Raw genomic sequence first — 141,803 nt, forward strand, 5'->3', positions numbered from 1 at the left:
AGATCACTCAGGGAGGACAAGGTTGCTATGTGAACATGGAGTTTTACATGGAAGTTGTAGTCTGGAACTTTAGATAGTGATGATGAAGCCTCCAAATTTCATTCCATCACATAGTGGGCCTGGCATCTCTCCCACTCTTACTGCCTACCTGTGGTATTTTGGCCACTTAGGTTTGTACCTTCCTTGGCCATTGAGTCCTGGAGCAGGACCCAAACCCAGAACTTATGGCTCAGGGGTAGATACATTATCCACTGTGCCACAAGGTCTCTGTTTAAGCACTATATAAATTAAACAATTGCATTTTTTTGTTCTATTTCAACCCCACAACCCTCTGACATTCTTCTAATCCTTCTCTCTTGTGCATTTCCAGTTATAATTGCTCCATGATTGGTGGCCATGTCTTCATTTGTCAAGGCCTTGAGCTTTGGAATTCCCTCCCTGCACCTTTCCACCTCTCAACCTTGATTTCCTCCCTTAAGACTCATCTTCACATCTACCTTTTGGACCAAATTTTAGTTCTCTGATCGATTAATTCCTTGGTGGCTTGGTCTCATAGTTAGTTTTATAATGCTTCCAAATAAATAATCTTTATTATTGTCACAAGTAGGCTTACATTAACTTTGCAATGAAGTTACTGTGAAAATCCCTTAGTCGCCACACTCCGGCGCCTGTTCGGATATACTGAGGGAGAATTCAGAATATCTAAATGACGTAACATCACGTCTTTCGGGACTTGTGGAGGAAACCGGAGCACCTGGAGGAAACCCACGCAGACGCGAGGAGAACGTGCAGACTCCACACAGACAGTGACTCAAGCCGGGAATCGAACCTGGGACCCTGGTGCTGTGAAGCAACAGTGCTAATCACTGCACTACCGTGCCACCCAGTTAAGTGCCTTGGGCATTCCATTACATTAAAGATGCTACATAAATATAAGTTGTTGTTATTAATTTCAGTGTTGTGAGAGAAATACGTGTTTCAAATTCTGTCGGCTTCTTGCATGCAGAAGAGTTTAAACTAACTTGACAAGGGTGTGGGTCACAGGAGGTAATATCACAGAGGAATACCAATGTACAAAGAATACTGTGAGATTCATTAGCATCAGAGTAGGGCAGTATTAAATATTCCTGGATACACGGGGTGGTATTTAATGGAGGCGTTGGGTTCTCGCTCACCAGCTGGATAATCATCAAGAGCCTGACTCACATATTTAGGGAAGGCCAATCATGTTAAATGCCACTCAGGTACCAACAGGCCAGCGGTAGGCCTTCCGTGGGATCAAGGATCTCAGGTGCTGAAGTCTGGCACAACAGGTCCTGCCGGCCGGCTTTTCTATTGAATGCAGTGCTACCAGGGATGCAGTCGGAGACACCCGCCAGAGGTCTAGAATCATGGATGGGCACAAGCACCCGGGTGAGTGCTGGTGGGAGGGGGTTTGCGGGGCCATCTTTGCGGCAAGGGGGATTGGAGGCTGGGCAGCAAGATCAGCCACCGCCTCCTCCCCCACTTCCTGATGCCGGGTTCCACGATCAGGCATTGAGTGCCTTTGGATGAGGGACCCACCCCTTGGGGGTCCCCATCTGATGAAATGCTCCCCCACCGCTAAACTCAACATGACAGAGGACATTAAATTGTTTCCAGGGCGTTCATGAAATCTAGAAAAGGATGAAAAGAGAGATTGCATAATGTGATCTATAGGCCATTACCTTAGATCAAAATCCTGGAACTCTCACCTTAACAGCACAATGGGTACCCTAGGGACTGCAGCGGTTCGAGAAGGCAACTCACCGCCACCTTCTGAAGGGCAACTGAAGACCAAAAGAGAACCAGAGAACGTGATTTATTTGGATTTCCAGAAGGTCTTTGAGAAGGTGCCGCATAGGAGACTGTTAAATAAGTTAAGAGCCCATGGTGTTATGGGTAAGATCCTGGCATAGATAGAGGATTGGCTGACTGGCAGAAAGAGAGTGGGGATAAAAGGGTCTTTTTCAGGATGGCAGCCGGTGACTAGTGGTGTGCCTCAGGGGTTGGTGCTGAGGCACAACTTTTCACAATATACATTAATGGTCATGGGGAAATGCTTCGGAAAGCAGAAGCACAAAGGGACGTGGGAGTCCTTGTTCACGATTCTCTTAAGGTTAACGTGCAGGTTCAGTCAGCAGTTAAGAAGGCAAATGCAATGTTAGCATTCATGTCGAGAGGGCTAGAATACAAGACCAGGGATGTACTTCTGAGGTTGTATAAGGCTCTGGTCAGACCCCATTTGGAGTATTGTGAGCAGTTTTGGGCCCCATATCGAAGGAAGGATGTGCTGGCCTTGGAAAGGGTCCAGAGGAGATTCACAAGAATGATCCTTTAAAACAGAGATGAGGAGGAATTTCTTCAGCCAGACGGTGGTGAACCTGTGGTACTCTTTGCCACAGAAGGCTGTGGAGGCCAAATCACTGAGTGTCTTTAAGACAGATAGATAGGTTCTTGATTAATAGGGGGATCAGGGGTTATGGGGAGAAGGCAGGAGAATGGGGATGAGAAAATATCAGCCATGATTGAATGGTGGAGCAGACTCGATGGGCCGAGTGGCCTAATTCTGCTCCTATGTCTTATGGCCTTATGGTCTAACTAAGGATGGGAAATAAATGCTGACCAAGCCAGTGACGCCCACATCCCGTAAATCATTTAAAAAAACTAGTGGGAAGGACGTAGAGGAAGAATATTGCAAGAAAATTATAGAGAGATTTAGAGAATATTGAGTAATTATAACGGGGAACTTTAATTACATGAGTAGAGACTGGGGTTATTATTGTAAAGGGCAGTGGAGTGGCAAGGGATCCCAGTGTGTTCAGGAGAATTTTCCAATATTCAGGGGGTCATCATTGACCCAAAACTGAAGTGGACTAGCCATGTAAATACTGTGGCTACAACTGGTAATTCTCCGGCGAGTAACATACCTTCTGATTCCCCAAAGCCTGTCCACCATCTGCAAGGCACAAGTCAGGAGTGTGATGGAATATTCTGCACTTGTCTGCTTAAATGCAGCTCCAACAACATCCAAGAAGCTGAATACCAATGAGAAAAAAATCAGCCCACTTGAATGCAACCCCCATCCACCACCTTAAATGTTCACTCCCTCCACCATCGACAGTGTGTGCCATCTTGAAGATGCAATACGACATCTCGCCAACGCATGCCGCTGACAGCCCACTGGGAACTTAGGGCCACGGGTCATATGGGTGTCCCCCCAGGCCACCCTCCAATGTGCTCTCTGGCCCCAGCCAACCTTTCAGAAGTATGGGTGCATTCCTGCACAACCAGTGCTACCTTGTTGGCTGGTATAAGAGTGTGTGGGGATTGTAATGTGTATGTGCGGCTGCAGCTTGTCAGCCTCTTGAGTGTCAATCACGGATCCGGCGAATCCCGCACCATTTTTCATAGGAATCGATTGTGCTCCACGTGGCGCTGATGCTAGCTCCGCCACAGTTGCTGAATAGGTCCAAATTCAACGCCAGTTTTGCTGTCATGAAAGTCCAACAATTCTGCGCCGGCATCAAACCTTAGGGTGGATTTCTCCATCCCACCGCACACCATCGGGATTCTCCATTTCGCCTGCTGGTCAATGAGCTTTCCCATTGTGGGGCAGCCCCACGCCGTCGGGAAACCCCCAGGCTGCCGGCAAAACGGAAAATCCCGACGGTGGAGAATTCAGCCCTCAGTCTCAGAAACAGAGAATCCCGGCCATCTACTGCACTGGATACATTGGGTTGGGTGCATTGGAAAAGCTGAGTAATCTTATTGAAGAGCCAAGACCTTTGGTAGTGCACGGCATTAAGGTTAAAAATAAATGAAAGAGGAGGCATACTAAATCATGAAGTAGTGATTAGATGACGATGTACTTAGGTATTGAAACAACAATAACTGCTATTTACAATTAATACAGCCATCCATTAGGTGGACTACAGCAACTCACCAAGGCTCCTTCAACAACACCTTCTAAACCGTCACCTCCGGCACCTATAAGGACCAGGGCAGCAGATACCTGTGGGCACCATCACCTGCAAGTTTCCCTCTAAGCCACACATCATCCCGACTTGGAAATGTAGTAATAATAATCTTTATTATTGTCACAAGTAGGCTTACATCAACACTGCAATGAAGTTACTGTGAAAAGCCCCTAGTTGCCACACTTTGGCGCCTGTTCGAATATACAGAGGGAGAATTCAGAATGTCCAATTCATCTAACAGCACATCTTTTGGGAGTTGTGGGAGGAAACTGGAGCACCCGGAGGAAACCCATGCAGACATGGGGAGAACGTGCAGAATCCGCACAGATAGCGACCCAAGACGGGAATCGAACCTGGGACCCTGCCGCTGTAAAGCAACAATGCTAACCACTGTGCCATATTGCCTGCCTTTCCTTCACTGTCACTGGGTCAAAATCCTGGAACTCCATTTCTAACAGCTGTACCTACACCACTTGGACTGCAGTGTCATAGAGTCATAGCGGTTTCCAGCACGGAAACAGGTCCTTCGGCTCAACTTGTCCATGCCGCCCAGTTTTTACCACAAAGATAGTCCCAATTGCCTGCTTTTAGCCTATATCCCTCTACACCCTTCTTACCCATATAACTGTCTGAACGCTTTCTAAAAAAAGACAAAATTGTACCTGCCTCAACTACTGCCTCTGGCAGTTCGTTCCAGACACTCACAACCCTCTGTGTGAAAAGATTGCCCCTCTGGACACTTTTGTTTCTCTCCCCTCTCACCTTAAACGTATGCCCTCTAGTTTTAGACTCCCCTACCTTTGGGAAAAGATATCTTATCTATGCCCCTCATTATTTTATAGACCTCAATAGATCACCTAAGCCTCCTATGCTCCAAGGTAAAAGGTTCCAGTCTATCCAGCCTCTCCTTATAACTCAAACCATCAAGTCCCGGTAGCATCCTAGTAAATATTTTCTGCACTGTTTCCAGTTTAATAATATTCTTTCTATAATAGGGTGACCAGAACTACACACAGTATTCCAAGTGTGGCCTTACTAATGTCTTGTGCAACTTCAACAAGATGCCCCAACTCCTATATTCAATGTTCTGACCAATGAAACTAAGCATGCCGAATGCCTTCTTCACCACCCTGCCCATCGGTGACTCCACCTTCAAGGAGCTATGAACCTGTACTCCCAGATCTCTTTGTTCTGTAACTCTCCCCAACTCCCTACCATTAACTGAGTAGGTCCTGCCCCGATTCGATCTACCAAAGTGCATCACCTCACATTTATCTAAATTAAACTCCATCTGCCATTCATCGGCCCACTGGCCCAATTGATCAAGATCCCGTTGCAATCCTAGCTAACTTTCTTCACTGTCTACTATGCCACCAATCTTGATATCATCTGCAAACTTACTAACCATGCCTCCTAAATTCTCATCCAAATCATTTATATAACGAACAAATAATTGTGGACCCACCACTGATTCCTGAGGCACACCGCTGGTCACAAGCCTCCAGTTTGAAAAACAACCCTCCACAACCACCTTTTGTCTTCTGTCGCCAAGCCAATTTTGTATCCGATTGGCTACATCACCCTGGACCCCGTGAGGTTTAACCTTATGCAACAACCTACCATGTGGTACCTTGCCAAGGCCTTGCTAAAGCCCATGTAGACAACGCCAGCTGCACTGCCTTCATCTACCTTCTTGGTTACCCCTTCAAAAAACTCACTCCAATTCGTGAGACATGACTTTCCACTCACAGAGCCATGTTGACTGTCCCTAAGCAGTCCTTGCCTCTCTAAATACCTGTAGATCCTGTCTCTCAGAATACTTTCTAAAAACGTCTGTAGTTCCCAGGCTTTTCCGTGCGGCCCTTCTTAAACAAAGGCACAACATTTGCTACCCTCCAATCTTCAGGCACCTCACCTGTGGCTGTCGACAATTCAAATATCTCCGCTGGGGTACTCGCAATTTCCTCTCTAGCCTCCCACAACTTCCTGGGATACATTTCATCAGGTCTGGGGATTTATATACCTTGACGCGCTTTAAGTCTTCAAGCACCGCCTTCTCTGTAATATGTACACTCGTCGAGACACCACTATTTATTTTCCCAAGTTCCCTAATATCCATGCCTTTCTCAACAGTAAATGCCGATGAGAAATATTCATTTAGGATCTCACCCATCTCTTGTGGATCCGCTCATAGATGACCTTGTAGATATTTAAGAGGTCCTACTCTCTCCCTTGTTACTCTTTTCCCTTTATGTATTTTTAGAAGCTGTTTGGATTCTCCTTTGCCTTATCTGCCAAAGCAATCTCATGTCCCCTTTTTGTCCTCCTGATTTCTCTCTTAACTCTATTCCGACAATCTCTGTAATCTTCAAGGGATCCACTTGATCCCAGCTGCCTATGCATGTCATATGCCTCCTTCTTCTTTTCGACCAATATCCTGAGTCATCCAGGGTTCCCTACTTCTACCAGCCTTGCCCTTCACTCTAAAAGGAATGTGCTTACCCGGAACCCTGGTTAACACACTTTTGAAAGCCTCCCACTTACCAGCCATCCCTTTGCCTGCCAGCAGACTCCCCCAATCAACTTTTGAAAGTTCCTGTCTAATACCATCAAAATTGGCCTTGCCCCAATTTAGAATTTTAACTTTTTGGCCAGATCTATCATTCTCCGTAGCTGTGGATCCTGGAGCAACAGGTGAATCGTGCAAGGGTCCCAAATCGGAGTCTGCGCTCGACAGAGGCCAATTGCGAGTCAATGACTCGCTCCGTCCAGGACGATCTGGATCTCTCCCTCGCTGGGCAAGATTTGAATCTGCATATTCAAATGATCCAATTGGCTCATTTAAATACCCGGAACGGCCAGGCCTGTGAGACCTCGCCAGGTTGGCGTTTATTACTGGCCTACACAAATGTGTACCCTGAAACGGCACCTCGCGGGTCTCACAGGCCATTAAAGTGGTCAGGGTCAGGGCAGGGTAGTAACCGGACACTCTCCTGCCACCTGGGCACCTTGGCACTGCCAGGGTGCCCAGGTGGCACTGCCAGGGTTCCAAGGTCACTTCCATGATGTAAGGCTGGCAGTGCCCGGCTCCCAGTTTGGCACTGTCAAGGTTTGGACCCATGGGGGGTGGGTGAGGGGAGGGGGGGGGGGGTTCTTACCCATTGGAGGGCGGTGTGAGGGATGGTTTCCAAGGGCCTTACGAAGGTTGGGGGGGAGGTGAAGGAGGGGTCAATAAAGCAGGGGAGGGGGGGAGATTGGGGCTGCATTTAAAATCGCACCCGATCTGCAGGAAGTCGTTCCTGAAATCTCTTCGAGGGTGCCCTTGGCGGCGAGAAACCCCAAGGCTAATAAAGACCAGTGAAGTGCTGTTGAAAAGCAGGGTGGTTCTTGGCTCAACAGGAAACATCCCGCCAAATGCGCCCAAAAGTGGACTTTAAGGTTTGTCCGCTAAATCGCCCCAGTATGAAGATGAATAATTGTGCTTATGACAGGTGTCAGATGGATGACACAATTGAGAATCAGGCTAAATGTAACAGGATCAGAGGGGAACAGGAAAAGAACAGTAAGCGAAGCAAAAAGAAATGTTAAAAAGAGTCTGACAGATAGCATATAAGGGAATCCAAATCTTCCATGGGCAGAGCAACAATAAAAGAGGTAGTAAAAGGAGGGGCCGGGCTGATGAGGGACCAAATAGGTACCATGTAAATCCACATGGAGGCAACCTGGCTGAGGTATTAAATGAATGTTTTCCAACTGCATAGGTCATGATGGAAGATGAGGTTGTTCACACGAAGGCTTTAAAGTAGATAAGGAGATAGTTGATAGGCTGTCCACACTTAAAGTTGATGATGCACCAAGACTGGATAAGATACATCTCAGGATATAGAGGGAAGTGAGAGTGAAACTGCGGAGGCACTAGTCAAAATTTTCTAATCTGCCTTAGATTTAGATGCCAGAAGACTTCAATGTTACAACCTTGTTCAAAAAGGTGTTAAAGATGCATCCAGCAATTACAGGGCAGCCAGTTTAACCTCAGGGATGGGGACACTTCTAGAAACGATCATTCAAGACATAGGCCTGAATCTTGCGCTCGTAGTACACGCACGATCAGTCGGCCCAGGAATGGATGTGATGTGAGCTTCCAGCCGTGATCAGCCCCTGAACGCGACTTCATGCTGGCTGGTCAATTAACAAGTAGCCAGCGTCAAACATGCACTGAGAAAGGCTCAGTGCTGCTTGGGGGAGCGGGGGATGAGGGCGGGCGGAGAGAAAAGTGAAGATGTGGGCGGGCACTTCTCTTGAGCTCCCCGAAGGCAGAAAGCTGCTGCGGAGCTGCCTCAGGGAGCTGCAGACTTGCACAAATTAAATAAGATGAACAAGGATGCAGCAAACTCAGTCCATACTGTACATTTGAGCACCTGACAGCAGAAGCCAAACAACATCAGTCTCCAGACATTAATATTTATATTTATTATATTTCACCCCGGCATTGTTACCCAACTTGGATCGAGGTTATAGCAAAGATGTGAAGGCCGTCTGTCTGACTGGCCCATCCATCAACCGTAAAAGTGGTCACGTAAATTTGCTTTCAATTGACTCCTTAGTGGGATTAATTCTGCGTTTAATTGCCAGTGGCCATGCTTCTGACAGCTGCATGTGCCTGCATGAGATATCATGCGAGTGCATGATGATATTTGGTGCATGCCTGACATCTTCTCCCTCGATTTCATGCGCTGTCAGGTTGGGGTATGCATCCGCTCAAATGATGTACAATTCTGGCCATCATTTCTCGCCACTTGGGCAAATTTGGGTTAAAGAAAGCCAGCGTGGATTGTTAAGAGTAAATCATGTCTAACTAACTTGCTTGTATATTCGATGACGTAACAGAGAATGTTAATGAGGGTATTGCTGTGGATGTGGTGTACCTGGAATTCTAGAAGATATTTGATAATTTTATACATTGCCACACAATGACATGTGAGCAATGTTAGAGCTCTGGGGCAGTTGCAACAAGGATACAAAATTGGCTGAGTGACAAGAAACAGAGGTTAGTAATTAATAGTTGTTTTCTTGGACTGGAGGCAGGTCCATAGTGGAGTTTGCAGGGATAGTGTTGCTCTTCCTGATATTTATTCATGGCTTAAATCTTGATGCACAGGACACAATTGCAACATGTACAGTTGTTACAAAACCTTGGGAGGTATTGCGAGATGTGAGGTGGATTGTGTCGACCTTCAATACGACATAGACAAGTTGGTGGAATGGGCAGATAGATGGTCGATGAAATTCAATGCAGAGAATTATGACATGATTTATTTTGGTGGCAAGCATGACTAGAGACTGTATAAAATAAACGGTACAATTTTAAAGAGATTGCAGGCGCAGAGGGATCAGGTTGTATATGTACACTACTCCTTGAGGGAGGCAGGACAGGTTAATAAAGTACAGAGCGTCGTAGGCTTTGTCAATAGGGGATCGAATACAAAAGCAGTGATGGGCAGCACGGTAGCATTGTGGATAGCACAATTGCTTCACAGCTCCAGGGTCCCAGGTTTGATTCCGGCTTGGGCCACTGTCTGTGCGGAGTCTGCACATCCTCCCCGTGTGTGCGTGGGTTTCCTACGGGTGCTCCGATTTCTTCCCACAGTCCAAATATGTGCAGGTTAGGTGGATTGGCCGTGATAAATTGCCCTTAGTGTCCAAAATTGCCCTTAGTATTGGGTGGGGTTACTGGGTTATGGGGATAGGGTGGAGGTATTGACCTTGGGTAGGGTGCTCTTTCCAAGAGCCGGTGCAGACTCGATAGGCCGAATGGCCTCCTGCTGCACTGTAAATTCTATGATAATCTATGATGTTATGTTAAACTTGCAACAAACACTGGGGAAAATTTTCCAGCTCTTCCCACTGATGGTCGTTGGCGAGCCATCTTCGCGATGGGAAAACCTGCCAGTTAGGGGGCTGGAGAATTCTGTCCACTGGTTCGGTCTCAACTGGAGTATTGCATTCAATTCTGGCAACCACAGTTTAGGAAAGATGTGAAGGCATTGGAGAAGATTCAGAAAAGATTCCCGAGAATGGTTCCAAGGATGAGAAAGTAAATTTACAGTGATAGGTTAGAAACGTTGGGACGGTTTTTCTTGGCTGAGAGGAGATTCCGTAGAGGTATTCAAAAACATGTGGGGTCTGGGATAGATGTGGGAAGTTGTTCCCAGCCTTGGGAGGATTGAAAACCAGAGGGCACAGATTTATTTCTGGTAATTGGCAAAAAAATGCAATGATGACGGGAGGGAAAACTTTCATGCAGTGAGTGATTAGGGTTTGGAATGTACTGCCTGAAAGTGTGGTGGAAGCATTCAAGGGGGTATTAGATTCATGGGCGCCATCCTCCGACCCCCCGCCGGGTCGGAGAATGGCCGTTGGCCGCCGTGAATCCCGTCCCCGCCGAAGTCTCCGGTACCGGAGATTGGGCGGGGGCGGGAATCGGGCCGCGCCGGTTGGCGGGACCCCCCCCTCAATTCTCCGGCCGGGATGGGCCGAAGTCCCGCCCAGAAATTGCCTGTCCCGCCGGCGTAAATCAAAGCTGGTATTTACCGGCGGGACCAGGCGGCGTGGGCGGGCTCCGGGGTCCTGGGGGGTGCCCCCATGGTGGCCTGGCCCGCGATCGGGGCCCACCGATCCGCGGGTGGGCCTGTGCCGTGGGGGCACTCTTTCCCTTCCGCCTCCGCCACGGCCTCCACCATGGCGGAGGCGGAAGGGACTCTCCCCACTGCGCATGCGCGGGACACTGTCGGCGGCCGCTGACGCTCCCGCGCATGCGCCGCATTTCCGCGCCAGCTGGCGGGGCAACAAACGCCATTTCCGCCAGCTGGCGGGGCGGAAATCCCTCCGGCGCCGGCCTAGCCCCTCAATGTCGGGGCTTGGCCCCCAAAGGTGCGGAGCATTCCGCACCTTTGGGACAGCGAGATGCCCGTCTGATTGGCGCCGTTTTTGGCGCCAGTCGGCGGACATCGCGCCGTTGGGGGAGAATTTTGGTCCTTATCTGTAAGGGAAAAATGTGCAGGGCTATGAGAAAAAGGCAGGAGAATGGCTTTTGGTGAATTGCTCTTTCAGTGGGCAAGTACAGAGATAAGGGACCAAATGGCCTTCTTCTGAGCTGTAGCTATTCTATGATTCTATGACAGTCATACTGGTCAGAATGTCTAAAAAGGTGCTGAAAACACACGCAGATAATTTCCAACAATGAAAATATACTGACTAGAACTGGATTACCAGGAATGTGTGACATGGAGGGATGAGTAGAGAGAGAAAGCAGAGGAAATAGATACAAATGACATGGTGAATGATGGAAGATAATGAGGCTGCCTGAATGAATTTCCTAAATGTCACAACATTTATTTATATTAGATTGCGCACATGAAAAGATCATTTTATTATTATATTATTATAAAAGAACATCGAGGGCAGCACTGTGGCGCAGTGGGTTAGCACTGCGGCCTCATGGCGCCGAGGTCCCAGGTTCGATCCCGGCACTGGGTCACTGTCCGTGTGGAGTTTGGACATTCTCCCCTTGTTTGCGTGGGTTTCGCCCCCACAACCCAAAGATGTGCAAGCTAGGTGGATTGGTCATGCTAAATTGCCCCTTAATTGGAAAAAATGAATTGGGTACTCTAAATTTAAAAAAAATAAAGGAACATCTTCTTTGTAGTAGTCTCTCTCGTCTTCTGAAATTCCCTTTTGATGTTGCAGGGCATGTCCTTGGGATGTGACAGCTGAGTCATCTCTGTTAATGTGCAAGGCATCTTTGACTATATGTGGTTTAGCATTGCCGAAGTCCAAGTTTATATTAGGTGGTTTTAAGCAACGTCGTTATTTTTGGCTTTGTCATCGTTCACTTGATGTGTCAGATCGGTTATGATCATTCTCGTTCTCACACTGACCTTTCTCCTTTACAATTTGGAGAGTGCAAAATAATTCGAGGGTGGAGTGGCAGCTGGAGATTGAGTTGGTCTGAAAACCCATCCCTACATCGTTCATTTTAAATTGTATGAATTGCGAAAGCTGCATCAGCGTCGATATGAGACAGACTTACCTCAGAGCAGACCAGTACATTGTGGATACGTGTCGATGAATATCTTTGTGAACTGGCATCAGACCCACAACACAAATCCAAACATAACTCCCCAACCGCAGTGGGATCATTGCCATTCTTAATTGACAGCATTATTTCCGTCACCTACCCCATTCATCTTGCTGCATCATGTCTGCTTGTCAGCAATAAATAAAAAATGAACATGGACTATAAACACCAATTTGGTACACACACTGGGTTAGAGATTCACATATCACTACCGATTGATCCAAAGGTGGGTAGTGCGAACTTGAACAAATCAGTCCGAGACCCAGCTTGACTTTCATGCTCCATAATCATACAGTACACTTTAAATATACACTAATTCCACTTTCCAGCACTATAGACTTGAATATTCTGACATTTCATGTGTTCATCCACATACATTTTAAAGGTTGTGAGGTTTCCCTCCTCTACTACCCTTTTGGGCACTGCCTGGCATTCTTGAGGGTCGTCCCAATCTTCAGGGTGGCACAGTGGTCAGCACTGCTACCTCACAGAATCAGGGACCCGGATTCAATTCCAGCCTTGGGTGACTATGTGGAGTTTGTGTGCTCTCCCCGTGCCTGCGTGGGTTTCCTCCGGATGCTCCGGTTTTCTCCCACAGTCCAAAGGTTAGGTGGATTGGTTATGATAAATTGCCCCTGTCCAGAAAAGGTTGGTGGGGTTACTGGGTTACAGGTTAGGGTGGGGCATGTGTCTAGATAGGGTACTCTTTCAGAGGGTCGATACATACTCAATGGGTAAAATGGCCTCCTTATGCACTGCAGGGATTCTATGATTCCAGCCTCCCATTGCCCTCTGATGGGGACGTTGAAATCCCCTAATATAATTACCCTATTATTATTATTTTTACATACCTCAGTGAATTGCCTGCATATCAGCTCCTCTATTGCCTGTTGACTGTTTGGGGGCCTGCAATACACGTCCAGAAATATAACTATGTGCTCCAGATTCATTTGAAGACACTTCCAAGAAGTCTCTCCTGACTCCTTAATTAATATTAATTCCACTTTTACACCCTCCCTGCCTCTCCTGAAGACCCTATACCCCAGAATGCAGAGTTGCCCGTCCTGCCGCTCCATCAACCACAAGTCTGTGATGGCAACAATATCACAATTCCACGTGTTAATCCATACCCTTAACTCATCATTCTTACCTATAAGCCTCGCCTTACGCCTTTGGAGCTCAAAATGAGTGAACTCCCACGCCAACAGTGGGTTCAATTCCATACTGGTTGAGGTTATCCATGAAGGGCCCTCACCTCACTTGAGGTGTGGTGATCCTCAGGTTAAATCACCACCACTCAGTTCTCTCTCAAAAGGGAAGAGCAGCCTATGGTCTTCGAGGATTATGGTGACTCTCACATCCACTATAGTGTGCTGTGTTCCTTTGTACTAACATTCTGTACACACTCTCCCTGCTGAACTAGTTTAACAACCTTCCTGCAGCACTAGCAAACCCACCCATAAGGATGTTGGTCCCATTCTGGTTCAGGTACCCATTGTTCCCATTGTTCATTTTCCACCTTCCACAGAAATGGTCCCAGTGATCCAGGAATCTAAAACACTCTCTTCTGAACCAACGTTTGAGCCACACATTCATCTGCCCTATTTTTCTATTTCTGTACTTGCTAGCATGTGGCACCGGGAGTAATCTGGAGAATACAACCTTTGAGGTCCTGCTTTTTAACCTGCTGCCTAGTTCCCTGAATTCTTAATGCAAGACCTCATCCTTCATTCTACCCATATTGTTGGTACCAAGGTATATACCATGACCTCTGACTTATCAACTCCCCCTTTAGGATGCCCTGCACCTGTTCAGTGACTTCCCTGACCCTGGCCCCAGGGAGGCAACGCACCATTCTGAGTCTCATCTGCGGCTGCAGAAGCACCTGTCTGTTCCCCTAACTAATGAATCCCACTATCACTCCTCCTTCCTTATTCCTCCACTCCTGTATAGTCAGGGTACTTGTGGTGCCAGAACTTGGCTCTGACTGCACTCCCTTGAAAAGCCAGCGTGCTCATCAGCTTATGAAATGAAAAACCAATATGAGAGCAGGACCCCAGGAGACACCTGCAGCACTTGTGTGTTTCTCTTGAACTGCCTGGTGGTCACCCTTCTTTCCTTCAGTCCCTTGATCTGCGGTGTGACCCCCCTCCCTAAACATGCTAATCATGTAACTCTCAGACTCACAATATGCTACCATGTCTTCAACTGGTGCTAGAGCTCCGAGACCTTTTCTGCACTTGGGAGCACTTCCTGCACATGTGGTCACCTACCATACCGGTAAGGTCCATGATTTCCCACATATGACAGGTCACACATTCCACTCGGCTGACCCCACCTGCCATGTCTTAAACACAAATGTACTTGACCTTACTTGCTAACTTTTCTAATTACTTAATCTTAAAAGATACTCCTCTTACCTTAACTTAGTCTCCTTGTCTAATTCTACATTGGTCTACTTAGCCGTGTATTAGTTATTCTAATTACTTTTTACTTTATCATGCTGGTTCTGACTTTTAGCCATCCCTGGTGCTTCTCAGGTGATCCCTTACTATTACACTTTTCTAATTTACTCCTATTTAAGGTCAGTCTCTAATGGTAGTTCCTTAGCAGCCAAGTCGCCGACCTGAGTCACCCGACCGTAATGCAGGTCCACTGCGTTATTCTTTCTAAACTGTCCTCACTGCTCCGATCAGCTGCTCCCCACCAGATTTGTTGTCTCTCCAGTGCTCTGATAATGTTGGAAAACTGCTTGTGCACTAGGTCTCACTGATGGGAAGGGGTACAAATCTGTGGCGGAGCTTAGCCTTTGGCTGTTATGTTAAAGAGGGAGGGGAATTGGTCTCAGGCATCAGCTGTGGAGAATTGGGAACTGCAGGAGGAAGGATAGAGCTATATTTTACAAAATATAGGGGGGAGCTGGCCTCTTAACTGACCATCTCTGGGTTCACCATCCAAATCAGTGGCAGATAGGTTTCCTGACGCTGCAAGGACATTTAGAGGGCCCACAGCTTGGAAGCATGGCAGCCTCACTGGTGGGGGTGGGCACTACACTGTAGAAGGGTGCCACAAAGGCATCTCCATCTTGAGGGAATCTCTGAAGATGCCACAATTTTGTCAAAACAAACTCCGACTACAGTTGTTAGACCACGGTTGTGGAGGCAGAATCCTTCCACAGGATGGCCTGCTGCCATGGCTCTGGCCCATTAATCCCAGTGTCTCTGGTGGGTGGGGGGAAAAGTAGGTTTAGGAGGCCTCGTGGACCCCTCGATCAGTTGCCGGCAAGCCACCTCCGGACCATCCGCCAGGCAGGAGGCCTGTCTGCAATCAGGAAAGTCAGTCAGAGTTGGAGCTCATCAGCTCTTCGACCCAATGCCCTCCTGCCTGACTTTCCTTCCGTAATGATATGTAGACTGACATGTAACTAAGGGGGAATCAGTACACCCGGCTGTTGCACGACCACTAGAGGGCACTACACAACTCATTATAAAACCAGACACACACTAGACCCTCCCTCTCACTCCTGGCAGGGACTGTAGAATTAGCACCAGAATAGTTTAGATCTCAGGCTGGGTCACCACATGTGGCCTAGATCCCAGTTGTACAGTTAGTCATTATCACTGAGTTACTAGAGCTAGATCAGCAGAGTGTCAAACTCATTTATCTAGTTGTTGTTACTGAATAAATCCTTTCAATTTATTTCAAGGACTGGAGTGTCTTTCAACATCGTCTATGGTCAGTAGCAACTTATGTTAATCAAACAGCATAACATAACATGGTACCGGTAGTGGCTGCTGCATCTAGGTATATTCAGTAAGTTTAGGGAAACAATTAAGACAGCTATTCGACAACAGAAGCATCTGGAATGACCCTGTCGAATCCAGAGACGATGGACAAACCACAAGGTCCTCATCACCTCAGGACCAACAGTAACCTTAGTGTTAACTGGCATTTGTTTAAACAAAAATTCCAACTGTATGTGGAGGCGTCTGATTTAACAAACGCGACCGATGCTCGGAAAATAGCTTTCTTATTGACTACTGCTGGTGATCACGCTTTAGAGCCTCGTTTAACTATACAGATGGGCAGGACAGAACTAAGTATGAAACCATCCTTAAAAAATTTGATAGCCATTGTGAGGTCCAGGAAAATGAAATCTTTGAGCGCTACATCTTTAAGAAAAGGATGCAAGGAACAGATGAATACTTCAACAGTTTTTTCACGAACCTCAGACTGCTAGCCCAATCTTGTAACTTTGGTGCACTAACTGACTTGATGATCAGAGACCAGATAGTTTTTGGAATCCACTCTGATCCTCTCAGAGAGCAACTACTAAAGCTTAAACACATGACTTTAGAAATCACCATAGAAATGTGCACGGTGCATGAACACGCAAAAAAGCGCTACCTACAGTATAAGAGCGCTGAACATGGCGAAAAAACCTCCCTCGAGGTCAAGTGTGTCCAGGCCATCTCCCGATTGCAGCGCCCCCATGTTTCTGATGGCAGCCATCTTGCACGCGCGGATTCGGGCCCTGCACATACGCAGTACAAGAAAAAGTATGAAATGCCCGCGAACCGCTCCGCGCAGGCGCACCACGAGCGAAGGTACGAAACGGCTGAAAACCGCATTGCGCATGCATGAAGACGCACGGAACGTCATGACGATGACGCGCACAAATTGTGGAACCGCCCACTTTAGAAAAAAATGTCCTGCAACCGGCAAACACTGTCTCAACTGCGGGAAACTTAATCATTATGCTGCCCAGTGCAGATCTGCACCTCAATTCAGAAATCAAAGACCCCTCTTAAAGCAGAGTTGCATCAGAAGTGTGAATTTTCAAACGGATGAGTCTGATCAAGGTAGTGCAATGGATCCAGATGAGGAATACCTGGGTAAACCATTCCAAGTGAAAATCATCTTTGAAACCTCTGCACAGAACACTTCGCAAGTGAAGACAATCCATGCCATTGATGCTGAAGCTGAATGGAACACAGTATGAACTGGAAACAACTGCTCCATTAAGTTCAAACTGGACACAGGTGCCTCCGCTAACCTGTTCTCGAAGCTCGACTTTACGAAGATCAAGAACGCTCCCAAAATCCTTCCAGCTGCCTGCCAACTTCAGGACTACAATGGCAACACGATCTCCTCACTGGAGTCATGCCATTTAGTTGTATCCAACAAAGACAGGGAGGCGAGCCTGAGGTTTGAGATTGTTCAACCTGACAAGTCATCGCTGTTAGGTGCGCAAGCCTGCAAGCAACTCAACCTCATTCGAAGAGTCCACACCATGACGTCTTCTCATCACGCTCTCCAGACGAGCATTGACGGAATACTGGAACAATACCCAGATGTCTTCAGTGGCATGCGCACACTTCCATATCAATATCAGATTCTGCTGCGTGCTGATGCGAAACCAGTGGTTCACCCACCCAGGAGAGTGCCCGCTCCCCTGAGGGAACGGTTAAACTCAGAAATTGTGAGTCTTCAGAAGAAAGGCATCATCTCCAAAGCCACTGAACTAACTGACTGGATCAGTTCAATGGTGTGTGTCATAAAGCCTCGGGGGACTTAAGAATCTGCATCGATCCCTAGGATCTCAACAAAAACATCATGAGGGAACACCACTCGATCCCAAAAAGAGAAGAGATCACAAGCAAAATGGCACACGCGCGTTTCTTTACCAAGCTAGATGCATCCCAAGGATTCTGGCAAATCCAGCTAGAAGAATCCAGCAGAAAGCTCTGCACCTTCAACACGCCTTTCGGCAGATTCTGCTACAATCGAATGCCATTTGGGATCATCTCGGCATCTCAAATATTCCACCACATCATGGAACAAATGATAGATGGGATAGATGGAGTTTGTGTCTATGTGGATAATGTTATCATCTGGTCCTCGGCTGCAGAGAAACATGTGTCGCGACTGAAGAGGGTATTCAGACGCATACACGAGTATTGCCTGAAGTTAAATAGATCCAAATGCAGCTTTGGAATGTCTATGCTCAAGTTCCTGGGTGACCAGATATCGGAACATGGTGTACGCCCCGACACTGAGCAAGATAAAGGCCATTGAAGCGATGAAGGTCCCCGAGGACAAGAAAGCGGTACTTCGCTTCCTTGGAGTGGTGAATTTTTGAGGCAAATATATCCCAAATTTGGCCACACACACCACGCCTCTACGACAACTGATTAAGAAGTCCACCTCTTTCGAATGGAAGACAGAACATCAGAACGAGTGGTTGGAGTTGAAGGCAAAGCTCACCACTGCACCCGTTTTAGCGTTCTATGACCCAGATTGTGAAACCAAGATTTCGACTGACGCCAGTCAGGATTGCATTGGAGCAGTGTTGCTGCAGAAAGATGAGACCTCGTCATGGGTCCCAATAGATATGCATCACGTGCAATGACACCGACAGAGACTCGGTACGCTCAAATTGAAAAGGAGTGTCTAGGCCTTCTCACAGGCATTTTGAAACTTCATGATTACTTCTACAGCCTACCAACATCATAGAGAAGAACCTCGATGACATGACTCCTCGGCTACAGAGAATTCCAATTAAACTCAGAAGGTATGACTTCAATCTTATATACACGCCTGGTAAGGATCTCATCATTGCCGACCCGTTGTCTCGCTCAGTCACTTCACCAAGTGAACCACTAGTGATGATCCGACAAATTGAAGCCCAGGTACAAATGTACGCAGACAACCTTCCTGCAACGGACAAAAAGATAACTCTCATCAGAGCAGAGACGGGCGCAGATCCCTTGCTGCAACGAGTAATTCACAACCTAAACACTGGGTGGCCGAAAGTGCAATGCCCGCAATTCTACAACATCAAAGACGACCTGACAATGATCAATGGTATACTGCTGAGAATGGACCCAATATTGATTCCGCTGCTTCTCAGGCCCATAGTACTTCGTCAGATCCACGAGGGCCACCTGGGCAAAGAAAAATGCAGATGAAGAGCTCGACAAGTCATCTACTGGCCTGGGATCAATCAGGAAATCACAGACATGGTCTTGAGCTGTGAGACTTGCCAGAAGTTCCAATCAGTTCAGTGTAAGGAGACCCTGCAACCGCACAACGTGGAAACCTCGCCGTGGTCCAAGGTAGGTATTGACCTCTTCCATTCCAATGGTTGTGACTACATACTACTCATAGACTACTACTTGAACTTCCCTGAAGTACTGAAGCTGTCTGACCTCACCTCACAAACCGTGATCGAAGCGTGCAAAGAGACCCTCTCTCGTCATGGCATCCCAAACACGGTCATGACTGACAATAGACCATGCTTTCACAGTCGAGAATGGACCGCGTTTGCAAAGTGCTACAATTTCAAGCACGTCACCTCTCGTCTGCACTACCCGCAGTCCAACATCAAGGTGGAAAAGGGGGTGCACATAGTCAAACAGCTCATCAACAAAGCCTTGGATTCTGCATCCGGCATTCATCTAGCAATACTCTCATATTGTGCTGCTCCCTTAGCATCTAGAACATAGAACATTACAGCGCAGTACAGGCCCTTCGGCCCTCTATGTTGCACCGACCTGTGAAACCACTCTAAAGCCCATCTACACTATTCCCTTATCGTTCATATGTCTATCCAATGACCATTTGAATGCCCTTTGTGTTGGTGAGTCCACTACTGTTGCAGGCAGGGCATTCCACGCCCTTACTACTCTGTGAGTAAAGAACCTACCTCTGACATCTGTCCTATATCTATCTCCCCTCAATTTAAAGCTATGTCCCCTCGTGCTAGACATCACCTTCCGAGGAAAAAGGCTCTCACTGTCCACCCTATCCAATCCTCTGATCATCTTGTATGCCTCAATTGAGTCACCTCTTAACCTTCTTCTCTCTAACGAAAACAGCCTCGAGTCCCTCAGCCTTTCCTCATAAGATCTTCCCTCCATACCAGGCAACATTCTGGTATACCTCCTCTGCACCCTTTCCAATGCTTCCACGTCCTTCCTATAATGCAGGAACCAGAATTGCACGCAATACTCCAAATGCAGCCGCACCAGAATTTTGTACAGCTGCAACATGACCTCATAGCTCCGAAACTCAATCCCTCTACCAATAAAAGCTAACACACCGTATGCCTTCTTAACAACCCTCTCAACCTGGGTGGCAACTTTCAGGGATCTAAGTACATGGACACCAAGATCTCTCTGCTCATCCACACTGCCAAGAATCTTACCATTCGCCCAGTACTCTGTCTTCCTGTTATTCCTTCAAAATGAATCACCTCACACTTTTCTGCATTAAACTCCATTTGCCACCTCTCAGCCCAGCGCTGCAGCTTATCTATGTCCCTCTGTAACTTGTAACATCCTTCCGCACTGTCCACAACTCCACCGACTTTAGTGTCATCTGCAAATTTACTTCTACGCCCTCCTCCAGGTCATTTATAAAAATGACAAACAGCAGTGGCCCCAAAACAGATCCTTGTGGTACACCACTAGTAACTGGACTCGAGTCTGAACATTTCCAATCAACCACCACCCTTTGTCTTCTTCCAGCTAGCCAATTTCTGATCCAAACTGCTAAATCACCCTGAATCCCATGCCACCGTATTTTCTGCAGTAGCCTACCATGGGGAACCTTATCAAACGCTTTACTGAAATCCATATACACCACATCAACTGCTTTACCCTCATCCACCTGTTTATTCACCTTCTCAAAGAACTCAATAAGGTTTGTGAGGCACGACCTACCCTTCACAAAACCGTGTTGACTATCTCTAATCAAATTATTCCTTTCCAGATGATTATACATCCTATCTCTTATAAACCTTTCCAAGATTTTGCCCACAACAGAAGTAAGGCTCACTGGTCTATAGTTACCGGGGTTGTCTCTACTCCCCTTCTTGAACAAGGGGACAAGATTTGGTATCCTCCAGTCTTCTGGCACTATTCCTGTAGACATGTCACCGGCTCAACTGCTGATGAACAGGGACCTGCGAACAACGCCTCCGGCCCTACAACTGCCTAATCCAGATCTCCCACCGGTGACACACAAGATGCGATGGCTTTGTGATGGTCAGAAGCATCACTATGACAAACATGCAACTGATCTGGATGCACTATCTCCAGCAGACACCGTCAGAATCAGAATACCTGATGGTGGCTGGTCTGCTCCAGCTGTTGTTATTCGACAAGCTGCACCCAGATCCTACGTGATACAAACGGCTGGTGGTACCATCGCCTGCAGAAATCGAAGGGAACTTCAGAAAATACAGCAGCCATTGATCGCCCCTTCACTGCCGTTTGTTGAGGCCATCCCTCATGACATCTTGACCAACATTTCCACTGGTCATGAGACACACACAACGATCAAGCCAACGACGTCTCCGTCGCCACCTCTCAGGAGGTCATCAAGGACGAGGCGGAAGTCTCAAAGACTGAACCTATGAAAATTTTCTCTTCTCTGTTTGCTCTGTATATAAAAAATTGTACATATCATATCATTATATCTAGCTTTGTCACACAATTTCCCTATACCACACCTGAAATGTAAAAAAAGGGGAGATGTAATAATATGTAGACTGACATGTAACTAAGGGGTTAATCAGAACTCCCGGCTGTGGCACGACCACTAAAGGGCATTACACAATTCATTATAAAACCAGATACACACTAGACCATCCCTCTCACTCCTGGCAGGGACTGTAGGATTAGCACCAGAATAGTTTAGATCTCAGGCTGGGTCACCACATGTGGCCTAGATCCCAGTTGTACAGTTAGTCATTATCACTGAGTTACTGGAGCTAGATCTGCAGAGTGTCGAACTCATTTATCTAGTTGTTGTTACTGAATAAATCCTTTCAATTTACTTCAAGGACTGGAGTGTCTTTCAACGTCGTCTATGGTCAGTCGCAACTTATGTTAATCAAACAGCATAATATTACACCTTCCTCCCTGCCCTACCATCAAAGTCACCTGAGTGGGGTTGGTTAAGATTTGGCCCTCTTAAAATGAACTTTTATACCTGGAATGCAGCACCAGTGGCTTTGCTTTGATGCTTTAAGTCTTTCACCAGACCATTGTAACAATTTTAATACTCTCATCAATATCTGGCAGTTGTGTTATCTTCCAATGTTACTCTTCTCTCGGTGTTATTTTATACTAATCTGGTCGTGTGCCTTGGTGGTGAGGTTGAGTGGGTGTGAAGGTGGGTTTTGTGCGCGCGCATGTGTGTGGGGATGGGGGGGGGGATGCTGTGGCAGAGAGTTCCACTGCATTGGACTTGTTTTCTTTCAGCATGTCACTAAGGTGGGGTGATGCATTGCCATCTGGACTGAGGTTTGTTCAACCTAAATGTAGCTCTGTTCTTCGGACACTACCTGTGGGACCAAGCCATGGCAAGGAGCACAACCCCTTAGGAGCGAAGGGAAGAAAATTGCAGAGAAAGAAAGGAATTAAGATGAAGGTTGTTCAATGGCAATTTATTATCCTGTCACTGGCCTAGAATGAGATTACTCATTACAGTAAAACAAGCACAATAAGGTCCAGTCACTGAAGGTTGTTGCCTATCAGAGTCCACGTATGATTCTTATCCCTAGCCCCTCCAACTTGTTTTTCAACTTCAATGAACAACACTTTCCTTTCCAATTGCCTTAAAAAATAGCAACTCTTAAATATCTCTATAAACATTGAGTATTTTGTGTTATTATGTAAAGACAGATGTATTGGTTAATTTAAACTCTTACCTATTCATGTTTTGGGTCTTCAGTTGCTGTGAATTAAACTAACGTAATGATCCATGCCTGACGTTTTCTTGCCAGATGTTTTCTTGGCCTGCGCTCTGTAAGATTGGGAGACCTGTGTCGGGAATGGAGTGGCAGGGGAATTCACAAATATCCAGTGAGTATCACCAGGAAATGCCGCTGAATTTTTAGATATTGAGGAGGGGGTAACCCTTCAGACAAGAAAATAGGAGAGAGCTGGAGGATACTTGATTAAAAGAGAAGTCAAAACAGAGCTTGGATAGTTTACGCAGGCATCAGCAACCATTGGGATTAAGTAATATCCTTCTGAGGATATTTCATGGAAAAAAAAAGAATTGCACGTGACCCCAAAACACCCCAAAACATTTATGACCAATGAACTACTTTTTGAAGTGTAATCGCTGTTGTAATGTAAGGAAACATACAGCCAATCGGCAAACTGCAAGGTCCCACCTCCAGATATAATAATAATCTTTATTGTCACAAGTAGGCTTACATTACACTGCACTGAAGTTACTGTGAAAAGTATCCTAGTCGCCACATTCTGGCGCCTGTTCGGGTACACAGAGGGAGAATTCAGAATGCGCAATTCACCTAACAGCACGTCTTTCGGGACTTGTGGGAGGAAACCAGAGCACCCGGAGGAAATCGATGCCGACACAGGGAGAATGTTCAGACTCGGCACAGATAGTGACCCAAGCAGGAATCGAACCTGGGACCCTGGTGCTGTGAAGCAACAGTGCTAACCACTCTGCTACTGTGCTGCCCTATTGACCACATTGACCGCATAATCTGTTTACTATTGGTTTGGAAATAGATATTGGGCAGCACACTCCTTCATAATGGTGCTAATTGGATGACCTGAAAGGGCAAATAGGACCTTGACACCACATCAGATCTGAGAGGCAACTCGTCCATCAATTTAGCATTCCCTCTGTACTGCCCTGGAGTGCCACCTTAGATAACGCGATCATGTTCCTGGCGCAGGACTAGGCCCCACAATCAACATTGACTTACAGGTAAGTGTGTTACCACTGAACTGCATGTGACATATTGCATGTAATGTATTATGTGAGTGTCTTTTCTATTTAAAGTTGAAGCTTATTGTAATTGTTCAATTTGCTCTTGACTACAGTCAGAAGACAGTAGTTTTCCTCTGGGCAGGTATACTGATTTGTCCAGTCGTAATTCTCTCTCTTGTGGCTGTATACAGAGTTGATGGAACTATACATTTTAAAATCCAGAGCAAGGTCAGATTGACTGTCTCATCTTGTCAGCAACGGGTGTTGTGCATTCGCAATTTGGATCAAGAGCACTGCATTCTCTACAACAACAGAATACATAGAATAGAATCTCTAAAGCGCAGATGGAGGCCATTTGGCCCATTGAGTCTGCACCAATCCTCTGAAAGAGCAACCTACTAGGCCCACTCCCCTGTCCTATACCCAGAACCCCACCTAACCTGCTCATCGCTGAACACTAAGGGGCAATTTAGCATGGCCAATCCACCTAACCTGGACATATTGGACTGTGGGAGGAAAACGGAGCACCGGAAGAAACCCATGCAGACACGGGGCAGAATGTAGAAGCTCCACATTGACAGTCACCTGAGGTCAGAATCGAATCTGGGTCCTTGGCACTGTGAGGCAACAGTAATAGCCACTGTGCCACCGTGCCACCCAAGGTCATAATTGTGACCGTATCTATTTTCAGACAAATAGCCAGACACTGGCCCACTCTGAAACAGCAAAAGGATTTAATTTCTGTGACTCAACACCAGTTAACATATTTCCATAATTGTTTAATTGATCTACGGGCAGCACAGTAGCACAAGTGGGCAGCACAGTAGCACAAGTGGATAGCACTGTGGCTTCACAGCGCCAGGGTCGCAGGTTCGATTCCCGGCTTGGGTCACTGTCTGTACGGAGTCATGTACACTGTCATGTTCTCCCCGTGTCTGTGGGGGTTTCCTTCGGGTGCTCCGGTTTCCTCCCACAGTCCAAAGACGTGCAGGTTAGGTGGATTGGCCATGCTAAATTTCCCTTAGTGTCCAAAAGGTTTAGGGGGGTTATTGGGTTACGGGGATGGGGTGGAAGTGAGGGCTTAAGTCGGTCGGTGCAGACTCGATGGGCCGAATGGCCTCCTTCTGCACTGTATGTTCTATGTTCTATGATTTGCAGCTGATTATCATAAGGTGTACTGCTGACCTAGCTTCAAGAATTGTACCCTTCACTTGATCAGAAGATTGCAGAAAAAGCTTATTTCAGAATTTGAGAACCAAAATCCTGGCTGAAACGTTAGTACAATATACTGAAAGGATGGAGAAATGGTCATAGGTGCCACCAATTGGATGAAATGTTACACTGAGGACCTCCCAGAAGGGTGTGGAAGACTCAATGGCATTATTCAAAAAAGAGCACACAAATTCTTTCAGTGCCCTGACCATATTTATCCCTCACCCAACATAACTAAAAAAGAGATCATCATATCATTTCTCTTTGCTGTTTGCTGCACGAAGAGAATGGAATACAGTCGGGTGGTAGTAATTGAGTATTGCTGGAATCAGGAACATATTGTCAAAGCTTTTCATCTTGCACGCAATCAGGACTCAATCGCAAGGGTACCAAACAACAATTTATACTACCATGAAAAGATTGGTTGGCAAGTGAACTCTGATTAGTAGAGGCATTGCCACAGAGAATGCACCAGGGAACAGTTAACTGCCAAGATTTTGTTTAAATTCAAATCAGGTGACTTAACTCTGATTGGTCTGTTTTCAGTTTGAACGAAAGCTTGGCAGTTATCTGTTCACTGGTACATTCTCCATGGCAAAGCCTCTACCAATTGGGTGCACTTGCCAACCAATCAGCACCTTCTTCTCATGCAGTATAAATTGTTGCTTAATTTTTGACTTGGTAGTCTTGTGAATCTGACCTGATTAGTGCAAATTGAAAGGCTTCAACAGTTTATTGCTTCTTTCAGAAGTACTTAAAGTGGAATATATGATGATTGCTTGATTTGTGGGACCTTGCTGTGTGCAAATTAGCTCCTCTCTTTGAAAAAGTACTTCATTGGCCATTTGTCTATTTCCTTACCCCATTGAGTTTCATCACCCTTAAAATGTTCCATGAAATTTTAGGCCCGATTATCCTAAAGTAAGAAGAAGAAAAACGCATTTATATAGTGTTTATTGCAATTGAAGGGTAATCCAATGTCCTTCGTAGCTAATTAAATACTTCTGAAATAGAGTCACTTGGCAAAAAAGCAGAAGCAGCAGCAAATTTATCCACATCAAATACTAGGAAACAACATTGAAATAAATGACTGGACAATCTGCTTTTGTCACAATTGTTAAGGTTAGATGTTGGACTGTCTTTTTTGCATGAACTTGGGATTCGTTATAGTCATCTGAGGGGCTAGTCTAGGCCTCGCTTTGAGATATGCGATAAAATGTATTCAAAGTCTGTATTTTTGGCACATCCACAAATAAAAGTGAAACTAAGATTTAATTTTCTAGGAAGGGGGTGTGGCCCTAGATTCCTGGCTGTGACAACATTTCTGAGAAATCCACTTCTGGCTTGGTTGCAAAGGAAGCAAAAACTAATTAAGAACTTGAGTTTCAACATTTGGTCAGAAGAAGCAGGGCTAAAAGTTGAACTTCTGTTCAGCAGGGGATAGGGTGGAAGTGAGGGCTTAAGTGGGTCGGTAGCCTCCTTCTGCATTGTATGTTCTACGTTCTATAACAGACACACGGGGCTCTTGGTCAAGCAGTGTGTGAGCTTGTTGAAAGAACTTCAACATAAAATAAAACGTGAACCATCCAGGGACGCTGAAGGGCTGGGTGCTTTTTACCAAAGCTGACTATACCAAGTGCTGGGGCATTATTGGGTGGTCAAAGGAAGGGAATCTTTGAAAAGCTACATTGTCAGGACAGCCCCGACCTGAGTGACAGGGTCCACAGCAGTACAGCTTGTTGATGACAACCATATAAATGGATCTCAGATAGAATAAAATGGTTGCCAGAGGCCACTTGAGCATTAGATCTAGTATGATGAAGGATGGTGGAACTCTATTAGCGAGCTCTGATGGACTTTGGGACTGCACATGGTGCTGTGCATGTGGGTTATCTGAGAAATCTGTGACATTTACCTCTGTTGTATCAGTTATTAAAAGTGTTATTTATAGTGAACTAGATAAACTTTGTCAGTTGTTTAATCTATGTTGATTTTTGTCTCTTGCAGTAAAAGTTTTAAAAAGTGAAACCTTGTCCATCGGTTTCTTCCATTGTTGTCACTTGGGAGCTTTGATTCTTTCACATGAGTTGGTCCTCACCTGCAGGGGTCGTAACAGATGGCACCTCTGGCAGTGCAGCACTACCTCATTTTGGTACGGAAGTGTCAGCCTAGATTATAATGATTTCAGTGAGAGACACTCTGGAGAAATGGTGTGAAGTGCCACTTAGACCATTTCTCTGGGGCTTTCACTGACGTAATGATGGAAGATCCACAGAATCCCCATGGAAATTCTTCCCAAATGATGTCAACTTATTCCCTGCAGCAACTTGCAATTTGTCATGGTAGCCACCAGTACAGGTACTGTGGAACCATTCTAGGCAAAATTCCCTGAATACAATATTGGAAATGAATAGAAGAATCAAAACACTGTCATCTGTGGATGAAATACCATACAAATTTGAACTAGCTGCACTCAGCTAACAATAGAAAATGACTAGTCTTGTGGAATATCTCCAAATTCAGTTAAAAAAAATATCAAAACCAATTGAAGATTAAAGTTCGCAATATGAATGGATAACAAAAGAAGATGATTACAAAAAGCTTACTCATGCACGTTTAAAATCTGCAACAAAACACTTTTTGCTCCAAGAACTTTAGCACATTTTTCATCATAGTAAACACAAAGGAGCAATTGGCCTCCTTTCTTTGCCCATGCGGTGTACCGATCCATTTATCACTTAACCTTGTCAAGGTCCTTTTCAAAGCTGTCACCTTTACTGTTCTTTGTCTGCAGAAATGATTTCCATCACATTTCAAGTGCTGGAATTAGCGACTTGAGAGAAATTCATTCCAATCCAAAATAGATTCACTCACATTGAAGAAACCAGCTATAGTGTGACTCTGACTTTAGTACTTCTGGGTGTTTGCTTTCCCCTTCTAGCAATACATAACAATTTTTGAGTACTGTTTTAACCTATCAAACAGACTAATTCCACATATATGAATGTGTGCACATCTAGAGGAAATTGAATCCCAGAATTCAGTCTGCCACCTGTCTTGAAAGAAACTGATTCCCAAGATGTTTGTGCCTTGGCTATGTTTTAATTTTATGATTGATTTCTATTATTTTCTCTTTTTTGCGCCATAATCTTTATGTATTGTGAAGATAGCTCCAGCAAAAACAATGAGCTGGGCATCTGTTCCCACATGTCTGCCAATGCAGCTCTCTCTTAGGCCACTGGGAGGTGTGCAAGAGTTGCCCTGGGGGTGACTGGTCTTTCAGAGTTCCATTACTGCCTGACAGAATGTTTCCTCAAGGCCCTCATGGCCTGTTTTAACGCAGCTTTCAAAACAAAATGATCTTGCCTTTGTAAGTTCAGCCAACCCAAATACTCAATTTTAAAATGTCATCTGCCTTTGAAAATGTGCGATCCTTAATTTTCCAGAGTAATTTAAGCACTGATATCTAATCCAATCTGATTCTGACGGAGAGGTAATTATTTACAAGTTATTCATGAGGCTTTTATTCACCGGGTTAATCTAAATTTCAGTTTTGAAATTTGTTAAATCCCATTTCCAGAAGTGTGATGTACAATGCAATCTGTGATTTTCTTTTGTGAGGGTTAGAGGGGACGAAAGTTGTCCCCTGCAATTCGGGAAAAAAATGCCTCCTTAAACTGCATGGCTCGGATTTTGTACCTTTTGCATTTGCCAAGACGAGACTTCTACCAGCTTAGTTTAATGAGCGGGAAATCGCAGGCTGGCATTGCAGAACTGGAAACCCCCTGTATGTCCTTTCCATGCTTTGGCTTTTAGCTACCTTGTTGATTTACATCATGCTAAGTTTAATGGAATTCACAGACAAACATTGCAAGTTATCACTTCAGTAATGCTTGGCCTCCTAAGAATGGCAAGAATTTCTGTTATTTTTGACACGGACTATCTATTTCAGATCTAATTCTCGGTGTCAGGTTTACACTGTCACATTACAACCAGGGAGCATATGGCAAGAATTATTTGACAGGAAACATTTCCACCCACAGCAACATAATGATGTCTACTAGGATACAGTAAGAACAGCAGCTTGTATTTACGTAGGACGTTTAACCCACTAAAACATCTCAAGGCACTTCACAGGAGTGTAAGCGACCATAATTTGATACTGAAGCACATGAAAAGATATTAGGACAGGTGACCAAAAGCTTGGCTAAAGGGGTAAGTTTTAAGGAGCATCTTAACATAGGAGAGAAAAAGTGGTAGAAAGGTTTAGACAGGGAATTCCAGATTTTAAGATCAATACTGTTCAAGGCATAGCTGCTGTAATAACGCCCATGAGACCCACAGGGGCACCTCAATTGAACCCCCGTGGGACTAGTGGAATATAAACTCCCTCGCTAGTGGATGGAGGCCCAGTCAAATGGAACTCGTAAATTTGCCTAATAAAAGCCGGCCAGGAGTGGGACCGGCGTGATCGGTAGTCCTGTTTAAGACCTAGGCCACGTTGCAGCCTTTGCTTTGTGTTGGTTTATTCAACACAATTTAACTTACCTTCTCGGGCCTCCTGAACTTTTATAGCTGCCAATGGTGGAGCGATAGAAATTGTGGACATGCAAGAGGCCAGAATTAGAGGATTTTAGAGATCTCAAAGGGTTGTAGAGCTGGACAAATCCACAGAGATTGGGTCATGGAGGGATTTGCATCTTTAAGCTGAGGTATTGTCACACTGGGAACCAATGTACATCTGTGTACACAAGAATGATGAATGAATGAGACTTGGTGTGAGTTAGCGCAGAGCAGAGTTTTGAATGAGTTTAGGTTTACAGAGGATGCAAGTTCGGCTGGTTGGGTGCACAGGAAGCTGAGAAACCATGTTGAAGGCCCAAGACTCTTGGTAGTGGACACCATTAAGGTTAACGATAAATGAAACAGTAAGCAAACTAAACCATGAAGTAGATCTCAGGTGATGATGTGCTTCAGTATTAAAACAATGGTATCTGATATTTTTACAGTTTAAATACAAGCATGTATGAGAGGGACTACAACAACTCACCAAGGCTCCTTCGCCAACACCTTCCAAATGCTACAACCTTTGCTGCCTAGAAAGACATGGCCAGCAGATGCCTGGGAACACCACCGCCTGCAAGTTCCCCTCCTCCTGGCTTTGAACGATATCATGGTTCCTTCATTGTCAAAATCCTGGAACTCCCTTCCCAAAAGCACTGTGGGTGTTTTGACAGCCGTTCAAGGAGGCAGCTCACCATGACCTTCCCAAGGGCAACTAGGGATCAGCAATAGTACTGACCTAGCCAGCAACGCCCATATCCCATGACCAAATTAATTTTAAAAATTACATAAGACGCTTCACAGAAATGTTATGAAACAAAATGTGACACTGAGCCAGATTATAAAATATCAGGTCAGATGGTCAAATACTTGCTCACGGAGGGAGGTTTTAAGGAATTTCTTAAAGTGGGACAGGGACGTAGAGAAGTATCAGGAGAGAACTCCAGAGTTTAGGTCCTGGGAAACTGAAGGCATGGCCACCAATGTTGGAACGATTAATTTGAGATACTCAAGAGGTCAGAATTAGAGGAGCACGGATATCTCAGAGGGTTGGGTGGCTTGATGAGATTACAGAAATAGCGAGGGGCAAGGGTTTCAAAACACCGATGAAAGTTTTAAAATCAAGACGTTGTTTGGCCAAGCAAATATACATTCAGTGAGCATAGGGGTAATAGGGAATGGGTCTTGGTACAAATTAAGAAACAACAGCAGTGTTTTGGATGACCTTAAGTTTACAGATAGTAGAATGTGGGAAACCAGCCAGGATTGCATTGGAATAGTCATCTGGAGGAAACATGGGATTGGATGAGGGTTTTAGCAACAGATGTGATGAGACAGACAGGAAGTTGGGCAATATTACAGAGATGGAAATAGGTGATCATAGTGATAATGCGAATAGAAAGTCGGAAGCTCATCTTGGGGTCAAATGCGACACCCAGGGTGAGAATTGACAGATGCAATCTCGGACTGTTGCCAAAAAGAGAGATGGTGTTGATAGCTAGGGAATGAAGTTTGGAGGAGATTCTGGAAACAATGCCCTCAGTCTTCGAAATGGTTAAAAGATAAGCAATTTCTCTTAGATATCAGTCCTAAGTAGGTGCACCGGTGCTTCCAGAGATGGGGGAAAGTTGTAGATTGGTGCATAGATGTGAATCCCCTAACAAAAGATAGGAGATGGGGAGGTCACTACTTCTGGTTTTCTTCCACCACATTCACAGGTCACAGGAGCTGATCTTTGCCAGTTTTTCCTTCCTTCCTTTTCCATTTGAACTATATACACATCCTCTGGGTTATGTATATGTCTCTTAAACGCACCTGAAGCCCTTGTCCACCAATGTTGGAATGATTAAATTGAGATACTCAAGAGGTCAGAATTAGAGAAGCACAGATACCTCAGAGGGTTGAGTGGCTTGACGAGATTACAGAAATAGTGAGGGGCAAGGGTTTCAAAACACCGATGAAAGTTTTAAAATCAAGACATTGTTTGACCAGGTGAATATAGGTCAGTACAAATGCATTAGATATTTACTCCTTGAATGTAAATGCATAAATGGCCTTAGCTTAGTTTAAAGTAATGAAAATTGATTCAGTTGTTGGAATTGATAATGTTTAACCTAGAATGCTGTAGAAAATCAGAGAGGTACTATGCAAGCCATTCATTTGTGAAGTGTGAAGGTGGTGGGGGAGAAGAGAGACTGTGTGCGAGGGCAAAGGGGAAGTAAAAGTGTATGTGAGGGGTGAGGGGAGAGAGAGTGCGTGTGAGGGCAAGGGGGAAGTAACAGTGTGTGTGAGGGGTGGGGGGAGAGAGAATGTGTTTGTGAGGATAAGGGGGAAGTAAGAGTGTGTTTGAGGGGATGGGAAAAGAGAGAGTGTGCGAGGGGTGGGGGACAGAGAGAGTGTGTGAGGGCAAAATGGAATAAAAGTGTGTGCGAGGGATGAGGGGAAGAGAGAATGTGTGCGAGGGCAAGAGGGAGAAGAGAGAGCATGTTTCCTAATTTATACCCTATCTTACCATATGATGGCTATTAAGGGCCTGCATACCACTCCCACAAGTAACTTTGTGCATTTATCATTTTTCATTTTTACCCAAACTGTTCCTACATCTTCTTTTTCTGAACCTAGGTCACCCCTCTGTATTATGATAACACCATCATTAATTAACAGAGCCACCCCTCCACCTTTTCCTAGCTTCCTGCCTTGTGACACAAAGTACCCAGGTAACTTTCCTGCTCCCTGATGTGTCTGCAGCTCGGCCTCCAGCTCAATCTGAGCCAAAGCTCCTCAAGCCACAAAGACTCACTGGCGACATGTTTGCCCTGGATCACACTGGCATCCAGGAGTGCCCACATGCTGCCGGCACGACACATCAACTGTCCTGCCATCCTTAATGTGTTTCAATTAACTGCTTCATTATATTATTCAGTTCCCTTTTAATATATTTTATTGAACTTACTACCAGTTTCTGTACTATTTAAATCTTAAGAATTAAAAAGGCCTTAGCCACTGACCCGATACTCAAAACATAGCTTGTTTTGTTCCCTGTAATAGAGTAAGAACTAATTTCTACCGGGTGAAAAAGTTAGCAAAAAAAAAAGGAAAGCCTCCTTCCACTCCTCACCATACTCCCCACTCACCAAACTCCCAGTGTACACTCAGCTACACAGCAAACTCCTACAGACAGGCCTGGAATGATAACCAGATGATCTGTCTTCTTATGCTGAATGAGAGATAAGCACTGGCCAGAACACCGGGGGTAATGTCCCACTCTTCTTCACTTTAGTGCCATGGAATCTTTCACATCCACCTGAGCAGGTAGGTGGGGCTTCAGTTTAATGGGTCACCCCATGTACTAAACTGAGGTGTCAACCTTGAGTTCTTTTGTGTCCAGGCCCTGGAATGGGACTTGAACGTGAAACCTTGTGACTCATTGCTGAGAGTGTTATCAACTGAGCCACTGCTGACACCAGTCTAATTTGGCCCCAATTTCTATGATTTATGAACACGATTGAAATGCAGGAAGCTGCATTTCTCAACAAATTTTAGCAAATAGATTGCCACTGCTTTCAAAAATAGCTATTAATTCCACCGACTTGGTTGCTTGAAAACGATTAAACCATCTGTCACTTCAGATCGAGGTACGATAGCAGAGTGGTTATGGTACCGGACTATTAATAGACCGGGGATGTGAGATAAAATCCCACCACAGCAGCAGGAGAATTTAAATCCAATTAATTAAACTCATCTGGAATAAAAAGTTTGTGTCATTTGTAATGACCCTGGAATTATTGGATCATCATATTGATTTAATTCACTATTGTTCTTTATGAAAAGACAACTGTTGTCCTTACCTGCTCTGGTTTGTATGTGACTTCAGGCCCACAGCAATATGGCTCATGCCTAACTGCCTTCTGAAATGACCCAGCAAGCCAGCCAGGTCTATGCGAGTAGGTAGCTCTCGACCACCTTCTCAAGGGCAATTAGTAAAGGCCGGATCAATGCTGGCATTGCCAGTGACATCACCGCATGAATGAGGTTTTTTTAAATTCCAAAGGATTAGATGTTGGGCAAAGAAAGATGAGCAAATTGGTTAGTTGAAAGCAAATGTGTTGCAACATAGCAATTTCATACACATTGGGATAATGGTGTAAGTGACATAGGAACAGAACTAAACCACTTAGCTCCTCCAGCCTGTTCCACCATTCAATGAGTTCATCGTTGACCTGTGACCAAGTTCCAAGTATCCACTGGGCAGTACGGTAGCACAAGTGAATAGCACTGTGGCTTCACAATGCCAGGGTCCCAGATTTGATTCCCCGCTGGGTCACTGTCTGTGCGGAGTCTGCACGTTCTCCCCGTGTCTGCGTGGGTTTCCTCCGGGTGCTCCTGTTTCCACCCACAGTCCAAAGACGTGCAGGTTAGGTGGATTGGCCATGATAAATTGCCCTTGCTGACCAAAAAGATTAGATGAGGTTATTGGGTTATGGGGATAGGGTGGAAGTGAGGGCTTAAGTGGGTCGGTGCAGACTTGATGGGCCGAATGGTCACCTTCTGCACTGTATGTTTTATTTTCTATGTCCACTTCTGCCCCATGACCTTGAATATCTTAGGCTTGCAGAAATCTATCAATTTCTGGTGGAGAATCAACGATTGTTCCAGCATCGATTGTCATGTGTGGCAGAGAGTTCCAAATTTCTACTGCCATTTGCATGTAGAAGTATTTTCTAACCTCACACTTGAAAGACCTGGCTCTAATTTTAGTCTATATACCCCAGTGCTAAACTCTTCAACCAATGGAAATACATTCTCCGGGCGGGATTCTCCGCAATTGGCGCGATGTCCGCCGACCGGCACCAAAAACGGCGCGAATCAGTCCGGCATCGCGCCGCCCCAAAGGTGCGGAATCCTCCGCATCTTGAGGGGCCGAGCCCTAACCTTGAGGGGTTAGGCCCGCGGTGGACTGATTTCCGCCCCGCCAGCTGGCGGGAAAGGCCTTTGGTGCCCCGCCAGCTGGCGCGAAACTGACTTTGCCACGCGGCGCATGCGTGGGAGCGTCAGCGGACGCTCACGGCATCCCCGCGCATGCACAGTGGAGGGGGTCTCTTCCGCCTCCGCCATAGTGGAGACCATGGCGAAGGCGGAAGGAAAAGAGTGCCCCCATGGCACAGGCCCGCCCGCGGATCGGTGGGCCCTGATCGCGGGCCAGAGAAGAGAGGCTGGAGCGGTGTGAACCGCTCCAGTGATGTGCTACTGCCAGAATCGCTACTGCCTGCGCCCGTTTCGCGCCGTCATGAAACGCGATGGCGTTCACGATGGCGCGAACACTCTGTCTCCATTTTGGAGAATCACGCCCTTTATATCCCTGATATCCTAAAAGATCTGATCAAATCACTTGTTAACCTTCTAACACCCAGAAAATGCAACCCTAGTTTGTCTAATTTCTGCTCATAATTTAACTCTTGAATTACTGGTATCGTTCAAGCATATCAATGTTGCACCCGCTCCATGGCCAATATTCTTTCAAGGTTGCAGTATGCAGCACTGAAGTCCAGATATAGCATAACTAGAGTGATGTACAGCTGAAGCATGATGTTGACTGCCTTGTATTGTATTCCTCGAGATATAAAGGCCAGCATTCCAATAGCCTTTTTCGATTATTATCTGAACCTCCATCCATGACCTTAACTTATACATGCACATGGATCCCTAAATCTCTTTGGGACACCTCTGTTTCTAGTATTTCATTATTTAAAAGGTGCTCCGGTCTATCCATCTTCTTGGCCCCAAAATTCGATTGATTCTTGGTAAGCAAGGGAGTGGAAGGTTATCAGGGGGGGCAGGAATGTAAAGTTAAGGTTAAAATTAGAAGGTCGGCACGGTGGCTCAGTGGTTAGCACTGCTGCCTCACAGCCCCGGGAACCGAGGTTCGAATCCCGGCCCTGGGTCACTGTCCGTGTGGAGTTTGCACATTTTTCCCGTGTCTGCGTGGGTTTCACCCCCACAACCCACAGATGTGCAGGGTAGGTGGATCGGCCACGCTAAATTGCCCCTTAATTGCATAAACTAAAATACATATATATATATATTTTTTTTAAAGGTTGAAATTATAGCAGTCCTGATCTTATTGAATAGCAGAGTAGGCTCAAGGGGCCCGAGTGGCCTACACTTTTCTATAAAATGATAACAGTTAAGAAAACGAATAATTCTGCTTTTACTGTCTCTTTAATAACATTGACACGCTTTCACTAATATTTTTAAATGAGTCATGCGAATGACTAACACCAACATATTTTTATGTTTGAAGCCTGACTGATGGTTGCATAATCGAGGAACTGTGTAGAAGGAGTTGTGAGGGAGTTGAAGAAGATGCAAAGTTGAAATTGTATGATTACTCAAGTTCACAGTCAGTGGGCGAAATTCTCCGTTACCGGCACAAAGTCCGCCGATCGGCGCCGAAAAGGGCGCAAATCCGACTTTCATCGCGCCGCCCAAAACGTCTCAAAGTCTCCGGCCCTGAATGGGCTAGCAGCGACGTGACGGGATCCGCGCTTGCTCACGTGCTTCACGCCGTGCGGCGTCATACACGGCGCATGGCGTGCCGGCTCATCAGGACGCGCTGCTCCCCCCCACCCGACCGGAACACCCGACCGGAACACCCGACCGGATGGCCGCCCGCCGCTTAGCCCCGAGGTTCCAGTTACGGGATGTGGAGGCGCTCCTGGACGCAGTGGAGTAGAGGAGGGAGGCCCTGTATCCTGGACACGGCCGCAGAGTTGCCACACGCCACAGCCGGCGTCTGTGGAGGGAGGTGGCAGAGGCCGTCACCGCTGTGACCCTGACACCACGGACAGCCACCCAGTGCCACAAGAAGGTGAACAACCTCGTCAGAGCAGCCAGGGTGAGCCTCCCGCCCCCCTGCCCGATATCCATACCCCCATATCCCCCCCATATCCCTCCTCCCCCATAGCCCCCCTCCCCATATCCCCTCCCCCATATCCCCCTCCCCATATCCCCCCTCCCCCATATCCACCATATCCCCCTTCCCCTATATCCCCCATAACCCCCTCCCCATATCCCCCCTCCCCATATCCCCCTCCCAATATCCCCCCTCCCCCATATCCCCCCTCCCCATATCCCCCTCCCCATATCCCCCATATCCCCCTCCCCATATCCCCCTCCCCATATCCCCCCTCCCCCATATCCCCCTCCCCATATCCCCCATATCTCCCCGTCCCCATATCCCACATATCCCCCATATCCCCCTCCCCATATCCCCCCTCCCCCATATCCCCCATATCCCCCCTCCCCATATCCCCCTTCCCCATATCCCACCTCCCCTATATCCCCCTCCCCCATATCTCCCATATCCCCCCTCCCCATATCCCCCATATCCCCCTCCCGCATATCCCCCTCCCCCATATCCCCCATATCCCCCTCCCCATATCCCCCATATCCCCCCTCCCCATATCCCCCCTCCCCCATATCTACCCTCTCCCATATCCCCCATATCCCCCCTCCCCCATATCAACCCTCCCCATATCCCCCATATCCCCCTCCCCCATATCCCCCATATCCCCCTCCCCCATATCCCCCACATCCCCCATATCCCCCACATCCCCCATATCCCCCCTCCCCATATCCCCCATATCCCCCCTCCCCCATATCCCCCATATCCCCCCTCCCCCATATCCACCTTCCCCCATTTCCTCAAGTGAATCCAGCCCTAACCTTAACCTCTGCAGTACACGCGCAACCGATGGCGTGCATTCATATACCTGTCTAACACTGTTGCCTTTTACCCCTGCCGCCCCCCCCACCCCCCACAGGAGAAACGCGCACACAACAATAAGGAGCATGTGAGGACTGGAGGAGGCCCCGCTGATGAGAGGCCACTGACCGAACACGAGGAAAGGGCCCTGGAACTGGCTGGCGGACCTGAGGACCGGGAGGTTGCTGAAGCAGAGGTCGGGGGCGTACTAGCAAGTGAGCCACCGACAGCCCGTCCCCATCTCCCCCCTCCCCTATATTCCCCTCCCCCATATCACCTGATCACTGCCTGCATGTCTCACCATGCATGCTTCATTGTGTATCGCAGGAGCAAACGTCGAGGCACCCATCCCCGCAGATGCAGACCGCCCGCAGGATGCCCCTCGGAGGCCACGGGAGACGGAGAGACCCGGACCCTCTGGCATGCGACGCCCGCAGGATGCCCCTCGGAGGCCACGGGAGACGGAGAGACCCGGACCCTCCGGGATGCGATGCCCGCAGGATGCCCCTCGGAGGCCACGGGAGACGGAGAGACCCGGACCCTCCGGCATGCGATGCCCGCAGGATGTCCCTTGGAGACCACTGGAGATGGAGAGACCTGGATGCAACAGGGAGACGACGCCCCAGTCTCGTGCGGGTGCGACGACGCAGGCGTGTGCCACCCAGCGACGAGAGGGGCAGCCACAGGCCCCCGTCACAGCCGAGCCAGGACACCACTCCCCAGGACACCACTACCCAGGACACCACTACCCAGGACACCACTACCCAGGACACCCCGACCCGGGACAGCACTACTCAGGAAAACGAAATACCGGACAGTGACACAGAGTGGATGGGTGGAGACGAACCCCCACCCCAAAGTGGACTCAGAGTGGGACGAAGAGCACGACACAACGCCACTGCTGTCACCAACACACTCTACCATCGCAGAAACACTCACCTCGGTTGGGCACTTTAGTGATGAGGCGTCTGGTACACTCACTGGTGCGCACAACACAGCCGTCCCGGTACAGCAGGTGGAAGTAGGAGCAGCAGAGGGGCCGGGCGGTCGGAGGGCAGCCCAGCCCAAGCGAACATCTGCCGCCCAGATGGATCCCGGGTTCCTGGAGTTACCACACCCACCCATAGATCCGATGCAACCACCGAACCGGAGACGAGCGAAAAGGGTGACGGCCGGCTTGCGGCGGCTGCAGTCGCAGGTGGAAGGGCCCACCCGCGTCCAGGAGCTGGAAGTGGTGCCGGTCATGCGTGCCACCCAGGCCGACACCGCACAGGTGGCGTCCGCGGTGGAGGCAATGGGTGCGACGGTGTCAGACATGGGGAACGGTTTGCGAGGCCTGGGGCTTTCCGTGCAGACGGCGTCTGTGGCCCAGGACATGGCTGCCCTCTCACAGGAGGCCATGAGCCAGTGCCAGCGCCAGATGGAGGGCTCAACACCATGGCCCAGTCTCAGCAGTCCATAGCCCAGTCTCTGCAGGCCATGGCCCAGTCTCTGCAGGCCATGGCCCAGTCTCAGCAGGCCATCGCTGAGGGCATCGGCGCCATTGGCAATGTGCGAGCCGGCGTTGCACAGTCACAGACAGGGTTTGCCAATCCCCTGAGCTCCATGGCTGCAAACCTGCAGACCCCTGTCGATACCAGCACGGGCCTCTAGGACTGGCGGTGCCAGATGTCGGGGGCGCGTCGGATGGCCAGTCCATTCGCATCCCCCACCCATGTAGAGGCCTGGGGGCCATCGGGCACCCCGAGGGAGGAGGAGGTGCTGTGTTCCGTCCCGGGTCCCCCTGTAGGGGAGGTCCCGGAACACCGCGACACCTCGGACTCCCCCCCTTCCGTCCCAGGTGCATCGGGTGGGCAACGGGCAGGACAGGCTGGCAGCTCGCCATCCCAGTCACCCGGGCCTGGCCCATCTAGGCCAGGACGCCCCAGGAAACGGCCGCCAAAGGGATCCCGTGTCAGAGGGCAGGAATCACAGGAGTCCACCTCCAGTTCTGCTGTGCCGTCTGGGGAACCACATAGACGTAGTCAAAGGGCCCGTAAGGCCAAACAATTAGACGCTGAGTAAGTTGGCACGGGTGCAGGGCACAGGTGAGTTTTAGGGGCTAGGGCACGTGCATGAACTCCTTTGGTTATTAAAGTCAATGTTACACCTACAGAAACTGCCTTTGTGCTCTGTCCAAAGCGTGCGGGGGTGTCATGTACGTTAAGTGCAAGTGTGTGTGTGTGAGGGGTGGTCTTACCTCAGCCCCAGGTGAGTCTGCCCCCTTCCCCCTGGGCCGCCATCAACATCCCCCCGGGCAGAGGACGGGACCGTGCGCTGCAGTGTCACAGCCGCATGCAGGGATGGTCTGGGTGGATGGTGGTACTGTGGCCATGGGTCAGACATAGTCCAACGATGTGGAGCCAGGAGCTCATCGCAGGGCGGGTTGTCATCATCCTCTATGGCTTGCGATAGACACGCGTCCACCGGCAACTGTGTGTGCCCGGCCGTTGTGCCGCAGGTGGATCGGCAATGGGGGGGTGGTGTGCATGCGGGTGGGGTTGGGGAGGGGGGTGAGGGTGCTGGGTGGGTGGATGGGTGGGGGGTGTGGGTGGTCAACTGTTGCCATGGTGTGCGGTCTGTGGCCATACTACCCGATTCCCACGCCCATCTAGTCAGTGAAGCGTGCGTCTATCAGCCTGTCCCGTGCCCGCTGGCCCAGCCGGTAACGGTGGACAGCCACCCGCCTGTGTCTAGCCCGTCTGCCCTGACCATTGCCCCCATCCCCCTCATCTGGGGAGGACTGCGCCTCTTCCTGCTGCTCCTCCACTCCGCCCTCCTCTGCCTGCGGCACATCGCCCCTCTGCTGGGCTATATTGTGCAGGACGCAGCACACCACAATGATGCGGCCGACCCTATCTGACCGATACTGGAGGGCACCCCCAGAGCGGTCCAGGCACCTGAAACGCATCTTCAGCACGCCAAAGCACCTCTCTATCACTCCCCTTGTCGCTACATGGGCATCATTGTAGCGGTTCTCCGCCTCATTGCGTGGCCTCCGTACAGGCGTCATCAGCCATGATCGCAATGGGTAGCCCCTGTCGCCCAGCAACCAGCTCCTCAGCCGGGGATGGTGTCCCTCATACATGCCGGTGATGGATGACCGCGACAACACATATGAGTCGTGTACATTGCCCGGGTAATGGGCGCAGACGTGCAGGATCATCATGCGGTGGTCGCAGACCACCTGTATGTTCATCGAATAGGTCCCCATCCTATTGGTGAACACGGCCCTGTTATCTGCAGGTGGCCGCACGGCGACGTGCATCCCATCAATCGCGCCCTGGACCATGGGGAACCCGGCCACAGCAGAGAAACCCACGGCCCGGGCATCTTGGCTGGCCCGGTCCACAGGGTAGCGGATGTAGCGGTGCGCCATGGCATATAGGGCGTCTGTCACTGCCCGGATGCACCGGTGCACCGATGTCTGCGATATGCCAGACAGGTCCCCACTCGGTGCCTGGAATGACCCCGTTGCATAAAAGTTCAGGGCCACCGTAACCTTGACGGACACTGGGAGAGGGTGTCCCCCGCCAGTGCCACGCGGTGACAGGTGTGCCAGCAGGTGGCAGATGTGTGCCACGGTTTCCTGCCTCATCCGGAGTCTCCTCCTGCATTCCCGGTCCGTGAGGTCCTGGTATGACCCTCTGAGGGGTCGGAGAATGACGCCCAGTATCTCTACTGTTATTACCACTTCATTACTAATAGTCCAATGCAATCCCTCTGATGATATCAAGAGACTTCAACGAGTGAAAGCAAAATCCAAGAAAAATAAATTATAGATATGCTATTCTTGATAATAGGGAGGTAAGTTACAATGTGTTTATTTACATCCCTGACTTCTTAAGATCTTATGGTCTTCAGAGGCTTTCAAAAGATTTTATTTTGAGATCAATATGGTCAATAGTTTGTGGTCCCTCAGAATTCCAGCCACCTGGAATGGCATCAGCAAAGAGTAAGGGGTCGCCAATTTAAGACAGAGATGAGGAGGGATTTCTTTTTTAAAAATTCATGAATTAGATGTGGGCGTCGCTGGTTAGGCCAGCATTTATTGCCCATCCCTAGTTGCCCTTCAGAAGGTGGTGGTGAGTTGCCTTCCTGATACGCAGCAGTCCTTCAGGCTTAGGACTGAGTTTAGGAGGAACTTCTTCACCCAAAAGGTTGTGAATCTATGGAATTCCCTGCCCAGTGAAGCCATTGAGGCTCCTTCATTAAATGTTTTTAAGATAAAGATAGATAGTTTTTGAAGAATAAAGGGAATAAGAGTTATGGTATTCGGTCGGGAAAGTGGAGCTGAGTCCACAAAAGATCTGCCATGATCTTATTGAATGGCGGAGCAGGCTCGAGGGGCCAGATGGGCTACTCCTGCCCCTAGTTCTTATGTTCAGGTGTAGGTACACCCACTATACAGTTAGGGAGGGAATGCCAGGATTTTGCCTCAACGACTGTGTAGGAATGGCGATATATCTCCAAGTCGGGGTAGTGAGTGACTTGGAGGTGTACCTCCAGGTGGTGGGGTTCCCAGCTATCTGCTGCTCTTGTCCTTCTCGATGGTAATGGTCGTGGGGTTGGAAGGCGCTGTCTAAGGAACCTTGGTGAGTTAATGCAGTGCATCTTGAAGGCGGTACACAAGGCTGCCACTGTTCGTCGGTGGTGAAGGGATTGAATATTTGTGGAAGGAGGAGCAATGAAGTGGGTTGCTTTGTCCTGGATGGTGTCAAGCTTCTTGTGTGTTTTTGGAAGGGGTTGGATTACGAGGAGAGGTTGAGTAGACTGGGACTGTACTCGTTGGAATTTAGAAGGATGAGGGGTGATCTTATAGAAACATATAAGATTATGAAGGGAATAGATAGGATAGATGCGGGCAGGTTGTTTCCACTGGCGGGTGAAAGCAGAACTAGGGGGCATAGCCTCAAAATAAGGGGAAGTAAGTTTAGGACTGAGTTTAGGAGGAACTTCTTCACCCAAAGAGTTGTGAATCTATGGAATTCCTTGCCCAGTGAAGCAGTAGAGGCTCATTCATTAAATGTTTTTAAGATAAAGATAGAGAGTTTTTTGAAGAATAAAGGGATTAAGGGTTATGGTGTTCGGGCCGGAAAGTGGAGCTGAGTCCACAAAAGATCAGCCATGATCTCATTGAATGGTGGAGCAGGCTTGAGGGGCCAGATGGCCTACTCCTGCTCCTAGTTCGTATGTTCTTATGAACTGCACTCATCCAGGTAAGTGGAGACTATTCCATTATACTCCTGACTTGTGCCTTGTAGATGGTGGACAGGCTTTGGGGGGATCAGGAGGTGAGTTACTCGCCATAGGATTCCTAGCCTTTGATCTGCCCTGGTAGCCACAATATTAATGTGGCTAGTCCAGTTCAGTTTCAATAGTAACCCCCAGAATGTTGTTTGTGGGAGATTCAGCATTGGTAATGCCATTGAATGTCAAGGGGCGATAGTTAGGTCCTCTCTTGTAGGAAATAGTCATTGCCTGGCACTTGTGTGGTTCAAATGTAACTTACCACTTGCCAGCCCAAGCCTGGATATTGTCCAGGCCTTGCTGCATTTGGATATGGACTGCTTCATTATCTGAGGAGTCGCAAATGGTGCTGAACATTGTGCAGTCATCTGCAAATATCCCCACTTCTGACCTTATGATGGAAGGGAAGTCATTGATGAAGCAGCTGAAGATGGTTGGGCCTAAAGGTAGTGAATTTGTAGAATCCTTTATCGCAAAGAGCTATGAAGTATGTTAAAGGCTGAGATAGGCAGATATTTAATCAGTAAGGGAAACAAAGGTTTATGGGGATAAGGCGGGAAAGTGGAGTTGAGGATTATATCAGATCAGCCATGATCTCATTAAATGGCAGAGGAGACCTGATGGGCCCAGTGACCTACTTCTGCTCCAACATGTTTTGGTGTGTTAAATCAGGTTATTCTTTAGAGCTTACAGCCATTCAGTTTGAAGCTGGGCAATCTTTTTTTTTTGAGTGGGCTGGCTGCAAACGTTTGAGATGTCAACAAGATACCAAACACCTGTGGGGCTAAATCTTCCTCTGGGCTCAGTTAAATCTGACCTGCACCATTTTCAGATTGCAAACTGCAGCCCTGACCCATGTGTGACTCCACATGCCATTTCTGTCTTTTCAAATTGGAATCGGGGTTGCAGTGCTGTTTGTGAGCCATATGGAAGTGCATGAGGTGTGCGGATGTGGCGGCGAGCTGGTTAGAAGGCCCACCTCAGTTGTCCAGCACAGAACTGCAGCTTGCAACTGTGTTTAAGAGCCCCCTAATCCTCACCTCTCATGTTGTTCAACCCCCACCTACCCTTAACAATACCCCATGCTCCCTCAGACTCACCATGCCATCCTTCCCGATACATGCCCCCATGTATCTTCCATTCTCTCTGAAATCACCCATCCCAATGCAGGCAACCTTAATCCCTTATGTATCCTCCATTTCCCCTTAGATCACCACCCCCCCCCCATCTCCTCCATAGCCACTTGTCCTGTGTAGAATTACGGAATCTCTACAGTGCAGAAGGAGGCCATTCTGCCCATCAGGTCCACCCAGGTCCACTGCCCCGCCCCATCCCTGGAACCCCATAACCCCACCTAACCGTTAGGCACTTAGGGACAATTTATCATGGTCAATCCACTTAACCTGCTCGTCTTTGGACTGTGGGAGAAACCCGGAGCACCCAGAGGAAACCCACGCAGACAGGGGGAGAACGTGCAAACTCCACACAGACAGTCACCCAAGGCTGAATTGAACCTGGATCCCTGGCGCTGTGGAGCAGCAGTGCTAACCTCTGTGCCACCATGCTGCCTTGATGTTAAGCTCTTCATTATTGACCTTTAAAAAAACAGTCTATAAAAATTGACATATCTCCTAAAAAGGCTTAAGAGGCAAATGATCTGGGGATTGAGGGTGATTTAGAGATGTGGATCAGAAATTGGCTAGCTGAAAGAAGACAGAGGGTGGTGGTTGATGGGAAATGTTCAGAATGGAGTTCAGTTACAAGTGGAGTACCACAAGGATCTGTTCTGGGGCCGTTGCTGTTTGTCATTTTTATCAATGACCTAGAGGAAGGCGCAGAAGGGTGGGTGAGTAAATTTGCAGACGATACTAAAGTCGGTGGTGTTGTCGATAGTGTGGAAGGATGTAGCAGGTTACAGATGGATATAGATAAGCTGCAGAGCTGGGCTGAGAGGTGGCAAATGGAGTTTAATGTAGAGAAGTGTGAGGTGATTCACTTTGGAAGGAATAACAGGAATGCGGAATATTTGGCTAATGGTAAAGTTCTTGGAAGTGTGGATGAGCAGAGGGATCTAGGTGTCCATGTACATAGATCCCTGAAAGTTGCCACCCAGGTTGATAGGGTTGTGAAGAAGGCCTATGGAGTGTTGGCCTTTATTGGTAGAGGGATTGAGTTCCGGAGTCAGGAGGTCATGTTGCAGCTGTACAGAATTCTGGTACGGCCGCATTTGGAGTATTGCATACAGTTTTGGTCACCGCATTATAGGAAGGACGTGGAGGCTTTGGAGCGGGTGCAGAGGAGATTTACCAGGATGTTGCCTGGTATGGAGGGAAAATCTTATGAGGAAAGGCTGATGGACTTGAGGTTGTTTTCGTTGGCGAGAAGAAGGTTAAGAGGAGACTTAATAGAGGCATACAAAATGATCAGGGGGTTGGATAGGGTGGACAGTGAGAGCCTTCTCCCGCGGATGGAAATGGCTGGCACGAGGAGACATAGCTTTAAACTGTGGGGTAATAGATATAGGACAGAGGTCAGAGGTAGGTTCTTTATGCAAAGAGTGGTGAGGCCGTGGAATGCCCTACCTGCTACAGTAGTGAACTCGCCAACATTGAGGGCATTTAAAAGTTTATTGGATAAACATATGGATGATAATGGCATAGTGTAGGTTAGATGGCTTTTGTTTCGGTGCAACATCGTGGGCCGAAGGGCCTGTACTGCGCTGTATCGTTCTATGTTCTATGATCGTGGTTGAATTTTCCAAGAATACAACTATTCCCTCATCAGTTATGTTGTAAAACCTGAGGGATGAAGTAGGCCTGTCAATCTGTACACTATGTACAGTCCTCAGATATGCAATTGAAATGACCTTCTCAATCCAGAAGCTGCAGGGGAAATGCCAAAAACAAAAGAGGTGGTGCATTTAAGATGCTGGAGGAAATTGACCTCCTGCCGAAGCTCTTCTTTCAATGGCAACATGATGGCTAAAGACACATATGACAAATCTTTAGGACCCTTTGACATCTGCAGTGGGGTCAAACAGTGTACCAACAATCTTTGCCATATTCTTCTCTTTGATGCTGACATGTGCCATCAGTTCATCTACAAAGGGTATCTACGTACTACCAGAGCTGACAGAAAGTTGCTCAGCATTGCCCACCTGGGATCAGAGACACAAGTGCACCATGTCTTTCATCACTTGCTCCAAGCTGACGATGCTGCACCGCTCTTCTCTACTATGGAACAACTGCAGTGACAAATGCACAGACTCTCTCATGACTCTAAAGAGTTTTGTTTGACCATCAGCATCGGAAGACAAAGGTCATGGTCCAGGATACTGCCTTACCACTATCTATCAGCATTGGCGATGTGACATTGGAGGGTGTTGTTAGGAATGTAAAAGCTTCTAGATATATAAAAAGGAAAAAAATCAGCAAAGTTAAATGTGGCTCCATTACAGGCGAAGACAAGATAATTTATAATTGGGATGAGGAAATGGTAGAGAAACTAAACAAATACTTTGACCAAAGGTTTCTGGCCTTCAGGGTGGGATCTTTCGGTCTTGCCAACAGTGACCTCTGCCGTGGGCCCCCGGTGGCAGAGGGTGCAAACAACTGGATAACATATTGACAGCGGCGAGCTTGGAAGATCCAACAACCAGTCAATAACGGGCCCCCTCTGGTGTTGTAAAGCATGCCACGGAGTGTGGAAGAGTAGATGGTGGTGGGGTCTGGCTTCATGGAGGAGGACACAAAATACCTCCCAGAATTATTAGAGAACAAAAGGACTAGTAGGAAACAAGGAACTGAAATAAATTAGTATTCAGAAAAAAGCCGCACTGGAGAAATTAATGTGGCTGTAAGCTAATAAATCTCCTGGATCTGATGATCTACATTGCAGAGGTTGATGTCAGGATAATAATCATCTTTCAACATTTGCACCCCCTGCCACTGGGCAGATTGGATAAGGGGGAACCAGTGGATGTGGTGTATTTGGATTTTCAGAAGTTTTGATAAAGTCCCATAAAAGAGGTTAGTAAACAAAATTGGAGCACATAGGATTGGGGTCATATGCTGGAATGGATTGAGAATTGGTTAACGGGCAGAAAACAGAGTAGGAATAAATGAAGCATTCTCAGGTTTGCAGCTGTGACTAGTGGGATACCACACAGATCAGTGCTTGGGCCCCAGCTATTTACAATCTATTTCAACAATTTGGATGTTGGGGACCAAATGTAATATTCCCAAGTTTTCTAATGACACAAATTAGATAGGAATGTGAATTATCAGGGGGATGCAAAAAGCTTTCAACGGGATTTAGACAGTTTAAGTGAATGGGTAATAACATATCAGATGGAAAATCATGTGAGAAAAAAAAGGAAAGTTATCCAGTTTTGAAGGAAAAACAGAAATGTTGAATATTTTTTAAATTGTGAGAAGTGTTGATGGACAAACATACCTGGGTGGCCTTGGTCATGAGTCACTGAAAGCTAGCATGCAATTAGGAAGACAAATGCTATTCGAGCCTTTATTGCAAGAGGATTTGAATACAGGAATAATACAGGAGTACAATTTTACAGAGCATTGGTGAGAACAGGCCGGGAGTAATGTATACAGTTTTGGTCTACTTTCCAAGGGAAGCCTCTACTTGTCATAGAGGGATTGCATCGAAGATTCACCGGATTAATTCCTGGGATGGTGGAATTGTTCTTTGGGGAAAGATTGAGGAGACTGGACCTATAGGGCGCGATTCTCCACTCCCACTGAAGTGGCCGCGCTGTCGTGAACGCCGTCGAGGTTCACAACGGCGTGGAACGGCCCCGGTCCCGACCGATACAGGCTCTGACAATGGGACAGGATCGGGGCCGCGTCATCTACACGCGCCAGGCCTTGTCGCCCGCGTAAAAGCGGCGCCGCATAGATGACGCGGCCGGCGCCGCATGACGGGCGTTATCCACGCATGCGCGGGTTGGCCGGTGCCAACCCGCGCATGCGTGATTGCCGTCCTCTCTAAGTCCGCCCCGCAAGAAGATGGGGGACGGATCTTGCGGGGCCGTGGAAGGAAGGAGGTCCTCCTTCTGAGAGGACGGCCCGATGATCGGTGGGCACCGATCGCGGGCCACCCCACATTTCAGGTAAAGCCCGGTGCAGGATCCCCCCTCGCCCCCCGCAGGCCGCCCCCCCAGCGTTCACGCACCGCCCACGACTGCAGCGACCAGGTGTGGACGGCACCGGGGGGAACCCGCCGTTTTGGACTGGCTGCTCGGCCCATCCGGGCCTCAGAATAGCGGGGGTGCCGGAGAATCGCTATCTTCGGTGTCTCCGGCGATTCTCCGGCCTGCGGCCCTTGAAACTCGACCGGGCCGTTCCCGCCGCTTGGGAGAATCGCGGGAGGGCGTCGGACCGGCGTCCCCGGAAATTTTGGCGGCCCAGGCGATTCTCCCAACCGGCGTGGGAATGGAGAATCGCGCCCACAATCTCTGGAGTTTAGAAGAATGAGAGGCGATCACATTGAAACATACAAAATTCTTACAGCCATGACTTGACAAGCTAGGTGCAGGAAGGGTGCTTCTCCTGTTTAGGAGTTTAGAGCTAGGAGACACAGTCTGAGATTAACAGGTAGCGTCTTGTAGGACTGAGATGAGGAGGAATTTCCTCAGTCCTAGTGTGGCAAGTCTTTGGATTTCTCTACTCCAGAGGTTGTGAAGACTTAGTAATGGCGTATGTTCAAGAGAGTGATCTATAGATTTTTTATGAAGTAAAGACATCAAGGGATAGGGAGATGGTGCAGGGAAAAAAACATTGAAGTCGAAGATTAGACATGATCCAGCTGAATAGTGGAGTCGGCTCAAGATGCCAAATGGCCTACGCCTGCTCCTATTTCCTTTTAGCTTCACATATCTAGGCTCCACAATCACCACAAATCTGCCATTTGATGCTGAAATCCACACATACATCACAAAAGCTGTTGTGTCCAAATGTTGAACAAGACTGTGAACACCAAATTGAGAGTCAGCCAAGCCTGCATCCTCAGCTCAGTCTTCTACAATTGTGAGGCCAGGACAACATATACGAGGCAGGAGAAAAGGCTAAACAATTTGCACATTCACTGTCTCAGCCGTACGCTCAGCATCATTTGACATGACAAGGTCACCAATTTAGAGCTCCTGGAGCCTGCTAATTCTATCAGCATGGACTCATTAATAAACCAACAATTTCTGTGATGTTCAACCACATTTATCCATTGGGTGACAGCCGTTTCCCTACTTTCTGCATGGTGAATTGGCCTCTGCATCACAACCTTCTGCTATAAGAACACCTGAAAGTGAGATATGAAGTTGCTGAATATTGACATTGACAACTGGGACACAGATGCTGACACGATGACATCTGGAGGCTGAACGTCTGAAGGGGCATTTGAAGAGACGAGGAAAAACTGAAAACTCAGCTGTCCGTGAAGAGAGCCTAGGGAAAACAGAGGCCAGTGAATCATTCACCTTCTCAATAAATATGGCAGAGGTTTCCAGGCAAGAGAGAGGCCTCGGTGCCTCACCTGGCAAGAATTAACACAGAATTGACCATCATAACATAAACCATCTTACCATTTTTTACAAGACAGAAGACAGCCAAAGTGAGTGGAGACATTGATTAATTAGGTTATTAAGGTTTTAAATGGATTTCCATCATGCTTAAGGCAATCCCAGCACCCAGACTTTGATTCCATTCCTCCTTCAGGTTTCAAAGAACAACAAAGAACAAAGAAATGTACAGCACAGGAACAGGCCCTTCGGCCCTCCAAGCCCGTGCCGACCATACTGCCCGACTAAACTACAATCTTCTACACTTCCTGGGTCCGTATCCTTCTATTCCCATCCTATTCATATATTTCAAAGCAGCAAATATTGGCAATCCTGCCCTCGCAACTTTTGGCCAAAGTTCTTCCTGCTAACTCTCAGTAACTCCTTGCTTTTGAAATGACTGCTTTGTCCATAAAGACTTGTGCACCAGGTTGTACATGCTACAGTCATTAGTAGTTACTGCAGCTGATCCAGGTTTCTGAAGGTCATATTGAGTTTGACACACATTGCAACGCAAAATTAAAAATAAAAACTGTTCTCAGAACTGACTCTATTTTATTAAAATGCCATTTGGCGCATAATGTAAGGAATCCTGTGGCATGTATTAATTCAGTGATGCAACAGTCCAGACTCTTTGGCATCTTACTGCTGTGGCAGTGAGCTCCATGCCTAAAAGCAGTTGACACATCTGGCAACCACCCCAGTCAGTATGTATTTCTATTCTCAATTAGGTCGCTGATTAAGTCAGTGGAGGAGCTGCCCAACATGCAATGATAGGAACATGTAATAAACAGGAACCAGAACTATCATCTCAAACAAAAGGTACTTATACATTTCCATAATTCTTGCATAAATCATTCCATTTGTCATGGCAGGTCACTTTTATAGTACACAACAAATGATGGGTAAAGGAAAACGTGATGGGATGAATTCTCCGCGTCGCCAACCATGGATTTCTCGGTGGCAGGACGCCGCTGGCAGCGGGATTCTCCGTTCAGATGCTGGCCAATGGGTTTTCTCATTGTAGCCACCCCGCACCACCGGGAAACCTGCGGGCGGGGGTGCACTGCCGGTGGAACGGAGAATCCCATCGGCGGAGAATTCACCCCAATGTTGTAACGGCCAGCACATAAACATATGTGTATATAGATGTGATTTACGAGGTATCGGAGTTAGACGGGACAGGCTGGATGGACCATGTGGCACGGTGGCACGGTTTTAGCACTGCTGCCTCATAGTGCCAGTGACCTGGGTTCATTTCCGGCCTTGGGTGGTTGTCTGTGCAGAGTCTGCACCTTCTCCCTGTGTCTGCGTGGGTTTCCTCCGAGTGCTCTGGTTTATTCCCATAGTCCAAAAATGTGCAGGTTAGGTGAATTGGCCATGCTAACTTGGCCTTTAGTGTCTAGGGGTGTACAGGTTAGGTTATAGGAATAGGATGGGGGAGTGGGCATAGGTAGGATACTCTTTCAGGGCTTGGTGAAGATTCGATGGGCCAAATGGCCTCCTTCTGCACTGTAGGGAGTCTATGATTCGATTCTATGGTTCTTTTCTGGACTTGATAATCTGTCTTTGTCTATATGCTTCGAAAAGCACAGGCCATATATAATTTCCCCTAAAACAGTTCCTGCAAAGAGTAACAAGCAAAAGTGAACTTCTAAGAAAATATAACTTTGACATTTTTCTTCAATCTTCAAAGACATGGAAGCAAATTTGCAAGGCATTAACTCTCCTTACACATTTCAGCATTCCATAGACGGGAGGTTCATAGGTCCAGTAGTAAAACAACCACTTGCCCTTCCTTGTTATTTTATCCAAATTACCTTGTTCTTAAATATATGTATTCAATGACTTTTTTGTGAAATTTATCAAAACCTCCAACTGCTCTGGAGTCGGTTTTATCATGTGCATTGCAGAAAAAATGTCCAGTCTCATTTTATAAGGTGATCATTTTGTATTCATCCTTTAGTTCCGCAATCACAATTTAAGAAATCTGCTCCTGTCCACGTTATCTGTCATCCTCATTGTTCTAAATATAGAAAAAAGTAAGAACACTCAAGGACAAGAACAGAAAATAGACACAAAAGGGAAGAACAGAAATTGGCGGTTCTGCAGACAAAATGTCACTCCTATGTCAGTCTGTTTTTTGAAGCTTCCAAAGTGAAGTGTGTACTTGCCAAATCAATAGCTAACACCCTCATTATATCATAAAACTGCATCCCATCATCTCCAATATGTTGTCCTTACCACTTCATCCAGCAGATTGCGCCAAACATTTCTCAACCCTTGAGTAAATAAAGTAATAATCATAATCTTTATTAATGTCACAGGTATGCTTACATTAACACTGCAATGAAGAAAATTCCCTAGTCGCCACACTCCGGCGCTTGTTCGGGTACACTGAGGGAGAATTCAGAATGTCCAATTCACCTAACAAGCACGTTTTTCGGGACTCGCGGGAGGAAACCGGAGGAACCCACACAGACACAGGGAGAACGTGCAGATCCGCACAGACAATTACCCAAGCCGGGATTTGAACCCGTGTCCCTTGCGCTGTGTAGCAACTGTGTTAACCACTGTGCTACTGTGCTGCTCCCTGTGCTACCGTGCCGCCCCAAACCAATGTCAGGAGTGGGATTTGAACCCATGCCTCCAGAGGAGACTGCGACCTGAACGCAGCGCCTTAGACTGCTCGGCCACCCTGACCCACCTCTTTTGAATTTACTGATGTTTAAAATCTATTTTGCATTTATGACCTCCGGTTCTGCATTTCTGATTTAATTTGAAGTTATATTTTTGCTTCACTTAATTCGCTGTTATCTTGATAATTGATTATATCATTCCAATCATGTTCAATTAATTAATCAATTCAGGGAATAAAGTTAAAATTAAATTTGAAAAAATTTGTGTCATTAATGTGTTTCTAGTAAATTAAAATCTTAAAGACTCAGACAAAATAAGCAAGTAGAATATTGCTGAAATGGGAGATATTTTGCCAACTTTTTTTATCTTCCGCTTAGCAGGATAAATGCAAGAATGCCAAATTTTAAACAATCACAGTTCATACTAAAGGAGCACAGGGTGCTGATTGGTTAGCACGTTGACTCTGGCTGGCTGAGGCATTGCCATGGAGAAAGCAACAGGAAGCTATGGGCCCCCAAAATTCCTGGGTAATTCAATAAAAGGTCCCAGGCCTGAACATATTCCTTTTATTTGAAAAGAATGGGGGCGGGATTCTCCACTCCCGCGCCGAAGTGCCCACGCCGTTGTGAATGCCGTTGAGGTTCACGACGTCGTGCAACGGCCCCTATCCCGACCGATTCAGGGCCCGATAATGGGCTAGGAGCGGGGCCGCGTCATTTACACGCGCCAGGCCTTGTCGCCGCGTAAAGGCGGCGCCGCATGCATGACGCGGCCGGCGCCGCCATGCGTGGTTGCCGTCCTCTACGAATCCGCTCCGCAAGAAGATGGCAGACAGATCTTGCGGGGCTGCGGAAGAAAGGAGGTCCTCCTTCAGAGAGGATGGCCCGACGATCGGTGGGCACCGATCGCGGGCCACCCCACATTTGAGGTACCCCCCGGTGCAGGATCCCCCTTCCCCCTCCCCCCCCGCAGGCCGCCCCCCAGCGTTCCCGTGCTGTTCCCGATGGCAGCGACCAGGTGTGGACGGCGCCGGGGGAACCCGTCGTTTTGGGCTGGCCGCTCGGCCCATCCGGGCCTAAGAATAGCAGGGGTGCCGGAGAATCGCCATTTTGGGTGTCTCGGGCGAGTCTCCAGCCTGCGGCCCGCGGAACTCGACAGGGCCGTTCCCGCCGCTTGGGTGAATCGTGGGAGGGCGTCGGACCGGCGTCGCGGAAGATTTTGGCGGCCAGGCGATTCTCCCAACCGGCACGGGAGTGGAGAATCGTGCCCTGGGTTTCTGTGTCTGAATATATGCTGCTTCTAGCAAGCATAACTGAGCCATGTTATTAGCTTGACTGCTTACCTCAAATTGATTGGCAGTGAAGCTGTTAGCATATTCAGGATTGTTCAGCAAGTGCTGCCGAATCACAGAATCATACCCATTAATTTGAAATTTGGCATCCTTGCATTTGACCTAATGAGTGCAGAATGAAAAACATCAGCAACATATCTCTCTTTTCAGTAATTAGGGTTAAATAAATCATTTCAATTAACTCCTTATAACATTAAGGGCAGTCATCGTAAAGGAAAGCAGCTGATTTGTGTAACTGGCAAGTCTTCATTTATTTAACTCTTAAGTTCATTTCTGTTAAGTCAGTCAATAGTTTATGGGTTGTTTCAGAATAGGGGGGAGCCTATTCGCTTCTCCTCACCTGGTTGTAACAACAGGTACAAGTTTTTTTAATATAGCCGTACCAACTAGATACAAGTATATAATATACTTGTGTCATTAATACAAATATATCTACAATATATCAAGGGAGGTGAGAATCAAACTATTCTTGAGATGAAGCTATGAGACATCGCTCTGATCTCTCAGGAGACTCACGTCATCCTCTCAGAGGGAGGTGAGGCAATCAGTTCACCCATGCCAACTTTTAAGGATGAGATCATATGAATTCTGGGAACATTGTTAAACTTTAATCTATTCGGCAGACCTTATCCAATGCTGTTAACATGTTAGCCATCAAAGGACTTTAACACTAAATTGATCTCATCAATTTATATCAGTTTCAGACACTGATTTTAACTCTACATTACTCAAAAGCACTGAATTATTGTGAAATTGCTCATTTGTCTTTATAACCATTGTTATCTGTTTCTATCTACAAGTTATTTTTAAAAAATATATATATTTATTAAAGTTTTTAACACAATTTTTCTCCCTTACAAACAATAACCACCCCTCCCCCCACCCCGTAACAAAAAAAAAAGAAACAAGAAATCGCGCGGAGCAAGATATATACATGGCAAAATAGTATATTTACATAGCTTTGTACACTGGCTCTCTCCCGTACGTGCCAGTTTCCCCGACTCTTCATGTTATCTCTTGCTCATCCACCCCCCCAGGCAGCCCCCCTTCCACCCTCCCCTCCCCGGACGTGTTCCCCGCCCCCCCCTCCCAGGTTGCTGCTGCTGCTGACCGACCATCCTCTAACGCTCCGCGAGATAGTCTAGGAACGGTTGCCACCGCCTGTAGAACCCCTGCGCAGACCCTCTCAAGGCGAACTTAATCCTCTCCAATTTTATGAACCCAGCCATATCGTTTATCCAGGCCTCCATGCTGGGGGGGCTTCGCCTCCTTCCACATTAGCAAGATCCTTCGCCGGGCTACTAGGGACGCAAAGGCCAGAATACCGGCCTCTTTCGCCTCCTGCACTCCCGGTTCGTCCACTACTCCGAATATTGCTAGCCCCTAGCTTGGCTTGACCCGGACTTTCACCACCTGAGATATTGCTCCCGCCACTCCTCTCCAGAACCCCTCCAGTGCCGGGCATGACCAAAACATATGGACATGGTTCACCGGGCTCCCTGAGCACCTGCCACATCTGTCCTCTACCCCAAAGAACCTGCTCAACCTCGCCCCCGTCAAGTGAGCTCTGTGAACCACCTTAAATTGTATCAGGCTGAGCCTGGCACACGAGGAGGAGGAATTAACCCTACCCAGGGCCTCAGCCCACAGACCTTCCTCGATCTCCTCCCCCAGCTCCTCCTCCCATTTACCCTTCAACTCTTCTACCAGCCCTTCCCCCTCTTCTTTCATCTCCTGGTGTATTGCCGACACCTTGTCCTCCCTGACCCATGCACCCGAGATCATCCTGGCTTGAATTTCTTGTGCCGGGAGCAATGGGAATTCCCACACCTGTCTCCTCATAAAAGCCCTCACCTGCATATATCTAAAGGCATTTCCCGGGGGTAACTCTAACTTCTCCTCCAGTGCCCCTAAGCTCGCAAACGTCCCGTCAATGAACAGGTCCTCCATTCTTCTAATCCCCGCCCGATGCCAGGTCTGGAACCCCCCGTCCATCTTCCCCGGAACAAACCGGTGGTTACCTCTGATCGGGGACCATACCGATGCTCCCATTGAGCCCCGGTGCCGTCTCCACTGGCCCCAGATTCTTAACGTTGCCGTCACCACCGGGCTCGTGGTATACTTTGTCGGCGAGAGCGGCAGCGGTGCCGTCACCAACACCCCCAGGCTCGTTCCTTTACAGGCCGCCATCTCCATCCTCTTCCATGCCGCCCCCTCTCCCTCCATAACCCACTTGCGGATCATCGCCACATTTGCTGCCCAGTATTAGCTCCCTAGATTTGCCAGCGCCAACCCTCCTCAGTCCCTACTGCGTTCCAGGAACCCTCTCCTTACCCTCGGGGTCTTATTCGCCCATACAAACCCCATAATACTCCTACTACTCTCTTAAAAAAGGCCTTGGTGATCACGATGGGGAGGCACTGAAACACAAACAAAAACCTCGGGAGGACCACCATTTTGACGGACTGCACGCTACCCGCCAGCGAGAGCTGTAACATGTCCCATCTTTTGAAGTCCCCTCCATTTGCTCCACCAATCTCGTCAGGTTCAGTTTATGTAGGGCCCCCCAACTCCTGGCTATCTGGATCCCCAGATACCGAAAGCTCCCCTCCGCCCTCCTCAGCGGTAGGTCCCCTATCCCTCTTTCTTGGTCCCCTGCCTGTAATACGAAGAGCTCACTCTTCCCTACATTGAGCTTATAGCCCGAAAACTCCCCAAACTCCCTTAGAGTCTGCATGACCTCCACCATCCCCTCCATTGGGTCCGCCACGTACAGCAACAGGTCATCCGCATATAGCGTACAAGTTATTTGTATAGTCAAAATTTAAGTTTTAAATTCTGCCAAATTCAAGGGTAAGAAACAATTAAGTTCAAACATTTGTTGTCTGGTTTAATCTGCTATAAGGAAAGGTTAATTCATTCACTCTTCATTCACTCATTAAATTCATTCACTCATTAAAGCCTTCGACAAGGTACCTCATGGTAGACTAGTACAAAAGGTGAAGTCACATGGGATCAGAGGAGAGCTAGCCGGTTGGATACAGAACTGGCTTGGGCACAGACGGCAGAGGGTAGCAGTAGAAGGGTGCTTTTCTGAATAGAAGGCTGTGACTAGCGGCGTTCCACAGGGATCAGTTCTGGGGCCTTTGTTGTTTGTGCTGTATGTTAATGATATGGAAGAAAATGTAGCTGGTCTGATTGATGAGTTCGCAGACGACACAAAAATTGGTGGAGTTATGGAGAGTGAAGAGGATTGTAAGAGGATACAGCAGGATATAAACTGATTGGAGTCTTTGGCAGAGAAATGGCAGATGGAGTTTAATCCGGACAAGCATGAGGTAATGCACTTTGGAAGGTCCAATGCTTGTAGGAATTACACAATAAATGGAAGAACTCTTGCGAGTATTGACCGGCAGAGAGATCTGGGCGGGCATGTCCACCGATCACTGAAAGTGGCAATGTATGTGGATGAGGTGGTAAAGAAGTCATACGGCATGCTGGCCTTCATCCGTAGGGGCATTGAATATAAAAATTGGCAAGTCATGTTGCAGCTGTACAGGACCTTAATTAGGCCTCATTTGGAATATTGTGCACAATTATGGCCACCACACTACCATAAGGATGTGGATGCTTTGGAGAGGGTACAGAAGCAGTTTACTAGGATGTTGCCTGGTATGGAGGGCATTAGCTATGAGGAGAGGTTAGATAAATTCAGTATCTTCTCACTGGAATGACCGAGGTTGAGAGGTGACCTGATAGAAGTCTACAAGATTATGAGTGGCATGGACAGAGTAGATAGTCAGATGGTCTTTTCTAGGGTAGGAGCGTCAAGTACTAGGGAACATAGGTTTAATTGCGTGGGGAAAAGTTTAGAACAGATGTGCGAGGAAAGGTTTTTACACAGAGGTTGGTAAATATATGGAACACGCTGCCTGGGGAGGTGGTGGGACATGTACGATCGGGGCATTGAAGGGCATCTAGACAAATATATGACGAGGGTGGGAATGGAAGGATACGGACTCTGTAAGTGCATACGGTTTTAGTTTAGGTAGGCACCATGATCGGCACAGGCTTGGAGGGCCGAAGGGCCAGTTCTTGTGCTGTATTGTTCTTTCTCTTATGGTAATTGGATGGGAGGTTGGTAATTAAATTTTTAATTAATCCAAACAAAATTGATGCGAAACAAATTTAGACATCACTGTCCTCTCGGTATAAACTCGATGGCAGACTGCAGATGGTTTCTTGACAAGAAGGTAAGTGAAGGATTAATCATTTTTCTGGCGCCCATCATAAAAATTCTTGTCAGGGTGTAAATTCCAGTGTTTTTACAAGTGTTTTTACCCAAAGCTCTTTTCTTTTTCACTTTTGTAAAAAAAAATTCATATGTTTTGTAGCCATGTCTTACCATTTCCTTTTCCAACTTGAAGTATTACACTTAATTACAAAATCCATCTGTCATAGTCAACCCATCACCTGAAATTGTTCCCATACCAACTTCCCCGAACAGGTGCCGGAATGTGGTGACTAGGAGCTTTTAGCAGTAACTTCATTTGAAGCCTACTTGTGACAATAAGCGATTTTCATTTTCATTCCATTTCATTTCACTTTGAATGCTATTAGCATCCTCTACGCCAATGATTTACATGCAGTCAGCTTTGAGTCATCATTTTTCTGTTAACTCTGTATTTCATACATGCATTCTATAATGGGGTCTTACTCTAGTTGAAAAAAATGTGATTTTGGGTTGTTCAATCCCATTTCTCAGCTTGTTGAGGGAGCGAGGGAAAGGAAAATGGATGGAGCCAAGCAAATGTAAATGGCACTCTGTGGAGGGGGAGCAGATACTTCAATTGGTCTCTCATTGGCCTGCCCTTTCCCTGTTGGTTCCTGAGAGGTGTTTGTCGGCCAAATGGCTAAGAGTTCTCTCCATGCAGGAAGAGAGCTTTGTGACAACTTCCCCTCACTCCTTACGGCGATGTTAATACCATACCTGTGTAATCTTTGATGTGGAGATGCCGGCGTTGGACTGGGGTGAGCACAGTAAGAAGGAATCACCTGAGGAAGGAGCAGTGCTCCGAAAGCTAGTGTTTGAAACAAACCTGTTGGACTTTAACCTGGTGTTGCAAGACTTCTTCCTGTGTAATCCTTGGTCTTTGTTGGCACCTGTAAGGCTCCTACCATTTTAAGGATAATGCTGCTTATATTGAATATGTCATTTCCCTTCGGTCAATGGTAACAGAAGTCCTGTGGGGAGACCACCGTACATTGGAAATGATTCACAGAAATAGGTTAGAGCTGACGCAAATTCAGAGGGATGGGCAGACCCAAGTCCTGAAAGCAGAACTGTAACACATTTGTATCCAAAGCTTGTCAACTTAAATTGAATAGATGAATTGGAACATATAAGTGAGCTTGGCTACCACCGTTTTAATAAACCATTCAAGTTGACACTTCCAGCATCAGTGGGAGGTGTTGGTGTCGTACTATTGTCACTGGACTAGTAATCCAGAGACTAGGATAGAATCCCACAGCATGGCAGATGGTGAAATTCAAATTCAATAAAAATCTGGAATTAAAAATGAAACCATTGCCATAAAACTTTATCTGGTTCCCTGGTTCCCTAATTCCTTTAGGGGAGGAAATCTGCCATCCTTACCTGGTCTGGTCCACATGTGACTCCAGATCCACAGCAATATGGTTGACTCTTATATGGCCCAGCAAACCACTCAGTTCAAGGGACAATTAGGAATGGGCAATAACTGCTGACCCAGCCAGTGGTGCATCCAATAAACATTTAAAAAGTTACTTTCATAGCATGAAAGGACGTTCAAAGTAATTAACACCAAAACTACCAGTGGGAGTCCGGAGGAACCACCGGCAAAGGCACAATCCCTATGGAACCTGAAGTTCCTGGAGCAGCAGAACTACTGTATTGCATAGAATTATATAGAAATGACAGCACAGTTGTGGGCAGTCCATGGTATTGTTTATTTGCGCAATAAGAAGTCTTACAACACCAGATTAAAGTCCAGTAGGTTTGTTTTGATATCACTAGCTTTCGGAGCGCTGCTCCTTCCTCGGGTGAATGAAGAGGTACGTTCCAGAAACATATATATGCTCGCAATCCAAGCATTGTCTGGCATCTTTGAATTTGTCTATATATATGTTTCTGGAACATACCTCTTCATTCACCTGAGGAAGGAGCAGCGTTCCGAAAGCTAGTGATATCGAAACAAACCTATTGGACTTTAACCTGGTGTTGTAAGACTTCTTACTGTGCTGACCCCAGTCCAACACCGGCTTCTCCACATCTTGTTTATTTGCCACATTATCAAGTCCCATTTTTCCATCATTCCTCTGATCTGTGATGCACATTGGTCTGCTGATTGGGTCAGATGTATCAAAGAACAAAGAACAAAGAAATGTACAGCACAGGAACAGGCCCTTCGGCCCACCAAGCCCGTGCCGACCATGCTGCCCGACTAAACTACAATCTTCTACACTTCCTGGGTCCGTATCCCTCTATTCCCATCCTATTCATGTATTTGTCAAGATGCCCCTTAAATGTCACTATCGTCCCTGCTTCCACCACCTCCTCCGGTAGCGAGTTCCAGGCACACACTACCCTCTGCGTAAAAAACTTGCCTTGTACATCAACTCTAAACCTTGCCCCTCTCACCTTAAACCTATGCCCCCTAGTAATTGACCCCTCTACCCTGGGGAAAAGCCTCTGACTATCCACTCTGTCTATGCCCCTCATAATTTTGTAGACCTCTATCAGGTCTCCCCTCAACCTCCTTCGTTTCAGTGAGAACAAACCGAGTTTATTCAACCGCTCCTCATAGCTAATGCCACCCATACCAGGCAACATTCCGGTAAATCTCTTCTGCACCCTCTCTAAAGCCTCCACATCCTTCTGGTAGTGTGGCGACCAGAATTGAACACTATACTCCAAGTGTGGCCTAACTAAGATTCTATACAGCTGCAACATGACTTGCCAATTCTTATACTCAATGCCCCGGCCAATGAAGGCAAGCATGCCGTATGCCTTCTTGACTACCTTCTCCACCTGTGTTGCCCCTTTCAATGACCTGTGGACCTGTACTCCTAGATCTCTTTGACTTTCAATACTCTTGAGGGTTCTACCATTCACTCTATATTCCCTACCTGCATTAGACCTTCCAAAATGCATTACCTCACAATTGTCCGGATTAAACTCCATCTGCCATCTCTCCGCCCAAGTCTCCAAACAATCTAAATCCTGCTGTATCCTCTGACAGTCCTCATCGCTATCCGCAATTCCACCAACCTTTGTGTTGTCTGCAAACTTACTAATCAGACCAGTTACATTTTCCTCCAAATCATTTATATATACTACAAAGAGCAAAGGTCCCAGCACTGATCCCTGTCGAACACCACTCGTCACAGCCCTCCAATTAGAAAAGTATCCTTCCATTGCTACTCTCTGCCTTCTATGACCTAGCCAGTTCTGTATCCACCTTGCCAGCTCACCCCTGATCCCGTGTGACTTCACCTTTTGTACTAGTCTACCATGAGGGACCTTGTCAAAGGCCTTACTGAAGTCCATATAGACAACATCCACTGCCCTACCCGCATCAATCATCTTCGTGACCGCTTTGAAAAACTCTATCAAGTTAGTGAGACACGACCTTCCCTTCACAAAACCGTGCTGCCTCTCACTAATACGTCCATTTGCTTCAAAATGGGAGTAGATCCTGTCTCGAAGAATTCTCTCCAGTAATTTCCCTACCACTGAAGTAAGGCTCACCGGCCTGTAGTTCCCTGGATTATCCTTGCTACCCTTCTTAAACAGAGGAACAACATTGGCTATTCTCCAGTCCTCCGGGACATCCCCTGAAGACAATGAGGATCCAAAGATTTCTGTCAAGGCCTCAGCAGTTTCCTCTCCAGCCTCCTTCAGTATTCTGGGGTAGATCCCATCAGGCCCTGGGGACTTATCTACCTTAATATTTTTTAAGACACCCAACACCTCGTCTTTTTGGATCTCAATGTGACCCAGGCTATCTACACACCCTTCTCCAGACTCAACATCTACCAATTTCTTCTCTTTGGTGAATACTGATGCAAAGTATTCATTTAGTACCTCGCCCATTTCTTCTGACTCCACACATAGATTCCCTTGCCTATCCTTCAGTGGGCCAACCCTTTCCCTGGCTACCCTCTTGCTTTTTATGTACGTGTAAAAAGCCTTGGGATTTTCCTTAACCCTATTTGCCAATTACTTTTCATGACCCCTTCTAGCCCTCCTGACTCCTTGCTTAAGTTCCTTCCTACTTTCCTTATATTCCACGCAGGCTTCGTCTGTTCCCAGCCTTTTAGCCCTGACAAATGCCTCCTTTTTCTTTTTGACGAGGCCTACAATATCTCTCGTTATCCAAGGTTCCCGAAAATTGCCGTATTTATCCTTCTTCCTCACAGGAACATGCCGGTCCTGAATTCCTTTCAGCTGACACTTGAAAGCCTCCCACATGTCAGATGTTGATTTGCCCTCAAACATCCGCCCCCAATCTAGGTTCTTCAGTTCCCGACTAATATTGTTATAATTTGCCTTCCCCCAATTTAGCACATTCGCCCTAGGACCACTCTTATCCTTGTCCACCAGTACTTTAAAACTTACTGAATTGTGGTCACTGTTACCGAAATGCTCCCCTACTGAAACATCTACCACCTGGCTGGGCTCATTCCCCAATACCAGGTCCAGTACCGCCCCTTCCCTAGTTGGACTGTCTACATATTGTTTTAAGAAGCCCTCCTGGATGCTCCTTACAAAATCCGCCCCGTCTAAGCCCCTGGCTCTAAGTGAGTCCCAGTCAATATTGGGGAAGTTGAAGTCTCCCATCACCACAACCCTGTTGTTTTTACTCTTTTCCAAAATCTGTCTACCTATCTGCTCCTCTATCTCCCGCTGGCTGTTGGGAGGCCTGTAGTAAACCCCCAACATTGTGACTGCACCCTTCTTATTCCTGATCTCTACCCATATAGCCTCACTGTCCTCCCGCAGTACAGCTGTGATATTCTCCCGAACCAGTAGCGCAACTCCGCCTCCCCTTTTACATCCCCCTCTATCCTGCCTGAAACATCTAAATCCTGGAACGTTTAGCTGCCAATCCTGCCCTTCCCTCAACCAGGTCTCTGTAATGGCAACAACATCATAGTTCCAAGTACTAATCCAAGCTCTAAGTTTATCTGCCTTACCCGTAATACTTCTTGCATTAAAACATATGCAATTCAGGCCACCAGACCCGCTGTGTTCAGCAACTTCTCCCTGTCTGCTCTGCCTCAGAGCCCCACTGTCCCTATTCCCTAGTTCTCCCTCAATGCTCTCACCTTCTGACCTATTGCTCCCGTGCCCACCCCCCTGCCATACTAGTTTAAACCCTCCCGTGTGACACGAGCAAACCTGCGGCCAGGATATTTATGCATCTCCGGTTTAGATGCAACCCGTCCTCTTATATAGGTCACACCTGCCCTGGAAGAGCTCCCAGTGGTCCAGATAACGGAAACCCTCCCTCCTACACCAGCTGTTTAGCCATGTGTTTAGCTGCTCTATCTTCCTATTTCTAGCCTCACTGGCACGTGGCACAGGGAGTAATCCCGAGATTACAACCCTCGAGGTCCTGTCTTTTAACTTTCTGCCTAGCTCCCTGAACTCCTGCTGCAGGACCTCACGCCCCTTCCTGCCTATGTCGTTAGTACCAATATGTACAAAGCCCTCTGCCTGTTTGCCCTCCCCCTTCAGGATCCTCTACCCGTTCGGAGACATCCTGGACCCTGGCACCAGGGAGGCAACATACCATCCTGGAGTCTCTTTCACGTCCACAGAAGCACCTATCTGTGCCCCTGACTATAGAGTCCCCTATAACTATTACTCTTCTGCGCTTTGACCCGCCCTTCTGAACATCAGAGCCAGCCGTGGTGCCACTGCTCTGGCTGCTGCTGTTTTCCCCTGATAGGCTATCCCCCCCGACAGTATCCAAAGGGGTATACCTGTTCGAGAGGGGGACAACCACAGGGGATACCTGCACTGACTGCCTGCCCTTTCTGGTGGTCACCCATTTCTCTGCCTGCACCTTGGGTGTGACCACATTTACATAACTGCGATCTATGACGCTTTCCGCCACCTGCATGCTCCTAAGTGCATCCAATTGCTGCTCCAACCGAACCATGCGGTCTGTGAGCAGCTCCAGTTGGGTGCACTTTCTGCAGATGAAGCCATCCGGGACGCTGGAAGCCTCCCGGACCTGCCACATCTCACAGTCAGAGCACTGCAACCCTCTAACTGACATTGCGTCAATTAAGTAAAATTAAAATTAAAATTTTTTTTATAAAATATATTTTTTAAAACAATTTCAAAGTTACTGTTAACTATCTGTTTCCTAGCACTAGATTTCTAATAGAAATGCGAAAGCTAAATATAGTACTCTCCGATCTCTGGCTTAGATACCCCTCTAAATTATAATTAAGAAAATTATGTTTAATTTGTTCCCAATGCTTAATTTTTTTAATTTAGTGTAGATTCCCAACCATCCGCACAGGTCACAGCTTTCCTGTGATGTCACTTCAGTTTCCCCCCCCCCCCAACACACACAATTTGAAAAGGTAATAAAAGTAAAAATGAGTAAAAATCACTTACTTACTTACCTTCTGAGGGTCTTAGATGCTCTCAGGTTCTCTCCCTGACAGAGACTGCTCCTCCTCCTCCGAATGGCTCCCGAAGCTAGGCCGCGATCTTTTAAAATCTCAGCTCCGACTCGCAGCTCCCGCGCTGTTTTCAGAGTCCCGGCTCACTCAGCTCCCGTGCTGTTTTCAGAGTCCCGGCTCACTCACCTCTCGCGCTGTTTTCAATGTCCCGGTTCTCTCTCCTCCCGCGCTGTTTTCAAAGTCCCGGCTCACTCAGCTCCCGCGCTGTTTTCAAAGTCCCGGCTCACTCAGCTCCCGCGCTGTTTTCACTGTCCCGGCTCACTCAGCTCCCGGGCTGTTTTCACCGTCCCGGCTCACTCAGCTCCCGCGCTGTTTTCAAAGTCCCGGCTACCTCAGCTCCCGCGCTGTTTTCAGAGTCCCGGCTCACTCAGCTCCCGCGCTGTTTTCAAAGTCCCGGCTCCCTCACCTCTTGCGCTGTTTTCAAAGACCCGGCTCCCTCAGCTCCCGCGCTGTTTTCACTGTCCCGGCTCACTCAGCTCCCGGGCTGTTTTCACTGTCCCGGCTCACTCAGCTCCCGCGTTGTTTTCAGAGTCCCGGCTCAATCACCTCCCGCGCTGTTTTCAGAGTCCCGGCTCAATCACCTCCCGCGCTGTTTTCACTGTCCCGGCTCACTCAGCTCTCGCGCTGTTTTCAGAGACCCGGCTCACTCAGCTCCCGCGCTGTTTTCAAAGTCCCGGCTCCCTCAGTTCCCGCGCTGTTTTCAGAGTCCCGGCTCACTCACCTCCCGCGCTGTTTTCAATGTCCCGGCTCACTCACCACTCGCGCTGTTTTCACTGTCCCGGCTCTCTCTCCTCCCGCGCTGTTTTCACTGTCCCGGCTCACTCAGCTCCCGCGCTGTTTTCACTGTCCCGGCTCCCTCAGCTCCCGTGCTGTTTTCAAAGTCCCGGCTCCCTCAGCTCCCGCGCTGTTTTCACTGTCCCGGCTCCCTCAGCTCCCGTGCTGTTTTCAAAGTCCCGGCTCCCTCAGCTCCCGCGCTGTTTTCAGAGTCCCGGCTCACTCAGCTCCCGCGCTGTTTTCAAACTCCCGGCTCCCTCAGCTCCCGCGCTGTTTTCAGAGTCCCGGCTCACTCACCTCCCGCGCTGATTTCAAAGTCCCGGTTCACTCAGCTCCCGCGCTGTTTTCACTGTCCCGGCTCCCTCACCTCTTGCGCTGTTTTCACTGTCCCGGCTCACTCACCTCCCGCGCTGTTTTCAGAGTCCCGGCTCACTCACCTCCCGCGCTGTTTTCACTGTCCCGGCTCTCTCAGTTCCCGCGCTGTTTTCACTGTCCCGGCTCACTCAGCTCCCGCGATGTTTTCACTGTCCCGGCTCACTCACCTCCCGCGCTGTTTTCAAAGTCCCGGCTCCCTCAGCTCCCGCGCTGTTTTCACTGTCCCGGCTCACTCAGCTCCCGCGCTGTTTTCAATGTCCCGGCTCACTCAGCTCCCGCGCTGTTCTCAGAGTACCGGCTCACTCAGCTCCCGCGCTGTTTTCACTGTCCCGGCTCCCTCAGCTCCCGCGCTGTTTTCAAAGTCCCGGTTCACTCAGCTCCCGCGCTGTTTTCAGAGTCCCGGCTCACTCAGCTCCCGCGCTGTTTTCAAAGTCCCTGCTCCCTCAGCTCCCGTGCTGTTTTCACTGTCCCGGCTCCCTCACCTCTTGCGCTGTTTTCACTGTGCCGGCTCCCTCACCTCTTGCGCTGTTTTCAAAGTCCCGGCTCCCTCAGCTCCCGCGCTGTTTTCACTGTCCCGGCTCCCTCACCTCTTGCGCTGTTTTCACTGTCCCGGCTCACTCACCTCCCGCGCTGTTTTCAGAGTCTCGGCTCACTCAGCACCCGCGCTGTTTTCAGAGTCTCGGCTCACTCAGCTCCCGCGCGGTTTTCACTGTCCCGGCTCCCTCACTTCTTGCGCTGTTTTCACTGTGCCGGCTCACTCACCTCCCGCGCTGTTTTCAGAGTCCCGGCTACCTCAGCTCCCGCGCTGTTTTCAGAGTCCCGGCTCACTCAGCTCCCGCGCTGTTTTCAAAGTCCCGGCTCCCTCACCTCTTGCGCTGTTTTCAAAGACCCGGCTCCCTCAGCTCCCGCGCTGTTTTCACTGTCCCGGCTCACTCAGCTCCCGGGCTGTTTTCACTGTCCCGGCTCACTCAGCTCCCGCGTTGTTTTCAGAGTCCCGGCTCAATCACCTCCCGCGCTGTTTTCAGAGTCCCGGCTCAATCACCTCCCGCGCTGTTTTCACTGTCCCGGCTCACTCAGCTCTCGCGCTGTTTTCAGAGACCCGGCTCACTCAGCTCCCGCGCTGTTTTCAAAGTCCCGGCTCCCTCAGTTCCCGCGCTGTTTTCAGAGTCCCGGCTCACTCACCTCCCGCGCTGTTTTCAATGTCCCGGCTCACTCACCACTCGCGCTGTTTTCACTGTCCCGGCTCTCTCTCCTCCCGCGCTGTTTTCACTGTCCCGGCTCACTCAGCTCCCGCGCTGTTTTCACTGTCCCGGCTCCCTCAGCTCCCGTGCTGTTTTCAAAGTCCCGGCTCCCTCAGCTCCCGCGCTGTTTTCACTGTCCCGGCTCCCTCAGCTCCCGTGCTGTTTTCAAAGTCCCGGCTCCCTCAGCTCCCGCGCTGTTTTCAGAGTCCCGGCTCACTCACCTCCCGCGCTGTTTTCAAACTCCCGGCTCCCTCAGCTCCCGCGCTGTTTTCAGAGTCCCGGCTAACTCACCTCCCGCGCTGTTTTCAAAGTCCCGGTTCACTCAGCTCCCGCGCTGTTTTCACTGTCCCGGCTCCCTCACCTCTTGCGCTGTTTTCACTGTCCCGGCTCACTCACCTCCCGCGCTGTTTTCAGAGTCCCGGCTCACTCACCTCCCGCGCTGTTTTCACTGTCCCGGCTCTCTCAGTTCCCGCGCTGTTTTCACTGTCCCGGCTCACTCAGCTCCCGCGATGTTTTCACTGTCCCGGCTCACTCACCTCCCGCGCTGTTTTCAAAGTCCCGGCTCCCTCAGCTCCCGCGCTGTTTTCACTGTCCCGGCTCACTCAGCTCCCGCGCTGTTTTCAATGTCCCGGCTCACTCAGCTCCCGCGCTGTTCTCAGAGTACCGGCTCACTCAGCTCCCGCGCTGTTTTCACTGTCCCGGCTCCCTCAGCTCCCGCGCTGTTTTCAAAGTCCCGGTTCACTCAGCTCCCGCGCTGTTTTCAGAGTCCCGGCTCACTCAGCTCCCGCGCTGTTTTCAAAGTCCCTGCTCCCTCAGCTCCCGTGCTGTTTTCACTGTCCCGGCTCCCTCACCTCTTGCGCTGTTTTCACTGTGCCGGCTCCCTCACCTCTTGCGCTGTTTTCAAAGTCCCGGCTCCCTCAGCTCCCGCGCTGTTTTCACTGTCCCGGCTCCCTCACCTCTTGCGCTGTTTTCACTGTCCCGGCTCACTCACCTCCCGCGCTGTTTTCAGAGTCTCGGCTCACTCAGCACCCGCGCTGTTTTCAGAGTCTCGGCTCACTCAGCTCCCGCGCGGTTTTCACTGTCCCGGCTCCCTCACTTCTTGCGCTGTTTTCACTGTGCCGGCTCACTCACCTCCCGCGCTGTTTTCAGAGTCCCGGCTCCCTCAGCTCCCGCGCTGTTTTCACTGTCCCGGCTCACTCAGCTCCCGCGCTGTTTTCACTGTCCCGGCTCACTCAGCTCCCGCGCTGTTTTCACTGTCCCGGCTCACTCAGCTCCCGCGCTGTTTTCACTCTCCCGGCTCACTCAGCTCCCGCGCTGTTTTCACTGTCCCGGCTCACCCAGCTCCCGCGCTGTTTTCACTGTCCCGGCTCCCTCAGCTCCCGCGCTGTTTTCAAAGACCCGGCTCCCTCAGCTCCCGCCCTGTTTTCAGAGTCCCGGCTCACTCACCTCCCGCGCTGTTTTCACTGTCCCGGCTCACTCAGCTCCCGCATTGTTTTCAGAGTCCCGGCTCACTCACCTCCCGCGCTGTTTTCACTGTCCCGGCTCACTCACCTCCCGCGCTGTTTTCAGAGTTTCGGCTCACTCAGCTCCCGCGCTGTTTTCACTGTCCCGGCTACCTCACCTCTTGCGCTGTTTTCACTGTCCCGGCTCACTCAGCTCCAGCGCTGTTTTCACTGTCCCGGCTCACTCAGCACCCGCGCTGTTTTCACTGTCCCGGCTCACTCAGCTCCCGCGCTGTTTTCACTGTCCCGGCTCCCTCAGCTCCCGCGCTGTTTTCAAAGACCCGGCTCCCTCAGCTCCCGCCCTGTTTTCAGAGTCCCGGCTCACTCACCTCCCGCGCTGTTTTCACTGTCCCTGCTCACTCAGCTCCCGCGCTGTTTTCACTGTCGCGGCTCACTCACCTCCCGCGCTGTTTTCACTGTCCCGGCTCTCTCTCCTCCCGCGCTGTTTTCAGAGTCCCGGCTCACTCACCTCCCGCGCTGTTTTCACTGTCCCGGCTCACTCAGCTCTCGCGCTGTTTTCAGAGACCCGGCTCCCTCAGCTCCCGCGCTGTTTTCAAAGTCCCGGCTCCCTCAGCTCCCGCGCTGTTTTCAATGTCCCGGCTCACTCAGTTCCCGCGCTGTTTTCAGAGTCCCGGCTCACTCACCTCTCGCGCTGTTTTCACTGTCCTGGCTCACTCACCTCTCGCGCTGTTTTCACTGTCCCGGCTCACCCAGCTCCCGCGCTGTTTTCAAAGACCCGGCTCCCTCAGCTCCCGCGCTGTTTTCACTGTCCCGGGTCACTCAGCCCCCGCGCTGTTTTCAGAGTCCCGGCTCACTTAGCTCCCGCGCTGTTTTCACTGTCCCGGCTCACTCACCTCTCGCGCTGTTTTCACTGTCCCGGCTCTCTCTCCTCCCGCGCTGTTTTCAAAGTCCCGGCTCCCTCAGCTCCCGTGCTGTTTTCAGAGTCCCGGCTCACTCACCTCTCGCGCTGTTTTCACTGTCCCGGCTCACTCACCTCTCGAGCTGTTTTCACTGTCCCGGCTCACTCAGCTCCCACGCTGTTTTCACTGTCCCGGCTCACTCACCTCTCGAGCTGTTTTCAAAGTCCCGGCTCACTCAGCTCCCGCGCTGTTTTCAGAGTCCCGGCTCACTCAGCTCCCGCGCTGTTTTCACTGTCCCGGCTCACTCAGCTCCCGCGCTGTTTTCCAAGTCCCTGCTCCCTCAGCTCCCGCGCTGTTTTCACTGTCCCGGCTCACTCAGCTCCCGTGCTGTTTTCACTGTCCCGGCTCTCTCTCCTCCCGCGCTGTTTTCAAAGTCCCGGCTCCCTCAGCTCTCGCGCTGTTTTCAGCGTCCCGGCTCACTCAGCTCCCACGCTGTTTTCACTGTCCCGGCTCACTCACCTCTCGAGCTGTTTTCAGAGTCCCGGCTCACGCAGCTCCCGCGCTGTTTTCACTGTCCCGACTCACTCAGCTCCCGCGCTGTTTTCCAAGTCCCTGCTCCCTCAGCTCCCGCGCTGTTTTCACTGTCCCGGCTCACTCAGCTCCCGTGCTGTTTTCACTGTTCCGGCTCTCTCTCCTCCCGCGCTGTTTTCAAAGTCCCGGCTCCCTCAGCTCCCGCGCTGTTTTCAGAGTCCCGGCTCACTCAGCTCCCGCGCTGTTTTCAGAGTCCCGGCTCCCTCAGCTCCCGCGCTGTTTTCAAAGTCCCGGTTCACTCAGCTCCCGCGCTGTTTTCAATGTCCCGGCTCACTCAGCTCCCGCGCTGTTTTCAAAATCCCGGCTCCCTCACCTCTTGTGCTGTTTTCACTGTCCCGGCACACTCACCTCCCGCGCTGTTTTCAAAGACCCGGCTCCCTCAGCTCCCGCGCTGTTTTCACTGTCCCGGCTCACTCAGCTCCCGCGCTGTTTTCACTGTCCCGGCTCACTCAGCTCCCGTGCTGTTTTCAGAGTCCCGGCTCACTCAGCTCCCGCGCTGTTTTCAAAGTCCCGGCTCCCTCACCTCTTGCGCTGTTTTCACTGTCCCGGCTCACTCACCTCCCGCGCTGTTTTCAAAGACCCGGCTCCCTCAGCTCCCGCGATGTTTTCACTGTCCCGGCTCCCTCAGCTCCCGTGCTGTTTTCACTGTCCCGGCTCACTCAGCTCCCGTGTTGTTTTCAGAGTCCCGGCTCATTCACCTCTCGCGCTGTTTTCACTGTCCCGGCTCTCTCTCCTCCCGCGCTGTTTTCACTGTCCCGGCTCACTCACCTCCCGCGCTGTTTTCACTGTCCCGGCTCACTCAGCTCCCGCGCTGTTTTCAAAGTCCCGGCTCACTCACCTCTCACGCTGTTTTCAGAGTCCCGGTTCACTCAGCTCCCGCACTGTTTTCAAAGTCCCGGCTCCCTCAGCTCCCACGCTGTTTTCAGAGTCCCGGCTCACTCAGCTCCCGCGCTGTTTTCACTGTCCCGGCTCACTCAGCTCCCGCCCTGTTTTCAGAGTCCCGGCTCACTCAGCTCCCGTGCTGTTTTCAGAGTCCCGGCTCACTCACCTCTCGCGCTGTTTTCACTGTCCCGGCTCTCTCTCCTCCCACGCTGTTTTCAAAGTCCCGGCTCCCTCAGCTCCCGCGCTGTTTTCACTGTCCCGGCTCACTCAACTCGCGCGCTGTTTTCACTGTCCCGGCTCACTCAGCTCCCGCGCTGTTTTCACTGTCCCGGCTCACTCAGCTCCCGCGCTGTTTTCAAAGTCCCGGCTCCCTCAGCTCCCGCGCTGTTTTCAGAGTCCCGGCTCACTCAGCTCCCGTGCTGTTTTCAGCATCCCGGCTCACTCACCTCTCGCGCTGTTTTCACTGTCCCGGCTCTCTCTCCTCCCGCGCTGTTTTCACTGTCCCGGCTCCCTCAGCTCCCGTGCTGTTTTCAAAGTCCCGGCTCCCTCAGCTCACGCGCTGTTTTCACTGTCCCGGCTCACTCACCTCCCGCGCTGTTTTCAAAGTCCCGGCTCCCTCAGCTCCCGCGCTGTTTTCAGAGTCCCGGCTCACTCACCTCCCGCGCTGTTTTCAAAGTCCCGGTTCACTCAGCTCCCGCGCTGTTTTCACTGTCCCGGCTCCCTCACCTCTTGCGCTGTTTTCACTGTCCCGGCTCACTCACCTCCCGCGCTGTTTTCAGAGTCCCGGCTCACTCACCTCCCGCGCTGTTTTCACTGTCCCGGCTCTCTCAGTTCCCGCGCTGTTTTCACTGTCCCGGCTCCCTCAGCTCCCGTGCTGTTTTCAAAGTCCCGGCTCCCTCAGCTCCCGCGCTGTTTTCACTGTCCCGGCTCACTCAGCTCCCGCGCTGTTTTCACTGTCCCGGCTCACTCAGCTCCCGCGCTGTTTTCAATGTCCCGGCTCACTCAGCTCCCGCGCTGTTTTCACTGTCCCGGCTCCCTCACCTCTTGCGCTGTTTTCACTGTGCCGGCTCACTCAGCTCCCGTGCTGTTTTCACTGTCCCGGCTCTCTCTCCTCCCGCGCTGTTTTCAAAGTCCCGGCTCCCTCAGCTCTCGCGCTGTTTTCAGAGTCCCGGCTCACTCACCTCCCACGCTGTTTTCAGAGTCCCGGCTCACTCAGCTCCCGCGCTGTTTTCACTGTCCCGGCTCACTCAGCTCCCGCCCTGTTTTCAGAGTCCCGGCTCACTCAGCTCCCGTGCTGTTTTCAGAGTCCCGGCTCACTCACCTCTCGCGCTGTTTTCACTGTCCCGGCTCTCTCTCCTCCCACGCTGTTTTCAAAGTCCCGGCTCCCTCAGCTCCCGCGCTGTTTTCACTGTCCCGGCTCACTCAACTCGCGCGCTGTTTTCACTGTCCCGGCTCACTCAGCTCCCGCGCTGTTTTCACTGTCCCGGCTCACTCAGCTCCCGCGCTGTTTTCAAAGTCCCGGCTCCCTCAGCTCCCGCGCTGTTTTCAGAGTCCCGGCTCACTCAGCTCCCGTGCTGTTTTCAGCATCCCGGCTCACTCACCTCTCGCGCTGTTTTCACTGTCCCGGCTCTCTCTCCTCCCGCGCTGTTTTCACTGTCCCGGCTCCCTCAGCTCCCGTGCTGTTTTCAAAGTCCCGGCTCCCTCAGCTCACGCGCTGTTTTCACTGTCCCGGCTCACTCACCTCCCGCGCTGTTTTCAAAGTCCCGGCTCCCTCAGCTCCCGCGCTGTTTTCAGAGTCCCGGCTCACTCACCTCCCGCGCTGTTTTCAAAGTCCCGGTTCACTCAGCTCCCGCGCTGTTTTCACTGTCCCGGCTCCCTCACCTCTTGCGCTGTTTTCACTGTCCCGGCTCACTCACCTCCCGCGCTGTTTTCAGAGTCCCGGCTCACTCACCTCCCGCGCTGTTTTCACTGTCCCGGCTCTCTCAGTTCCCGCGCTGTTTTTACTGTCCCGGCTCCCTCAGCTCCCGTGCTGTTTTCAAAGTCCCGGCTCCCTCAGCTCCCGCGCTGTTTTCACTGTCCCGGCTCACTCAGCTCCCACGCTGTTTTCACTGTCCCGGCTCACTCAGCTCCCGCGCTGTTTTCAATGTCCCGGCTCACTCAGCTCCCGCGCTGTTTTCACTGTCCCGGCTCCCTCACCTCTTGCGCTGTTTTCACTGTGCCGGCTCACTCAGCTCCCGTGCTGTTTTCACTGTCCCGGCTCTCTCTCCTCCCGCGCTGTTTTCAAAGTCCCGGCTCCCTCAGCTCTCGCGCTGTTTTCAGTGTCCCGGCTCACTCAGCTCCCACGCTGTTTTCACTGTCCCGGCTCACTCACCTCTCGAGCTGTTTTCAAAGTCCCGGCTCACTCAGCTCCCGCGCTGTTTTCAGAGTCCCGGCTCACGCAGCTCCCGCGCTGTTTTCACTGTCCCGGCTCACTCAGCTCCCGCGCTGTTTTCCAAGTCCCTGCTCCCTCAGCTCCCGCGCTGTTTTCACTGTCCCGGCTCACTCAGCTCCCGTGCTGTTTTCACTGTCCCGGCTCTCTCTCCTCCCGCGCTGTTTTCAAAGTCCCGGCTCCCTCAGCTCCCGCGCTGTTTTCAGAGTCCCGGCTCACTCAGCTCCCGCGCTGTTTTCAGAGTCCCGGCTCCCTCAGCTCCCGCGCTGTTTTCAAAGTCCCGGTTCACTCAGCTCCCACGCTGTTTTCAATGTCCGGGCTCACTCAGCTCCCGCGCTGTTTTCAAAATCCCGGCTCCCTCACCTCTTGTGCTGTTTTCACTGTCCCGGCACACTCACCTCCCGCGCTGTTTTCAAAGACCAGGCTCCCTCAGCTCCCGCGCTGTTTTCACTGTCCCGGCTCACTCAGCTCCCGCGCTGTTTTCACTGTCCCGGCTCACTCAGCTCCCGTGCTGTTTTCAGAGTCCCGGCTCACTCAGCTCCCGCGCTGTTTTCAAAGTCCCGGCTCCCTCACCTCTTGCGCTGTTTTCACTGTCCCGGCTCACTCACCTCCCGCGCTGTTTTCAAAGACCCGGCTCCCTCAGCTCCCGCGATGTTTTCACTGTCCCGGCTCCCTCAGCTCCCGTGCTGTTTTCACTGTCCCGGCTCACTCAGCTCCCGTGTTGTTTTCAGAGTCCCGGCTCATTCACCTCTCGCGCTGTTTTCACTGTCCCGGTTCTCTCTCCTCCCGCGCTGTTTTCACTGTCCCGGCTCACTCACCTCCCGCGCTGTTTTCACTGTCCCGGCTCACTCAGCTCCCGCGCTGTTTTCAAAGTCCCGGCTCACTCACCTCTCACGCTGTTTTCAGAGTCCCGGTTCACTCAGCTCCCGCGCTGTTTTCAAAGTCCCGGCTCCCTCAGCTCCCACGCTGTTTTCAGAGTCCCGGCTCACTCAGCTCCCGCGCTGTTTTCACTGTCCCGGCTCACTCAGCTCCCGCCCTGTTTTCAGAGTCCCGGCTCACTCAGCTCCCGTGCTGTTTTCAGAGTCCCGGCTCACTCACCTCTCGCGCTGTTTTCACTGTCCCGGCTCTCTCTCCTCCCACGCTGTTTTCAAAGTCCCGGCTCCCTCAGCTCCCGCGCTGTTTTCACTGTCCCGGCTCACTCAACTCGCGCGCTGTTTTCACTGTCCCGGCTGACTCAGCTCCCGCGCTGTTTTCACTGTCCCGGCTCACTCAGCTCCCGCGCTGTTTTCAAAGTCCCGGCTCCCTCAGCTCCCGCGCTGTTTTCAGAGTCCCGGCTCACTCAGCTCCCGTGCTGTTTTCAGCATCCAGGCTCACTCACCTCTCGCGCTGTTTTCACTGTCCCGGCTCTCTCTCCTCCCGCGCTGTTTTCACTGTCCCGGCTCCCTCAGCTCCCGTGCTGTTTTCAAAGTCCCGGCTCCCTCAGCTCACGCGCTGTTTTCACTGTCCCGGCTCACTCACCTCCCGCGCTGTTTTCAAAGTCCCGGCTCCCTCAGCTCCCGCGCTGTTTTCAGAGTCCCGGCTCACTCACCTCCCGCGCTGTTTTCAAAGTCCCGGTTCACTCAGCTCCCGCGTTGTTTTCACTGTCCCGGCTCCCTCACCTCTTGCGCTGTTTTCACTGTCCCGGCTCACTCACCTCCCGCGCTGTTTTCAGAGTCCCGGCTCACTCACCTCCCGCGCTGTTTTCACTGTCCCGGCTCTCTCAGTTCCCGCGCTGTTTTCACTGTCCCGGCTCCCTCAGCTCCCGTGCTGTTTTCAAAGTCCCGGCTCCCTCAGCTCCCGCGCTGTTTTCACTGTCCCGGCTCACTCAGCTCCCGCGCTGTTTTCACTGTCCCGGCTCACTCAGCTCCCGCGCTGTTTTCAATGTCCCGGCTCACTCAGCTCCCGCGCTGTTTTCACTGTCCCGGCTCCCTCACCTCTTGCGCTGTTTTCACTGTGCCGGCTCACTCACCTCCCGCGCTGTTTTCAAAGTCCCGGCTCCCTCAGCTCCCGCGCTGTTTTCACTGTCCCGGCTCACTCACCTCCCGCGCTGTTTTCAAAGTCCCGGCTCCCTCACCTCCCGCGCTGTTTTCACTGTCCCGGCTCCCTCACCTCTTGCGCTGTTTTCACTGTCCCGGCTCACTCACCTCCCGCGCTGTTTTCAGAGTCTCGGCTCACTCAGCACCCGCCCTGTTTTCAGAGTCTCGGCTCACTCAGCTCCCGCGCGGTTTTCACTGTCCCGGCTCCCTCACTTCTTGCGCTGTTTTCACTGTGCCGGCTCACTCACCTCCCGCGCTGTTTTCAGAGTCCCGGCTCCCTCAGCTCCCGCGCTGTTTTCACTGTCCCGGCTCACTCAGCTCCCGCGCTGTTTTCACTGTCCCGGCTCACTCAGCTCCCGCGCTGTTTTCACTGTCCCGGCTCACTCAGCTCCCGCGCTGTTTTCACTGTCCCGGCTCACTCAGCTCCCGCGCTGTTTTCACTGTCCCGGCTCACTCAGCTCCCGCGCTGTTTTCACTGTCCCGGCTCACCCAGCTCCCGCGCTGTTTTCACTGTCCCGGCTCCCTCAGCTCCCGCGCTGTTTTCAAAGACCCGGCTCCCTCAGCTCCCGCCCTGTTTTCAGAGTCCCGGCTCACTCACCTCCCGCGCTGTTTTCACTGTCCCGGCTCACTCAGCTCCCGCATTGTTTTCAGAGTCCCGGCTCACTCACCTCCCGCGCTGTTTTCACTGTCCCGGCTCACTCAGCTCTCGCGCTGTTTTCACTGTCCCGGCTCACTCACCTCCCGCGCTGTTTTCAGAGTCTCGGCTCACTCAGCTCCCGCGCTGTTTTCACTGTCCCGGCTCCCTCACCTCTTGCGCTGTTTTCACTGTCCCGGCTCACTCAGCTCCCGCGCTGTTTTCACTGTCCCGGCTCACTCAGCTCCCGCGCTGTTTTCACTGTCCCGGCTCACTCAGCTCCCGCGCTGTTTTCACTGTCCCGGCTCACTCAGCTCCCGCGCTGTTTTCACTGTCCCGGCTCACTCAGCTCCCGCGCTGTTTTCACTGTCCCGGCTCACCCAGCTCCCGCGCTGTTTTCACTGTCCCGGCTCCCTCAGCTCCCGCGCTGTTTTCAAAGACCCGGCTCCCTCAGCTCCCGCCCTGTTTTCAGAGTCCCGGCTCACTCACCTCCCGCGCTGTTTTCACTGTCCCGGCTCACTCAGCTCCCGCATTGTTTTCAGAGTCCCGGCTCACTCACCTCCCGCGCTGTTTTCACTGTCCCGGCTCACTCACCTCCCGCGCTGTTTTCAGAGTCTCGGCTCACTCAGCTCCCGCGCTGTTTTCACTGTCCCGGCTCCCTCACCTCTTGCGCTGTTTTCAAAGTCCCGGTTCACTCAGCTCCCGCGCTGTTTTCACTGTCCCGGCTCCCTCACCTCTTGCGCTGTTTTCACTGTCCCGGCTCACTCACCTCCCGCGCTGTTTTCAGAGTCCCGGCTCACTCACCTCCCGCGCTGTTTTCACTGTCCCGGCTCTCTCAGTTCCCGCGCTGTTTTCACTGTCCCGGCTCCCTCAGCTCCCGTGCTGTTTTCAAAGTCCCGGCTCCCTCAGCTCCCGCGCTGTTTTCACTGTCCCGGCTCACTCAGCTCCCGCGCTGTTTTCACTGTCCCGGCTCACTCAGCTCCCGCGCTGTTTTCAATGTCCCGGCTCACTCAGCTCCCGCGCTGTTTTCACTGTCCCGGCTCCCTCACCTCTTGCGCTGTTTTCACTGTGCCGGCTCACTCAGCTCCCGTGCTGTTTTCACTGTCCCGGCTCTCTCTCCTCCCGCGCTGTTTTCAAAGTCCCGGCTCCCTCAGCTCTCGCGCTGTTTTCAGAGTCCCGGCTCACTCAGCTCCCACGCTGTTTTCAGAGTCCCGGCTCACTCAGCTCCCGCGCTGTTTTCACTGTCCCGGCTCACTCAGCTCCCGCCCTGTTTTCAGAGTCCCGGCTCACTCAGCTCCCGTGCTGTTTTCAGAGTCCCGGCTCACTCACCTCTCGCGCTGTTTTCACTGTCCCGGCTCACTCTCCTCCCACGCTGTTTTCAAAGTCCCGGCTCCCTCAGCTCCCGCGCTGTTTTCACTGTCCCGGCTCACTCAACTCGCGCGCTGTTTTCACTGTCCCGGCTCACTCAGCTCCCGCGCTGTTTTCACTGTCCCGGCTCACTCAGCTCCCGCGCTGTTTTCAAAGTCCCGGCTCCCTCAGCTCCCGCGCTGTTTTCAGAGTCCCGGCTCACTCAGCTCCCGTGCTGTTTTCAGCATCCCGGCTCACTCACCTCTCGCGCTGTTTTCACTGTCCCGGCTCTCTCTCCTCCCGCGCTGTTTTCACTGTCCCGGCTCCCTCAGCTCCCGTGCTGTTTTCAAAGTCCCGGCTCCCTCAGCTCACGCGCTGTTTTCACTGTCCCGGCTCACTCACCTCCCGCGCTGTTTTCAAAGTCCCGGCTCCCTCAGCTCCCGCGCTGTTTTCAGAGTCCCGGCTCACTCACCTCCCGCGCTGTTTTCAAAGTCCCGGTTCACTCAGCTCCCGCGCTGTTTTCACTGTCCCGGCTCCCTCACCTCTTGCGCTGTTTTCACTGTCCCGGCTCACTCACCTCCCGCGCTGTTTTCAGAGTCCCGGCTCACTCACCTCCCGCGCTGTTTTCACTGTCCCGGCTCTCTCAGTTCCCGCGCTGTTTTCACTGTCCCGGCTCCCTCAGCTCCCGTGCTGTTTTCAAAGTCCCGGCTCCCTCAGCTCCCGCGCTGTTTTCACTGTCCCGGCTCACTCAGCTCCCACGCTGTTTTCACTGTCCCGGCTCACACAGCTCCCGCGCTGTTTTCAATGTCCCGGCTCACTCAGCTCCCGCGCTGTTTTCACTGTCCCGGCTCCCTCACCTCTTGCGCTGTTTTCACTGTGCCGGCTCACTCAGCTCCCGTGCTGTTTTCACTGTCCCGGCTCTCTCTCCTCCCGCGCTGTTTTCAAAGTCCCGGCTCCCTCAGCTCTCGCGCTGTTTTCAGAGTCCCGGCTCACTCAGCTCCCACGCTGTTTTCACTGTCCCGGCTCACTCACCTCTCGAGCTGTTTTCAAAGTCCCGGCTCACTCAGCTCCCGCGCTGTTTTCAGAGTCCCGGCTCACGCAGCTCCCGCGCTGTTTTCACTGTCCCGGCTCACTCAGCTCCCGCGCTGTTTTCCAAGTCCCTGCTCCCTCAGCTCCCGCGCTGTTTTCACTGTCCCGGCTCACTCAGCTCCCGTGCTGTTTTCACTGTCCCGGCTCTCTCTCCTCCCGCGCTGTTTTCAAAGTCCCGGCTCCCTCAGCTCCCGCGCTGTTTTCAGAGTCCCGGCTCACTCAGCTCCCGCGCTGTTTTCAGAGTCCCGGCTCCCTCAGCTCCCGCGCTGTTTTCAAAGTCCCGGTTCACTCAGCTCCCGCGCTGTTTTCAATGTCCCGGCTCACTCAGCTCCCGCGCTGTTTTCAAAATCCCGGCTCCCTCACCTCTTGTGCTGTTTTCACTGTCCCGGCACACTCACCTCCCGCGCTGTTTTCAAAGACCCGGCTCCCTCAGCTCCCGCGCTGTTTTCACTGTCCCGGCTCACTCAGCTCCCGCGCTGTTTTCACTGTCCCGGCTCACTCAGCTCCCGTGCTGTTTTCAGAGTCCCGGCTCACTCAGCTCCCGCGCTGTTTTCAAAGTCCCGGCTCCCTCACCTCTTGCGCTGTTTTCACTGTCCCGGCTCACTCACCTCCCGCGCTGTTTTCAAAGACCCGGCTCCCTCAGCTCCCGCGATGTTTTCACTGTCCCGGCTCCCTCAGCTCCCGTGCTGTTTTCACTGTCCCGGCTCACTCAGCTCCCGTGTTGTTTTCAGAGTCCCGGCTCATTCACCTCTCGCGCTGTTTTCACTGTCCCGGCTCTCTCTCCTCCCGCGCTGTTTTCACTGTCCCGGCTCACTCACCTCCCGCGCTGTTTTCACTGTCCCGGCTCACTCAGCTCCCGCGCTGTTTTCAAAGTCCCGGCTCACTCACCTCTCACGCTGTTTTCAGAGTCCCGGTTCACTCAGCTCCCGCGCTGTTTTCAAAGTCCCGGCTCCCTCAGCTCCCACGCTGTTTTCAGAGTCCCGGCTCACTCAGCTCCCTCGCTGTTTTCACTGTCCCGGCTCACTCAGCTCCCGCCCTGTTTTCAGAGTCCCGGCTCACTCAGCTCCCGTGCTGTTTTCAGAGTCCCGGCTCACTCACCTCTCGCGCTGTTTTCACTGTCCCGGCTCTCTCTCCTCCCACGCTGTTTTCAAAGTCCCGGCTCCCTCAGCTCCCGCGCTGTTTTCACTGTCCCGGCTCACTCAACTCGCGCGCTGTTTTCAGTGTCCCGGCTCACTCAGCTCCCGCGCTGTTTTCACTGTCCCGGCTCACTCAGCTCCCGCGCTGTTTTCAAAGTCCCGGCTCCCTCAGCTCCCGCGCTGTTTTCAGAGTCCCGGCTCACTCAGCTCCCGTGCTGTTTTCAGCATCCAGGCTCACTCACCTCTCGCGCTGTTTTCACTGTCCCGGCTCTCTCTCCTCGCGCGCTGTTTTCACTGTCCCGGCTCCCTCAGCTCCCGTGCTGTTTTCAAAGTCCCGGCTCCCTCAGCTCACGCGCTGTTTTCACTGTCCCGGCTCACTCACCTCCCGCGCTGTTTTCAAAGTCCCGGCTCCCTCAGCTCCCGCGCTGTTTTCAGAGTCCCGGCTCACTCACCTCCCGCGCTGTTTTCAAAGTCCCGGTTCACTCAGCTCCCGCGCTGTTTTCACTGTCCCGGCTCCCTCACCTCTTGCGCTGTTTTCACTGTCCCGGCTCACTCACCTCCCGCGCTGTTTTCAGAGTCCCGGCTCACTCACCTCCCGCGCTGTTTTCACTGTCCCGGCTCTCTCAGTTCCCGCGCTGTTTTCACTGTCCCGGCTCCCTCAGCTCCCGTGCTGTTTTCAAAGACCCGGCTCCCTCAGCTCCCGCGCTGTTTTCACTGTCCCGGCTCACTCAGCTCCCGCGCTGTTTTCACTGTCCCGGCTCACTCAGCTCCCGCGCTGTTTTCAATGTCCCGGCTCACTCAGCTCCCGCGCTGTTTTCACTGTCCCGGCTCCGTCACCTCTTGCGCTGTTTTCACTGTGCCGGCTCACTCACCTCCCGCGCTGTTTTCAAAGTCCCGGCTCCCTCAGCTCCCGCGCTGTTTTCACTGTCCCGGCTCACTCACCTCCCGCGCTGTTTTCAAAGTCCCGGCTCCCTCACCTCCCGTGCTGTTTTCACTGTCCCGGCTCCCTCACCTCTTGCGCTGTTTTCACTGTCCCGGCTCACTCACCTCCCGCGCTGTTTTCAGAGTCTCGGCTCACTCAGCACCCGCCCTGTTTTCAGAGTCTCGGCTCACTCAGCTCCCGCGCGGTTTTCACTGTCCCGGCTCCCTCACTTCTTGCGCTGTTTTCACTGTGCCGGCTCACTCACCTCCCGCGCTGTTTTCAGAGTCCCGGCTCCCTCAGCTCCCGCGCTGTTTTCACTGTCCCGGCTCACTCAGCTCCCGCGCTGTTTTCACTGTCCCGGCTCACTCAGCTCCCGCGCTGTTTTCACTGTCCCGGCTCACTCAGCTCCCGCGCTGTTTTCACTGTCCCGGCTCACTCAGCTCCCGCGCTGTTTTCACTGTCCCGGCTCACTCAGCTCCCGCGCTGTTTTCACTGTCCCGGCTCACCCAGCTCCCGCGCTGTTTTCACTGTCCCGGCTCCCTCAGCTCCCACGCTGTTTTCAAAGACCCGGCTCCCTCAGCTCCCGCCCTGTTTTCAGAGTCCCGGCTCACTCACCTCCCGCGCTGTTTTCACTGTCCCGGCTCACTCAGCTCCCGCATTGTTTTCAGAGTCCCGGCTCACTCACCTCCCGCGCTGTTTTCACTGTCCCGGCTCACTCAGCTCTCGCGCTGTTTTCACTGTCCCGGCTCACTCACCTCCCGCGCTGTTTTCAGAGTCTCGGCTCACTCAGCTCCCGCGCTGTTTTCACTGTCCCGGCTCCCTCACCTCTTGCGCTGTTTTCACTGTCCCGGCTCACTCAGCTCCCGCGCTGTTTTCACTGTCCCGGCTCACTCAGCTCCCGCGCTGTTTTCACTGTCCCGGCTCACTCAGCTCCCGCGCTGTTTTCACTGTCCCGGCTCACTCAGCTCCCGCGCTGTTTTCACTGTCCCGGCTCACTCAGCTCCCGCGCTGTTTTCACTGTCCCGGCTCACCCAGCTCCCGCGCTGTTTTCACTGTCCCGGCTCCCTCAGCTCCCGCGCTGTTTTCAAAGACCCGGCTCCCTCAGCTCCCGCCCTGTTTTCAGAGTCCCGGCTCACTCACCTCCCGCGCTGTTTTCACTGTCCCGGCTCACTCAGCTCCCGCATTGTTTTCAGAGTCCCGGCTCACTCACCTCCCGCGCTGTTTTCACTGTCCCGGCTCACTCACCTCCCGCGCTGTTTTCAGAGTCTCGGCTCACTCAGCTCCCGCGCTGTTTTCACTGTCCCGGCTCCCTCACCTCTTGCGCTGTTTTCACTGTCCCGGCTCACTCAGCTCCCGCGCTGTTTTCAGAGTCCCGGCTCACTCAGCTCCCGCGCTGTTTTCACTGTCCCGGCTCACTCAGCTCCCGCGCTGTTTTCACTGTCCCGGCTCCCTCAGCTCCCGCGCTGTTTTCAAAGACCCGGCTCCCTCAGCTCCCGCCCTGTTTTCAGAGTCCCGGCTCACTCACCTCCCGCGCTGTTTTCACTGTCCCTGCTCACTCAGCTCCCGCGCTGTTTTCACTGTCCCGGCTCACTCACCTCCCGCGCTGTTTTCACTGTCCCGGCTCTCTCTCCTCCCGCGCTGTTTTCAGAGTCCCGGCTCACTCACCTCCCGCGCTGTTTTCACTGTCCCGGCTCACTCAGCTCTCGCGCTGTTTTCAGAGACCCGGCTCACTCAGCTCCCGCGCTGTTTTCAAAGTCCCGGCTCCCTCAGCTCCCGCGCTGTTTTCAATGTCCCGGCTCACTCAGTTCCCGCGCTGTTTTCAGAGTCCCGGCTCACTCACCTCTCGCGCTGTTTTCACTGTCCTGGCTCACTCACCTCTCGCGCTGTTTTCACTGTCCCGGCTCACCCAGCTCCCGCGCTGTTTTCAAAGACCCGGCTCCCTCAGCTCCCGCGCTGTTTTCACTGTCCCGGGTCACTCAGCCCCCGCGCTGTTTTCAGAGTCCCGGCTCACTCAGCTCCCGCGCTGTTTTCACTGTCCCGGCTCACTCACCTCTCGCGCTGTTTTCACTGTCCCGGCTCTCTCTCCTCCCGCGCTGTTTTCAAAGTCCCGGCTCCCTCAGCTCCCGTGCTGTTTTCAGAGTCCCGGCTCACTCACCTCTCGCGCTGTTTTCACTGTCCCGGCTCACTCACCTCTCGAGCTGTTTTCACTGTCCCGGCTCACTCAGCTCCCATGCTGTTTTCACTGTCCCGGCTCACTCACCTCTCGAGCTGTTTTCAAAGTCCCGGCTCACTCAGCTCCCGCGCTGTTTTCAGAGTCCCGGCTCACTCAGCTCCCGCGCTGTTTTCACTGTCCCGGCTCACTCAGCTCCCGCGCTGTTTTCCAAGTCCCTGCTCCCTCAGCTCCCGCGCTGTTTTCACTGTCCCGGCTCACTCAGCTCCCGTGCTGTTTTCACTGTCCCGGCTCTCTCTCCTCCCGCGCTGTTTTCAAAGTCCCGGCTCCCTCAGCTCTCGCGCTGTTTTCAGAGTCCCGGCTCACTCAGCTCCCACGCTGTTTTCACTGTCCCGGCTCCCTCAGCTCCCGCGCTGTTTTCAAAGTCCCGGTTCACTCAGCTCCCGCGCTGTTTTCAATGTCCCGGCTCACTCAGCTCCCGCGCTGTTTTCACTGTCCCGGCTCACTCAGCTCCCGCGCTGTTTTCCAAGTCCCTGCTCCCTCAGCTCCCGCGCTGTTTTCACTGTCCCGGCTCACTCAGCTCCCGTGCTGTTTTCACTGTCCCGGCTCTCTCTCCTCCCGCGCTGTTTTCAAAGTCCCGGCTCCCTCAGCTCCCGCGCTGTTTTCAGAGTCCCGGCTCACTCAGCTCCCGCGCTGTTTCAGAGTCCCGGCTCCCTCAGCTCCCGCGCTGTTTTCAAAGTCCCGGTTCACTCAGCTCCCGGGCTGTTTTCAATGTCCCGGCTCACTCAGCTCCCGCGCTGTTTTCAAAATCCCGGCTCCCTCACCTCTTGTGCTGTTTTCACTGTCCCGGCACACTCACCTCCCGCGCTGTTTTCAAAGACCCGGCTCCCTCAGCTCCCGCGGTGTTTTCACTGTCCCGGCTCACTCAGCTCCCGCGCTGTTTTCACTGTCCCGGCTCACTCAGCTCCCGTGCTGTTTTCAGAGTCCCGGCTCACTCAGCTCCCGCGCTGTTTTCAAAGTCCCGGCTCCCTCACCTCTTGCGCTGTTTTCACTGTCCCGGCTCACTCACCTCCCGCGCTGTTTTCAAAGACCCGGCTCCCTCAGCTCCCGCGATGTTTTCACTGTCCCGGCTCCCTCAGCTCCCGTGCTGTTTTCACTGTCCCGGCTCACTCAGCTCCCGTGTTGTTTTCAGAGTCCCGGCTCATTCACCTCTCGCGCTGTTTTCACTGTCCCGGCTCTCTCTCCTCCCGCGCTGTTTTCACTGTCCCGGCTCACTCACCTCCCGCGCTGTTTTCACTGTCCCGGCTCACTCAGCTCCCGCGCTGTTTTCAAAGTCCCGGCTCACTCACCTCTCACGCTGTTTTCAGAGTCCCGGCTCACTCAGCTCCCGCGCTGTTTTCAAAGTCCCGGCTCCCTCAGCTCCCACGCTGTTTTCAGAGTCCCGGCTCACTCAGCTCCCGCGCTGTTTTCACTGTCCCGGCTCACTCAGCTCCCGCCCTGTTTTCAGAGTCCCGGCTCACTCAGCTCCCGTGCTGTTTTCAGAGTCCCGGCTCACTCACCTCTCGCGCTGTTTTCACTGTCCCGGCTCTCTCTCCTCCCACGCTGTTTTCAAAGTCCCGGCTCCCTCAGCTCCCGCGCTGTTTTCACTGTCCCGGCTCACTCAACTCGCGCGCTGTTTTCACTGTCCCGGCTCACTCAGCTCCCGCGCTGTTTTCACTGTCCCGGCTCACTCAGCTCCCGCGCTGTTTTCAAAGTCCCGGCTCCCTCAGCTCCCGCGCTGTTTTCAGAGTCCCGGCTCACTCAGCTCCCGTGCTGTTTTCAGCATCCCGGCTCACTCACCTCTCGCGCTGTTTTCACTGTCCCGGCTCTCTCTCCTCCCGCGCTGTTTTCACTGTCCCGGCTCCCTCAGCTCCCGTGCTGTTTTCAAAGTCCCGGCTCCCTCAGCTCACGCGCTCTTTTCACTGTCCCGGCTCACTCACCTCCCGCGCTGTTTTCAAAGTCCCGGCTCCCTCAGCTCCCGCGCTGTTTTCAGAGTCCCGGCTCACTCACCTCCCGCGCTGTTTTCAAAGTCCCGGTTCACTCAGCTCCCGCGCTGTTTTCACTGTCCCGGCTCCCTCACCTCTTGCGCTGTTTTCACTGTCCCGGCTCACTCACCTCCCGCGCTGTTTTCAGAGTCCCGGCTCACTCACCTCCCGCGCTGTTTTCACTGTCCCGGCTCTCTCAGTTCCCGCGCTGTTTTCACTGTCCCGGCTCCCTCAGCTCCCGTGCTGTTTTCAAAGTCCCGGCTCCCTCAGCTCCCGCGCTGTTTTCACTGTCCCGGCTCACTCAGCTCCCGCGCTGTTTTCACTGTCCCGGCTCACTCAGCTCCCGCGCTGTTTTCAATGTCCCGGCTCACTCAGCTCCCGCGCTGTTTTCACTGTCCCGGCTCCCTCACCTCTTGCGCTGTTTTCACTGTGCCGGCTCACTCACCTCCCGCGCTGTTTTCAAAGTCCCGGCTCCCTCAGCTCCCGCGCTGTTTTCACTGTCCCGGCTCACTCACCTCCCGCGCTGTTTTCAAAGTCCCGGCTCCCTCACCTCCCGCGCTGTTTTCACTGTCCCGGCTCCCTCACCTCTTGCGCTGTTTTCACTGTCCCGGCTCACTCACCTCCCGCGCTGTTTTCAGAGTCCCGGCTCACTCAGCTCCCGCGCTGTTTTCACTGTCCCGGCTCACTCAGCTCCCGCGCTGTTTTCACTGTCCCGGCTCACCCAGCTCCCGCGCTGTTTTCACTGTCCCGGCTCCCTCAGCTCCCGCGCTGTTTTCAAAGACCCGGCTCCCTCAGCTCCCGCCCTGTTTTCAGAGTCCCGGCTCACTCACCTCCCGCGCTGTTTTCACTGTCCCGGCTCACTCAGCTCCCGCATTGTTTTCAGAGTCCCGGCTCACTCACCTCCCGCGCTGTTTTCACTGTCCCGGCTCACTCACCTCCCGCGCTGTTTTCACTGTCCCGGCTCACTCACCTCCCGCGCTGTTTTCACTGTCCCGGCTCACTCACCTCCCGCGCTGTTTTCAGAGTCTCGGCTCACTCAGCTCCCGCGCTGTTTTCACTGTCCCGGCTCCCTCACCTCTTGCGCTGTTTTCACTGTCCCGGCTCACTCAGCTCCCGCGCTGTTTTCACTGTCCCGGCTCACTCAGCTCCCGCGCTGTTTTCACTGTCCCGGCTCACTCAGCTCCCGCGCTGTTTTCACTGTCCCGGCTCCCTCAGCTCCCGCGCTGTTTTCAAAGACCCGGCTCCCTCAGCTCCCGCCCTGTTTTCAGAGTCCCGGCTCATTCACCTCCCGCGCTATTTTCACTGTCCCTGCTCACTCAGCTCCCGCGCTGTTTTCACTGTCCCGGCTCACTCACCTCCCGCGCTGTTTTCACTGTCCCGGCTCTCTCTCCTCCCGCGCTGTTTTCAGAGTCCCGGCTCACTCACCTCCCGTGCTGTTTTCACTGCCCCGGCTCACTCAGCTCTCGCGCTGTTTTCAGAGACCCGGCTCCCTCAGCTCCCGCGCTGTTTTCAAAGTCCCGGCTCCCTCAGCTCCCGCGCTGTTTTCAATGTCCCGGCTCACTCAGTTCCCGCGCTGTTTTCAGAGTCCCGGCTCACTCACCTCTCGCGCTGTTTTCACTGTCCTGGCTCACTCACCTCTCGCGCTGTTTTCACTGTCCCGGCTCACCCAGCTCCCGCGCTGTTTTCAAAGACCCGGCTCCCTCAGCTCCCGCGCTGTTTTCACTGTCCCGGGTCACTCAGCCCCCGCGCTGTTTTCAGAGTCCCGGCTCACTCAGCTCCCGCGCTGTTTTCACTGTCCCGGCTCACTCACCTCTCGCGCTGTTTTCACTGTCCCGGCTCTCTCTCCTCCCGCGCTGTTTTCAAAGTCCCGGCTCCCTCAGCTCCCGTGCTGTTTTCAGAGTCCCGGCTCACTCACCTCTCGCGCTGTTTTCACTGTCCCGGCTCACTCACCTCTCGAGCTGTTTTCACTGTCCCGGCTCACTCAGCTCCCGCGCTGTTTTCAAAGTCCCGGCTCACTCAGCTCCCGCTGTTTTCAGAGTCCCGGCTCACTCAGCTCCCGCGCTGTTTTCACTGTCCCGGCTCACTGAGCTCCCGCGCAGTTTTCCAAGTCCCTGCTCCCTCAGCTCCCGCGCTGTTTTCACTGTCCCGGCTCACTCAGCTCCCGTGCTGTTTTCACTGTCCCGGCTCTCTCTCCTCCCGCGCTGTTTTCAAAGTCACGGCTCCCTCAGCTCCCGCGCTGTTTTCAGAGTCCCGGCTCACTCAGCTCCCGCGCTGTTTTCAGAGTCCCGGCTCCCTCAGCTCCCGCGCTGTTTTCAAAGTCCCGGTTCACTCAGCTCCCGCGCTGTTTTCAATGTCCCGGCTCACTCAGCTCCCGCGCTGTTTTCAAAATCCCGGCTCCCTCACCTCTTGTGCTGTTTTCACTGTCCCGGCACACTCACCTCCCGCGCTGTTTTCAAAGACCCGGCTCCCTCAGCTCCCGCGCTGTTTTCACTGTCCCGGCTCACTCAGCTCCCGCGCTGTTTTCACTGTCCCGGCTCACTCAGCTCCCGTGCTGTTTTCAGAGTCCCGGCTCACTCAGCTCCCGCGCTGTTTTCAAAGTCCCGGCTCCCTCACCTCTTGCGCTGTTTTCACTGTCCCGGCTCACTCACCTCCCGCGCTGTTTTCAAAGACCCAGCTCCCTCAGCTCCCGCGATGTTTTCACTGTCCCGGCTCCCTCAGCTCCCGTGCTGTTTTCACTGTCCCGGCTCACTCAGCTCCCGTGTTGTTTTCAGAGTCCCGGCTCATTCACCTCTCGCGCTGTTTTCACTGTCCCGGCTCTCTCTCCTCCCGCGCTGTTTTCACTGTCCCGGCTCACTCACCTCCCGCGCTGTTTTCAAAGTCCCGGCTCCCTCAGCTCCCGCGCTGTTTTCACTGTCCCGGCTCACTCACCTCCCGCGCTGTTTTCAAAGTCCCGGCTCCCTCACCTCCCGCGCTGTTTTCACTGTCCCGGCTCCCTCACCTCTTGCGCTGTTTTCACTGTCCCGGCTCACTCACCTCCCGCGCTGTTTTCAGAGTCTCGGCTCACTCAGCACCCGCGCTGTTTTCAGAGTCTCGGCTCACTCAGCTCCCGCGCGGTTTTCACTGTCCCGGCTCCCTCACTTCTTGCGCTGTTTTCACTGTGCCGGCTCACTCACCTCCCGCGCTGTTTTCAGAGTCCCGGCTCCCTCAGCTCCCGCGCTGTTTTCACTGTCCCGGCTCACTCAGCTCCCGCGCTGTTTTCACTGTCCCGGCTCACTCAGCTCCCGCGCTGTTTTCACTGTCCCGGCTCACTCAGCTCCCGCGCTGTTTTCACTGTCCCGGCTCACTCAGCTCCCGCGCTGTTTTCACTGTCCCGGCTCACTCAGCTCCCGCGCTGTTTTCACTGTCCCGGCTCACCCAGCTCCCGCGCTGTTTTCACTGTCCCGGCTCCCTCAGCTCCCGCGCTGTTTTCAAAGACCCGGCTCCCTCAGCTCCCGCCCTGTTTTCAGAGTCCCGGCTCACTCACCTCCCGCGCTGTTTTCACTGTCCCGGCTCACTCAGCTCCCGCATTGTTTTCAGAGTCCCGGCTCACTCACCTCCCGCGCTGTTTTCACTGTCCCGGCTCACTCACCTCCCGCGCTGTTTTCACTGTCCCGGCTCACTCACCTCCCGCGCTGTTTTCACTGTCCCGGCTCACTCACCTCCCGCGCTGTTTTCAGAGTCTCGGCTCACTCAGCTCCCGCGCTGTTTTCACTGTCCCGGCTCCCTCACCTCTTGCGCTGTTTTCACTGTCCCGGCTCACTCAGCTCCCGCGCTGTTTTCACTGTCCCGGCTCACTCAGCTCCCGCGCTGTTTTCACTGTCCCGGCTCACTCAGCTCCCGCGCTGTTTTCACTGTCCCGGCTCCCTCAGCTCCCGCGCTGTTTTCAAAGACCCGGCTCCCTCAGCTCCCGCCCTGTTTTCAGAGTCCCGGCTCATTCACCTCCCGCGCTATTTTCACTGTCCCTGCTCACTCAGCTCCCGCGCTGTTTTCACTGTCCCGGCTCACTCACCTCCCGCGCTGTTTTCACTGTCCCGGCTCTCTCTCCTCCCGCGCTGTTTTCAGAGTCCCGGCTCACTCACCTCCCGTGCTGTTTTCACTGCCCCGGCTCACTCAGCTCTCGCGCTGTTTTCAGAGACCCGGCTCCCTCAGCTCCCGCGCTGTTTTCAAAGTCCCGGCTCCCTCAGCTCCCGCGCTGTTTTCAATGTCCCGGCTCACTCAGTTCCCGCGCTGTTTTCAGAGTCCCGGCTCACTCACCTCTCGCGCTGTTTTCACTGTCCTGGCTCACTCACCTCTCGCGCTGTTTTCACTGTCCCGGCTCACCCAGCTCCCGCGCTGTTTTCAAAGACCCGGCTCCCTCAGCTCCCGCGCTGTTTTCACTGTCCCGGGTCACTCAGCCCCCGCGCTGTTTTCAGAGTCCCGGCTCACTCAGCTCCCGCGCTGTTTTCACTGTCCCGGCTCACTCACCTCTCGCGCTGTTTTCACTGTCCCGGCTCTCTCTCCTCCCGCGCTGTTTTCAAAGTCCCGGCTCCCTCAGCTCCCGTGCTGTTTTCAGAGTCCAGGCTCACTCACCTCTCGCGCTGTTTTCACTGTCCCGGCTCACTCACCTCTCGAGCTGTTTTCACTGTCCCGGCTCACTCAGCTCCCGCGCTGTTTTCAAAGTCCCGGCTCACTCAGCTCCCGCTGTTTTCAGAGTCCCGGCTCACTCAGCTCCCGCGCTGTTTTCACTGTCCCGGCTCACTGAGCTCCCGCGCTGTTTTCCAAGTCCCTGCTCCCTCAGCTCCCGCGCTGTTTTCACTGTCCCGGCTCACTCAGCTCCCGTGCTGTTTTCACTGTCCCGGCTCTCTCTCCTCCCGCGCTGTTTTCAAAGTCACGGCTCCCTCAGCTCCCGCGCTGTTTTCAGAGTCCCGGCTCACTCAGCTCCCGCGCTGTTTTCAGAGTCCCGGCTCCCTCAGCTCCCGCGCTGTTTTCAAAGTCCCGGTTCACTCAGCTCCCGCGCTGTTTTCAATGTCCCGGCTCACTCAGCTCCCGCGCTGTTTTCAAAATCCCGGCTCCCTCACCTCTTGTGCTGTTTTCACTGTCCCGGCACACTCACCTCCCGCGCTGTTTTCAAAGACCCGGCTCCCTCAGCTCCCGCGCTGTTTTCACTGTCCCGGCTCACTCAGCTCCCGCGCTGTTTTCACTGTCCCGGCTCACTCAGCTCCCGTGCTGTTTTCAGAGTCCCGGCTCACTCAGCTCCCGCGCTGTTTTCAAAGTCCCGGCTCCCTCACCTCTTGCGCTGTTTTCACTGTCCCGGCTCACTCACCTCCCGCGCTGTTTTCAAAGACCCAGCTCCCTCAGCTCCCGCGATGTTTTCTCTGTCCCGGCTCCCTCAGCTCCCGTGCTGTTTTCACTGTCCCGGCTCACTCAGCTCCCGTGTTGTTTTCAGAGTCCCGGCTCATTCACCTCTCGCGCTGTTTTCACTGTCCCGGCTCTCTCTCCTCCCGCGCTGTTTTCACTGTCCCGGCTCACTCACCTCCCGCGCTGTTTTCACTGTCCCGGCTCACTCAGCTCCCGCGCTGTTTTCAATGTCCCGGCTCACTCACCTCTCACACTGTTTTCAGAGTCCCGGCTCACTCAGCTCCCGCGCTGTTTTCAAAGTCCCGGCTCCCTCAGCTCCCACGCTGTTTTCAGAGTCCCGGCTCACTCAGCTCCCGCGCTGTTTTCACTGTCCCGGCTCACTCAGCTCCCGCCCTGTTTTCAGAGTCCCGGCTCACTCAGCTCCCGTGCTGTTTTCAGAGTCCCGGCTCACTCACCTCTCGCGCTGTTTTCACTGTCCCGGCTCTCTCTCCTCCCACGCTGTTTTCAAAGTCCCGGCTCCCTCAGCTCCCGCGCTGTTTTCACTGTCCCGGCTCACTCAACTCGCGCGCTGTTTTCACTGTCCCGGCTCACTCAGCTCCCGCGCTGTTTTCACTGTCCCGGCTCACTCAGCTCCCGCGCTGTTTTCAAAGTCCCGGCTCACTCACCTCTCGCGCTGTTTTCACTGTCCCGGCTCTCTCTCCTCCCGCGCTGTTTTCACTGTCCCGGCTCCCTCAGCTCCCGTGCTGTTTTCAAAGTCCCGGCTCCCTCAGCTCACGCGCTGTTTTCAGAGTCCCGGCTCACTCACCTCTCGCGCTGTTTTCACTGTCCTGACTCACTCAGCTCCCGCGCTGTTTTCAGAGTCCCGGCTCACTTGGCTCTCACGCTGTTTTCACTGTCCCGGCTCTCTCTCCTCCCGCGCTGTTTTCACTGTCCCGGCTCACTCAGCTCCCGCGCTGTTTTCAAAGTCCCGGCTCACTCACCTCTCGCGCTGTTTTCACTGTCCCGGCTCTCTCTCCTCCCGCGCTGTTTTCACTGTCCCGGCTCACTCAGCTCCCGCGCTGTTATCAGAGTCCCGGCTCACTCAGCTCCCGCGCTGTTTTCAGAGTCCCGGCTCCCTCAGCTCCCGCGCTGTTTTCTCTGTCCCGGCTCACTCAGCTCCCGCGCTGTTTTCAGAGTCCCGGCTCACTCAGCTCCCGCGCTGTTTTCAGAGTCCCGGCTCACTCACCTCTCGCGCTGTTTTCACTGTCCTGACTCACTCAGCTCCCGCGCTGTTTTCAGAGTCCCGGCTCACTCACCTCTCGCTCTGTTTTCACTGTCCCGGCTCACTCAGCTCCCGCGCTGTTTTCAGAGTCCCGGCTCACTCAGCTCCCGCGCTGTTTTCACTGTCCCGGCTCACTCAGCTCCCGTGCTGTTTTCAGAGTCCCGGCTCACTCAGCTCCCGCGCTGTTTTCAAAGTCCCGGCTCCCTCACCTCTTGCGCTGTTTTCACTGTCCCGGCTCACTCACCTCCCGCGCTGTTTTCAAAGACCCAGCTCCCTCAGCTCCCGCGATGTTTTCACTGTCCCGGCTCCCTCAGCTCCCGTGCTGTTTTCACTGTCCCGGCTCACTCAGCTCCCGTGTTGTTTTCAGAGTCCCGGCTCATTCACCTCTCGCGCTGTTTTCACTGTCCCGGCTCTCTCTCCTCCCGCGCTGTTTTCACTGTCCCGGCTCACTCACCTCCCGCGCTGTTTTCACTGTCCCGGCTCACTCAGCTCCCGCGCTATTTTCAATGTCCCGGCTCACTCACCTCTCACACTGTTTTCAGAGTCCCGGCTCACTCAGCTCCCGCGCTGTTTTCAAAGTCCCGGCTCCCTCAGCTCCCACGCTGTTTTCAGAGTCCCGGCTCACTCAGCTCCCGCGCTGTTTTCACTGTCCCGGCTCACTCAGCTCCCGCCCTGTTTTCAGAGTCCCGGCTCACTCAGCTCCCGTGCTGTTTTCAGAGTCCCGGCTCACTCACCTCTCGCGCTGTTTTCACTGTCCCGGCTCTCTCTCCTCCCACGCTGTTTTCAAAGTCCCGGCTCCCTCAGCTCCCGCGCTGTTTTCACTGTCCCGGCTCACTCAACTCGCGCGCTGTTTTCACTGTCCCGGCTCACTCAGCTCCCGCGCTGTTTTCACTGTCCCGGCTCACTCAGCTCCCGCGCTGTTTTCAAAGTCCCGGCTCCCTCAGCTCCCGCGCTGTTTTCAGAGTCCCGGCTCACTCAGCTCCCGTGCTGTTTTCAGCATCCCGGCTCACTCACCTCTCGCGCTGTTTTCACTGTCCCGGCTCTCTCTCCTCCCGCGCTGTTTTCACTGTCCCGGCTCCCTCAGCTCCCGTGCTGTTTTCAAAGTCCCGGCTCCCTCAGCTCACGCGCTGTTTTCAGAGTCCCGGCTCACTCACCTCTCGCGCTGTTTTCACTGTCCTGACTCACTCAGCTCCCGCGCTGTTTTCAGAGTCCCGGCTCACTTGGCTCTCACGCTGTTTTCACTGTCCCGGCTCTCTCTCCTCCCGCGCTGTTTTCACTGTCCCGGCTCACTCAGCTCCCGCGCTGTTTTCAAAGTCCCGGCTCACTCACCTCTCGCGCTGTTTTCACTGTCCCGGCTCTCTCTCCTCCCGCGCTGTTTTCACTGTCCCGGCTCACTCAGCTCCCGCGCTGTTATCAGAGTCCCGGCTCACTCAGCTCCCGCGCTGTTTTCAGAGTCCCGGCTCCCTCAGCTCCCGCGCTGTTTTCTCTGTCCCGGCTCACTCAGCTCCCGCGCTGTTTTCAGAGTCCCGGCTCACTCAGCTCCCGCGCTGTTTTCAGAGTCCCGGCTCACTCACCTCTCGCGCTGTTTTCACTGTCCTGACTCACTCAGCTCCCGCGCTGTTTTCAGAGTCCCGGCTCACTCACCTCTCGCTCTGTTTTCACTGTCCCGGCTCACTCAGCTCCCGCGCTGTTTTCAGAGTCCCGGCTCACTCAGCTCCCGCGCTGTTTTCACTGTCCCGGCTCACTCAGCTCCCGCGCTGTTTTCAGAGTCCCGGCTCACTTGGCTCTCACGCTGTTTTCAAAGTCCCGGCTCACTCACCTCTCGCGCTGTTTTCACTGTCCCGGCTCTCTCTCCTCCCGCGCTGTTTTCACTGTCCCGGCTCACTCAGCTCCCGCGCTGTTTTCACTGTCCCGGCTCACTCACCTCTCACGCTGTTTTCAGAGTCCCGGCTCACTCAGCTCCCGCGCTGTTTTCAAAGTCCCGGCTCCCTCAGCTCCCACGCTGTTTTCAGAGTCCCGGCTCACTCAGCTCCCGCGCTGTTTTCACTGTCCCGGCTCACTGACCTCTCACGCTGTTTTCAGAGTCCCGGCTCACTCAGCTCCCGCGCTGTTTTCAAAGTCCCGGCTCCCTCAGCTCTCACGCTGTTTTCAGAGTCCCGGCTCACTCAGCTCCCGCGCTGTTTTCACTGTCCCGGCTCACTCAGCTCCCGCGCTGTTTTCAGAGTTCCGGCTCCCTCAGCTCCCGCGCTGTTTTCACTGTCCCGGCTCACTCACCTCCCGCGCTGTTTTCACTGTCCCGGCTCACTCAGCTCCCGCGCTGTTTTCAAAGTCCCGGCTCCCTCAGCTCCCGCGCTGTTTTCAGAGTCCTGGCTCACTCAGCTCCCGCACGGTTTTCAATGTCCCGGCTCACTCAGCTCCCACGCTGTTTTCAGAGTACCGGCTCACTCAGCTCCCGCGCTGTTTTCAAAGTCCCGGCTCCCTCACCTCTTGCGCTGTTTTCACTGTCCCGGCTCACTCACCTCCCGCGCTGTTTTCAAAGACCCGGCTCCCTCAGCTCCCGTGCTGTTTTCACTGTCCCGGCTCACTCAGCTCCCGGGCTTTTTTCACTGTCCCGGCTCACCCTGCTCCCGCGTTGTTTTCAGAGTCCCGGCTCACTCACCTCCCGCGCTGTTTTCACTGTCCCGGCTCACAAAGCTCTCGCGCTGTTTTCAGAGACCCGGCTCCCTCACCTCCCGCGCTGTTTTCAAAGTCCCGGCTCCCTCAGTTCCCGCGCTGTTTTCAGAGTCCCAGCTCACTCACCTCCCGCGCTGTTTTCAATGTCCCGGCTCACTCACCTCTCGCGCTGTTTTCACTGTCCCGGCTCTCTCTCCTCCCGCGCTGTTTTCACTGTCCCGGCTCACTCAGCTCCCGCGCTGTTTTCACTGTCCCGGCTCCCTCAGCTCCCGTGCTGTTTTCAAAGTCCCGGCTCCCTCAGCTCCCGCGCTGTTTTCACTGTCCCGGCTCCCTCAGCTCCCGTGCTGTTTTCAAAGTCCCGGCTCCCTCAGCTCCCGTGCTGTTTTCAGAGTCCCGGCTCACACACCTCCCGCGCTGCTTTCAAAGTTCCGGCTCCCTCAGCTCCCGCGCTGTTTTCAGAGTCCCGGCTCACTCACCTCCCGCGCTGTTTTCAAAGTCCCGGTTCACTCAGCTCCCGCGCTGTTTTCAAAGTCCCGGCTCCCTCACCTCTTGCGCTGTTTTCACTGTCCCGGCTCACTCACCTCCCGCGCTGTTTTCAGAGTCCCGGCTCACTCACCTCCCGCACTGTTTTCACTGTCCCGGCTCTCTCAGTTCCCGCGCTGTTTTCACTGTCCCGGCTCACTCAGCTCCCGCGATGTTTTCACTGTCCCGGCTCACTCACCTCCCGCGCTGTTTTCAAAGTCCCGGCTCCCTCAGCTCCCGCGCTGTTTTCAGAGTCCCGGCTCACTCAGCTCCCGCGCTGTTTTCAATGTCCCGGCTCACTCAGCTCCCGCGCTGTTTTCACTGTCCCGGCTCCCTCACCTCTTGCGCTGTTTTCACTGTGCCGGCTCACTCACCTCTCGCGCTGTTTTCAAAGTCCCGGCTCCCTCAGCTCCCGCGCTGTTTTCACTGTCCCGGCTCCCTCACCTCTTGCGCTGTTTTCACTGTCCCGGCTCACTCACCTCCCGCGCTGTTTTCAAAGTCCCGGCTCCCTCAGCTCCCGCGCTGTTTTCACTGTCCCGGCTCCTTCAGCTCCCGCGCTGTTTTCACTGTCCCGGCTCACTCACCTCCCGCGCTGTTTTCAGAGTCTCGGCTCACTCAGCTCCCGCGCTGTTTTCACTGTCCCGGCTCCCTCACCTCTTGCGCTGTTTTCACTGTGCCGGCTCACTCAGCTGCCGCGCTGTTTTCAGAGACCCGGCTCACTCAGCTCCCGCGCTGTTTTCACTGTCCCGGCTCACTCAGCTCCCGCGCTGTTTTCACTGTCCCGGCTCACTCAGCTCCCGCGCTGTTTTCACTGTCCCGGCTCACTCAGCACCCGCGCTGTTTTCACTGTCCCGGCTCATTCAGCTCCCGCGCTGTTTTCACTGTCCCGGCTCCCTCAGCTCCCGCGCTGTTTTCAAAGACCCGGCTCCCTCAGCTCCCGCCCTGTTTTCAGAGTCCCGGCTCACTCACCTCCCGCGCTGTTTTCAGAGTCCCGGCTCACTCACCTCTCGCGCTGTTTTCACTGTCCCGGCTCACTCAGCTCCCGCATTGTTTTCAGAGTCCCGGCTTACTCACCTCCCGCGCTGTTTTCACTGTCCCGGCTCACTCAGCTCCCGCGTTGTTTTCACTGTCCCGGCTCACTCACCTCCCGCGCTGTTTTCACTGTCCCGGCTCACTCAGCTCCCGCGCTGTTTTCACTGTCCCGGCTCACTCAGCTCCCGCGTTGTTTTCAGAGTCCCGGCTCACTTACCTCCCGCGCTGTTTTCACTGTCCCGGCTCTCTCTCCTCCCGCGCTGTTTTCAGAGTCCCGGCTCACTCACCTCCCGGGCTGTTTTCACTGTCCCGGCTCACTCAGCTCTCGCGCTGTTTTCAGAGACCCGGCTCCCTCAGCTCCCGCGCTCTTTTCAAAGTCCCGGCTCCCTCAGCTCCCGCGCTGTTTTCAATGTCCCGGCTCACTCAGTTCCCGCGCTGTTTTCAGAGTCCCGGCTCACTCACCTCTCGCGCTGTTTTCACTGTCCTGGCTCACTCACCTCTCGAGCTGTTTTCACTGTCCCGGCTCACTCAGCTCCCGCGCTGTTTTCAAAGACCCGGCTCCCTCAGCTCCCGCGCTGTTTTCACTGTCCCGGCTCACTCAGCTCCCGCGCTGTTTTCAGAGACCCGGCTCACTCAGCTCCCGCGCTGTTTTCACTGTCCCGGCTCACTCACCTCTCGCGCTGTTTTCACTGTCCCGGCTCACTCAGCTCCCGCGCTGTTTTCAAAGTCCCGGCTCCCTCAGCACCCGCGCTGTTTACAGAGTCCCGGCTCACTCAGCTCCCGCGCTGTTTTCACTGTCCCGGCTCACTCAGGTCCCGCGCTGTTTTCCAAGTCCCTGCTCCCTCAGCTCCCGCGCTGTTTTCACTGTCCCGGCTCACTCAGCTCCCGTGCTGTTTTCACTGTCCCGGCTCTCTCTCCTCCCGCGCTGTTTTCAAAGTCCCGGCTCCCTCAGTTCCCGCGCTGTTTTCAGAGTCCCGGCTCACTCAGCTCCCGCGATGTTTTCAGAGTCCCGGCTCCCTCAGCTCCCGCGCTGTTTTCAAAGTCCCGGTTCACTCAGCTCCCGCGCTGTTTTCAATGTCCCGGCTCACTCAGCTCCCGCGCTGTTTTCAAAATCCCGGCTCCCTCACCTCTTGTGCTGTTTTCACTGTCCCGGCACACTCACCTCCCGCGCTGTTTTCAAAGACCCGGCTCCCTTAGCTCCCGCGCTGTTTTCACTGTCCCGGCTCACTCAGCTCCCGCGCTGTTTTCACTGTCCCGGCTCACTCAGCTCCCGCGCTGTTTTCAGAGTCCCGGCTCACTCACCTCCCGCGCTGTTTTCAAAGACCCGGCTCACTCAGCTCCTGCGCTGTTTTCACTGTCCCGGCTCCCTCAGCTCCCGTGCTGTTTTCACTGTCCCGGCTCCCTCAGCTCCCGCGTTGTTTTCAGAGTCCCGGCTCATTCACCTCTCGTGCTGTTTTCACTGTCCCGGCTCTCTCTCCTCCCGCGCTGTTTTCACTGTCCCGGCTCACTCACCTCCCGCGCTGTTTTCACTGTCCCGGCTCACTCAGCTCCCGCGCTGTTTTCAAAGTCCCGGCTCACTCACCTCTCACGCTGTTTTCAGAGTCCCGGCTCACTCAGCTCCCGCGCTGTTTTCAAAGTCCCGGCTCCCTCAGCTCCCACGCTGTTTTCAGAGTCCCGGCTCACTCAGCTCCCGCGCTGTTTTCACTGTCCCGGCTCACTCAGCTCCCGCGCTGTTTTCAGAGTCCCGGCTCACTCAGCTCCCGTGCTGTTTTCAGATTCCCGGCTCACTCACCTCTCGCGCTGTTTTCACTGTCCCGGCTCTCTCTCCTCCCGCGCTGTTTTCAAAGTCCCGGCTCCCTCAGCACCCGCGCTGTTTTCACTGTCCCGGCTCACTCACCTCCCGCGCTGTTTTCACTGTCCCGGCTCACTCAGCTCCCGCGCTGTTTTCACTGTCCCGGCTCACTCAGCTCCCGCGCTGTTTTCAAAGTCCCGGCTCCCTCAGCTCCCGCGCTGTTTTCAGAGTCCCGGCTCACTCAGCTCCCGTGCTGTTTTCAGAGTCCTGGCACACTCACCTCTCGCGCTGTTTTCACTGTCCCGGCTCTCTCTCCTCCCGCGCTGTTTTCACTGTCCCGGCTCCCTCAGCTCCCGTGCTGTTTTCAAAGTCCCGGCTCCCTCAGCTCACGCGCTGTTTTCACTGTCCCGGCTCACTCACCTCTCGCGCTGTTTTCACTGTCCCGGCTCACTCAGCTCCCGCGCTGTTATCAGAGTCCCGGCTCACTCAGCTCCCGCGCTGTTTTCAGAGTCCCGGCTCCCTCAGCTCCCGCGCTGTTTTCACTGTCCCGGCTCACTCAGCTCCCGCGCTGTTTTCAGAGTCCCGGCTCACTCAGCTCCCGCGCTGTTTTCAGAGTCCCGGCTCACTCACCTCTCGCGCTGTTTTCACTGTCCTGACTCACTCAGCTCCCGCGCTGTTTTCAGAGTCCCGGCTCACTCAGCTCCCGCGCTGTTTTCAGAGTCCCGGCTCACTCACCTCTCGCGCTGTTTTCACTGTCCCGGCTCACTCACCTCTCACGCTGTTTTCAGAGTCCCGGCTCACTCAGCTCCCGCGCTGTTTTCAAAGTCCCGGCTCCCTCAGCTCCCGTGCTGTTTTCAGATTCCCGGCTCACTCACCTCTCGCGCTGTTTTCACTGTCCTGGCTCACTCACCTCTCGAGCTGTTTTCACTGTCCCGGCTCACTCAGCTCCCGCGCTGTTTTCAAAGTCCCGGCTCCCTCAGCACCCGCGCTGTTTACAGAGTCCCGGCTCACTCAGCTCCCGCGCTGTTTTCACTGTCCCGGCTCACTCAGGTCCCGCGCTGTTTTCCAAGTCCCTGCTCCCTCAGCTCCCGCGCTGTTTTCACTGTCCCGGCTCACTCAGCTCCCGTGCTGTTTTCACTGTCCCGGCTCTCTCTCCTCCCGCGCTGTTTTCAAAGTCCCGGCTCCCTCAGTTCCCGCGCTGTTTTCAGAGTCCCGGCTCACTCAGCTCCCGCGCTGTTTTCAGAGTCCCGGCTCCCTCAGCTCCCGCGCTGTTTTCAAAGTCCCGGTTCACTCAGCTCCCGCGCTGTTTTCAATGTCCCGGCTCACTCAGCTCCCGCGCTGTTTTCAAAATCCCGGCTCCCTCACCTCTTGCGCTGTTTTCACTGTGCCGGCTCACTCACCTCCCGCGCTGTTTTCAAAGTCCCGGCTCCCTCAGCTCCCGCGCTGTTTTCACTGTCCCGGCTCACTCACCTCCCGCGCTGTTTTCAAAGTCCCGGCTCCCTCACCTCCCGCGCTGTTTTCACTGTCCCGGCTCCCTCACCTCTTGCGCTGTTTTCACTGTCCCGGCTCACTCACCTCCCGCGCTGTTTTCAGAGTCTCGGCTCACTCAGCACCCGCCCTGTTTTCAGAGTCTCGGCTCACTCAGCTCCCGCGCGGTTTTCACTGTCCCGGCTCCCTCACTTCTTGCGCTGTTTTCACTGTGCCGGCTCACTCACCTCCCGCGCTGTTTTCAGAGTCCCGGCTCCCTCAGCTCCCGCGCTGTTTTCACTGTCCCGGCTCACTCAGCTCCCGCGCTGTTTTCACTGTCCCGGCTCACTCAGCTCCCGCGCTGTTTTCACTGTCCCGGCTCACTCAGCTCCCGCGCTGTTTTCACTGTCCCGGCTCACTCAGCTCCCGCGCTGTTTTCACTGTCCCGGCTCACTCAGCTCCCGCGCTGTTTTCACTGTCCCGGCTCACCCAGCTCCCGCGCTGTTTTCACTGTCCCGGCTCCCTCAGCTCCCGCGCTGTTTTCAAAGACCCGGCTCCCTCAGCTCCCGCCCTGTTTTCAGAGTCCCGGCTCACTCACCTCCCGCGCTGTTTTCACTGTCCCGGCTCACTCAGCTCCCGCATTGTTTTCAGAGTCCCGGCTCACTCACCTCCCGCGCTGTTTTCACTGTCCCGGCTCACTCAGCTCTCGCGCTGTTTTCACTGTCCCGGCTCACTCACCTCCCGCGCTGTTTTCAGAGTCTCGGCTCACTCAGCTCCCGCGCTGTTTTCACTGTCCCGGCTCCCTCACCTCTTGCGCTGTTTTCACTGTCCCGGCTCACTCAGCTCCCGCGCTGTTTTCACTGTCCCGGCTCACTCAGCTCCCGCGCTGTTTTCACTGTCCCGGCTCACTCAGCTCCCGCGCTGTTTTCACTGTCCCGGCTCACTCAGCTCCCGCGCTGTTTTCACTGTCCCGGCTCACTCAGCTCCCGCGCTGTTTTCACTGTCCCGGCTCACCCAGCTCCCGCGCTGTTTTCACTGTCCCGGCTCCCTCAGCTCCCGCGCTGTTTTCAAAGACCCGGCTCCCTCAGCTCCCGCCCTGTTTTCAGAGTCCCGGCTCACTCACCTCCCGCGCTGTTTTCACTGTCCCGGCTCACTCAGCTCCCGCATTGTTTTCAGAGTCCCGGCTCACTCACCTCCCGCGCTGTTTTCACTGTCCCGGCTCACTCACCTCCCGCGCTGTTTTCAGAGTCTCGGCTCACTCAGCTCCCGCGCTGTTTTCACTGTCCCGGCTCCCTCACCTCTTGCGCTGTTTTCAAAGTCCCGGTTCACTCAGCTCCCGCGCTGTTTTCACTGTCCCGGCTCCCTCACCTCTTGCGCTGTTTTCACTGTCCCGGCTCACTCACCTCCCGCGCTGTTTTCAGAGTCCCGGCTCACTCACCTCCCGCGCTGTTTTCACTGTCCCGGCTCTCTCAGTTCCCGCGCTGTTTTCACTGTCCCGGCTCCCTCAGCTCCCGTGCTGTTTTCAAAGTCCCGGCTCCCTCAGCTCCCGCGCTGTTTTCACTGTCCCGGCTCACTCAGCTCCCGCGCTGTTTTCACTGTCCCGGCTCACTCAGCTCCCGCGCTGTTTTCAATGTCCCGGCTCACTCAGCTCCCGCGCTGTTTTCACTGTCCCGGCTCCCTCACCTCTTGCGCTGTTTTCACTGTGCCGGCTCACTCAGCTCCCGTGCTGTTTTCACTGTCCCGGCTCTCTCTCCTCCCGCGCTGTTTTCAAAGTCCCGGCTCCCTCAGCTCTCGCGCTGTTTTCAGAGTCCCGGCTCACTCAGCTCCCACGCTGTTTTCAGAGTCCCGGCTCACTCAGCTCCCGCGCTGTTTTCACTGTCCCGGCTCACTCAGCTCCCGCCCTGTTTTCAGAGTCCCGGCTCACTCAGCTCCCGTGCTGTTTTCAGAGTCCCGGCTCACTCACCTCTCGCGCTGTTTTCACTGTCCCGGCTCACTCTCCTCCCACGCTGTTTTCAAAGTCCCGGCTCCCTCAGCTCCCGCGCTGTTTTCACTGTCCCGGCTCACTCAACTCGCGCGCTGTTTTCACTGTCCCGGCTCACTCAGCTCCCGCGCTGTTTTCACTGTCCCGGCTCACTCAGCTCCCGCGCTGTTTTCAAAGTCCCGGCTCCCTCAGCTCCCGCGCTGTTTTCAGAGTCCCGGCTCACTCAGCTCCCGTGCTGTTTTCAGCATCCCGGCTCACTCACCTCTCGCGCTGTTTTCACTGTCCCGGCTCTCTCTCCTCCCGCGCTGTTTTCACTGTCCCGGCTCCCTCAGCTCCCGTGCTGTTTTCAAAGTCCCGGCTCCCTCAGCTCACGCGCTGTTTTCACTGTCCCGGCTCACTCACCTCCCGCGCTGTTTTCAAAGTCCCGGCTCCCTCAGCTCCCGCGCTGTTTTCAGAGTCCCGGCTCACTCACCTCCCGCGCTGTTTTCAAAGTCCCGGTTCACTCAGCTCCCGCGCTGTTTTCACTGTCCCGGCTCCCTCACCTCTTGCGCTGTTTTCACTGTCCCGGCTCACTCACCTCCCGCGCTGTTTTCAGAGTCCCGGCTCACTCACCTCCCGCGCTGTTTTCACTGTCCCGGCTCTCTCAGTTCCCGCGCTGTTTTCACTGTCCCGGCTCCCTCAGCTCCCGTGCTGTTTTCAAAGTCCCGGCTCCCTCAGCTCCCGCGCTGTTTTCACTGTCCCGGCTCACTCAGCTCCCACGCTGTTTTCACTGTCCCGGCTCACACAGCTCCCGCGCTGTTTTCAATGTCCCGGCTCACTCAGCTCCCGCGCTGTTTTCACTGTCCCGGCTCCCTCACCTCTTGCGCTGTTTTCACTGTGCCGGCTCACTCAGCTCCCGTGCTGTTTTCACTGTCCCGGCTCTCTCTCCTCCCGCGCTGTTTTCAAAGTCCCGGCTCCCTCAGCTCTCGCGCTGTTTTCAGAGTCCCGGCTCACTCAGCTCCCACGCTGTTTTCACTGTCCCGGCTCACTCACCTCTCGAGCTGTTTTCAAAGTCCCGGCTCACTCAGCTCCCGCGCTGTTTTCAGAGTCCCGGCTCACGCAGCTCCCGCGCTGTTTTCACTGTCCCGGCTCACTCAGCTCCCGCGCTGTTTTCCAAGTCCCTGCTCCCTCAGCTCCCGCGCTGTTTTCACTGTCCCGGCTCACTCAGCTCCCGTGCTGTTTTCACTGTCCCGGCTCTCTCTCCTCCCGCGCTGTTTTCAAAGTCCCGGCTCCCTCAGCTCCCGCGCTGTTTTCAGAGTCCCGGCTCACTCAGCTCCCGCGCTGTTTTCAGAGTCCCGGCTCCCTCAGCTCCCGCGCTGTTTTCAAAGTCCCGGTTCACTCAGCTCCCGCGCTGTTTTCAATGTCCCGGCTCACTCAGCTCCCGCGCTGTTTTCAAAATCCCGGCTCCCTCACCTCTTGTGCTGTTTTCACTGTCCCGGCACACTCACCTCCCGCGCTGTTTTCAAAGACCCGGCTCCCTCAGCTCCCGCGCTGTTTTCACTGTCCCGGCTCACTCAGCTCCCGCGCTGTTTTCACTGTCCCGGCTCACTCAGCTCCCGTGCTGTTTTCAGAGTCCCGGCTCACTCAGCTCCCGCGCTGTTTTCAAAGTCCCGGCTCCCTCACCTCTTGCGCTGTTTTCACTGTCCCGGCTCACTCACCTCCCGCGCTGTTTTCAAAGACCCGGCTCCCTCAGCTCCCGCGATGTTTTCACTGTCCCGGCTCCCTCAGCTCCCGTGCTGTTTTCACTGTCCCGGCTCACTCAGCTCCCGTGTTGTTTTCAGAGTCCCGGCTCATTCACCTCTCGCGCTGTTTTCACTGTCCCGGCTCTCTCTCCTCCCGCGCTGTTTTCACTGTCCCGGCTCACTCACCTCCCGCGCTGTTTTCACTGTCCCGGCTCACTCAGCTCCCGCGCTGTTTTCAAAGTCCCGGCTCACTCACCTCTCACGCTGTTTTCAGAGTCCCGGTTCACTCAGCTCCCGCGCTGTTTTCAAAGTCCCGGCTCCCTCAGCTCCCACGCTGTTTTCAGAGTCCCGGCTCACTCAGCTCCCTCGCTGTTTTCACTGTCCCGGCTCACTCAGCTCCCGCCCTGTTTTCAGAGTCCCGGCTCACTCAGCTCCCGTGCTGTTTTCAGAGTCCCGGCTCACTCACCTCTCGCGCTGTTTTCACTGTCCCGGCTCTCTCTCCTCCCACGCTGTTTTCAAAGTCCCGGCTCCCTCAGCTCCCGCGCTGTTTTCACTGTCCCGGCTCACTCAACTCGCGCGCTGTTTTCAGTGTCCCGGCTCACTCAGCTCCCGCGCTGTTTTCACTGTCCCGGCTCACTCAGCTCCCGCGCTGTTTTCAAAGTCCCGGCTCCCTCAGCTCCCGCGCTGTTTTCAGAGTCCCGGCTCACTCAGCTCCCGTGCTGTTTTCAGCATCCAGGCTCACTCACCTCTCGCGCTGTTTTCACTGTCCCGGCTCTCTCTCCTCGCGCGCTGTTTTCACTGTCCCGGCTCCCTCAGCTCCCGTGCTGTTTTCAAAGTCCCGGCTCCCTCAGCTCACGCGCTGTTTTCACTGTCCCGGCTCACTCACCTCCCGCGCTGTTTTCAAAGTCCCGGCTCCCTCAGCTCCCGCGCTGTTTTCAGAGTCCCGGCTCACTCACCTCCCGCGCTGTTTTCAAAGTCCCGGTTCACTCAGCTCCCGCGCTGTTTTCACTGTCCCGGCTCCCTCACCTCTTGCGCTGTTTTCACTGTCCCGGCTCACTCACCTCCCGCGCTGTTTTCAGAGTCCCGGCTCACTCACCTCCCGCGCTGTTTTCACTGTCCCGGCTCTCTCAGTTCCCGCGCTGTTTTCACTGTCCCGGCTCCCTCAGCTCCCGTGCTGTTTTCAAAGACCCGGCTCCCTCAGCTCCCGCGCTGTTTTCACTGTCCCGGCTCACTCAGCTCCCGCGCTGTTTTCACTGTCCCGGCTCACTCAGCTCCCGCGCTGTTTTCAATGTCCCGGCTCACTCAGCTCCCGCGCTGTTTTCACTGTCCCGGCTCCGTCACCTCTTGCGCTGTTTTCACTGTGCCGGCTCACTCACCTCCCGCGCTGTTTTCAAAGTCCCGGCTCCCTCAGCTCCCGCGCTGTTTTCACTGTCCCGGCTCACTCACCTCCCGCGCTGTTTTCAAAGTCCCGGCTCCCTCACCTCCCGTGCTGTTTTCACTGTCCCGGCTCCCTCACCTCTTGCGCTGTTTTCACTGTCCCGGCTCACTCACCTCCCGCGCTGTTTTCAGAGTCTCGGCTCACTCAGCACCCGCCCTGTTTTCAGAGTCTCGGCTCACTCAGCTCCCGCGCGGTTTTCACTGTCCCGGCTCCCTCACTTCTTGCGCTGTTTTCACTGTGCCGGCTCACTCACCTCCCGCGCTGTTTTCAGAGTCCCGGCTCCCTCAGCTCCCGCGCTGTTTTCACTGTCCCGGCTCACTCAGCTCCCGCGCTGTTTTCACTGTCCCGGCTCACTCAGCTCCCGCGCTGTTTTCACTGTCCCGGCTCACTCAGCTCCCGCGCTGTTTTCACTGTCCCGGCTCACTCAGCTCCCGCGCTGTTTTCACTGTCCCGGCTCACTCAGCTCCCGCGCTGTTTTCACTGTCCCGGCTCACCCAGCTCCCGCGCTGTTTTCACTGTCCCGGCTCCCTCAGCTCCCACGCTGTTTTCAAAGACCCGGCTCCCTCAGCTCCCGCCCTGTTTTCAGAGTCCCGGCTCACTCACCTCCCGCGCTGTTTTCACTGTCCCGGCTCACTCAGCTCCCGCATTGTTTTCAGAGTCCCGGCTCACTCACCTCCCGCGCTGTTTTCACTGTCCCGGCTCACTCAGCTCTCGCGCTGTTTTCACTGTCCCGGCTCACTCACCTCCCGCGCTGTTTTCAGAGTCTCGGCTCACTCAGCTCCCGCGCTGTTTTCACTGTCCCGGCTCCCTCACCTCTTGCGCTGTTTTCACTGTCCCGGCTCACTCAGCTCCCGCGCTGTTTTCACTGTCCCGGCTCACTCAGCTCCCGCGCTGTTTTCACTGTCCCGGCTCACTCAGCTCCCGCGCTGTTTTCACTGTCCCGGCTCACTCAGCTCCCGCGCTGTTTTCACTGTCCCGGCTCACTCAGCTCCCGCGCTGTTTTCACTGTCCCGGCTCACCCAGCTCCCGCGCTGTTTTCACTGTCCCGGCTCCCTCAGCTCCCGCGCTGTTTTCAAAGACCCGGCTCCCTCAGCTCCCGCCCTGTTTTCAGAGTCCCGGCTCACTCACCTCCCGCGCTGTTTTCACTGTCCCGGCTCACTCAGCTCCCGCATTGTTTTCAGAGTCCCGGCTCACTCACCTCCCGCGCTGTTTTCACTGTCCCGGCTCACTCACCTCCCGCGCTGTTTTCAGAGTCTCGGCTCACTCAGCTCCCGCGCTGTTTTCACTGTCCCGGCTCCCTCACCTCTTGCGCTGTTTTCACTGTCCCGGCTCACTCAGCTCCCGCGCTGTTTTCAGAGTCCCGGCTCACTCAGCTCCCGCGCTGTTTTCACTGTCCCGGCTCACTCAGCTCCCGCGCTGTTTTCACTGTCCCGGCTCCCTCAGCTCCCGCGCTGTTTTCAAAGACCCGGCTCCCTCAGCTCCCGCCCTGTTTTCAGAGTCCCGGCTCACTCACCTCCCGCGCTGTTTTCACTGTCCCTGCTCACTCAGCTCCCGCGCTGTTTTCACTGTCCCGGCTCACTCACCTCCCGCGCTGTTTTCACTGTCCCGGCTCTCTCTCCTCCCGCGCTGTTTTCAGAGTCCCGGCTCACTCACCTCCCGCGCTGTTTTCACTGTCCCGGCTCACTCAGCTCTCGCGCTGTTTTCAGAGACCCGGCTCACTCAGCTCCCGCGCTGTTTTCAAAGTCCCGGCTCCCTCAGCTCCCGCGCTGTTTTCAATGTCCCGGCTCACTCAGTTCCCGCGCTGTTTTCAGAGTCCCGGCTCACTCACCTCTCGCGCTGTTTTCACTGTCCTGGCTCACTCACCTCTCGCGCTGTTTTCACTGTCCCGGCTCACCCAGCTCCCGCGCTGTTTTCAAAGACCCGGCTCCCTCAGCTCCCGCGCTGTTTTCACTGTCCCGGGTCACTCAGCCCCCGCGCTGTTTTCAGAGTCCCGGCTCACTCAGCTCCCGCGCTGTTTTCACTGTCCCGGCTCACTCACCTCTCGCGCTGTTTTCACTGTCCCGGCTCTCTCTCCTCCCGCGCTGTTTTCAAAGTCCCGGCTCCCTCAGCTCCCGTGCTGTTTTCAGAGTCCCGGCTCACTCACCTCTCGCGCTGTTTTCACTGTCCCGGCTCACTCACCTCTCGAGCTGTTTTCACTGTCCCGGCTCACTCAGCTCCCATGCTGTTTTCACTGTCCCGGCTCACTCACCTCTCGAGCTGTTTTCAAAGTCCCGGCTCACTCAGCTCCCGCGCTGTTTTCACTGTCCCGGCTCACTCAGCTCCCGCGCTGTTTTCCAAGTCCCTGCTCCCTCAGCTCCCGCGCTGTTTTCACTGTCCCGGCTCACTCAGCTCCCGTGCTGTTTTCACTGTCCCGGCTCTCTCTCCTCCCGCGCTGTTTTCAAAGTCCCGGCTCCCTCAGCTCTCGCGCTGTTTTCAGAGTCCCGGCTCACTCAGCTCCCACGCTGTTTTCACTGTCCCGGCTCCCTCAGCTCCCGCGCTGTTTTCAAAGTCCCGGTTCACTCAGCTCCCGCGCTGTTTTCAATGTCCCGGCTCACTCAGCTCCCGCGCTGTTTTCACTGTCCCGGCTCACTCAGCTCCCGCGCTGTTTTCCAAGTCCCTGCTCCCTCAGCTCCCGCGCTGTTTTCACTGTCCCGGCTCACTCAGCTCCCGTGCTGTTTTCACTGTCCCGGCTCTCTCTCCTCCCGCGCTGTTTTCAAAGTCCCGGCTCCCTCAGCTCCCGCGCTGTTTTCAGAGTCCCGGCTCACTCAGCTCCCGCGCTGTTTCAGAGTCCCGGCTCCCTCAGCTCCCGCGCTGTTTTCAAAGTCCCGGTTCACTCAGCTCCCGGGCTGTTTTCAATGTCCCGGCTCACTCAGCTCCCGCGCTGTTTTCAAAATCCCGGCTCCCTCACCTCTTGTGCTGTTTTCACTGTCCCGGCACACTCACCTCCCGCGCTGTTTTCAAAGACCCGGCTCCCTCAGCTCCCGCGGTGTTTTCACTGTCCCGGCTCACTCAGCTCCCGCGCTGTTTTCACTGTCCCGGCTCACTCAGCTCCCGTGCTGTTTTCAGAGTCCCGGCTCACTCAGCTCCCGCGCTGTTTTCAAAGTCCCGGCTCCCTCACCTCTTGCGCTGTTTTCACTGTCCCGGCTCACTCACCTCCCGCGCTGTTTTCAAAGACCCGGCTCCCTCAGCTCCCGCGATGTTTTCACTGTCCCGGCTCCCTCAGCTCCCGTGCTGTTTTCACTGTCCCGGCTCACTCAGCTCCCGTGTTGTTTTCAGAGTCCCGGCTCATTCACCTCTCGCGCTGTTTTCACTGTCCCGGCTCTCTCTCCTCCCGCGCTGTTTTCACTGTCCCGGCTCACTCACCTCCCGCGCTGTTTTCACTGTCCCGGCTCACTCAGCTCCCGCGCTGTTTTCAAAGTCCCGGCTCACTCACCTCTCACGCTGTTTTCAGAGTCCCGGCTCACTCAGCTCCCGCGCTGTTTTCAAAGTCCCGGCTCCCTCAGCTCCCACGCTGTTTTCAGAGTCCCGGCTCACTCAGCTCCCGCGCTGTTTTCACTGTCCCGGCTCACTCAGCTCCCGCCCTGTTTTCAGAGTCCCGGCTCACTCAGCTCCCGTGCTGTTTTCAGAGTCCCGGCTCACTCACCTCTCGCGCTGTTTTCACTGTCCCGGCTCTCTCTCCTCCCACGCTGTTTTCAAAGTCCCGGCTCCCTCAGCTCCCGCGCTGTTTTCACTGTCCCGGCTCACTCAACTCGCGCGCTGTTTTCACTGTCCCGGCTCACTCAGCTCCCGCGCTGTTTTCACTGTCCCGGCTCACTCAGCTCCCGCGCTGTTTTCAAAGTCCCGGCTCCCTCAGCTCCCGCGCTGTTTTCAGAGTCCCGGCTCACTCAGCTCCCGTGCTGTTTTCAGCATCCCGGCTCACTCACCTCTCGCGCTGTTTTCACTGTCCCGGCTCTCTCTCCTCCCGCGCTGTTTTCACTGTCCCGGCTCCCTCAGCTCCCGTGCTGTTTTCAAAGTCCCGGCTCCCTCAGCTCACGCGCTCTTTTCACTGTCCCGGCTCACTCACCTCCCGCGCTGTTTTCAAAGTCCCGGCTCCCTCAGCTCCCGCGCTGTTTTCAGAGTCCCGGCTCACTCACCTCCCGCGCTGTTTTCAAAGTCCCGGTTCACTCAGCTCCCGCGCTGTTTTCACTGTCCCGGCTCCCTCACCTCTTGCGCTGTTTTCACTGTCCCGGCTCACTCACCTCCCGCGCTGTTTTCAGAGTCCCGGCTCACTCACCTCCCGCGCTGTTTTCACTGTCCCGGCTCTCTCAGTTCCCGCGCTGTTTTCACTGTCCCGGCTCCCTCAGCTCCCGTGCTGTTTTCAAAGTCCCGGCTCCCTCAGCTCCCGCGCTGTTTTCACTGTCCCGGCTCACTCAGCTCCCGCGCTGTTTTCACTGTCCCGGCTCACTCAGCTCCCGCGCTGTTTTCAATGTCCCGGCTCACTCAGCTCCCGCGCTGTTTTCACTGTCCCGGCTCCCTCACCTCTTGCGCTGTTTTCACTGTGCCGGCTCACTCACCTCCCGCGCTGTTTTCAAAGTCCCGGCTCCCTCAGCTCCCGCGCTGTTTTCACTGTCCCGGCTCACTCACCTCCCGCGCTGTTTTCAAAGTCCCGGCTCCCTCACCTCCCGCGCTGTTTTCACTGTCCCGGCTCCCTCACCTCTTGCGCTGTTTTCACTGTCCCGGCTCACTCACCTCCCGCGCTGTTTTCAGAGTCCCGGCTCACTCAGCTCCCGCGCTGTTTTCACTGTCCCGGCTCACTCAGCTCCCGCGCTGTTTTCACTGTCCCGGCTCACCCAGCTCCCGCGCTGTTTTCACTGTCCCGGCTCCCTCAGCTCCCGCGCTGTTTTCAAAGACCCGGCTCCCTCAGCTCCCGCCCTGTTTTCAGAGTCCCGGCTCACTCACCTCCCGCGCTGTTTTCACTGTCCCGGCTCACTCAGCTCCCGCATTGTTTTCAGAGTCCCGGCTCACTCACCTCCCGCGCTGTTTTCACTGTCCCGTCTCACTCACCTCCCGCGCTGTTTTCACTGTCCCGGCTCACTCACCTCCCGCGCTGTTTTCACTGTCCCGGCTCACTCACCTCCCGCGCTGTTTTCAGAGTCTCGGCTCACTCAGCTCCCGCGCTGTTTTCACTGTCCCGGCTCCCTCACCTCTTGCGCTGTTTTCACTGTCCCGGCTCACTCAGCTCCCGCGCTGTTTTCACTGTCCCGGCTCACTCAGCTCCCGCGCTGTTTTCACTGTCCCGGCTCACTCAGCTCCCGCGCTGTTTTCACTGTCCCGGCTCCCTCAGCTCCCGCGCTGTTTTCAAAGACCCGGCTCCCTCAGCTCCCGCCCTGTTTTCAGAGTCCCGGCTCATTCACCTCCCGCGCTATTTTCACTGTCCCTGCTCACTCAGCTCCCGCGCTGTTTTCACTGTCCCGGCTCACTCACCTCCCGCGCTGTTTTCACTGTCCCGGCTCTCTCTCCTCCCGCGCTGTTTTCAGAGTCCCGGCTCACTCACCTCCCGTGCTGTTTTCACTGCCCCGGCTCACTCAGCTCTCGCGCTGTTTTCAGAGACCCGGCTCCCTCAGCTCCCGCGCTGTTTTCAAAGTCCCGGCTCCCTCAGCTCCCGCGCTGTTTTCAATGTCCCGGCTCACTCAGTTCCCGCGCTGTTTTCAGAGTCCCGGCTCACTCACCTCTCGCGCTGTTTTCACTGTCCTGGCTCACTCACCTCTCGCGCTGTTTTCACTGTCCCGGCTCACCCAGCTCCCGCGCTGTTTTCAAAGACCCGGCTCCCTCAGCTCCCGCGCTGTTTTCACTGTCCCGGGTCACTCAGCCCCCGCGCTGTTTTCAGAGTCCCGGCTCACTCAGCTCCCGCGCTGTTTTCACTGTCCCGGCTCACTCACCTCTCGCGCTGTTTTCACTGTCCCGGCTCTCTCTCCTCCCGCGCTGTTTTCAAAGTCCCGGCTCCCTCAGCTCCCGTGCTGTTTTCAGAGTCCCGGCTCACTCACCTCTCGCGCTGTTTTCACTGTCCCGGCTCACTCACCTCTCGAGCTGTTTTCACTGTCCCGGCTCACTCAGCTCCCGCGCTGTTTTCAAAGTCCCGGCTCACTCAGCTCCCGCTGTTTTCAGAGTCCCGGCTCACTCAGCTCCCGCGCTGTTTTCACTGTCCCGGCTCACTGAGCTCCCGCGCAGTTTTCCAAGTCCCTGCTCCCTCAGCTCCCGCGCTGTTTTCACTGTCCCGGCTCACTCAGCTCCCGTGCTGTTTTCACTGTCCCGGCTCTCTCTCCTCCCGCGCTGTTTTCAAAGTCACGGCTCCCTCAGCTCCCGCGCTGTTTTCAGAGTCCCGGCTCACTCAGCTCCCGCGCTGTTTTCAGAGTCCCGGCTCCCTCAGCTCCCGCGCTGTTTTCAAAGTCCCGGTTCACTCAGCTCCCGCGCTGTTTTCAATGTCCCGGCTCACTCAGCTCCCGCGCTGTTTTCAAAATCCCGGCTCCCTCACCTCTTGTGCTGTTTTCACTGTCCCGGCACACTCACCTCCCGCGCTGTTTTCAAAGACCCGGCTCCCTCAGCTCCCGCGCTGTTTTCACTGTCCCGGCTCACTCAGCTCCCGCGCTGTTTTCACTGTCCCGGCTCACTCAGCTCCCGTGCTGTTTTCAGAGTCCCGGCTCACTCAGCTCCCGCGCTGTTTTCAAAGTCCCGGCTCCCTCACCTCTTGCGCTGTTTTCACTGTCCCGGCTCACTCACCTCCCGCGCTGTTTTCAAAGACCCAGCTCCCTCAGCTCCCGCGATGTTTTCACTGTCCCGGCTCCCTCAGCTCCCGTGCTGTTTTCACTGTCCCGGCTCACTCAGCTCCCGTGTTGTTTTCAGAGTCCCGGCTCATTCACCTCTCGCGCTGTTTTCACTGTCCCGGCTCTCTCTCCTCCCGCGCTGTTTTCACTGTCCCGGCTCACTCACCTCCCGCGCTGTTTTCAAAGTCCCGGCTCCCTCAGCTCCCGCGCTGTTTTCACTGTCCCGGCTCACTCACCTCCCGCGCTGTTTTCAAAGTCCCGGCTCCCTCACCTCCCGCGCTGTTTTCACTGTCCCGGCTCCCTCACCTCTTGCGCTGTTTTCACTGTCCCGGCTCACTCACCTCCCGCGCTGTTTTCAGAGTCTCGGCTCACTCAGCACCCGCGCTGTTTTCAGAGTCTCGGCTCACTCAGCTCCCGCGCGGTTTTCACTGTCCCGGCTCCCTCACTTCTTGCGCTGTTTTCACTGTGCCGGCTCACTCACCTCCCGCGCTGTTTTCAGAGTCCCGGCTCCCTCAGCTCCCGCGCTGTTTTCACTGTCCCGGCTCACTCAGCTCCCGCGCTGTTTTCACTGTCCCGGCTCACTCAGCTCCCGCGCTGTTTTCACTGTCCCGGCTCACTCAGCTCCCGCGCTGTTTTCACTGTCCCGGCTCACTCAGCTCCCGCGCTGTTTTCACTGTCCCGGCTCACTCAGCTCCCGCGCTGTTTTCACTGTCCCGGCTCACCCAGCTCCCGCGCTGTTTTCACTGTCCCGGCTCCCTCAGCTCCCGCGCTGTTTTCAAAGACCCGGCTCCCTCAGCTCCCGCCCTGTTTTCAGAGTCCCGGCTCACTCACCTCCCGCGCTGTTTTCACTGTCCCGGCTCACTCAGCTCCCGCATTGTTTTCAGAGTCCCGGCTCACTCACCTCCCGCGCTGTTTTCACTGTCCCGGCTCACTCACCTCCCGCGCTGTTTTCACTGTCCCGGCTCACTCACCTCCCGCGCTGTTTTCACTGTCCCGGCTCACTCACCTCCCGCGCTGTTTTCAGAGTCTCGGCTCACTCAGCTCCCGCGCTGTTTTCACTGTCCCGGCTCCCTCACCTCTTGCGCTGTTTTCACTGTCCCGGCTCACTCAGCTCCCGCGCTGTTTTCACTGTCCCGGCTCACTCAGCTCCCGCGCTGTTTTCACTGTCCCGGCTCACTCAGCTCCCGCGCTGTTTTCACTGTCCCGGCTCCCGCAGCTCCCGCGCTGTTTTCAAAGACCCGGCTCCCTCAGCTCCCGCCCTGTTTTCAGAGTCCCGGCTCATTCACCTCCCGCGCTATTTTCACTGTCCCTGCTCACTCAGCTCCCGCGCTGTTTTCACTGTCCCGGCTCACTCACCTCCCGCGCTGTTTTCACTGTCCCGGCTCTCTCTCCTCCCGCGCTGTTTTCAGAGTCCCGGCTCACTCACCTCCCGTGCTGTTTTCACTGCCCCGGCTCACTCAGCTCTCGCGCTGTTTTCAGAGACCCGGCTCCCTCAGCTCCCGCGCTGTTTTCAAAGTCCCGGCTCCCTCAGCTCCCGCGCTGTTTTCAATGTCCCGGCTCACTCAGTTCCCGCGCTGTTTTCAGAGTCCCGGCTCACTCACCTCTCGCGCTGTTTTCACTGTCCTGGCTCACTCACCTCTCGCGCTGTTTTCACTGTCCCGGCTCACCCAGCTCCCGCGCTGTTTTCAAAGACCCGGCTCCCTCAGCTCCCGCGCTGTTTTCACTGTCCCGGGTCACTCAGCCCCCGCGCTGTTTTCAGAGTCCCGGCTCACTCAGCTCCCGCGCTGTTTTCACTGTCCCGGCTCACTCACCTCTCGCGCTGTTTTCACTGTCCCGGCTCTCTCTCCTCCCGCGCTGTTTTCAAAGTCCCGGCTCCCTCAGCTCCCGTGCTGTTTTCAGAGTCCCGGCTCACTCACCTCTCGCGCTGTTTTCACTGTCCCGGCTCACTCACCTCTCGAGCTGTTTTCACTGTCCCGGCTCACTCAGCTCCCGCGCTGTTTTCAAAGTCCCGGCTCACTCAGCTCCCGCTGTTTTCAGAGTCCCGGCTCACTCAGCTCCCGCGCTGTTTTCACTGTCCCGGCTCACTGAGCTCCCGCGCTGTTTTCCAAGTCCCTGCTCCCTCAGCTCCCGCGCTGTTTTCACTGTCCCGGCTCACTCAGCTCCCGTGCTGTTTTCACTGTCCCGGCTCTCTCTCCTCCCGCGCTGTTTTCAAAGTCACGGCTCCCTCAGCTCCCGCGCTGTTTTCAGAGTCCCGGCTCACTCAGCTCCCGCGCTGTTTTCAGAGTCCCGGCTCCCTCAGCTCCCGCGCTGTTTTCAAAGTCCCGGTTCACTCAGCTCCCGCGCTGTTTTCAATGTCCCGGCTCACTCAGCTCCCGCGCTGTTTTCAAAATCCCGGCTCCCTCACCTCTTGTGCTGTTTTCACTGTCCCGGCACACTCACCTCCCGCGCTGTTTTCAAAGACCCGGCTCCCTCAGCTCCCGCGCTGTTTTCACTGTCCCGGCTCACTCAGCTCCCGCGCTGTTTTCACTGTCCCGGCTCACTCAGCTCCCGTGCTGTTTTCAGAGTCCCGGCTCACTCAGCTCCCGCGCTGTTTTCAAAGTCCCGGCTCCCTCACCTCTTGCGCTGTTTTCACTGTCCCGGCTCACTCACCTCCCGCGCTGTTTTCAAAGACCCAGCTCCCTCAGCTCCCGCGATGTTTTCTCTGTCCCGGCTCCCTCAGCTCCCGTGCTGTTTTCACTGTCCCGGCTCACTCAGCTCCCGTGTTGTTTTCAGAGTCCCGGCTCATTCACCTCTCGCGCTGTTTTCACTGTCCCGGCTCTCTCTCCTCCCGCGCTGTTTTCACTGTCCCGGCTCACTCACCTCCCGCGCTGTTTTCACTGTCCCGGCTCACTCAGCTCCCGCGCTGTTTTCAATGTCCCGGCTCACTCACCTCTCACACTGTTTTCAGAGTCCCGGCTCACTCAGCTCCCGCGCTGTTTTCAAAGTCCCGGCTCCCTCAGCTCCCACGCTGTTTTCAGAGTCCCGGCTCACTCAGCTCCCGCGCTGTTTTCACTGTCCCGGCTCACTCAGCTCCCGCCCTGTTTTCAGAGTCCCGGCTCACTCAGCTCCCGTGCTGTTTTCAGAGTCCCGGCTCACTCACCTCTCGCGCTGTTTTCACTGTCCCGGCTCTCTCTCCTCCCACGCTGTTTTCAAAGTCCCGGCTCCCTCAGCTCCCGCGCTGTTTTCACTGTCCCGGCTCACTCAACTCGCGCGCTGTTTTCACTGTCCCGGCTCACTCAGCTCCCGCGCTGTTTTCACTGTCCCGGCTCACTCAGCTCCCGCGCTGTTTTCAAAGTCCCGGCTCACTCACCTCTCGCGCTGTTTTCACTGTCCCGGCTCTCTCTCCTCCCGCGCTGTTTTCACTTTCCCGGCTCCCTCAGCTCCCGTGCTGTTTTCAAAGTCCCGGCTCCCTCAGCTCACGCGCTGTTTTCAGAGTCCCGGCTCACTCACCTCTCGCGCTGTTTTCACTGTCCTGACTCACTCAGCTCCCGCGCTGTTTTCAGAGTCCCGGCTCACTTGGCTCTCACGCTGTTTTCACTGTCCCGGCTCTCTCTCCTCCCGCGCTGTTTTCACTGTCCCGGCTCACTCAGCTCCCGCGCTGTTTTCAAAGTCCCGGCTCACTCACCTCTCGCGCTGTTTTCACTGTCCCGGCTCTCTCTCCTCCCGCGCTGTTTTCACTGTCCCGGCTCACTCAGCTCCCGCGCTGTTATCAGAGTCCCGGCTCACTCAGCTCCCGCGCTGTTTTCAGAGTCCCGGCTCCCTCAGCTCCCGCGCTGTTTTCTCTGTCCCGGCTCACTCAGCTCCCGCGCTGTTTTCAGAGTCCCGGCTCACTCAGCTCCCGCGCTGTTTTCAGAGTCCCGGCTCACTCACCTCTCGCGCTGTTTTCACTGTCCTGACTCACTCAGCTCCCGCGCTGTTTTCAGAGTCCCGGCTCACTCACCTCTCGCTCTGTTTTCACTGTCCCGGCTCACTCAGCTCCCGCGCTGTTTTCAGAGTCCCGGCTCACTCAGCTCCCGCGCTGTTTTCACTGTCCCGGCTCACTCAGCTCCCGTGCTGTTTTCAGAGTCCCGGCTCACTCAGCTCCCGCGCTGTTTTCAAAGTCCCGGCTCCCTCACCTCTTGCGCTGTTTTCACTGTCCCGGCTCACTCACCTCCCGCGCTGTTTTCAAAGACCCAGCTCCCTCAGCTCCCGCGATGTTTTCACTGTCCCGGCTCCCTCAGCTCCCGTGCTGTTTTCACTGTCCCGGCTCACTCAGCTCCCGTGTTGTTTTCAGAGTCCCGGCTCATTCACCTCTCGCGCTGTTTTCACTGTCCCGGCTCTCTCTCCTCCCGCGCTGTTTTCACTGTCCCGGCTCACTCACCTCCCGCGCTGTTTTCACTGTCCCGGCTCACTCAGCTCCCGCGCTATTTTCAATGTCCCGGCTCACTCACCTCTCACACTGTTTTCAGAGTCCCGGCTCACTCAGCTCCCGCGCTGTTTTCAAAGTCCCGGCTCCCTCAGCTCCCACGCTGTTTTCAGAGTCCCGGCTCACTCAGCTCCCGCGCTGTTTTCACTGTCCCGGCTCACTCAGCTCCCGCCCTGTTTTCAGAGTCCCGGCTCACTCAGCTCCCGTGCTGTTTTCAGAGTCCCGGCTCACTCACCTCTCGCGCTGTTTTCACTGTCCCGGCTCTCTCTCCTCCCACGCTGTTTTCAAAGTCCCGGCTCCCTCAGCTCCCGCGCTGTTTTCACTGTCCCGGCTCACTCAACTCGCGCGCTGTTTTCACTGTCCCGGCTCACTCAGCTCCCGCGCTGTTTTCACTGTCCCGGCTCACTCAGCTCCCGCGCTGTTTTCAAAGTCCCGGCTCCCTCAGCTCCCGCGCTGTTTTCAGAGTCCCGGCTCACTCAGCTCCCGTGCTGTTTTCAGCATCCCGGCTCACTCACCTCTCGCGCTGTTTTCACTGTCCCGGCTCTCTCTCCTCCCGCGCTGTTTTCACTGTCCCGGCTCCCTCAGCTCCCGTGCTGTTTTCAAAGTCCCGGCTCCCTCAGCTCACGCGCTGTTTTCAGAGTCCCGGCTCACTCACCTCTCGCGCTGTTTTCACTGTCCTGACTCACTCAGCTCCCGCGCTGTTTTCAGAGTCCCGGCTCACTTGGCTCTCACGCTGTTTTCACTGTCCCGGCTCTCTCTCCTCCCGCGCTGTTTTCACTGTCCCGGCTCACTCAGCTCCCGCGCTGTTTTCAAAGTCCCGGCTCACTCACCTCTCGCGCTGTTTTCACTGTCCCGGCTCTCTCTCCTCCCGCGCTGTTTTCACTGTCCCGGCTCACTCAGCTCCCGCGCTGTTATCAGAGTCCCGGCTCACTCAGCTCCCGCGCTGTTTTCAGAGTCCCGGCTCCCTCAGCTCCCGCGCTGTTTTCTCTGTCCCGGCTCACTCAGCTCCCGCGCTGTTTTCAGAGTCCCGGCTCACTCAGCTCCCGCGCTGTTTTCAGAGTCCCGGCTCACTCACCTCTCGCGCTGTTTTCACTGTCCTGACTCACTCAGCTCCCGCGCTGTTTTCAGAGTCCCGGCTCACTCACCTCTCGCTCTGTTTTCACTGTCCCGGCTCACTCAGCTCCCGCGCTGTTTTCAGAGTCCCGGCTCACTCAGCTCCCGCGCTGTTTTCACTGTCCCGGCTCACTCAGCTCCCGCGCTGTTTTCAGAGTCCCGGCTCACTTGGCTCTCACGCTGTTTTCAAAGTCCCGGCTCACTCACCTCTCGCGCTGTTTTCACTGTCCCGGCTCTCTCTCCTCCCGCGCTGTTTTCACTGTCCCGGCTCACTCAGCTCCCGCGCTGTTTTCACTGTCCCGGCTCACTCACCTCTCACGCTGTTTTCAGAGTCCCGGCTCACTCAGCTCCCGCGCTGTTTTCAAAGTCCCGGCTCCCTCAGCTCCCACGCTGTTTTCAGAGTCCCGGCTCACTCAGCTCCCGCGCTGTTTTCACTGTCCCGGCTCACTGACCTCTCACGCTGTTTTCAGAGTCCCGGCTCACTCAGCTCCCGCGCTGTTTTCAAAGTCCCGGCTCCCTCAGCTCTCACGCTGTTTTCAGAGTCCCGGGTCACTCAGCTCCCGCGCTGTTTTCACTGTCCCGGCTCACTCAGCTCCCGCGCTGTTTTCAGAGTTCCGGCTCCCTCAGCTCCCGCGCTGTTTTCACTGTCCCGGCTCACTCACCTCCCGCGCTGTTTTCACTGTCCCGGCTCACTCAGCTCCCGCGCTGTTTTCAAAGTCCCGGCTCCCTCAGCTCCCGCGCTGTTTTCAGAGTCCTGGCTCACTCAGCTCCCGCACTGTTTTCAATGTCCCGGCTCACTCAGCTCCCACGCTGTTTTCAGAGTACCGGCTCACTCAGCTCCCGCGCTGTTTTCAAAGTCCCGGCTCCCTCACCTCTTGCGCTGTTTTCACTGTCCCGGCTCACTCACCTCCCGCGCTGTTTTCAAAGACCCGGCTCCCTCAGCTCCCGCGCTGTTTTCACTGTCCCGGCTCACTGAGCTCCCGGGCTTTTTTCACTGTCCCGGCTCACCCTGCTCCCGCGTTGTTTTCAGAGTCCCGGCTCACTCACCTCCCGCGCTGTTTTCACTGTCCCGGCTCACAAAGCTCTCGCGCTGTTTTCAGAGACCCGGCTCCCTCACCTCCCGCGCTGTTTTCAAAGTCCCGGCTCCCTCAGTTCCCGCGCTGTTTTCAGAGTCCCAGCTCACTCACCTCCCGCGCTGTTTTCAATGTCCCGGCTCACTCACCTCTCGCGCTGTTTTCACTGTCCCGGCTCTCTCTCCTCCCGCGCTGTTTTCACTGTCCCGGCTCACTCAGCTCCCGCGCTGTTTTCACTGTCCCGGCTCCCTCAGCTCCCGTGCTGTTTTCAAAGTCCCGGCTCCCTCAGCTCCCGCGCTGTTTTCACTGTCCCGGCTCCCTCAGCTCCCGTGCTGTTTTCAAAGTCCCGGCTCCCTCAGCTCCCGTGCTGTTTTCAGAGTCCCGGCTCACACACCTCCCGCGCTGCTTTCAAAGTTCCGGCTCCCTCAGCTCCCGCGCTGTTTTCAGAGTCCCGGCTCACTCACCTCCCGCGCTGTTTTCAAAGTCCCGGTTCACTCAGCTCCCGCGCTGTTTTCAAAGTCCCGGCTCCCTCACCTCTTGCGCTGTTTTCACTGTCCCGGCTCACTCACCTCCCGCGCTGTTTTCAGAGTCCCGGCTCACTCACCTCCCGCGCTGTTTTCACTGTCCCGGCTCTCTCAGTTCCCGCGCTGTTTTCACTGTCCCGGCTCACTCAGCTCCCGCGATGTTTTTACTGTCCCGGCTCACTCACCTCCCGCGCTGTTTTCAAAGTCCCGGCTCCCTCAGCTCCCGCGCTGTTTTCAGAGTCCCGGCTCACTCAGCTCCCGCGCTGTTTTCAATGTCCCGGCTCACTCAGCTCCCGCGCTGTTTTCACTGTCCCGGCTCCCTCACCTCTTGCGCTGTTTTCACTGTGCCGGCTCACTCACCTCTCGCGCTGTTTTCAAAGTCCCGGCTCCCTCAGCTCCCGCGCTGTTTTCACTGTCCCGGCTCCCTCACCTCTTGCGCTGTTTTCACTGTCCCGGCTCACTCACCTCCCGCGCTGTTTTCAAAGTCCCGGCTCCCTCAGCTCCCGCGCTGTTTTCACTGTCCCGGCTCCTTCAGCTCCCGCGCTGTTTTCACTGTCCCGGCTCACTCACCTCCCGCGCTGTTTTCAGAGTCTCGGCTCACTCAGCTCCCGCGCTGTTTTCACTGTCCCGGCTCCCTCACCTCTTGCGCTGTTTTCACTGTGCCGGCTCACTCAGCTGCCGCGCTGTTTTCAGAGACCCGGCTCACTCAGCTCCCGCGCTGTTTTCACTGTCCCGGCTCACTCAGCTCCCGCGCTGTTTTCACTGTCCCGGCTCACTCAGCTCCCGCGCTGTTTTCACTGTCCCGGCTCACTCAGCACCCGCGCTGTTTTCACTGTCCCGGCTCATTCAGCTCCCGCGCTGTTTTCACTGTCCCGGCTCCCTCAGCTCCCGCGCTGTTTTCAAAGACCCGGCTCCCTCAGCTCCCGCCCTGTTTTCAGAGTCCCGGCTCACTCACCTCCCGCGCTGTTTTCAGAGTCCCGGCTCACTCACCTCTCGCGCTGTTTTCACTGTCCCGGCTCACTCAGCTCCCGCATTGTTTTCAGAGTCCCGGCTTACTCACCTCCCGCGCTGTTTTCACTGTCCCGGCTCACTCAGCTCCCGCGTTGTTTTCACTGTCCCGGCTCACTCACCTCCCGCGCTGTTTTCACTGTCCCGGCTCACTCAGCTCCCGCGCTGTTTTCACTGTCCCGGCTCACTCAGCTCCCGCGTTGTTTTCAGAGTCCCGGCTCACTTACCTCCCGCGCTGTTTTCACTGTCCCGGCTCTCTCTCCTCCCGCGCTGTTTTCAGAGTCCCGGCTCACTCACCTCCCGGGCTGTTTTCACTGTCCCGGCTCACTCAGCTCTCGCGCTGTTTTCAGAGACCCGGCTCCCTCAGCTCCCGCGCTCTTTTCAAAGTCCCGGCTCCCTCAGCTCCCGCGCTGTTTTCAATGTCCCGGCTCACTCAGTTCCCGCGCTGTTTTCAGAGTCCCGGCTCACTCACCTCTCGCGCTGTTTTCACTGTCCTGGCTCACTCACCTCTCGAGCTGTTTTCACTGTCCCGGCTCACTCAGCTCCCGCGCTGTTTTCAAAGACCCGGCTCCCTCAGCTCCCGCGCTGTTTTCACTGTCCCGGCTCACTCAGCTCCCGCGCTGTTTTCAGAGACCCGGCTCACTCAGCTCCCGCGCTGTTTTCACTGTCCCGGCTCACTCACCTCTCGCGCTGTTTTCACTGTCCCGGCTCACTCAGCTCCCGCGCTGTTTTCAAAGTCCCGGCTCCCTCAGCACCCGCGCTGTTTACAGAGTCCCGGCTCACTCAGCTCCCGCGCTGTTTTCACTGTCCCGGCTCACTCAGGTCCCGCGCTGTTTTCCAAGTCCCTGCTCCCTCAGCTCCCGCGCTGTTTTCACTGTCCCGGCTCACTCAGCTCCCGTGCTGTTTTCACTGTCCCGGCTCTCTCTCCTCCCGCGCTGTTTTCAAAGTCCCGGCTCCCTCAGTTCCCGCGCTGTTTTCAGAGTCCCGGCTCACTCAGCTCCCGCGATGTTTTCAGAGTCCCGGCTCCCTCAGCTCCCGCGCTGTTTTCAAAGTCCCGGTTCACTCAGCTCCCGCGCTGTTTTCAATGTCCCGGCTCACTCAGCTCCCGCGCTGTTTTCAAAATCCCGGCTCCCTCACCTCTTGTGCTGTTTTCACTGTCCCGGCACACTCACCTCCCGCGCTGTTTTCAAAGACCCGGCTCCCTTAGCTCCCGCGCTGTTTTCACTGTCCCGGCTCACTCAGCTCCCGCGCTGTTTTCACTGTCCCGGCTCACTCAGCTCCCGCGCTGTTTTCAGAGTCCCGGCTCACTCACCTCCCGCGCTGTTTTCAAAGACCCGGCTCACTCAGCTCCTGCGCTGTTTTCACTGTCCCGGCTCCCTCAGCTCCCGTGCTGTTTTCACTGTCCCGGCTCCCTCAGCTCCCGCGTTGTTTTCAGAGTCCCGGCTCATTCACCTCTCGTGCTGTTTTCACTGTCCCGGCTCTCTCTCCTCCCGCGCTGTTTTCACTGTCCCGGCTCACTCACCTCCCGCGCTGTTTTCACTGTCCCGGCTCACTCAGCTCCCGCGCTGTTTTCAAAGTCCCGGCTCACTCACCTCTCACGCTGTTTTCAGAGTCCCGGCTCACTCAGCTCCCGCGCTGTTTTCAAAGTCCCGGCTCCCTCAGCTCCCACGCTGTTTTCAGAGTCCCGGCTCACTCAGCTCCCGCGCTGTTTTCACTGTCCCGGCTCACTCAGCTCCCGCGCTGTTTTCAGAGTCCCGGCTCACTCAGCTCCCGTGCTGTTTTCAGATTCCCGGCTCACTCACCTCTCGCGCTGTTTTCACTGTCCCGGCTCTCTCTCCTCCCGCGCTGTTTTCAAAGTCCCGGCTCCCTCAGCACCCGCGCTGTTTTCACTGTCCCGGCTCACTCACCTCCCGCGCTGTTTTCACTGTCCCGGCTCACTCAGCTCCCGCGCTGTTTTCACTGTCCCGGCTCACTCAGCTCCCGCGCTGTTTTCAAAGTCCCGGCTCCCTCAGCTCCCGCGCTGTTTTCAGAGTCCCGGCTCACTCAGCTCCCGTGCTGTTTTCAGAGTCCCGGCACACTCACCTCTCGCGCTGTTTTCACTGTCCCGGCTCTCTCTCCTCCCGCGCTGTTTTCACTGTCCCGGCTCCCTCAGCTCCCGTGCTGTTTTCAAAGTCCCGGCTCCCTCAGCTCACGCGCTGTTTTCACTGTCCCGGCTCACTCACCTCTCGCGCTGTTTTCACTGTCCCGGCTCACTCAGCTCCCGCGCTGTTATCAGAGTCCCGGCTCACTCAGCTCCCGCGCTGTTTTCAGAGTCCCGGCTCCCTCAGCTCCCGCGCTGTTTTCACTGTCCCGGCTCACTCAGCTCCCGCGCTGTTTTCAGAGTCCCGGCTCACTCAGCTCCCGCGCTGTTTTCAGAGTCCCGGCTCACTCACCTCTCGCGCTGTTTTCACTGTCCTGACTCACTCAGCTCCCGCGCTGTTTTCAGAGTCCCGGCTCACTCAGCTCCCGCGCTGTTTTCAGAGTCCCGGCTCACTCACCTCTCGCGCTGTTTTCACTGTCCCGGCTCACTCACCTCTCACGCTGTTTTCAGAGTCCCGGCTCACTCAGCTCCCGCGCTGTTTTCAAAGTCCCGGCTCCCTCAGCTCCCGTGCTGTTTTCAGATTCCCGGCTCACTCACCTCTCGCGCTGTTTTCACTGTCCTGGCTCACTCACCTCTCGAGCTGTTTTCACTGTCCCGGCTCACTCAGCTCCCGCGCTGTTTTCAAAGTCCCGGCTCCCTCAGCACCCGCGCTGTTTACAGAGTCCCGGCTCACTCAGCTCCCGCGCTGTTTTCACTGTCCCGGCTCACTCAGGTCCCGCGCTGTTTTCCAAGTCCCTGCTCCCTCAGCTCCCGCGCTGTTTTCACTGTCCCGGCTCACTCAGCTCCCGTGCTGTTTTCACTGTCCCGGCTCTCTCTCCTCCCGCGCTGTTTTCAAAGTCCCGGCTCCCTCAGTTCCCGCGCTGTTTTCAGAGTCCCGGCTCACTCAGCTCCCGCGCTGTTTTCAGAGTCCCGGCTCCCTCAGCTCCCGCGCTGTTTTCAAAGTCCCGGTTCACTCAGCTCCCGCGCTGTTTTCAATGTCCCGGCTCACTCAGCTCCCGCGCTGTTTTCAAAATCCCGGCTCCCTCACCTCTTGTGCTGTTTTCACTGTCCCGGCACACTCACCTCCCGCGCTGTTTTCAAAGACCCGGCTCCCTTAGCTCCCGCGCTGTTTTCACTGTCCCGGCTCACTCAGCTCCCGCGCTGTTTTCACTGTCCCGGCTCACTCAGCTCCCGCGCTGTTTTCAGAGTCCCGGCTCACTCAGCTCCCGCGCTGTTTTCAAAGTCCCGGCTCCCTCACCTCTTGCGCTGTTTTCACTGTCCCGGCTCACTCACCTCCCGCGCTGTTTTCAAAGACCCGGCTCACTCAGCTCCTGCGCTGTTTTCACTGTCCCGGCTCCCTCAGCTCCCGTGCTCTTTTCACTGTCCCGGCTCACTCAGCTCCCGCGTTGTTTTCACTGTCCCGGCTCACTCACCTCCCGCGCTGTTTTCACTGTCCCGGCTCACTCAGCTCCCGCGCTGTTTTCAAAGTCCCGGCTCACTCACCTCTCACGCTGTTTTCAGAGTCCCAGCTCACTCACCTCTCGCGCTGTTTTCACTGTCCTGACTCACTCAGCTCCCGCGCTGTTTTCAGAGTCCCGGCTCACTCTGCTCTCACACTGTTTTCAAAGTCCCGGCTCACTCACCTCTCGCGCTGTTTTCACTGTCCCGGCTCTCTCTCCTCCCGCGCTGTTTTCACTGTCCCGGCTCACTCAGCTCCCGCGCTGTTTTCACTGTCCCGGCTCACTCACCTCTCACGCTGTTTTCAGAGTCCCGGCTCACTCAGCTCCCGCGCTGTTTTCAAAGTCCCGGCTCCCTCAGCTCCCACGCTGTTTTCAGAGTCCCGGCTCACTCAGCTCCCGCGCTGTTTTCACTGTCCCGGCTCACTCAGCTCCCGCGCTGTTTTCAGAGTCCCGGCTCACTCAGCTCCCGTGCTGTTTTCAGAGTCCCGGCTCACTCACCTCTCGCGCTGTTTTCACTGTTCCGGCTCTCTCTCCTCCCGCGCTGTTTTCAAAGTCCCGGCTCCCTCAGCTCCCGCGCTGTTTTCACTGTCCCGGCTCACTCACCTCCCGCGCTGTTTTCACTGTCCCGGCTCACTCAGCTCCCGCGCTGTTTTCACTGTCCCGGCTCACTCAGCTCCCGCGCTGTTTTCAAAGTCCCGGCTCCCTCAGCTCCCGCGCAGTTTTCAGAGTCCCGGCTCACTCAGCTCCCGTGCTGTTTTCAGAGTCCCGGCTCACTCACCTCTCGCGCTGTTTTCACTGTCCCGGCTCTCTCTCCTCCCGCGCTGTTTTCACTGTCCCGGCTCCCTCAGCTGCCGTGCTGTTTTCAAAGTCCCGGCTCCCTCACCTCTTGCGCTGTTTTCACTGTCCCGGCTCACTCACCTCCCGCGCTGTTTTCAAAGACCCGGCTCACTCAGCTCCTGCGCTGTTTTCACTGTCCCGGCTCCCTCAGCTCCCGTGCTGTTTTCACTGTCCCGGCTCCCTCAGCTCCCGCGTTGTTTTCAGAGTCCCGGCTCATTCACCTCTCGTGCTGTTTTCACTGTCCCGGCTCTCTCTCCTCCCGCGCTGTTTTCACTGTCCCGGCTCACTCACCTCCCGCGCTGTTTTCACTGTCCCGGCTCACTCAGCTCCCGCGCTGTTTTCAAAGTCCCGGCTCACTCACCTCTCACGCTGTTTTCAGAGTCCCGGCTCACTCAGCTCCCGCGCTGTTTTCAAAGTCCCGGCTCCCTCAGCTCCCACGCTGTTTTCAGAGTCCCGGCTCACTCAGCTCCCGCGCTGTTTTCACTGTCCCGGCTCACTCAGCTCCCGCGCTGTTTTCAGAGTCCCGGCTCACTCAGCTCCCGTGCTGTTTTCAGATTCCCGGCTCACTCACCTCTCGCGCTGTTTTCACTGTCCCGGCTCTCTCTCCTCCCGCGCTGTTTTCAAAGTCCCGGCTCCCTCAGCACCCGCGCTGTTTTCACTGTCCCGGCTCACTCACCTCCCGCGCTGTTTTCACTGTCCCGGCTCACTCAGCTCCCGCGCTGTTTTCACTGTCCCGGCTCACTCAGCTCCCGCGCTGTTTTCAAAGTCCCGGCTCACTCAGCTCCCGCGCTGTTTTCAGAGTCCCGGCTCACTCAGCTCCCGTGCTGTTTTCAGAGTCCCGGCACACTCACCTCTCGCGCTGTTTTCACTGTCCCGGCTCTCTCTCCTCCCGCGCTGTTTTCACTGTCCCGGCTCCCTCAGCTCCCGTGCTGTTTTCAAAGTCCCGGCTCCCTCAGCTCACGCGCTGTTTTCACTGTCCCGGCTCACTCACCTCTCGCGCTGTTTTCACTGTCCCGGCTCACTCAGCTCCCGCGCTGTTATCAGAGTCCCGGCTCACTCAGCTCCCGCGCTGTTTTCAGAGTCCCGGCTCCCTCAGCTCCCGCGCTGTTTTCACTGTCCCGGCTCACTCAGCTCCCGCGCTGTTTTCAGAGTCCCGGCTCACTCAGCTCCCGCGCTGTTTTCAGAGTCCCGGCTCACTCACCTCTCGCGCTGTTTTCACTGTCCTGACTCACTCAGCTCCCGCGCTGTTTTCAGAGTCCCGGCTCACTCAGCTCCCGCGCTGTTTTCAGAGTCCCGGCTCACTCACCTCTCGCGCTGTTTTCACTGTCCTGACTCACTCAGCTCCCGCGCTGTTTTCAGAGTCCCGGCTCACTCTGCTCTCACACTGTTTTCAAAGTCCCGGCTCACTCACCTCTCGCGCTGTTTTCACTGTCCCGGCTCTCTCTCCTCCCGCGCTGTTTTCACTGTCCCGGCTCACTCAGCTCCCGCGCTGTTTTCACTGTCCCGGCTCACTCACCTCTCACGCTGTTTTCAGAGTCCCGGCTCACTCAGCTCCCGCGCTGTTTTCAAAGTCCCGGCTCCCTCAGCTCCCACGCTGTTTTCAGCGTCCCGGCTCACTCAGCTCCCGCGCTGTTTTCACTGTCCCGGCTCACTCAGCTCCCGCGCTGTTTTCAGAGTCCCGGCTCACTCAGCTCCCGTGCTGTTTTCAGAGTCCCGGCTCACTCACCTCTCGCGCTGTTTTCACTGTTCCGGCTCTCACTCCTCCTGCGCTGTTTTCAAAGTCCCGGCTCCCTCAGCTCCCGCGCTGTTTTCACTGTCCCGGCTCACTCACCTCCCGCGCTGTTTTCACTGTCCCGGCTCACTCAGCTCCCGCGCTGTTTTCACTGTCCCGGCTCACTCAGCTCCCGCGTTGTTTTCAAAGTCGCGGCTCCCTCAGCTCCCGCGCAGTTTTCAGAGTCCCGGCTCACTCAGCTCCCGTGCTGTTTTCAGAGTCCCGGCTCACTCACCTCTCGCGCTGTTTTCACTGTCCCGGCTCTCTCTCCTCCCGCGCTGTTTTCACTGTCCCGGCTCCCTCAGCTCCCGTGCTGTTTTCAAAGTCCCGGCTCCCTCAGCTCACGCGCTGTTTTCACTTTCCCGGCTCACTCACCTCTCGCGCTGTTTTCACTGTCCCGGCTCACTCAGCTCCCGCGCTGTTATCAGAGTCCCGGCTCACTCAGCTCCCGCGCTGTTTTCAGAGTCCCGGCTCCCTCAGCTCCCGCGCTGTTTTCACTGTCCCGGCTCACTCAGCTCCCGCGCTGTTTTCAGAGTCCCGGCTCACTCAGCTCCCGCGCTGTTTTCAGAGTCCCGGCTCACTCACCTCTCGCGCTGTTTTCACTGTCCCGTCTCACTCAGCTCCCGCGCTGTTTTCAGAGTCCCGGCTCACTCTGCTCTCACGCTGTTTTCACTGTCCCGGCTCTCTCTCCTCCCGCGCTGTTTTCACTGTCCCGGCTCACTCAGCTCCCTCGCTGTTTTCAAAGTCCCGGCTCCATCAGCTCCCGCGCTGTTTTCACTGTCCCGGCTCTCTCTCCTCCCGCGCTGTTTTCACTGTCCCGGCTCACTCACCTCCCGCGCTGTTTTCAAAGTTCCGGCTCACTCAGCTCCCGCGCTGTTTTCACTGTCCCGGCTCACTCACCTCCCGCGCTGTTTTCACTGTCCCGGCTCACTCACCTCCCGCGCTGTTTTCAAAGTTCCGGCTCACTCAGCTCCCGCGCTGTTTTCAATGTCCCGGCTCACTCAGCTCCCGCGCTGTTTTCAGAGTCCCGGCTCACTCAGCTCCCGCGCTGTTTTCACTGTCCCGGCTCCCTCAGCTCTTGCGCTGTTTTCAGAGTCCCGGCTGACTCAGCTCCCGCGCTGTTTTCAAAGTCCCGGCTCACTCAGCTCCCGCGCTGTTTTCAAAGTCCCGGCTCCCTCAGCTCCCGCGCTGTTTTCAAAGTCCCGGCTCACTCAGCTCCCGCGCTGTTTTCACTGTCCCGGCTCTCTCTCCTCCCGCGCTGTTTTCAAAGACCCGGCTCCCTCAGCTCCCGCGCTGTTTTCAAAGTCCCGGCTCCCTCAGCTCCCGCGCTGTTTTCAAAGTCCCTGCTCCCTCAGCTCCCGCGCTGTTTTCAAAGTCCCGGCTCCCTCAGCTCCCGCGCTGTTTTCACTGTCCCGGCTCACTCAGCTCCCGCGCTGTTTTCAGAGTCCCGGCTCACTCAGCTCCCACGCTGTTTTCAAAGTCCCGGCTCCCTCAGCTCCCGTGCTGTTTTCAGAGTCCTGGCTCACTCACCTCCCGCGCTGTTTTCACTGTCCCGGCTCACTCAGCTCCCGCGCTGTTTTCACTGTCCCGGCTCACTCAGCTCCCGCGCTGTTTTCACTGTCCCGGCTCACTCAGCTCCTGCGCTGTTTTCAAAGTCCCGGCTCACTCAGCTCCCGCGCTGTTTTCAGAGTCCCGGCTCCCTCAGCTCCCGCGCTGTTTTCAGAGTCCCGGCTCCCTCAGCTCCCGCACTGTTTTCAGAGTCCTGGCTCACTCAGCTCCCGCGCTGTTTTCAGAGTCCTGGCTCACTCAGCTCCCGCGCTGTTTTCACTGTCCCGGCTCCCTCAGCTCCCGCGCTGTTTTCAAAGTCCCGGCTCACTCACCTCTCGCGCTGTTTTCACTGTCCCGGCTCACTCAGCTCCCGCGCTGTTTTCAAAGTCCCGGCTCACTCAGCTCCCGCGCTGTTTTCACTGTCCCGGCTCACTCAGCGCTCGCGCTGTTTTCAAAGTCCCGGCTCACTCTGCTCCCGCGCTGTTTTCACTGAATCATTTGCCCTTGTTTCCATATCCCTTCATGACTTTACCCCTTGCTGTCTTTGTAAACTCTCTGAGAACTACAACCATCCAACTTTGACTTTTGTGAATCTATCAATTCCTGTCCCACCATTTGCAGCTGTACCTCCAGCTATCTAGGCCCTAAGCTTTTCCTTGTCAGCCTCCCCAAGTCTACCCTCTTCTTTGGGGCACTCTTTAAAACCTACCTGCTTGCCCAAGACACCTTAGTCACTTGTTCCAATATTTCCCCCTTTGGATTGGCTGGGTCAATGGCCTGTTGCTTTGCTGCAATTTTCACGGTAATCCTATCTGATGCACTGGGTTTCTACCTTTGTGTCTTTCACTTTACATGGTCAACCAGGAACTCCAAGAGTTAGTGAGGATTGTGCTTTTTCTGTGGCTTCTCAGTTTTTGTCTGATTATGCATCTCTGCATAGCCATAGAATGTTTTACCAAAATTAAAAACATAACACGGCAGCACGGTAGCACTGTGGCTAGCACAATTGCTTCACAGCTCCAGGGTCCCAGGTTCGATTCCGGCTTGGGTCACTATCTGTGCAGAGTCTGCACATCCTCCCCGTGTGTGCGTGGGTTTCCTCCGGGTGCTCCGGTTTCCTCCCACAGTCCAAAGATGTGCAGGTTAGGTGGATTGGCCATGATAAATTGCCCTTCGTGTCCAAAATTGCCCTTAGTGTTGGGTGGAGTTACTGGGTTATGGGGATAGGGTGGAGGTGTTGACCTTGGGTAGGGTGCTCTTTCCGGGAGCTGGTGCAGACTCGATGGGCCGAATGGCCTCCTTCTGGACTGTAAATTCTATGATAATCTATGATAATCTACGAAACATGAATGCATGTTGTTATTGCTGTAGTCCCAATTCCAGCTTCCCATTCTGCTTCCATATCTCTATGCTCTCCTTTCCTTTCACCATCTATTGTTAAATTTGGCAGAGTCCATACTTCAGTCAAGTTAATTAATAGGATTCAATACACTGTCAAAGTTCCCTTGAAGCATCCTTCACATTTTGTAGGGTACTTTATCAGACCATTATGAATTCCGGTGATCCCCCTCAGGGCACTTGGAAAATTCCGAGTCAATCAGGCAGATTCAACGTGGTTTTGTGAAAGGGATTTGAGTCCATCTGGACCCAGGGATTTATCAGCTCGCAGACCCAATAATGTGCTCAGTACCACTTCCCTAGTGATTGTAAATTTCAGAGTTCCCTTTTCCAGACTTCCAGCTATTTCTAGGACGTTACTCAAGTCCTCTACAGTGAAGAACAATGCAAAATACATGTTTAATTCATCTGCCAGAGCCCTGCTTTCTGTTTGCAATTCCCCAGACACACTTTCCAGAAGACAAACACATATTTTGTGAACCTTTTTCTTATCTAAATATCTATAGAATATCCTACTGACCGTCTTTATACAGGCTAGCTGTCTATCGTAGTTTACCCTCAGCAACCTGTTTGTCATTCTTTGGACATTCGTTATATTCTTTCCAATCTTCGGACCAGCCATTCGACTTTGTGCAAATATATGCTTTTTTTTTCTTTTAAGTTTAATACTGCTTTTAACTTTTTTAGTTATGCACGGATTCCGGGTCATCCCCTTGGAATTTTTCTTTCTCATTGGAATGTGTCTATTCTGTGCATTCCGACATATCCCTTTAATATCTGCCACTGAACCTCTGTTGATCGATCGCTTAAGCAAATTTGACAGTTCACTTTAGCTAGCTCCACTTCTATGCCCCCATAATTGCTCTTATTAAGTTTAAAATGCTAGTCTTGGACTCAATCTCTTGAAGCATCCTTCAAGGTCCTCAAAATTAATTATTATGCATATATGGATATTTCCGCCCCTTTGAGGCATGTTTTCCGGCAGCAGAGGCAGCTCAACATTGGCCTTTGGTGGAATCTTCGTGTCGATCTGAGGTTTATGGTGTTTTGTACGGCTAGCCCATCCGGCTGCCGAGGAGCCCGTCCCGGGGTGTCGCCTTCAGTGAGGCTGGAAGTTCCCACCAGTGGGAAGGGCTGACAAACCTCGCCCTATGTCTCCTAATCTAGTATCACAGCATCTTTGGATGGAGCGAACTGAAAACAGAAGTGGTCCCAGAATAGAGCTCTCTGAGGATACTCAGGGGCAGCACGGTGGCACAGTGGTTAGTACTGCTGCCTCACAGCATGAGGGACCCGGGGTCATTTCAGCCTTGGGTGGATGGCTGTGTCGAAGTTTGCATTTTCTTCCCATGACTGCATGGATTTCCTCCAGGTGCTCTGGTTTCATGGATGTGCAGGTTAGGTGGGTTGGCCATGCTGAAATTGCCCCTTAATGTCCAGAGATTTGCAGGTTAGGTGGGGTTACAGAGATGAAGTGGGCCTAGGTAGGTTCCTATTTCAGTTGGTCGGTGTGAGGCACGATCAATTTGGCTGGAGACGAAGTTGAATTCAAACTGAGGCTTTATTAGTATCTGAAGTGTGGCCTCCTACAGCAGCTGATGAAATGGCTGCGAGCTGAAGGCCACGCATATTTATAACCCGGCTCCTGGGCGGAGCTAGTATGCAGGGGCCCAGGTGAACCTGTAGTGCAGGTTCTATTGTACAACCCTTAATATAGGAACACAGTGGTTTACCACATTCACCCCCTGTTAAAATTGAGTCCGGCGGGGGTGGTGGATAACTATATACAAGTTGCAATCTTTAATGTTTACAGAACAGTGAAAAAAAAATGTCTCTGGTCACCCGGTGAGCCAGTCAGAGGTTCAGCCGGTCTGGCGCATTGATCGTCCTTTGGGATCAATGAAGTGGAGCCGGCGATGTTGGTGCTGTCGTGGTCGAAGTTGACTCCGGGAGCATGCCAAAATCCTCTTCATCAACGGGTGTGGGCAGGGGGAGGACGGACAGTCCTAGGGGGGGTGATGGGGGCGGCGGGGGAGGGGAGGGTGGTGCCCGGGGCGATGGGGGTAGTGTGGGGGCGGAACCTGCTGGTGCCAGGTCCCTGAGGGAGACGGTATCCTGGCGGCCGTCGGGGAACGCCACGTAGGCGTACTGTGGGTTTGCGTGGAGCAGGAGCACCCTTTCCACCAACGGGTCCGCCTTGTGGAGCCGCACATGTTTATGGAGAAACACGGTTCCCAGAGCTGTGCGCCAAGTTGGGAGTGATACCCCGGATGTGGACTTCCTGGGGAAGGCAAAAAGACGTTCATGCGGTGTACTGTTAGTAGCAGTGCAGAGTAATGAGCGAATGGAATGTAGTGCATCAGGGAGGACCTCTTGCCAGCGGGAGGCCGGGAGATTTCTGGACCGTAGGGCCAGCTGGACGGCCCTCCATACCGTCCCATTCTCCCTTTCTACCTCTCCGTTTCCCCGGGGGTTGTAGCTCGTCGTTCTGCTGGAGGCGATACCCCTGCTGAGCAGGAACTGGCGTAGCTCATCACTCAAGAATGAGGATCCCCTGTCACTGTGGATGTAGGCGGGGAAGCCGAACAGAGAGAAGATAGAATTAAGGGCTTTAATGATGGTGGCAGACGTCATGTCGGGGAATGGGATGGCGAAGGGAAAATGGGAGTATTCATCGATCACACTGAGGAAATACGTGTGTCGGTCGGAGGAGGGGAGGGGGCCTTTGAAATCCACGCTGAGGCGTTCAAAGGGGTGGGAGGCCTTCACCAGGTGCGTGCGGTCCGGCCGGTAGAAGTGCGGTTTGCACTCCGCACAGACCTGGCAGTCCTTGGTGATCGTCCTTACTTCCTCGATGGAGTAGGGCAAATTTCGTGCCTTAATAAAGTGGTACAACCGAGTGACCCCTGGTTGACAAAGGCTGTCGTGCAGTGTCCGGAGTCGGTCTACCTGTGCGCTGGCACATGTACCTCGGGCTAGGGCGTCTGGGGGCTCGTTGTGTTTGCCGAGGCGATACTTAATCTCGTAGTTATAGGTGGAGAGCTCGATTCTCCACCGCAAGATTTTGTCATTTTTGATCTTGCCCCGCTGTGTGTTGTTGAACATGAAGGCTACCGACCGTTGGTCAGTGAGGAGAATGAATATTCTGCCGGCCAGGTAATGCCTCCAATGTCGCACAGCCTCAACGATAGCCTGGGCCTCCTTTTCGACGGATGAGTGCCGTATTTCGGAGGCATGGAGGGTGCGGGAAAAGAATGCCACGGGCCTGCCTGCCTGGTTGAGGGTGGCGGCAAGGGCGACGTCCGATGCGTCGCTTTCTACTTGGAAAGGAAGTGTTTCGTCTACAGCGTGCATTCCAGCTTTGGCAATATCAGCTCTGATCCGGGCGAAGGCCTGTTGAGCCTCTGCCGTCAGGGGGAAATGAGTGGACTGTATGAGTGGGCGGGCCTTGTCCGCATAGTTTGGGACCCACTGGGCGTAATACGAGAAGAACCCCAGGCAGCGTTTGAGGGCCTTGGGGCAGTGGGGGAGGGGAAGCTCCATGAGGGGGCGCATGCGGTCGGGATCGGGCCCCAGAACTCCGTTCTGGACCACGTAGCTGAGGATGGCTAAGCGATTTGTATGGAACACCCACTTCCCCTTGTTATACGTGAGGTTGAGGAGAGTGACGGTGCGAAGAAAGTTAGCGAGGTTGGCGTCGTGGTCCTGCTGATCATGGCCGCAGATGGTCACATTGTCTAGGTACGGAAACGTAGCCCGCAAGCTGTACCGGTCGACCATTCGGTCCATCTCCCTTTGGAAAACCAAAACCCCATTGGTGACGCCGAAGGTGACCCTAAGGAAGTGATATAGCCGGCCGTCTGCCTCGAAGGCGGCGTATGGCCAGTCCGATTTACGGATGGGGAGCTGGTGGTAAGCGGATTTCAGGTCCACCGTTGAGAAGACCCGGTACTGTGCAATCTGCTTAACCATGTCAGATATGCGTGGGAGGGGGTACGTGTCGAGCTGCGTGTACCTGTTGATGGTCTGGCTGTAGTCCACGACCATCCGATTTTTCTCCCCAGACTTAACCACTACCACTTGAGCTCTCCATGGGCTGTTGCTGGCCTCAATGACTCCCTCCTGAAGCAACCGCTGGACCTCGGACCTGATGAAGGCCTTATCCTGGGTGCTGTACCATCTGCTCTTGGTGGCGACGGGTTTGCAATCTGAAGTTAGATTGGCAAAGAGGGAAGGAGGATCGACCTTTAGGGTCGCGAGGCCGCACACAGTGAGGAGTGGTAAGGGTTCGCCGAATTTAAGGGTCAGGCTCTGGAGGTTACTGAAAATCCAGGCCAAGGATAAATGCAGCGCAGAGGTTAGGGAGGATGTAGAGGCGAAAACCGTGGAACTCTACGCCTTGGACTGTGAGCGTGACCGTGCAGTACCCCCGGATCGCTACGCGATGGGATCCGGAGGCCAGGGAGGTACTTTTTATTGGTAGGGTGTACCTTAAGCGCCTTACCGTATTTGGATGTACAAAGCTCTCGGTGCTCCCTGAGTCCAGTAGGCAGGAGGTCACGTGGCCGTTGACTTTCACGTTGGTCAGAGTGCGTGGTCTGGACTGGTCGATTACCATGGATGCGAGTCGTGGTTGATCGTCGGGTAGTGAGGCGGCCGCTGCGTCGGGGTCCTGAAACGCCGTTGGTCTCCATGTGCTGCGGGTTGGATAAAATGGCGGCGCCTGGAGGTCACAAAATACGCGGCGCCCATGGAACGCACGTTGCAGGGGTGGAGCAAGATGGTGGCGCCCATGAAACGCACGTGTTGTTCGGGGGAGAAGATGGCGGCACCCATTGCTCGCACGTGGCCTGGGGAGGAGGGGAGGATTGCGGCGCCCATTGTCCGTGACCGGGGGGGACCGCTGCCGCTGAGCGGGCCTGTCACACCGCTGCATAGTAGCCCTTCTTCCCGCAGGCCTTACAAAGGGCAGAGCGGGCCGGGCAGCATTGGCGGGGGTGTCTTTGTTGGCCGCAAAAGTAGCATCGGGGCCCCCCGGAGATCACTGGCTGGTGCGTAGCGCAGGCATATTGGGTGGGTAGTGCCCCCGCTGGGGCGGCTGCCTGTGGGGCCCATGAAGCATAGGAGGAGTGGGCCGCACGGTTGGGGGCGTAGGACTGTACATTGCGCAGGGCGACCGTCATGGAAAGCGCGGGTGTTTTAGTCTCTGCGAGGTCGCGCGTGGCCTTTTCTAGGAGCCGCTGCCTGATAATATCGGACCAAATCCCAGTTACAAAAGCGTCCCTCATAAGGAGAACTGAGTGCTCCTGAGCTGTAACGTCCTGGCAGTCACAGTCCCGAACTAATGGGATCAGAGTCCTCCAGAAGTCTTGGATTGACTCACCAGGTAGTTGAGTACACGTTGCGAGCGCGTGTCTGGTGAAGAGCGTGTTCGTCTTCTGCTCATAACTCTCTTTGAGTCGAGTCATAGCATCAGCATAATTGGGCGCATCCTGGATCAGCGGGAAGATTTTAGAGTTGAGTCTGGAGCACAAGATTTGAATCTTCTGAGCCTCTGGAACAGGGGTCGGCGCCGCGTTGATATACGCTTCAAAACAAGCTAGCCAGTGCTGGAAGTCCTTTCTGGCGTCGCTTGCGAGTGGATCCAGCTGCAGTCGATCTGGTTTAATCCGGAGGTCCATCTTTTGAATCAGATACTAATAAATTGAGGCACGATCAATTTGGCTGGAGACGAAGTTGAATCCAAACTGAGGCTTTATTAGTATCTGAAGTGCGGCCTCCTACAGCAGCTGACGAAATGGCTGCGAGCTGAAGGCCACGCATATTTATAACCCGGCTCCTGGGCGGAGCTAGCATGCAGGGCCCAGGTGAACCTATTGTGCAGGTTCTACCGTACAACCCTTAATATAGGAACACAGTGGTTTACCACACGGTGCAGACTCGATAGGCCAAATAGCCTCCTTCTGCACTGTAGGGATTCTACGGTTCATTTACAACTACTTAAAAAAATTGCCCTCAATTCCTACTCTATTGCCTGTGTTCGAAACAGATTTTCTTTTAATTGCTACCCTCCTTCTCATCTCATTCCACATCTCTTATGCATCTCCAAGAGTTTTGTGTGAAGTACCTTATCTACAGCTTATGGAAGTCCATGTAAACCGTTTCAATGCCTTACCTCCATCCACTGTAACTGGACCAGGTTCCTCGAGTATAGATTAGCTCCTTCTAATTTTGGGAGCTTGTAAATGGCTTGATCAATGGGGACCTTATAGGCTGAAAAACGAGACTTCAGCTTGTCTCCCTCCCAAATATTGACCTGCTTATGAACAGCATAAGCAGGTACTGTGAATGTCAGTAGCATGAAGGCCCAATGTGTTATACTCCTGCGAGTCATCTGATGAAGGGAAAAACATGAGTCAGTTTTTACGTGGAGTAGATTCATTCACATCGTGGAACATACTTCACTACTAATGTGTAAGTGTCACTTTACATGTGTTCAAGTAACCATCCAATTTTCCCCTGTATGTACTTAACGTCAGTTGATTCAATTAACTCGCTGACCACTTGCAAGTGAGATGCTTCTACTGACCTCGCAAGTTCCAGTGCTGGAGGGCACCCATGTAAATGCCAGCTGCTGGACATGAAGCTTCAGGACTTATATTTCTGAGGTTATGTTTACCCTGTAAATCTGTCATCTGTGAATTTACAATTATATGTCAAATTAAGTGTCTAGAGTGCATCCTAGAGTGCAAAGAAAATTGCGATTCGCTGGGACAACGAGCCCCATCTTGCTTCTCTCTGGTTGAGTCAAGTTTTGGCTCTGAAAGTAAATTACAATTGCTTTGCACCAATCCTACACCTGCGTTATAAGTACAGCTTAAGTGCTGAAAATTTCTGCTGTGCCTAACATATGCAGTAGGTAAAGCAGCCAACGTGACACTTCATTGTAGTGTTTGGTATGTAACCTTCCTACTTTCCTCAAGCACTAAGGACAGGCCTATAGTTAAATTATATTTCCAAATGCAATAAAGATTGCAAACAAGATTTGCTGTGTTATGACTGAAAAATAATTACGATGGAAGCAGTAAAGAAAAATAGAAGGACGGCACTGTGGTGCAATGGTAAGCACTGCTGTCTCACGGCGCTGAGGACCCGGGTTCGATCCTGGCCCCGGGTCATTGTCCGTGTGGTGTTTGCACATTCTCCCTGTGTCTGCATGCGTCTCACCCCCACAAGCCAATCAGATGTGAAGGGTAGGTGAATTGGCCACACTAAATTGTCCCTTAATTGGATAAAAAATAATTGGGTACTCTAAATTTTATTTAAAAAAACAAAGCAAAATAGAAGGTATGAGATGCATGGAACAATTACACAATGTGCTGACCAGGCAAGTGATTTAGGGGTTATTGAAAAGTGTATGGCTACAGTTTTAAAAAATATCTGGTTTGCCCTGGCTGAGGAATTGAATACAATGAAACAAAGGTGCTCAAATCTTTGAAGGTGACAGGACAGGTTAACAAAGCAATTAATAAAGCATTTAGTCCCTGGACTTTGTAAGTAGAGAGACCGAGTACAAAAGCCAGGAAGTTATGCTAAGCCCATATAAAATACTAGTTTGATCCAAGCTGGAGTATTGTGTCCAATTTTATATACACCACACTCCAGGAAGGATTTGAAAGCTTTGGAGATGGTACAGCAGCAATTTACTAGAATTGTTCCCGGGCTGAGGGGTTACAATCATATGGGTGAACTGGAAATGCTGGGGCTATTCTCTTTGGAGCAAATGCGACTAAGAGGAGGTATGAGAGAAGTTTTTTAAAACCATAAAAGGTTTAGATAGGTTAGAAAAAGAGAACTGCTTCCAATGGCTGAAGGATTAATAACGAGAGGGTACAGATTTAAGGGGACTGGCAAAAGAACAAGAGGCAACATAGTGTTATAGAATAGTTAGAGCACAGAAGGAGTCCATTCAGTCCATCTTGTCTGTGCTGCCTCTCTGAAGCAGTTCAGTGAGTGCGACTCCCCCGCCTTCTCCCTGTAGCCCAATACATCTTTCCTTTTCAGATAATAATCAATTGTCATTTCAATGCCTTGATTGACCCTGTCCCTACCACAGTTTCAGACCATGCATTCCATATCCCAACCACTTGCTCTGTGAATCCGTTTTCCCTTATGTCTCCATTGCTTCTTTTTCCAATTACTTTAAACCTGTGTCCTCCAGTTCTTGATCTTGTACATTTCACCAATCTATCTACTGACCTTTCATGATTCTGAATACCCCTATCAAATCTCATCTCAACTTTCCCTTCTCCAATGAAAACTTCTCCAACATGTCTACATTACATATTCCTGGAAACATACTTGTGAATCTCCACATCCTGGCTATAGAGTGGTGCCCAGAAATGATGCAATGCATCAGTTGAGACCGAACCAGAGTTTAGAGAGGTTTAACATAAAATTATGGGGCGGAATTCTCCGCAATCGGCGCGATGTCCGCCGACCAGCGCCAAAAATGGCGAGAATCAGTCCGGCATCGCGCCGCCCCAAAGGTGCGGAATCCTCCGCATCTTGAGCGGCCGAGCCCTAACCTGGAGGGGCTGATTTCCGCCCCGCCAGCTGGCGGGAAAGGCCTTTGGTGCCCCGCCAGCTGGCATGGAAATGACTTTGCCGGGCGGCGCATGCGCGTGAGCGTCAGCGGCCGCTCACGGCATCCCCGCGCATGCGCAGTGGAGGGGGTCTCTTCCGCCTCCGCCATGGTGGAGACCGTGGCGAAGGCGGAAGGAAAAGAGTACCCCCATGGCACAGGCCCGCCCGTGGATTGGTGGGCCCCGATCGCGGGCCAGGCCACCGTGGGGGCACCTCCCGGGGCCAGATCGCATCCCCCCCCAAGGACCCCGGAGCCCGCCCACGCTGCCTTGTCCCACCGGTAAGAGAGGTGGTTTAATCCACGCCGGCGGGACAGACATTCTAGCAGCTGGACGTCGGCCCATCCGGGCCGGAGAATCGCCGGGGTGGGGGGGGGCTCGCCAACCGGCGCGGCGCGATTCCCGCCCCCGCCGAATATCCGCTGCCGGAGAATTCGGCAACCGACGGGGGCGGGATTCACGCCAGCCCCCGGCGATTCTCCGACCCGGCGGGGGGTCGGAGAATCCCGCCCATGGCCAGTGCCACTCCGATTTCCACATTCACCCTCGGCAGCCTTGTTTTCATCTCATCCAGTACTGATGCATTATCAACTTGAAGTACAGAGAGCCTATCCAATTACTCATCCATATCAATTTTGAATTCTGAACTAACTTCTCGCCCACCATGACCTGTGCAAAATCTTCTTCCTTGGTAAAGTTAAGTAAAAAATATTAATTTAATTCCTCAGCCATGCCCCCTACCTCCGTGTCTAAATCCCCATTTTTAAAAAAATCCTTAATTGGCCCCCTCTTCCTTTTGTTACCCAATTACTATTTTGATGCCTATAGAAGACTTTGGGATTCACTTTTAAATTAGCTGCCAATGTTTTTTCATACCCTCATTTTGCTTCTCTTATTTGCTTTTTAAATCCCGCTCTGAACCTTCTATGTTTAATCTGGTTCTTGGTTGTATTATTCACCTGACATCTGTCATAAGCACATTTATTTATTTTCCAACTTAATCTTTATAAAGCTTTTTGTCGTCCAAGGAGCTCTGGATTTATTTAGCCTACCTTTCCCCTTTGTGTAAACATACCTTGACTGCACTTGAACTATCTCTTCTTTAAAGGCAGCCCATTGTTGGTTAGTTTTATCTGTCAAACTTTGATTCTGATTTTTCCTAAACCATTGAAGCTGGTTTGCCCCCCTCTCCCACCCTGTACTCTGGATTATTTCATGTCCTTTCCTTTTGCCAGCCTGAACCTGACGACACAACACTGACTGTGCTCCAAATGTTCCTCCACTGACACTTGACCCACTTGGCTTACATCATTCCCAAGAACCAGACCCTGGACTGCTTCCTTTCTCATTATCTGGTAGCATCCTGCTGTAGAAAGCTCTGCTGAACACACTCTTAGACCGTTGCTTCCTCTGCCCTTTACATTACTACTATCCCAGTCTAGATTTAGATAATTAAAATACACCAATATAAGTACTCTACAGTTCCTGCGTCTCTCTGTAATTTCCTCACAAATCTGTTACTCTGGATCTTTCCCACTAGCTGTTGGCCTGCAGTAATGCAATGTAATTGCACTTTCTTTGTTTCTGAGTTAGCCAGATACATTCTACCCTTGACCCCTCTGGGACATTCTCTCTTCCCAGCACTACATGTCCTCCTTAATTAATAATGTCACCTCTCCTCCTTTCTTATCATTATGTCTTTTCTATCTCTCCTGAACACATGGCAATCAGAAATATTTTAACACTGAGCCCTATCCTTCTTTGAGGCAGGTCTCTGTTAAAGCCACAACATCACCGGCGGGATTCTCCGGCCTTCTAGCCGCGTGTTTCGCGGCAGTGGGAGTCGGCGTGCTGTTCGCTGACGGCGGGATCCTCTGATCCCTTCACTGTCAATGGGAATTCCTCTTGAAGCCAACCCACGCTGCTGGGAAACCCGCGGACAGGGTGCACTGCTGCTCCGACCAGAGAGTCCCACTGCCAGCTAACGGCTGGAGAATTCCAGCCCATGCTTCTGTAGCTCACCAATCTTAATAAGTACACTCTGCGCATTCACATGAATGCACAGTAACCCAAATTTAGATTTTATTACTTTATGCCTTACTCTGTACCCACCTACTACCTTACTATTCCCTACTCCAGTGCTCTCGGTGTCTCCCAGTATTCTGTGTACCTTGGTACACCCCTCTAGTATTATTTCCTAGTTCCCATGTCCCTGACAAATTAGTTAGTTAATTACAAAAGTAAAAGCAAATTACTGCGGATGCTACAATCTGAAACCAAAAGAGAAAATGCTGGAAAATCTCAACAGGTCTGACAGCATCTGTAAGAGAGAAAAGAGCTAACGTTTCGAGTCTGGATGACTCTTTGTTAAAGCCATGTGTTTTATCATCACTCACCTGTATTGATCAAGAGTTACTGTATAAAATTAGTAACTGATGATTATATAAGGAGTAAACTTCTGTACATAATTGAAAAATAACTAATTAGTCATGTAGTTATTAAGGCTGGATAATATTCTAATGTTTGAAGTTTAAAATATTAATTAGCTGCTGTAGGCATTGTCTATGGAAACAGATCAGTGTTGGGATTCTCCATCCCGCCAGCTCCATTTTCCAGTGCGACGCGCCCCCGCTGATCTCCATTTCAACAGCCGGCCAATGGGATTTCCCATTGTGGTCATCCCACGCCGTTGGGAAACCTGTGGCCGTGGATGTGCTGCCGGCGAAGCGGAGGATCCGCCGACGGAGAATCCCTCTGTATGTGTCTGCTAAGTGTGCTTCATTCTTCCTTGGCAATTGGGCGAAAGTGTCCAGAGAATAAAAGAAGACTATTATAAATTCAGACACAAGGAAGATCATGAATGTCTCTTTGTTCTGCTCCATGGAGCAATGTACATAAATGCCTAAATCCAATAAAATTAACCCATGACAACAAATGACCAATTGGCTACTTACAACAGGCCTGATGTGAGATGGGATAATGCTAATTCAAGGGTAAAAAGTGTTTTCTGGAGCCATTTTGTTGAATAAAAATTGGACTACATTTGTAGCAGGTACTGAGTGTCGGTGAGGGAATACAATCATAGAATCCCTACAGTGCCAAAGGAGGCAATTTGACCCATCAAACCCAGACCAATTCTCTGAAAGAGCATCTTGCCTAGGCCCACTCCCCCACCCTATCTCTGTAACCCCACCTAACCTGTATATCCCTGGACAATAAGGGGCAATTTAGCATGGCCGATCCATCTAGGCTGCACATCTTTGGACTGTGGGACGAAACCGGAGCACCCGGAGGAAAGCCATGCAGACATGGGGAGAATGCGCAGACTCCGCACAGACAGTCACCCAAGGCCGGAATTGAACTAGGGTCTCTGGCACAGTGAGGCAGCAGTGCTAGCCACTGAGCAGCCGTGTCACCCTGAACCTGGGGAAGATTTACATTGACCTGGATTGATCACCCAGATTAAGTTGTAAAAGTCTCTGTCGTGTATTTTGCTAAATCTTTTTCCTTTTAAATATAAGCATCTTTTAATATTTACTGTCCAGAGTTCAGCTTTTGCCTTGGTTTGTTAAAGGCTTGTCGGAACCAACATTCATTTATTGAGTTACAGAAGGCACGGTCATATCACGTGAATTTGTAAAAGTTAACAATCCCTCCAACTTCATTCAAATTATTTCACAACCAATGGGAATGAAAAAAGAAGAGGCGTAATGGACAGGCAATTTATTATCAGTTGTTTTCACTGCCGGCGAAATTTATAATTGAAAATATTACACGAGAAAATGCTGCAAATTCACAATAGGTCAGGCAGTATTTGTGGAGAGCGAAACGCTTAACAATTCAGGTTTATTGACTTTTATCAGAACTGGGAAGAAGTTAGAAATAAAACAAGTTTTCAGCAAGTGCAGAGGACACTGTTTATCTTCCACATAAGTCACCCAAGATTCATCGATGTGGACCTGGGAAGATTCCTCGGTGCGGTGGAGGCCAGGAGAGATGTCCTGTTCCCCCAAGGGTCCCAGAGGGGGAGCCACAGGGCAGCCGCTGCTGACTGGAATGAGGTGGCGGTGGCTGTAAGCCCCGAGAGTGTGAACAGTCGGACTGGCCTCCAGTGTCGTAAAAAGGTCAATGACCTACACCGGGCAGCACAAGTGAGTAGACACCAACTCCCCCGCCTCACCCCGAGACCTTTCTACCCCCACGCGAGCATCCACCCCCCCAACCCCCCAACTCTCCATGGAGTCCCCAACCCTCCCTTCACCCCCCCCCTCCCTCCAAGCCCCCCAACCCTTTCTTCACATACCCCCACTACTCATGGGGCTAATGATGCCCTCAGGCTCCTCAGGTTAAGCTCTCGTACAAACATCGGGAGAGGACTCAGGCTGGCGGAGACGTGCCAGACTTAAGAATCTTGACCTCCTTCGAGGAGCAGGTCCTGGAGGTCACTGGGGTGGCCGAGGACAGGGTGGTCACCAACAGGGAGCTTGTGGAAGCTGCAGAGATGAGGAACCACAGGGCCCCACCCAGAGGACCTGTCAAACGTGAATTGTTATTACCTTACTGACTGACCCATCCATCCCACCGACCACGTGCTCATTCTCCCACAGGTCCTCCAGCCGACGACGCTGGCTCATCCCTGGTGGCCCCCTCCCCTGCCTCCGGGAGAACTCCTTGGAGGAGAGTAATAGGCGGATCACAGCTGTCATTCCCACCCTCCACCAGCGCAGATACACGCACCTCGGTGGGAAACGTTAGTGGACAGGCTTCTGGGGCACAATCCGGTGAGCACCACACAGCTGCCTATGTACATCAGGTGGAGGCAGGAACCATGAGGCGAGACAGCAGTCGGAGGTCTGCTGGACCCCAGGACCCAAGTGGGTCCTAGCCTGTGCTGAGCCTATGGAAGAGGTATAGTGGGAGCTGATGGAGATGATAGGGGGCGGCCGGGACATTCAGAGGTTGATGTCAGCAACACTCCAGCAGATCCATAGCCGATTGGAGGAGTCCCAGCGGTTACGGGTGCAGGAGATGTCGCCGGCAATGCATGGCATCGAGGCCAAAACTGCTAGGGTGGCAGCCGCCATGGAATGCCTGGTGCACGACGTCGGCACCATTAGTGAAGGTGTCCAAGGCAACGCGCAGTCGGTGATGGCCATGTCTGAGGGTCTCGGTAGAATGTCCGACTCAGTGGGGGTTGTGACCCAGTACCAGGCTGACCTTGATGAGGTTCAAGGGGACGTGTCCCGCTCTCAGATGGGAATGGCCAAGGTGCTGCAGAGCTTGTCCCAGTCGCAGGTGGACATTGTTGAGGCATTGCAGAGCATAATTATAGGCCGGTTAGTCTTACTTCGGTGGTCAGTAAGTTAATGGAAAAGGTCCTGCGGGATAGGGTTAATGACCATTTGGAAAGATGCAGCTTAATCTGGATAGTCAACACGGATTCGTGAAGGGTAAGTCTTGCCTCACAAATTTGTTTGAATTCTTTGAGGAGGTAACTAAGTGTGAAGATGAAGGTAGAGCAGTTGATGTCGTTTACATGGATTTCAGTAAGGCGTTTGATAAGGTTCCTCATGGTCGGCTCATGAAGAAAGTAAGGAGGTGTGGGTTAGAGGGAAATTTGGCCAATTGGATAAGTAACTGGCTATCACATAGAAGACAGAGTGTGGTGGTGGATGGAAA

General features: G+C 53.7%; 1 non-coding gene across 1 annotated transcript; it reads right to left on the reverse strand.

Moving 5' to 3' along the window:
• Nucleotides 1-51,918: 51,918 nt before the first annotated feature.
• Nucleotides 51,919-52,001, reverse strand: trnal-cag (transfer RNA leucine (anticodon CAG)). The gene has a single exon. It is a non-coding gene; the product is annotated as a tRNA-Leu (tRNA).
• Between the last annotated feature and the right edge of the window lie 89,802 nt (nt 52,002-141,803).

The sequence above is a fragment of the Scyliorhinus torazame genome, chromosome 6, assembly GCF_047496885.1.
Source record: "Scyliorhinus torazame isolate Kashiwa2021f chromosome 6, sScyTor2.1, whole genome shotgun sequence".
NCBI classification, from domain to species: Eukaryota; Metazoa; Chordata; class Chondrichthyes; order Carcharhiniformes; family Scyliorhinidae; genus Scyliorhinus; species Scyliorhinus torazame.